Consider the following 125,000-nt stretch of genomic DNA (forward strand, 5'->3'; position numbering starts at 1 on the left):
TGTTATTTTAAATTTTACTTATTTTGAAAGGGGAGAAAGTGAGAGGGGAAGGGAAAATGGGGAAGGAAGGAAGGAAGAGTGGAGGGAGAGAGAGAAAACACCTGCAGCACTGCTTCATCAACTGTGAAGCTTCCTCCCTGCACGTGGGGACCAGGGGCTTGAGCCCAGGTCCTTGTACAGGGTAATCTGTGCGCTCAACTGGGTGTGCACTGCCCATCCCCCCAAATAAATGTGTATTTATTTTTTTTTTAAAAAAAGGGTAAGTGAAGAAAAGAAAAAGAACTGCAGGGAGAACCTGAAAATTGCCTGTACTGTTCATTGCTTCAAAGCCTTCACTAACTTGCCTCCAACCACTGCCAAATTTGTAGTCTTTCAAATGCCACTCAGGGAGTTCTGTGAACCTAAAATCAAGCACCATGTGAATGGTGTACCCAAATGCCTTCTTAAAAACAGGATCCTCGAGAACATTTCTAGCCCTTGGAGCCCAAACAGGAACTGATCTTAGCAATTACTACAGCAAAATCTATTGCTTTCGACGCTGCCTGGAACAAGCTGATATTTAAAACATTTCAATGCAGCAGCTTCCTCTGTTTTTCTGCAAAGACACTCCTCTGATTTTCCACTTGCCAGCACTCCAGCTCAGCACAGCTCAACTCAATACATGATCCACAGACTTCAATGTTAGCTGACAACGCTGTAGGAATGAATGAAGCTTTCTGGGCCCAGGCCCAGTCCCAGCCCTGCTATATCAGATTGGATTGAAAGGAGATCTTCAGGCAAGACTGAAAAAAGCAGGGCCCTAGTTTTCTCTGTTCCTATTTCTAGATAGCAGGACACCTACTGTTCTAGTGAAATCTTTCAAAGTCCTCGTCAGTTTTCTCCTAAAACTAATTTGAATTCCTTTGTAACATGTTCCTATTTTAAAATTTAGAATACCACAGCAAGGTTCTCGGAGAAATGGCATGGAAAGCAGAGGACAGGATTTGCATGTTTGAAGCCCTGGGTTCGAGCCTTGGCATAATCATATGCCAGAGAGGATTTCTGGCCTACCCATCTACCTCAGTAAATAAATTAAATATTATCAGTACACGTATTGCAACGCAAAACTCTACCTTCAGTACAAGCTAGGCTTCAGACTCTGGTCACTCCTCTTCTGCCAGAAACATGGGGAAGCTCAGAAACATATATTTACTTACCAGCAAAGAAATGATGGGGTCTTTGAAACCAGATTCTTGCCTGAGGCTTTTCTGTCTCTACGCCAGCAAGCCCTACAAGACCCTGGGTGCGAGAGGAGGTCCATCAGCTGTGCTGTGCTCTCACGCAGTCGTACCTTCCTTTGTGCTGTGGCAGACACAAAAGGCAGAGCCCCATCAGGCCCTCCTGTGTAGCAAGAGACATAATGTGGCCCCTAGGCCTTCTGCTGCCCCCTCCATATGCTGGATCTTAGCAGCAGCTTGTGCTGACTTGGCCTTATTTCTGTCCTATTGTTTTGTTTCTGGCACCAGAATTATCACTGGGGCTCAGCGCCTACATGACAAAATCCACCACTCCTGGTGGCAAATTTTTCCATTTTTGTTTTCCCATTATGATGGAGACAAAGACAAATACAGTGAGGGGGGGTAGAAGGGGAGACCTGCAGCCTGCTCCACCACTCATGAAACTTCCCCCCTGCAGATGGAGACAGAGGACTCAAAACTGGATCTCTGCACACGCTAATTTGTATGTTTTACCTGTTGTGCTAGTGCCTAACCCCCTTCTGTGAATTTTTTTTCCTTCTGGCAATCACAACCCTCAGACAGATGGAGATCAATACTGAGCAACAGGAACAAGCCTTCCTTCGTGTTGTCCCTCAAGTGAAATTCTCTGAAAAAAATAACTTCAAACTCACAGAAAAGCGGCAATCAGATCTTCAGTAAACTTTTAAGATTGCCTGGCATCTGTATGGGAATTACCATCCATACTGTACAGATTTAATAGTACCTGCTTTATGGTATACTAACATTTTTCTTTATCAGTAATACTTTAAAAAAACAGATTTTTAAAAGACTGTCTCATTTGGAGTCTAATGTAGCCTCACGTCTAAATGTAGCCAAGGCACTCTTAGCCAGATACGACACAGGTGGCACTGAAGAGTCTCAGAGAGCTGGGGACATGGCTTGTCCATATGCTTTGCTGGTGCTTTTGACTATCTGATCAACACGCTCAATGCTCCAAGGCCATGCCACTTTTCTCTTATTCTGTGTAGTCAGTCTATGGCCTCTGAAGGGTACCCACATCCTAATCTGTTACCTTCTAGGCATGTTACCTTGTGTCACAAAAATAATTTGGCAGCTGAGGTTACAGATCTGAAACCGGAGAGATCAGCATGGGTTGTCCAGACAGGTCCAATTCAGTCCCAAGGGACGTCTTCCAAGAGGGACAACAGAAAGAAAAGGCAATGTGACAACAGGAGCAGAGAAGCTGGGGGAGGCTGCACTGCTGGCTTAGAGACCAAAGGAAGGAGTCAAGAGCCAAAAAATGCAGGTGGTCTTTAGAAGTTAGAAAAGGCAGGAAACTAATTCTCTCTGGAGCATCCAAAAACACCCAGTCCTGCCAACAGCTTGACTCTAGCCCTGTCACACTCATTTCAGACGTCTAACCTCCAGAACACTTAAGATAATAAACTCCTGCTTTTAGGGAACTGAACTAAATTAGTCCCGGCGGCAAAAGGAAACTGATACACAATTCATCAGCAATCTGTGTGTGGCAGACCCTATAAAACTGATTAAGTATGCTCCTAGTATGACATCCCCAAAGTTTTTTTTAAATAATGTTTTGGTAGTTATATTTCTAATTTTACTTATTTGAAAGAAACAGGAAAAAATCGAGAGAGAATGGGGACGATAAGAGACACCTGCAGCACTGCTTCACCACTCATAAAGCTGCCTTCCTGCAGGTGGGCACTGGGAGCTTGAACCTGGGTTGCTGAAAATAGTAGCATGTGTGCGCAACTGGCTATGCCACTGTCTGGTCCTCGGCCCCCCAATATGTTTCTATCAGTTGACAATCCTTGCTTGATTCGAGAAGTGAGGATTATAAAGCCGCTTTTTCTAATGTTATCATGCAATGTTACTTCAATAAAATATAGAGGGTTATATTTATAACCTAAATGTCCATTCACACCTGGATAAAGAGGTTATGGACATTTTAATGGAATACTAACCTGAAACTTAAAAACGCTGTTTTGTTTGGGACAAGATGGATGGGATTGAAGATGACTGTGCTAAGTGAAATAAAAGGTGAAAGACAACTGGCTACTTTCACCCTTATGTGGACTAGAGATAGTAAAACAAACTGAAAGCAGAGAACATGGAATTTAGTCCAAGATACCTTTCTGTCCTCTGCAATAAACCGAAGTGAAGTGCAGTCAAAACCAATTAGTAGGGAGTCGGGTGGGAGCGCAAGGGTTAAGCACATGTAGGGTTAAGCGCAAGGACCAGCGTAAGGATCACGGTTCAAGAACCCAGCTCCCCACCTACAGGGGAGTCACTTCACAGGCGGTGAAGTATGTCTGCAGGTGTCCTTCTCCCCCCCCCCCCCCGTCTTCTCCTCTCCATTTCTCTCTGTCCTATCCAACAATGACGACATCAATGACAAGAACAATAATAACTACAATAAAACAAGGGCAACAAAAGGGAATAAATATAAAAAAATTAAGGGGAAAAGAAAGCCACTTAGTGAGAAACTAAGTTACCAACCTACTCACCAAGTCAAATAATATACAACTATTTGAGAACTGAGTCAAGAAGAAAAAAAAAAAAAAGGTGGGGTTCTAGTGTTGGGGGAGTGACTCAGCAGTCAAATACAGGACTCGCATGTGTGGAGCCCCAGGTTAAATCCCTAGAACTGCGAGAGAGCTGAGCAGTGCTCTGGTCACACATAAAAAATAAATGCTGGGGAGCTGGGTGGTAGTGCAACAGGTTAAGCACACATGACGCTAAGTGCAGGGGCAGGTGTAAGGATCCCAGTTGAGTCCCTGGCTCCCCACCTGCAGGGGGTCACTTCACAAGCAGTGAAGCAGGTCTGCAGGTGTCTATCTTTCTCTTCTCTCTGTCTTCCTCTCCTCTCTCTCTTGATTTCTCTGTCCTATCCAACAACAGTAGGACAATAACAACTACAATTGCAACAAGGGCAACAAAATGGGGAAAATGGCCTCCAGGAGCAGTGGATTCATAGTGCAGGCATGGAGCCATAGCGATAACCCTGGAGGCTAAAATGAAATAAAATAAAAGCTGTGGTCCGGGAGGTGGTATAAAGTGGATAAAGCAGTGGATTCTCAACCATGAGGTCCCGAGTTCAATCTCCAGCAGCACATGTACCAGTAATGTTTGGTTCTTTCTCTCCGCCTATCTTTCTCATGAATAAATAAATTCTTTAAAAAATGTATATGCTACAATGCCCATAAGCCTGGGTTCAAGGCCCTGATCCCCACCTTCATGGAGGAAAGCTTTACAACTGGTGAAGCAGTGTTATAGGTCTCTCTCCTCTCAATTTCTCTCTCTCTCTGTCCAATAAATATTAAATGAAATATTTTTAAAAAGAAACAAAAAGGAAAAAAAAAAAGAAAAGATTTCCCAATAGGTGGAACCAGGAATGATCTCTAGTGATTTAGTCCAGGGTTAAACTTCCTGTCGACACAAACCTGCCTCCCTGGTTCTAATCTCTGGGAAAAGATGTGGAGCAACTTCCCAGTCCTCGTGCTCTGGATGGGGGGATGGAGTGTCCGTCAAACAGTCCTGCTTGTTTAGTCCCCTTTGCCCAGGAAAGTCCCATGCTCATTCAACCCATTACATCCCAAGTCAAGCAGCACTGACAGGAGCACGTTCCCTGGTGCGCCATCACAAACAGCTCACACACCGAAATGACCACCACATGCTTGGCTGCTGCCCGGGGACTCCATATGCATTAATGAGCTGGCCAGGGCGTCTCTGGACCCCCCTAATACAGGAGCGCTATGCTCACCTGTCCAATCACATTCATCATCTGATTTCCCGGGGAAATCCCATCCAAGAATATTCAAATAGCTTGCCAAAACCACTGTGCTAAATCTTGCCCATGTTTTACTTCTCATTTCTGAAATGAGTAAAGCAGACATCACTGGAATGACTGCTCTGGGTATAACTGAGATTTTAAATGGTGCTGGCCGAGGGCGGACCTGTCAACATTTATCTGAGGTTCTGACCTAAGGGCACATGGACCCAGATACCTTTCTTTCCTCATGACCCACATAAAGCAAAACAAGGGAAGCAAGAGTGGAAAAGCAGGGGTTCTTAACCCGTGGGTCATGGACAGTTTTGTGTATCCCTGAACTTGGATGGGAAAACTTCACTTCAGTCTCACTGCCCTCTGAGTTAGTATTTCCTTTAGGCATGAACATAGGTGACAAACCACATCCAGGCTCTGGCAGCACCTATGACTTTGCCACCAAGAGAAACCAAGTATGTTCTTGTTGCATTGTAGTTTCTGCAGCTCTTACTTAAATTTGTGCTTAGTGGGGGTAGGGTAGTAGTGCAGAGGGTTAAGCGCACATGGCACGAAACACAAGGATCCTGGTTCGAACTCCCGGCTCCCCACCTGCAGGGGGGTTGCTTCACAGGTGGTGAAGCAAGTCTGCAGGTGTCTATTTTTCTCTCCCCGTCTCCTCTCCTCTCGATTTCTCTCTGTTCAAACAACATCAATGGTAATAATAGTAAGGATGGTGATGATGATGACAACAACAAGGGCAACAAAATGGAAAAAAATGGCCTCCAGGAGCAGTGGATTCATAGTGCAAGCACCAAGCCCCAGCGATAACCCTGGAGGCAGGAAAAAAAAATTGTGCTTAGTATTACATTAAAACCACAGGCATTTCACCCACCACTACTGAATGGATCCGGCTCTGTGACAGCTTCTTAAAGCACACATATTAAATCAGAGAGCATTGTGAAAACAGCAGAACCTGGTGCCTCGCAGTCTTAGTTGAGATATTGAGAAACGTGCTTCTGAGGAAGGGCACATGGGCTTCCCGGGGTACTGAAGGCGTCTGAGACGTAAAATCAGTGAAGGGCCTTGATGCAGGCTTTCACCTAATCAAGTCAGAAGGGCCACCCAGACACACTTCAGAGTTGGACTAGTGGCCCAGCCCGCTGATAGAAACATCAATTTTATACAGCTATTTTAATACTGAACAAGATAATCTAAGTGAAAGTGGCTTATTAACTCAAAGTCCAGCAGTGTAAAACATTTGGTTAAAAACAATGGCCACCAAAAAAAAAAAAAAAATGGCCACCTAGCAGTCTATCAAATAGCAAGTGCCAAATAACTCTGACAACAAGTATTAATAATGTTGCCCAACTAGTTACTAGAACATTCCTCACAAAGCACTGTTAGAAGACTTGGTGTCTAGTTTCTGATACAATGTGAGTCAACACATTACTCCCTTCACTGAGAAAGTCTAGCTGGGGTGGGGAGGGGGGTCAAGTTGAAGTAAAGATACCTGGAAATAGCTCAACTGATAGGGCATCAAACTTGTCTGAGGTTGCTGGTTTTGATCCCAGGCAATACATGTACCTTAATGAGTAGTGTTCTGACATGTGTCTCTGTCTATCTTCATGTGGATCTCTCTCTCTCTAGTATGAAATAAGTAAAATAAGATTTAAGAGGAGCCAGCTGAAGGCCCAGCATTTTCCCAACTAGAGTTAGTAATACTTCTTTAGCGTCTCATATGCAGGTGTCCTCTCCCTCCCCCATCCCAGGAGCTGGAACAGAACAGAATGTATCAATTTATGAAGACAAAATGCAAGCTTTCACATCAGCGACAGTCCAAGCAAACAAGGCTGTGACTCTACATGACTACATAGGCAAGAGTAGCACATTTTAACTTTACATTGGCATCAGCTCTGTTCTCACCCAGGAGAACAACTATCAACCCAAACTTCCACCAGCCGAGGCTATCAGATTGCCATTAATGAAGTCTTTAAAGTAATCAATCACATTTTCAGGAATAAACAGCATTTCCCTTTTTTGTTTTTTTAGATGAGATTTTTTTTCTTTTTTTTTTAGAAGAGATTTTTTTTTTTCAAAAGCTTCCTTCAATACAGTGGAGGCCAGGCTCAAAACTGGGTTGTCTATGTGGCAACACAGCACACTATCCAACTGAGCTACTTCATTGGCCCCGACTGTTTATCAGGACAATAAGGTGTTAGTGCAGAGACACAGGACTAATGCACAGAATACAGAGCCCCAGAAGCAGCAAGGTCGAAAGGACAGACCCTGTGATCAATGGAAATATTCTCTCTTTTAAATAAGGTAATTCTTGATATCTGCTGACGAGTTAAACAGAATGTTAATGACAACCATATCTGTCTTGTCTGTAATTAAAAGATAGCTATACGGTAGCAGTATATTCCATTTTTAATTACGAAGACATTAACACTATGACGCTGTTGCTGCTAGAATAAGAATAAGCTTATAGCTGTTCCTTAAAATGCAGATTTAGAGGCTGTTTTTAATTATCAGAGTACTGTTTTCACTTTTAAAACTATTAAGATATTAAAAGACGTTGGACACCATCCTTTCTTCAACATAAAGAAATGAGTACAGTCAGAACAGGTCATTATCACCCCAAAGGAAAATACTTCCACTCCTCAATTCCTCCTCTTCCACCCACCTTCTTAATCTCCCCTATTGTAAATTGTGTTTACAAGTTGGCCCAACCTGATCCATCTCACTTTGAACTTTCAACTCTTGGCAGGACCTCTGTGTCACCCAAGCTCTCAGTGGATGTAGCTCTGGTCTCGTGATAGTTATTTTCAAGGGTAAAGCTATGATCATATATTAATTACACCATATACACACAGCAATATACTTGATCTCTACTCCAAGATGGAAAACAAAAACAGTTCTATTAAATCAAAGCATTGTTCAAATTGTGGTACTACTATCACTTAAAAATCTCTCTCCCAGTACAGAGAGCCTCTGCAAATTATTACAGGAGACTTTGAGGGGATGGGTAGGAATCTTAATGCCCATTTTTCATTTTTATTTGCCTCTGGGGTTATCACTAGGCCTCAGTGCCAGCACAACCAATCCATTGCACCTGGTGGCCATTTTTTTCCATTTTATTGGACAGGACAGAGGGAAATTGAGAGAGGAGGAGATAGGGAGAAAGACAAGATACCTGAAGACCTGCTTCGCTACCTGTCAAACAGCCCCCTGCAGCTGGGGAGCTGGGGGCTCAAACCCAGATCCTTGCACAGTTCCTTGAACTTAGTACTATGTGTGCTTAACTGGGTATTTCCACCACCCAGCCCCATACCAATGTGATTTTTTTTTTTTTTTTTACCTCCAGGGTTATTGCTGGGACAGGAATCCACTGCTCCTAGAGGCTATTTTGTCCCTTTCGTTGCTCTTGTTGTTTATTGTTGCCATTATTGTTTTGCTGGATAGGACAGAGAGAAATCAAGAGAGGGGAAGACAGAGAGGGTGAGAGATAGACACCTGCAGACCTGCTTCACTGCTTAGGAGGTGACCCCCTGAAGGTGGGGACCCGGGAGCTCCAACAGTGATCTTTACACTGGTCCTTGCACTTCACCTGCTGTGCTACTGCCGGGCCCTGTTTGTTTGTTTGTTTTTTTAAACCAGAGCACTGCTTAGCTCTGGCTTATGGTGGTACAGGGGATTGAACTTGGGACTTCAGAGCCTCAGACATGAAAGTCTTTTTGTATAACCATTATGCTATCTTCCCCTAATGTCATTTTAACCACTGTACATAAAAAAAAAAATACGGGAAGTCAGGAGGTAGTGCAGCGGATTAAGCGCACATGGCGCTAAGCACAAGGACCGGCATAAGGATCCCGGTTCAAGCCCCCGGCTCCCCACCTGCAGGGGAGTCGCTTCACAGGTGGTGAAGCAGGTCTGCAGGTGTCTATCTTTCTCTCCCCCTCTCTGTCTTCCCCTCCTCTCTCCATTTCTCTCTGTCCCATCCAACGATGACGACAATAATAACTACAACAATAAACAACAAGGGCAACAAAAGGGAATAAATGAATATTTTTTTTAAAATATGTTGAGAGTCAACTCTATTCCAACATGACTAGCTCCTTTTATTCTGTCATTGTCTCTTCTATGCCAAGCCAATTAAAAAATATGAAGAATGTCTGTTAGGGTCCATGAACCAAACTTGAAAAGAATGTTTTGCATTGACAGAAATGATCTCAAAATGAACACTGTAATGCTTTCCTTGTTACAAATTCATCATAAATGAACTTATTCCATTGCTAAAGCATAAATCTTTTTTTGTAATCAACAGAATAGCCAGTTGGTGTATTGCACCAAAGTAAAAGCCTCTGGGGTGGGTGGCGGGGAGAGTACAGGTACAAAAAGGATGACAGAAGACCTAGTGGGGGTGGTATTGTTATGTGGAAAACTGAGAAATGTTATGCACGTACAAACTATTATATTTACTGTTGAATGTAAAACATTAATTCCCGAATAAAGAAATGAAAAAAAAAAAAAAAAAGGAATAACCAGTGGTGTCTAACAATCCAAGTCACTCTCTCCTCACCTTTGATGGGAACTGTTACCCACAAATCCACTACACCAAGCTCTTAGCTACATGCACTTCCTTAGATGAGAGTTCAAGGTGCTCTTGTCAAGGACCTCTCCTCCGTGTCTATCATCTATTTCTGCATCCAAAATCTTCTCAAAGACTTTCCCAGCCGCAATCCAAAATGAGCTTTATTTTACATTTAATACATAGGTAAGAGTGGGAACAGAAATAAGCTTTTGACTTTCAACTTTATGGTAAGGCCAAATCTTTTCCTATTCCCCAGGGCAATTTTATAATGAAGAACTTGTGGATGTAATAGGCTGTGTATCACTTACCTTGGCAGTAAATGAAGTCACTACTACTGTTGAAAAGAGGCCCTAAGGTTATCCTATTCCAAAGAGATAAATGGCAACCAGTGACAGAACAAAAAAAAAAAAAAAAAAGACGAGACAATTTTTTTCCTATGCAATCAAGAAAGATGGGACTGGGCTAAAATAAACAGACACACAAAAAGTTCTTTTGCAATTTTAATCGAAGCAATGCTATTTCTTACTTTCTTAGAAGCACCAAATTTTAATGTCTAAGTGAAGTTACGGGGAAAGAAACACCATCAAGAACTTCCACTAGAATAACAACAACGATGTTCAATCCTCCACACAACCGAATTAAAAAGTCTACCGAAACAAAAAAAAAAAAAAAAAAAAAAAAAAAAAGCCCACACAGAAAGGAGGAAAAAAGGTAACAAAAATCACATTCTAGGGGTTCAGTGCATTTAGCAGCCTTTGCTGTGCTGTCTAATCATCCTTCAGCTGAATTTCAAATAATTAACACCCTAGGTCATCAAAATATACATTTTCCATTTGTTTTGTTTTTAAATTAAAATAATAATTAACAAAAAGAGTTGAAGGAATTCACAATCGATTGCCTAACTTGTTTTGATGTCATGTACAACATGAGACGGTCAGAAGACTATCTGCAGCGCACATGATTACAGATTGATCTTCAAGGCTTAGCTTTCTTCCACACAGTGTAAAATACCCACCTGGACAGGCAGTCAAGGAATAAGTGCATAGAATTCAGAAAAACAGGCATCACATACAAATGCATTTGCTGGCTTACAGAACAGAAGATGGATGAAAGCTTCCTGGCCTACAGCATGGTGGTGATAAGACTGAAGGACTCTTAGACATGAAGGCCATTTTGCAACCTGGGGACACTGTCCAACATCTGTGAAGTGCTGACAGTGGACAAACATCCAAAAGAGTGCAGACCTCTCAGGTGACACTGCTTCCAGAGGCTGTAAGGAAGTTACTGGGTTGGCAGAAAAGTCATGACACATCTTTACATAGAAAACTGTTGGGAGTCAGGCGGTAGTGCTGTAGGTTAAGCTCATGTGGCACAAAGCGCAAGAACCAGCGTAAGGATCCTGGTTCAAGCCCCCAGCTCCCCACCTGCAGGGGAGTCGCTTCATAGGCGGTGAAGCAGGTCTGCAGGTGTCTATCTTTCTCTCCCCCTCTCTGTCTTCCCCTCCTCTCTCCATTTCTCTCTGTCCTATCCAGCAACGACAACATCAATAATAACAACAATAACTACAACAATAAAAAACAAGGGCAATAAATTAAAAAAAAGAAAAATGTCATGACTTTTCCAACAAACCAACACTTTGAGAGGGGAGGGAGGAGGGAAGGAGAAAAGAGGGAGGTGAGAGATGGGAGTGGCAAATTAGAGAAGGGGTTGGGGGCTTAAGAAGGACAAACAGGTAGCAGGATGAAAGGGGAGAGGGCAAGTCTTTCGTCTCAGGGGTCGGGAGGTAGTGCAGTGTGTTAAGTACACATGGCATAAAGCACAAGGACCAGAGTAAGGATCCCGGTTCGAGCCCCCAGCACCCCACCTGCAGGGGAGTCGCTTCACAGGCGGTGAAGCAGGTCTGCAGGTGTCTGTCTTTCTCTCCCCCTCTGTCTTTCCCTCTCTCCATTTCTCTCTGTCTCTGTCGTATCCAACAACAGAATCAAGCCCCAGCAATAACCCTGGAGGCAAAAAAAAAAAAAAAAAGTCTTTCCTCTCAATGTGACCAAATGAGTTCTAAAAATCTCTCCAAATAAATGCTTTGGCAGGGAGCCCTGAGGAAGATGGTGGGGGAGAGGTTCCAGCTCTACACAGGCTCTGGAAGAAAGCAACAACAAAAACCAAACCAAAACAACATGGCTACCTGAAGTAACAGATGCCTCATGCTCAGGGGCACAAGGGAGCAGGTCCTGCTGTAGGCTGCAGCAGTGACAGGAGCTGTGACAGCAGCAATGGAAAGTGCTGTCACAGCAAACTGGACTCAGCCACCAAGGGGAAGGAAGCTTTTGCCTCCGCCTTTCAGGAGGAAAGAGCATCATCAATCGCCGATGACAACACTCCAAGCCCGTTTTCCTCTGGCTCTTTACTAAGCGGAACTAATGGGGAACGCCAACGTTAACCTTACAGTCCCCAGTACTATTTCTGGCTCTTGAGCTCTCCTGCAAATCAGGATCAAGTGAAGCGTAGAAAGTTATATAGAGCAGGATTTTAATATGAAAGGACACAACGAGTTTTCAGACAGCCTGCTACAACAGGGGCAGAATTTGATTAGGGCCTCTGCAGCTCTCCTGAGAACAGTAATACCTGGAGGGCCAGGTCAGGTCACTAGACACCACAGACGACTTCCCAGATGAGCAGCAGCTCGCACTGCCTATAAGAACCAGAAGCACTCGATCAATGAATCTACCTTGGGAGCCGCCACAGGGCACACCCCAGAATCTGAGGGCAGGACCCAGGAAATCGTGATTGCTTTAATGCTCAAAGGGAATTCCAATGTGCAGTCATTACAGAGTTTCAGAAGCAGGCAGGGCCTTACAGGTTTTATCAAGCAAATTCTGCTGGTTACTAGGATTTAAAATATTCAACTAAGAGCCAGGAGATAGCTGACTGGTAGAATGCACATCTTCCATGGCCAAGGTTCTGGGTTCAAGCCCTGACACAGGTAAGCACCATGGACAGCATTTGGAGAGCTCTATGGATGATGAAGTTACACTGAGGTATCTATTCCTCTCTCCTCTCTCCCTCCCCGTCTCTAAATAAGAAATCAAAATAAAATGTTCAACTGGTTTGCAATTTACTTGGCTGTTCTGATCTGGCCACACGATGTTCTGATCAAAGGATACAATTCCAAGTACGAAGGGACACAGACAATTTCCTTTGAGAATTCCACAGGACAATACAGGCGCCCGAGTTGTTCTTCATAGAGCGACAGGGCTTCAGTCAAATTGACACAGTTCCCCTACATCAAAGAGAGAAATGCAGACAATGAGCTTACTGAGTCCCATCGAGGGTCCCATTCATTTGAAGGTCTCTAATAAGTGAGAACAATCTCAGCTTTAGATAAAACTTCATCCCTGAAAATGAGATAAGGCTTCTGTACTCGTACAAATTGCACTGAGTTCTATTTATAGACCCACTAGCTCATTTACCAAGCCATTTCAACTTACTAGAGTATGAAGCAATAGGAGACAGTGCGACCAACTTCTCATTAGTGGCACAGTCATTGTATCGACACCGTGCAATTAGCAGATTCACGCACAAACCCATTCACAATAAGTTTCTCCAATAACAGTCACTTTAATGTTGAGGAAAAGGATCAAAGAAGGAAAAAAAAAGTCGTGATTTCCAGAATGGTTAAAACTATGGCCTTCTGAAGAGTCTAAAATGTGAGCACAGAGCTATTTTGCATGTAAGTTTTCCCCTCAAATTTTTGTGTAAGTTAAAGCATAAGAAAACAAAATTCACGAACTGGACAGCGGTGTACCTGACTGAGCACACGTTACAATGTGCAAGGTTCAACCTAGGTTCAACGTCTGTCCCCCACCTGTGTGTGTGTGTGGGGGGCATTCATGAGTGGTGAAGCAGTACTGCAGGTATCTCTCCATCTCTATCTCCCACTTTCCCTCCACTTCTGTCTCTATCCACTAAAATGAAAGTAAACAAAATAAAAAGAAAGAAAACAAAATTCAGGATGTAACTATTAAAGGTATTCCCTGGCTTCACTACTCCTTATATACTTTACTTTTTTATCTTTATTTATTTGATAGAGACAGCCAGAAATGGAGAGGATGGGGAGATAGAGAGGCAGAGAGACAGAGAGACACCTGCAGCCCTGCTTCACCACTCATGAAGCTTTCCCCCCTGCAGGTGGGGACTGGGGGCTTGAACCCAGGTCCTTATGCATTATAACATGTGCACCACCACCCAGCCCTATACTTTTCAATACTTCTCGCCAAGTAAGTTTTGAGCTCATTATTCTAATCCCCCTCTTTCCTGCCACCACCTTTTCAACTTCCCCCAGTACTTCAGGATAGTCAGTAAGATATACTGGCAGTCTTCTGGAGAATGCTCACAAAGCACAAAGAGCAAAATAGTTCTGCAAAAAGACATTCATACCAGGTGACCGAAAGGCCCAGATTCAATCCACTGCACCACCATAAACAAGAGCTGAGCTGAGCACTGGTCTCCTCTCTGTATGGGTGTATCTCTCTTTCTCTCTTTGATTAAAATAAAATGTATGTCAACTATTTTTAATTTCTAAGCAATGAAGGGTAAAGAGAATAGCCCGCTCCTTCAGCTTTCTTCCCACCTATAACCTAGATGTTCTATTTGGAACTGCAGCAGTCACTCTATGAGCAAAATAAAATCAGATACCAGATGCTGGTCGAAACCCAGAAGAGCTGCTGAATGGATGCAGTGTATTTGGACTAGACTATTTCTAGAAGTACTTCCCCACCTTTCATGTAAGGGGTCTGATTACAAGGCTGATTTGCATTCAGGTTGTTTGGGGGTAGAGTTTATCACTCTAGCATAATCTTCCCCGAAGGCTTTTCATAACAGGTTTAGAAAATGAACACAGTACTTAATGCCACCTATAGCCTTTTAACTTCTGGAGTCTTCAGGATCTGAAAGACTACAGAATTGGTGCTGATTGCATTTCCTCTTCAGTTCTTCTCACAATTGCCTCAAAAACAACCGTGTGTGATGAAAATGATACTAATGAAGGTGTCCTGCAAAGCCAGAACTCCTGAGCATGGCATTTCAAGCCAACCAATCAACTGACCTCAGTAGACAATCAGTTAGACAGGACTAGTACAAGAACTGGGCCAGGCAGTTTGAACTTAGCACATTCACTCAGCATGATGTACTGTTCCATGCCAGCCTGGTCAATAACCCATCATCTTGAGTCCTGCCGTGGGAATTGGCCAAAATGACCTCCCCAGCATATAATTTGGTTTCAACATCAAGTTCATTATGAGACTATATAAACACCACATGTGTAATTTAAGATTCACAAATAGAAAACAGTGCCTGGTTGTTTTTAGAACATGTTACCACTGGGGAGGCTACAGAATGGAAATGCCACCAAGGTGCACAGCACAATAGTTTTCCTTGCCATTATAAAGCTGACACTACACTCTCCTTATAGAGGGCATATGGGAGGGCTTCCTTATAAAGAATGAGAAAGGGAAATAGGAATGGATTAATGTGTTCATTCCCAACATGGCCCCAAAAAGCAGTATAAAAACAAAGAAACACCACAATAGAGACCTACCCCCCAAAAAGTAACGTGATACATTTCACTTTCCTGTACATTTAGAATGGAACTTTGCTTTTCATAAGTGGAGCACATGAAAGATACAGAACAAAGACTGAAGCACCTACTGAGGCTGAGAGGAAGGTAATAATGGAGATAGGGTGGGGACAGAAACACGCAACTCCAGTGGTTAATTCCCAGCTACTGGCTTCATTTCTAGAAAGTTCTACCACTCCATGTTGGGTGTGGATTGGTTACACTTGTTTTTTTTTTTTGTTTTTACTGTATAGATGTTTCACCTTTATCTTTAAAAAAAAAAGCATGTAATACGTTGGGCAGTAGCGCAGTGGGTTAAGTGCATGTGGTAAGCATAAGGACTGGCTCCCCACCTGCGGGGGGGGCACTTCACAGGCAGTGAAGAAGGTCTGCAGGTATCTGTCTTTCTCTCCTCCCTGTCTTCCCATCCTCTCTCCATTTCTTTCTGTCCTATCCAACAATGATGACATCAATAACTACAACAATAAAACAAGGGCAACAAAAGAGAATATTTATTTTCCCCCTCCAGGGTTATTGCTGGACTCGGTGCCTGCACCATGAATCCACTGCTCCTGGAGGCCATTTTTCCCCCTTTTTGTTGCCCTAGTTGTTGCAGCCTCGTTGCGGTTATTATTGCCATTGTTGACGTTGCTTTGTTGTTGGATAGGACAGAGAGAAATGGAGAGAGGAGGGGAAGACAGAGGGGGGAGAGAAAGATAGACACCTGCAGACCTGCTTCACCGCCCGTGAAGCGACTCCCCTGCAGGTGGGGAGCCGGGGGCTCGAACCGAGATCCTTACGCCGGTCCCTGCGCTTTGCGCCACGTGCGCTTAACCCACTGCGCCACCGCCCGACTCCCGAGAATAAATTTTTTAAAAAGGTATGATTTAAAAAAAAATTTTAAATAGCATGTATAATTTCTGTAGCAAAAAGACATACCTTTGGTGGTACCTTTATCAAGCTCAAGAGCAGCCAAGACTAAATAGAAAAATATCCCACTAAAGCTGGGTTACTTATAGACAGAAGAAATATAGATGTGCCCAGAGTACTGAAAAATGCATAGTTCGCAAGCTGGGTGGGAAGGGAAATTAAATGTTTTACATCACAACTTCTGTGGCTGACAGATAATGGTTCTATCAAATAACCTGGCTCAGTGACCAACATAGGGCCACTGTCATTTACTGCTGCTTTTGAGCTACTAGCGGCAGCATTAGAGTTATGAAGGTGGGCCAGGTGGTGGTGCACCTGGCTGAGCGCGCATGTTATGATGCCCAAGAACCTGGGCTCAAGCCCTGGCTCCTGCCGATAGGGGGGAAAGCTTTGTGAGCAGTGAAGCAGCACAGCAGGTGTCTGTCTGTCTGCCTCTCTGTCTCCTCCTTCCCTCTCCATGCCTGTCCCTATCCAGTAAATGAATATATGTATATGTATATATATACATATATATGTGTATATGTATGTAGTTCTTTATACATACATCTATGTCCAGTGGAAGCAAATACAGAAGCCAGAACCCTCACCTTCTGCATCCCATAAAGAATTTTGGTCTATACTCCCAAAGGGGTAAATGGCAGGGCTCTGTACCCCCATTCCACCAGGACCCAAAGCATTTGCTACTAGGAATCTTGTTTATATAACACCAATTAAAGGGAAACAAATCAGGAAATCACCAGAGGAAACCAGGAATGGTTTCGATTATCTGAGACAGAGAGAGAGAAGAGGGGAAAAGGAAAGACACTTGGAAGTAGTAATAGGTATAGGGGTGAACTAGAAAGGAAGTGAAGGCAGAACTGTTGAAAAAAAATGGTGTGTGTGTGTGTGTGTGTGTGTGTGTGTGTGTGTGTGTGTGTGTGTGTGTGTGTGTGTGTTAAGGCAGAATAGTTGCAGAATCAGCCTATACCAGTGACCTTAGGAGAACTACTACAGTTTCTAATGAAAGAGATGGGATCAGAGCTCTGGTGATGGGAACTCTATGGAATTATACTCCAATTATCTTACAATTTTGCAATTAATATAAAATCACTAATAAGGGGCCAGGCCTGGTTAAGCGCACACACTACAGTGCGCAAGGACCCTGGTTCAAGCCCCCGGTCCCCACCTGCAGGGGTGAAAGCTTCACGAATGGTAAAGCAGGGCTGCAGGTATCTCTCTGTCTCTCTCCGTCTCTATCTTCCTTTGCCTTCAATTTCTGTCTCTATCCAATAATAAAGTTTAAGAAAAAGAAATAAAAATATTTTTTAAAAAATCACTAATACAAATAAAATAGAAAGAAACATACATACAATTTCAACTTCTAAAGTTAAAGATGCCTCCATCTTGTGGCAGGAGCTCATTTCACTAGAGAAAGCAGTTTATCAAATTTCTGTTGGGGAATAAGCTTTTACAAGGTACTCTATACAGGCAGAACTGCGAAAACAAAAATGTCACAGTCTGTGTCTCCATCTAGTGGTAGCAGCTTGTACTACAGTGAGAGTCCAAGGCTGACAGACTGGATGGTTGTGCACAACAGCAATTATTAATTCCCAGCAGACATTAGCTCAGTCAGCTATTTAGAAACTTACTGTGAAAGAACATAGTCTTGTGATGCTGTTTTGTCCTCAACAGTTGATAAATATTAAGTTCCAATTTTAAGACAGACCCAAAAGTTTTGAGCAGGGACTGTGAGAAACAGCAGTAAAGTGGCTTACCTGTGTGAAGTACTTCCCACCCTGCTTCAGCACTTTCATGGAGAGGTCAAGAATCAGTCTGAGAAACTCCCATGTGGAATCTGGTTTTTGAAGAAAAAAAAATCAAGTCTTAGATAATCCTATGCATTTCTGAAGAAACAACCTTTCAAGTAAAGCATTCAAACTAGTACTCAAGGAAAAAGAAAAGGGAGGGAGGAAAAAAAGAAAAAGATTAGCATACTGGTTATATAAACAGACTCTAACCCAAAGTCCAGGGTTCAATCCCCAACACCACCATAAACCTGAGCTGATCAGTGCTCTGGTAAGGGCGAAAAAAAAGTCTTAAGTTGTGTACACACACACACACACACACACACAAGCAAGATCAAAGCCAAACACATGGCCTGGAAGGTGGTGCAGTGGATAAAGGGCTGGACTGCAGCACATGTGCCAGAGTGATGCTCTGCTTCTCTTTCTCTATCATTCATATAATCTTTTTAAAAACAAAGCATCTAGCACTGATCTCACAGTACCAGTTCAGATCCCACCGAAAGGCAGTGGCTGGAATCTCAAAGACAACAGCAGTTGGTGTGGAGCTGCAGCAACTTGCAGGAGAGAGATCACAGGAGTCGGCCACTGCAGGACGACAGTCACAGAACACAGCAGCCACTTTGAGTATGTAATCTGAGAAGGGGAGCCGCCTCTGCTGTCGTTTAGAAAGCACACCAGTCCTGAAGTGAGTGCAGCCAAGAATGTTCCCAGCTGTGACCATGGACTTTGAGCTCAGACTGACAGGGACTCAGAGGTTAACACAGGCTAAATATGAATAGACATGGGCCCTAGGTCAGATCGATGGGGTTTACAGTTAATGGTATTTACATACTTTCCTTATATGTGGGAGCTACTCTCTGCCCTGATCCAGCTTTCTAGTCCTATTCTCAACTCTGACACCATCTCCCCAGACAATACTTTTAGTCCACCTGCATGTTAGCTATCAAGCTCAGGCAAAAAATTACTAAAGTCATGGGCCCCTTAGAACATACCTAAAACAGACTTCTTAGATTCTTCCCACTCAAAGCCCCCCTAATTTCATCTGTTGTATTCCTACATTTGGGCTCCTGCTTATTAAATAATTTGTCCTGCTTTATACCATACTGCCTTTCAGCCACCAAGTTGCAGACATTATTACGAATGCATCCTGACTTCTCTGGATAGACACCCTCGCCATTGTGTCCCAAAGTCTCAGCTCCACAGAGCCCTACCCCACTAGGGAAAGACAGAAACAGGCTGGGGGTATGGATCCACCTGCCACCAGTCATATCCAGTGAAGAAGCAATTACAGAAGCCAGACCTTCCAGTTTCTGTGCCCCATAAAGAGTTTTGGTCCATACTCCCAGAGGGATAGAGAATAGGGAAGCTTCCAATGGAAGGGATGGGATAAGGACCTCTGGGTGTGGGAACTGTATGGAATTATTCCCTTGTTATCTTTATCTTGTTAATCAGTATTAAACAGCAAAAAAAAAAAAATTGAACTCAAACACAGATGCGCCTGTGCTTGTAGGATTTATTTAGAATTGGCCAAAGTGAGAACACAAAAGAAGTCTCTGACATTTGTTCGCCCTGAGAGAACAAAGGCGACATGTTTTATAGGGCCAGGAAATGAAAAGGACGAGCTCTAGCAAGAAGGAAAACCGACATTATCTTGCATAATCAGACTTCTTGATGTCAGCTGTAGCCAGGACTGGCTTGTAAGCAGTTGGTGTGAATGGGCCAATAAAAGCCTGGTGACTCTAGTTACATCTGCTTGTAAAGAAAGGGAATGTAACATCACAGGGACTCCACTACAGTTGTACCATTTTAAGTTCCTACTAGCAACGTAAGAAAAATCATTGTTTCTTAGTTTTCTTAATACAGTTTTCAACATAGCAAAAGTCTTTCCTTTTTGGCTTCAAGTTATTTATCATTTTATTTTAGATGTCTTGTTTTTGACGTCATGTCAAAGAATTCTGGCTAACTCCAAGCCCTGAAGATACTGGTTTTTGTTTGTTTGTTTTTCCTTTTAGATCTATGATCTAGTTTGATTTATTTTTACTAAGGTCTGAGTTTGGGATTCATTTTTCATTTTTAGGGTATAAAGTTGCTCCGATGCTACTTTTTAAAATTCTTCCTCTGAAAAGAAAAGGCCACCAGGTGGTGGTGCACTTGGTTAAGCACACACACTACAACAGTGCACAAAGACCTGGGTTTGAGACCCTGGTCCCCACCTGTAGGGGGAAAGCTTCAAGGTGGTGAAGTAGGGCTGCAGGTGTCTCTCTCTCTCTCCTTCTCTCCCCACCTTCCCTCTCAATTTTTCTGTCCTATCAAATTAAATAAAGTTAATTATAAGAAAGAAAGAAAGAAAGAAAGAAAGAAAGAAAGAAAGAAAGAAAGAAAAGAAAAGGAGAAAGGGAGAAAGAAAGAAAGAAAGAAAGAAAGAAAGAAAGAAAGAAAGAAAGAAAGAAAGAAAGAAAGAAAGAAAGAAAAGCAGACTAGTGCAGTCTGGAAGGTGATACAGTGGATAACATCATAGACTCTCAAGAATGAGGTCTTGAGTTCAATCCCCAACAGCACATGTACGAAAGTGCTATCTGGTTCTCCTTTTCTCCTTCATCAACAAATAATAAAATCTTTTTAAAAAAATTTTATTATCTTTATTTATTTATTTATTTATTTATTGGCTAGAGACAGCCAGAAATCAAGATGGAAGGGGTGGTTGAGAAGGGAGAGAGACAGAGAGACACCTGCAGTCCTGCTTCACCACTTGCAAAGCCTTCCCCCTGCAGGTGAGGACCAAATAATAAAATCATTTATTTTTATTTTTTTTTTTTTTTACTGATTCCCTTTTGTTGCCCTTGTTGTTTCATTGTTGTTGTTATTGATGTCATCGTTGTTGGATAGGACAGAGAGAAATGGAGAGAGGAGGGGAAGACAGAGAGGGGGAGAGAAAGACAGACACCTGCAGATCTGCTTCACCGCCTGTGAAACGACTCCCCTGCAGGTGGGGAGCTGGGGGCTCGAACCGGGAACCTTACGCCGGTCCTTGCGCTTTGCGCCACCTGCGCTTAACCCGCTGCGCCACAGCCCGACTCCCCAAATAATAAAATCTTATTAAACACATGCACACAGCGGGCTGGATGGTGGCACACCCAGTTGAGTGCACAAGTACCCAGGTTCAAGCCCCCATCCTTAGCTACAGAGGGGAAGCTTCACGAACAGTGAAGCAATGCTACAGGTGTCTTCTCTCTCCCTAGTCCCCCCCTCCCATCTCAGTTTCTCTGTTTCTATCCAATAAATAAATAGTTTTAAAATCTTAAAAACAAAAACCAAAATACTGGTTTGTCCCAGTACCGGAAAAAGCACACTGTACTTAAATGCCCCTGGGGGCCAGCAGGTGGCTCACCCAGTAGAGCACATGCTATGATGCATAAGGATTCAGGTTCAAGTCTTAGGCCAAAACATGGAAGCACCTATAGTGGGCAGCTTCATCAACGCTGGAGTTGTGCTGCTGTGTCTCCCTTTCTCCCCCCTTTTACTCACTCTCTGAAAAAGAAAAAGAAAAAAAAAGACTGCTGAAAGGAATGGAGGCATATAGGCACTGAGTCCTGAAAATAAGCTTGGTGGCAAAAAATAAATGAATGACCAAGCTAGTGTCTCAATATTATGGTTATGAGTGGTTTTATTTAATGTCTCCAATGGCTGAATTAATCTGCTCATTCAGTAGTGAAGATGCCAAATCCAGCCATCCTCCCATCCCAACTTTCAGCTGAATTACCTGTGAATAAAAATGAAGCATTTAACTAGACCACCTCTAAGATCCTTTCACCTCAGATGATGCCAGGAGAAGCATTTCCATGAACAAAATCTTAAGAGAAAATAAGAGGACATAGTCTACCTTCCTCTGGAGACGTAGAGATTGGAACAGCTGTTAGGTCATTAATCACATAATCAAACTCCCTCCCTTCTTTGGCGTATCTCTTCAGTACTGGGATGCAGTCTTCTATCAGAACCTGTCAGAGAGGACAGAGCAGATGCAGGTGAGCCAACATGTGTGCAAGTAGTCAGACACCAGACACGCATAGTGAGGAAAATGCAAGCTGGGGCCGAGCTCCACCACGCCCGCCTGGGAAGCAAGAATGGCTTCCACCAGGCCTGGGACAGAACTAAAACCCAGCACTCACCTGATGCTTTACACCCCTTCTCATTTCACCCCAAAAGCTCTACTTGCACTATTATTATCTCTATCTCTCTCTCACAACCTTTACACTGGCACTATTATCACACACATACACACACACACACACACACACACACACACACACACACACACTCTTTACAAATGGAGAAACACACCTGAGGGGTTCCATGGCTCATTAAAGGGCATCTGAAAATGGACCCACGTAGTTCACGCCTAGAACTATCTGAAAGTCAAGTTCATACTTACTTTTGCACTTTACCTCAAATTACTGACTTTTTCAATTTTCTCCAACAGTTCAAGTGCTGCTGGTAATAAAGTCAGATAAGAGGTACTAACTATTAGCTTGCACAACCAGAGTCACTGGTGAGAGGAGCACAGCAGTCAAGAGCTGCAGCTCTCCTGCAGATGTGGACTAGCAGCTGGAACAAAGCAGAGGGAGGCCCTGAGAGACAGAGCCCTGCACACAGCGGGGAATCTCACACTGTCTTCAGGTAGACCATGTGAGAAATGAGCCAGAGTTCAATTATCAGACTGCAAGAGACACCACAGCACCAGAGCTTCTCCGCGACGCCAAGGCACTCCTGCGTGGTGCCGGGGCTCTAACCGCACCCCGAGTGCATGGTGAAGCAGACACCCTGGCAGGTGAGCTGTCCTCTGACACTCACCAGTCTCCTGATGAGCCCTGACTGAATGCATCGAGTGATTAGCTTCACAGTTCTGTGGAGAAGGTACAGCTTTCCCTACTTGTGCATTGTAACGTGCACTCAACCAAGTGTGGCACCACCCAGCTCTCTCTTTCCCTCTATATCTCCCATCCTTCTCAATCTCTCACTGTCCCATTCAATAAAATGGAGGGGAAAAAACAACCACCAGGACCAGTGGCATCGAGCCCCAGCGATGACCCTGGAGTGGGAGAGGGAGAGAGGGAGAGAGGGAGAGAGGGAGAGGGAGGGGGAGAGAGAGAGAGAGAGAGAAAGTTACTTATTGTGAGAGGGGAAAGTAGATCAAAGCACTGCAATAAAACCAGTGCCTGGGACCGAACCTGCAGCCTCTGGGGCCTCAAGCATACAAGGTGGTGCTATAACAGGCTGAATTCTCTCCCTGGTCCAAAATTCTTTTGTCCTGAACAACACCTGGCTTTATATGTTAACTCTATTTTCAGCTACCAGGTTCCAGATGATACCATGATGCCAACCAGACTTCCCTGGACAGACAACCCCACCAATGTGTCCTGGAGCTCCAATTCCCCAGAACCCTTCCCCACTAGGGAAAGAGAGAGGCAGGCTGGGAGTATAGATTGACCTGTCAGCGCTCAGGTTCAGCGGGGAAGCAATTACAGAAGCCAGACCTTCCACCTTCTGCACCCCACAATGACCCTGGGTCCATACTCTCAGGGAGTTAAAGAACAGGAAAGCTATCAAGGGAGGGGATGGGATACAGAGTTCTAGTGGTGGGAATTGTGTGGAGTTGTGCCCCTGCTAGCCTATGGTTTTGTCAGTGTTTCCTATTTATAAATAAAATAAAAGTAAATAAATAAAAAATAAAAATTTCATTTAAAAAAAAGATTTCCTTTCTACTTGTTAGATAGAATCACTGAATGAAGTCAGTAAGACCTTTAAATGTACACTGTCAAAATTTTTTAAACAGGCCTAACTGAAGAAGAAAAAGCAAAACAAACAAAAAAACCAACCCAGAATTCTAACTGCAATTCTTTATAATCAGGAATAGGCATTGTATGATATTTTCATCGAAGAAATATACTGTGTCTCTCCACATTTAAATGGCAATTAAATGTCAATAAAATTTAACTGTTTTTATACAAAAATTACCTTTATGAGTGTGTATGAGAGAGACCAATCAGAGCAACACCCAGCTCTGTGTGATCCAGGATCGAACCTTCGACCTCTGGAGCCTCGGGCATGTAATTTTTAACACACTGGAGCCCACCCTTAACACAATGCTCAATCATGTCACAGTACTGGTCTAGAAAAATTTACTCCTGAGAATGCTTTGAAGGGAGGGGAGCGGATACGGAGTTCTGGTGGTGGGAATTATATGGAATTGTGCCCCTTTTATCCTATGGTCTTGTCACTACTTCCATTTTATAAATAAAAAAAACTAAAAATAAATTTAAGGGAGTTGGGCGGTAGTGCAGCGGGTTAAGCGCGCGTGGCGCAGAGTGCAGGGACCGGCGTAAGGATCCAGGTTCAAGCCCCCGGCTCCCCACCTGCAGGAGAGTCGCTTCACAGGCAGTGAAGCAGGTCTATAGGTGTCTGTCTTTCTCTCCCCCTCTCTGTCTTCCCCATCTCTCTCCATTTCTTTCTGTCCTATCCAACAACAATGACATCAATAACAACAATAATAACTACAACAATAAAAAGACAAGGGCAACATAAGGGAAAATAAATACATTTTTAAAAACTTAAAAAAATAAATAAATTTTAAAAATTTACTCCTGAATATTTCATAAAAACTGGCCATTATTTTGAGCAGAAATCTAACCCAACCTCCCCAGAGCTTGCAAAGTGTTTTTGCGTTTAGCCTATCAAAAAGAAAAGCTTTTAAAGACTGTCTTTAGACCCTATCAAAACTTCATAAATTCAATTTGTTTTCCAGATTTAATTTTTGAACAAAATCCTTCCTGGGCGTAATACAATTCTTTAAATAAACTGCCAGATTTAATTTACTATCTTGCTTGGAAATTTTATACATAAATAAAAGCATCATTTAGCCTTTCCCTTTGTGTTCTACATTAATGTCAACAGAGGTGATAATCCATTTTTTAAAAGACACACAACTAAAAAATAATCATTTATTATTGGATATAGACAGAGAAAAGTTGAGAGGGGAAGAAGAGGCAGAGAGGAAAAGAGACAGAGAGAATCCTGCAGCCCTATTTCACCCACTTATAAAGCTCTCCACCTGCAGGTGGGGACCAGGGGCTTGACCCTGGGTCCTTGCACACTGTAATATATGTGCTGAACCAGGTGCGCCACCGACTGGCCCCTCCTGAACATCTTTTAGTGGCAGCATTTTAACAACACAGATTTATGCTGCTGTCTCACAGATCAAGAGCCTCCAGTCCCTTCAGAGCTAGAAAAACCCAGTCTCAGATTTCTCCAGGCTCCCCCTGGTGGTTGTTCTGTTTCAGAAAGACAGAAGAAAGAGCATTTTGAGCACCCAACTTCCTCAAGATCATTTCAAAAAAAAAAAAACCTCTCTTTTCTTCGTTCCTTCCTTTTTTAATATTTGCTTGCAGAGCCAGGTCAAAACACATAATATGCAATCTCACCGCTCTCAGTCACTTTTTCATTCAGACTGAAATATCACAGTACTGGAGCTTCCCTACTACTACTACTACTAGCGTTTGCCCTTCTTCCGTAGCCAGTCAACAGCGTCAGGTTGAGCCTGATGTCAAGTTTCGAGACCTCCTTTGAATCTGGAGAGGTGGCAGTCGTTGACTATGTGGGTCATAGTCTGTCTGGAGCCGCAGGGGCAGTTCGGGTCGTCTCTGGCTCCCCAGCGGTGGAACATAGCGGCGCACCTAGTGTCACAGAGCACTTGCCCTGTATTGACAGCCAGGGTTGAGACCTGGGCACAAGTGTGGCACGGCAGGCACTTTACCTGATGAGCAGTCTCTCTGGCCCCTACTGTTTCCCCTTAGCACTAGCTCCCAAGTGCCAGGCTTTGCCTTGCGTGTCCAGGTCGGGAGGCTGTTTTCCGAGATTCGTCAATCTTCCCACTGGGCTCCCATCACAGAAGCCTATAGGCACACAGCACACCACAGGCTCAGGTGCACTGGGCTGCCCATTTCCCCTTCATGCTTCTCATGTCCCCATTCTCTTAAAGTAGGGACGTATTTACTCAGGTGGGAGATAAATATGTGTAACTTTTCATCCCAGATTTCACTAACTGAGGGAACTTGTCAAAGTCCTGGCCTAGAGAGAAACCTTGGTCTGGGTAGCACTTGTTCATTGCTTGACTTGTTGCCCTGCTAAGAAAGTCATTATTCTCCAAATATATGCATACAAACTATACTGATTGGTCAACATACAAGCAGAACAGGATAGAGGATAGATAATAATTTGCTTAGCAAGAAGCAGTCGATGCTGTAATTAACATCTCGGCCATTAAAACATACCAATTAAATACCTAAAAACATATGTTTTAAATATTTTATTTATTTTGGATAGAGACAGAGAGTAATCAAGAGGAGAGGAGGAGATATGAAGAGATAAAGAGAGACACCTGCAGAACTGCTTCACTGTTCATATAAAGCTCACCCCATGCAGTTTGGCACCAAGGGCTGGAACCCAGGTCCTTGCATGGTAATAGCTGCCAGGCCCCGATATATGTTTTCTTTTGATTTTTTAATATTTATTTAGTCCCTTTTGTTGCTCTTGTTGTTTTACTGTTGTAGTTCTTATTGTTGTTATTATTGATGTCGTCATTGTTGGATAGGACAGAGAGAAATGGAGAGAGGAGGGGAAGACAGAGACACAAAGATAAGACACCTGCAGACCTGCTTCACTGCCTGTGAAGCGACTCCCTGGCAGGGGGGGAGCCGGGGGCTCAAACTGGGATCATTATGCTGGTCCTTGCACTTTGCCCCACCTGCGCTTAACCTGCTGCCCTACCGCCCAACTCCCCTATATATGTTCTTTAGATCCATATAAGAGAGTCATTTTTTTATTTTAATTTAATTTAATTTTATTTATTTATTCCCTTTTGTTGCCCTTGTTGTTTTATTGTTGTAGTTATTATTGATGTCGTTGTTGTTGGATAGGACAGAGAGAAATGGAGAGAGGAGGGGAAGACAGAGAGGGGGAGAGAAAGACAGACACCTGCAGACCTGCTTCACCGCCTGTGAAGGGACCTGCCTGCAGGTGGGGGGCCGGGAGCTCGAACCGGGATCCTGACGCCGGTCCTTGAGCTTAGCGCCACCAGCACTTAACCCGCTGCGCTACAGCCCGACTCCCAAGAGAGCCATTTTTAACAGAGCTGGGAAGACATTAGTCTGAATCACTTCTCTGAAGTTACACTATAAACTTGGATAAATGTATTCTAAACTGAATCTTCTTCACTCATAAAACTGAACTAGAACCTAGTTGACACAAATGTGAAGAGTAACATACTGTAGTAAATGACAAGACTAAAAATGCAAACATTTGTAAACAAAGGCAATTTATCTCTCACTGGGAAACAGCTCTATCATGCTCAGAAAAACCTAATCCCTACTCCCAGCTTAAACTTTCAAAGAGCATCCCTTTGCCTGCAAAACAACCTATTGTATTTTAATGTAGACATCATCCCCAGGGAGTTTTTTTTTTTTTTTTACCAGAGCACTGCTCAGCTCTGGCTTATGGTGGTGCAGGGGTTTGAATCTGAGACTTTGGAGCTTCAGGCATGAGAGTCTCTTTGCATAACCATTATGCTATCTACCCTTGCCCTTCTCCAGGGAATTTAAAAGAACATAATATACCATGAAATAAAATTGGATGCACACACATTCAGGAAGGAGGGTTAGGTGTAAGTAATTCACAAGTCAACAAATTAAACCACCCCTAAATCTAGAGTTACACGTGTTTAAGGTGGGGGAAGATAGCGTAATGATTATACAATAAGGCTTTGATGCCTGAGGCTCTGTGAAGACACAGAAGGGTAAATGTTAGGGGAAGATGACCAGAGGGGTTCACAAGGACCCCGAGAGAGGGGTGCAGGAGAGGAAGGATACTCAGAAGTAGTAGGTGTGACTTAAAAAGGAAGAGAAGGAAGGACCATAGTAGAAAAAAATGCAGAGATAGATAGATAGATAGATAGATAAGATAGATAGATAGTTATAGAAGTAATAAGGGCCTGGACAGTAGAGCAGCGGGTTAAGCACACATGGCACAAAGCGCAAGGACCAGCCTAAGAGTCCCTATTTGAACCCCCAGCTCCACATCTGCAGAAGGTCACTTCACAAGTGGTGAAGGAGGTCTGCAGGTGTCTATATTTCCTCTGCTCTATCTTCCCCTCCCCTCTCAATTTCTCTCTGTCCTATCAAATAAAGGGGAGGTGGGGGGGTGGCTACCAAGAGCTATAGCTTCAAAATGCAGACACTGAGCCCCAGTGATAACCCTGGTGGCAAAAAAAAAAAAAGGAGGAGGAGAAGAAGAAAAGATAAAACATGACCTTTTTGTTTGTTTTTACAAAATAATGGTTTAATGTCATAAAGTTTAAAATCTATATAGAGTTTCTTATATGTAGACCCCTCCCCTGATATACATACATATATAACCTATAATTTAAAAGAAGAAGCATAGCAGAATATTCTTCCTCAAAACACACACTTTGATATATTGAAAATTTTAAGCTGTGGGCACTGGGAAACCAGCAACTGCAGGAAGGGGGCTTCACCAGGACTCCCCGTACCTGCCCAGAGACAGGCCTTCCAAAAGGACTTCCACAGCCATAGATGCTCTCCGAGGACACTGAAGCGGGAAAGGCAGCCTCTAATCAGACATCATTACTCTCCACAGAGGCCCATGGCCTTCTGCCTTCCCCTCCGTAAATTGTATTTGAGCCTAATTTCTACATCTACCTTGGAATTGTTACTGGTTTTTCTCTGGATATCGCAAATGCATGCATGAGGTATAGGTACTAATACACTTGTGTATTTTTTCTTGTCCATCTGCCTTTTTTTTTTGTAGGAGTGCCAGCTGAGAACTACAGAGTTATCAGACCTGCTTCAGCATCTGTGAGGTGAGCCCCTCCCCCCGCAGGTGGGGAGCCAGGGGCTCAAACTGGGACCCATGCACAGGTCCTTGCACTTCGTACTATGTGCGCTTAACCCAGTGCACTACCACCAGGCCCCCATGTCCTAGTTTCCTACGTAAAAATGTGTTACAACTTTTCCAACAACGCTATGGAAGGGTAGAGGGAAAACTAACCCTGCTCTTCTACAAAAAGGTCTAACCAGTTCTATGTAAAGCTGTCTTAAGGAGGCCCAATCCACCTCATTAACAATAATTATATTATCGTCAACCTAAGCACCGTTATTTGAAAAAATAATCACCTCATAGCAGTCTCCTTTCAGATTGTCTAAGACGTCGCCACAAGTTTTTCGCATGTACTTCTTACATCCATCAATCACCATCTGGTCAATGTTCCAAGCAGGTTAAGGAGAAATTTACCCTGATCTTTGATATACTAAAAAAATCTGAAACAGTAATACTTTAAAGAAAAGATTAACACAAACACAAGTTTTATAACATTTGAGTATCACAATATTTCTTTAAATGATGAAGGGGCCAGGCAGTGGTGCACTTAGTTAAGTGCACGTATCACCATGTGCAAGGATCTGGGTTAAAGCCCCCACTCCCCACCTGCAGCAGAGACACTTCATGAGTGTTGAAGTAGGCCTACAGGTATCTATCTCTCTATCTCCCTTCTCAGTTTCTCTCAGTCCTGTCAAATAAAAAAAAAAGTAAAATAAAAATGAAAAATATGACCACAAGTAGTGCTGGCACTAAACCCTAGTGATAACCCTGATAGCAATTAAAAAAAAAAAAAGATGAAAGGGGAGAGGCTGGGTGGCAGCACAGCAGGTTAAGTGCACGTGGTGCAAAGCGCAAGGACCAGCGTAAGCATCCCGGTTCGAGCCCCCAGCTCCCCACCTGCAGAGGGGTTGCTTCACAATGAAGCAGGTCTGCAGGTGTCTGTCTTTCTCTCCCACTCTGTCTTCCCCTCCACTCTCCATTTCTCTCTGTCCTATCCAACAATAACGGCTATAACAACAATAACAACCACATGAGCAACAAAACGGGACGGGTAGCCTCCAAGAGCTGTGGATTCGTGGTGCTGGCTCCAAGCCCCGTGGCAAAAAAAAAAAAAAAAAAAGAGACAATGGTTTTAGTTTTGCACCAACAACACAAAAATAAAGTAAGAATCAGGCCAGCAAAGTAGCTCACTTGGATCATGCACTGTTTTGCCATGTGCACAACCCAGGTTCAAGCCTGGGCCCCAGTGCACTGAAGGAAGTTTCAGTGCTGTGGTCTCTTTCATCTTCTCTCAGTCTCTGTCTTTCTATCTCTAAGAAAAGGAACCAACTTGGCTTTTCTTCCAATGAAGAATACATTTCAGCAACTCCTGAGTTGTAGGTAAATAAATTACCAGAGTCACTTACTCTTTAATTCTTAACTAGATCATCTCTGTGTCTGTGTTGGTGGTCACATAAACAGGCTAGTGGCAGCAAATGGGAGTGTTTGTTCAAGGATATTTTTATGACACATAACACTCAACATCTTTGGGGAAAGAAAGGGAGGGAGGAAGAAGGGGAAAGAAAGGGAAGAGCGAAAGAATAGAAAAGAGAGTAAGAAAACAAAAGACCACTCACTGGTCGGGAGTCGGGCGTTAGTGCAGCGGGTTAAGGGCACATGGCACAAAGCTCAAGGACCATCATAAGAATCCCGGTTGAGCCCCTGGCTCCCCACCTGCAGTGGAGTCGCTTCACAAGCGGTGAAGCAGGTCTGCAGGTGTCTATCTTTCTCTCCCCCTCTCTGTTTTCCCTTCCTCTCTCCATTTCTCTCTGTCCTATCCAACAATGACTACAACAATAAAATAATAAGGGCAATAAAAGGGAATAAATAAATTTTTAAAATAGACCACTGGTCATCTCCTTATACAGCCAAGGATATCTCTACCATAGTGACCATCTTTGGTTTCAGTTTGACTATTTCACATAAAATGCCGCCGTCTCCACCTCCCAGGATCAGCACATCCTTGCCAGTGTAGTCCTCTTTGCCATTTCCCATAATGGCCTGGGTATATGCCAGATCACTCTCGGCCAAATCTGGAGAGGAAGAACAGACAGGCAAAATAGTGACCCTACCCAAACCCACCCACATGAGAAAGTGCTGGGATCTAGTCTAAACATCCAGTTTATTTTTTCATTTCCATCTCTAAAGCCTGCCAATGTACAAAAGGATTTTTTTCCATCAGTCCTATCTATCTAATACAAAAGATTACATAGATTTTAGTGAGAAAAAGTTAGTTTAACAAGTATTCTGAGGTGGTCTGGGAGATGGTGCAGTGGATAAAACATTAGACTCTCAAACGTGAGGTCACGCATGTACCAGAATGATGTCTGGTTCTTTCTCTCTCTCCTTCTGTCTTTCTCATTAATAAATAAAATCTTGGGCAGGGGAGACAGCATAATGGTTATGCAAACAGACTCTCATGCCTGAGGCTCCTCAGTCCCAGGTTCAATCCCCCGTACCACCATAAGCCTGAGCTGAGCAGTGCTCTGATGTTTCTCTCTCTGCATCTCTCTCAAAAATAAAATTTAAAAAAAACTTAAAAAAAATAAATAAATAAATAAAATCTTTTTAAAAAAGTATTCTGAGATACATAGTAACTAAGTGCAATTATTTAATCTTCCCAGATTAAATAAAAGTGTCTGAGACTTGCTTCACAATATGTGAGAGAGAAAAGTGGGCTGGGATTTAGGAGAAATAATGGACAATCGTGCCTGCGCCCCCCCCCAACTTCAATGGTGTGCTATCTTTTCCTCACTTCCTGTCTCTCTCTATCTGAAAAAAAAAGTCAGTCTACACATTACCATGTGTAAGGACCCAGATTCTAGTCCCTGGTCTCCACCTGCCAAGAGGAAAGCTTTGTGAGCAGTGAAACTGTGCTCACCTGTCTCCCTCCCCTCTTAATTTCTCTCCATCCTATCAAAATAAAAAATTAAATTAAATGTAAAAAAAAAATCAGTCTGGAACAGCAAAGCCTTAGCAAGAAAACCAAACAAAGCTGGCTAAGAGCTGCTAGCTGTTACTGTTCAATGGTGAGTACACATGGGTTCATCAGACAATATTATGTCTACTTGGGCTGGAAATATTTCCTAGCAAAGAGACTTCTGTAAAAAGCAATGTCAACACACAGCTTTCCTGACTGTGCATGAAAGCCCAGACAATCCAGATTACTGTGGCACAAATGTTATTTTGGGAAGCATCAGTACCAAGGATAAACTTAGAGAAATAGAGGAGCAGCGGTGCTACCCATCAGGAAAACACATCGTCAGTCACTTGGACAGGGATGAGATACTTACTGACGTCCCCGCTAAGGATGAGGATATTTCCAAACTGCTTTGAGTGTAGAATTTTAATGTTCTGGTAAGGTGAATCTTCATCATACACCACCTTATCTATGTCATACTCAACCAGGCGGCCATCAGCAGTGGGCCAATATCTGTCTATGGCCCCTCCTCGAACGATGGGTGGTAATCTGGCCAAAAAAAAAAAATTGTTGAATGTAAAACATTAATTCCCCAATAAAAAAAAAACAGAAAAAGAAAAAAAGAAAAAAATAACCTGCACTGGAAAAAAGTCACACAACATCACTGTTGAACTTGGGAGTACAAAAGCAAGCCCCAAGCTAACCCTGGAAAGTGGGCTTTAAAGTTTACACAAACATGAGAACCACTGCCAAATGTCAACAACTACTGCATATATAGGCTCTCTTGTAAATCAATTTTTGTTCTTATTTGTTTAGGATAGAGACAGAGGGAAATTGAAAGAAAAGGAGGAGTTAGAGAGGAAGAGAGAAAGATATACCTGCAGCACCGTTTCATCCCTCATGAAGTTTTTTTCTATAGGTGGGGACCAAGGGCTTGAACCTAAGCCTTTGCTCACTGTCATGTTTACACTCAATTAGGTGTGCCACTTCCATGTCTTTATATAAGTTTACTTTTCACAGCATTTCTCTGGAATGTGTTAAATTTTCCCTAATTAAAGTTGAAGGATGCAGCCTAGGAGGTGGCTGTAGTGATAGTCCATTGACTTTAAAGCAAGCATTTCCAAGTTCAATTCCTAACTTCACAAGTGCTAGAGTGATAAAGAAACAAGAAGGCTGGGGGCCGGAAGGTAGTGCCAGCAGTGGGACACACCCCTTGCACCCAGAGAGATGCCTTTAATAACATGTCATCATGACTCAGTGGAGGGGGCATCAGACAAACCTGCAAGATGAATCTTTCTCCACAACACCTGTTCTTGGCTTTTCCAACCTATCAATATCATGAATCATGGGGGAGGGGGGGGGGGCTGACACATTCTTGGATAATGAGGGGGGCAGGGGTAGATCGCATAATAGCATAATAGTTATGCAAAAATCTCATGCTTGAGGCTCCAAAGTCCTAGGTTCAATCTCCCGTACCACCATAAGCCAGAACTGAGCAGTGCTCTGATGAAAAAAAAAAAATTGTTTTTAAAGAAATGTGAATAATAGGGGTAAGAAAGAATTTATATACGGTTCAAGTCCCCGGCTCCCCACCTGCAGGGGGTTCGCTTCACAGGCAGTGAAGCATGTCTGCAGGTGTCTATCTTTCTCTCCCCCTCTCTGTCTTCCCCTCCTCTCTCCATTTCTCTCTGTCCTATCCAACAATAATGACATCAACAATAGCTATAACAACAATAAAAACACAAGGGCAACAAAAAGGAAATAAATATTTTTTAAAAAGAATTTAAATTAAAAAAAACAGTATACAGTCCTATATACCTGTAATAGCAATAAAAGAGATTACTGGGTTAATTTGGAGAACTTGAATATGGATTCTGCTCTAGACACTAGCGGTGAGTTTATGTCCCTGCATGAAGGTGGTAATGGCAACATATTATATGGAAATTCCTTCTTATTTATTTATGTATTTATATTGGTGATTTAATAGTTATTGACAAGATTATAGGACAAGTGGGATACAATTCCATACAGTTCCCACCACCAGAGTCCCATATCCCATCTCCTCCATTGGAAGGGTCCCTATTCTTCTTTTTTTTTTTTTCCTCCAGGGTTATTGCTGGGCTCGGTGCCTGCACCATGAATCCACCGCTCCTGGAGGCCATTTTTCCCCTTTTTGTTGTAGCCTCATTGTGGTTATTATTATTGCCTTTGTTGATGTTGTTCATTGTTGGATAGGACAGAGAGAAATGGAGAGAGGAGGGGAAGACAGAGAGGGGGAGAGAAAGATAGACACCTGCAGACCTGCTTCACCGCCTGTGAAGCAACTCCTCTGCAGGTGGGGAGCCAGGGACTCGAACCGGGATCCTTATGCTGGTCCCTGCGCTTTGCGCCACATGAGCTTAACCCACTGCGCCACCGCCCGACCCCCGGGTTCCCTATTCTTTATCTCTCTGGGAGTATGGACCAAAATTCTTGATGGGGTATAGAAGGTGGCCAGTCTGGCTTCTGTAATTGCTTCTCTGCTGAACATAGATGTTGCAGATAATATGGACATTCTTTTTTTTTTTCAGTAAAATTTATTTCAGTAAACTTAACTCTTTCAATATTCAGCCCCTAAAACTATTATATATGCATTTTTCAAGTCCTTTAGATGTGTAAACAATCTGTGAACTGAAGCACCTGGTTGAGCACACGTTACAATGCATAAGGTTCCGGATTTGAACCCCCAGTCCCCTCGTGCAGCGGGCGGAAAGCATTGCGAGTGGTGAAGTAGGGCTGCAGGTGTCTCCTGTCTCTCTCCCTCTCTATCTACCCCTTCCCTCCCAATTTCTAGCTGTCTCTATCCAATAAATAAAAATAATAAAACATTTTTTTAAAAGTTGAAAAAAAAACAATCTATGAACCAAAGAAAGGTTACTTGTTTTCCTTTGAAATTGCTAAGCAGGGTAACAGGTGTGTTTTATAGACTTAATTAATTAATTAATCAATATTTGCCAGAGCACTGCTCACCTCTGGTTTATGGTGGTGCAGGGGACTGAACCTGAACCTACAGCCTGGGAACATCAGACATGAGAGTCTGTTTGCATAACCTTTATGCTATCCTGCCCAACACTGGTTTTTATCAACAAATAAACAGACCTTCACCACTAGCTCTGGCAGCTAGGACATCCTGTCTTGAACTAAAAATCACTAGTGACTGCAAACTCATGTTTCTCTCGTTCCCTCCTTTTGCAAAGGCCAGGTATGTTGAATAGGTGAGTGTACTAGAAACTACCAGCAGAGGACACTAAATCACAGGGGGAAAAAAAGACCTGGAAAAGAAGTTTGGCAATGCTAGCCAGAACACAAACTCCAAGGAGTGCCGGCCATGTGTTCTCACACACAGGAGTGTTCTGACAGTCTGACAGCTGGAGGCATCTAAAATGCCTAGCTACTACTGCTGACTTGCTCTGATGAGCTTTCAACAGTAGTCTGAACCTGGTACAAGTGGAAGAGGCTTTCTATGGGAAAAAAAAAAAAAAAAAAACTAACATCTAGAAAGCAAATGCTCACAAACTCTCATTTAACCCTAAAAAAAAACTCCCAACCATTTCTTCATTGTTCAGGTGAACACCCTCAGTCACTAGAACATAAAATGCAGGCAGAGGTCTGTGTGTGGTGGATGGTTCTTGTAAAATGCAGAGTCCCAGAGAGGACCACTCTCTGGGCCAACAGGACTTAGTGGGTGTGGTGGCTGTGTAGGCCGCCTATATGCTGGATGGAGATGACACACCAAGTCACTCACTATCCATCTATCCCCACTCTGTTGGTCATAAGTAGCTACTGAACTGTGCAGAAATCCACTGAAAGTAAACGCCCATTCTCGCAACACAAAGGGTTTTTTAAACCTTTTAAAGGCTGGCAATGAGACAAGGATGTCTCACAGGATGCGGAAGTCATTCTTGAAGAAGTACTCATGCTAGCAGGAAGTGCAGCTCCCTGGAATGAGCTACAGGAGACATTCTGGAGCCCTACACAACTCCTGTTTCGACCTTCCATGCAGGAAATCGAAAACAGATCCTCTGGATAAGGTCAGGCAGAAGCCACCCTGAGTGGCAGGCTGACTATAAACTGTGCGCCTGTTCATTCTTAGAATGCTTTTCCTTGATGTAAGCTCGTCTTCTTTTTCCTTCTCTTTTATGTAGTAGAATACATGGATATGTGTTCTAATAAACTCCATGGCTTCTTAGCTGAAAGTTGAGACTTCAACAGCCACGGAGGAGTATTATCATAGATGCTGCTGAGTTAGCTGTTAATGATTCAATCTGTAGCAACAAGTGTCGCTACCCTTGTCCTTTAGAGTCACTAACAAAGAGGCTACTAAGGTATCTATCCCCAACTTTGTGTCTTTCCCCTCACCCTGATTTTATAAAGACAATGTCTTTTTTGTTTTGAATTATTAATAATTCCACTCTTGTTTAGGAAACTATTGAATGTTAAACTGGGCTGGGGAGATTGCATAGTGGTTATGCTGAAAGACTTTCATCCCTGAGGCAACAAAAGTCCAAAATTCAATCCCCAGGCACCTCTTATAAACCAGAGCTGCGCAGTGCTCTGGTATTATTTAAATAAAAAATAAAATTAAAATACACCTACTGTATCCAAAAAACAACTGACTTAAGACATTTTATGAATGTTTGAATTGCCATAGATACATTTGATCTACTTAACCCCCAAGAAGTAAGTACCCCCAGTAAAAGTCAGATCAATAAAAAACACAGGCCTTCTGATATTGGACAATTCCTTATTGTGGAGTTAGTAAGACACCTGATGGCACATAAAGAAAACCTGTTCAACTCTGTGTGTGCGTGTGTGTGCTAGACATAGGAAACTTAGCAAGTAGGAAAATACCAAGTACAGTGAAAGGCATGAGGTCATGTTCTGAGGAGGGGGGAGGGGGAGAACATCTAAACAAGCCAAGAAGTCTAGGTGCACTGGTAGATATTGTTTGTTTGTTTTTAGGTGGGAAGGTTCTGCACACTGATTCATGTTTCCTCTCGCAGTTCCCCACCAGAGGTCAAACAACTTTCTGGCTATCTTACAATCTACCCTGGAGCTATGATGGGACTTCACATGCTGAACCACTGAGTACTCAAACATATTAACTAGCTCTTGCCTGGAAGGATTCCCTCTTCCTCAAAAGGGTGGAAACTGGAGAATTCAGAAAGGAATCCATGCATCCAGGCATTGATGTGTCTGTCTGTATATTCAAAGGGAATATCCTACTCATGGGACCTGGGAAGGGGCCACTCACCACTTGGGCAAGGCCAGGGCAAACCACTGAGAAGTACTTGCTGCATATTCATGATAAATTCCCATGACCAATCAGATTCTACTCCTTCCTATAAATGTTAAAACTGGTACTTCTATCAAAGCTCCTTTAAGGTCCTAACACCACTGGCAAATACCGCTCTCCAATTTCTCTGAGGATGTGAATGTTCTAAATCTGAGCTGTCCTGTATGGGCGTAAACAGACACTAGCTATTGACATCAAGCTATTGAGAGCTATGATTTTAACTGTCTTAATTTCAAAATAGTCATATGCTGCTGGTGGCTATATCAGTAGACAGGGAAAACTTAATCATACCCATTACCTGTTGCAGGCTTAATGTGGGTGGTCTGATTCACAGAATCACACGAAGTCCTCTCACACAAAAACTTGGAATCAAATTTTCTCTCACTCCATTTTGCTATTTATCTGTCTAAAGGGTTGAATTCTACTCTGAGCTCAGAACTGGCTGAAGACAGGCAACCTCTGCTTTTTACAGGACCAGCTTAGACAGAGTGGGGCTTCTAGTTCTCCTCAGTGAGGTGGCTGGCCATCTAGGACTTTTACTTCCAGCCCCTTAGGATCATTCCACATCTCCTTTATGACTGTTTTCTTGGATCCGCCCTTCTCAGTCTTTGTGCATGTATCTCCTCATAGATTTCCATCTATCTGATTATGGTAGCTTCTGGGTCTCCACTCCTGGATTGACTGGTTTTGGTCCAGACCATTTTATTGAAGAAAATAATGGTTTAAAGAACAGTTATTGACACAAGTCCTGTTCTGCACACCATTCCCACCACCAACCTAATACAATGGCTGGCTTTTATTTTCCACCTTTTAAGCTCAGATACAGATATAGTGGAAGAGACATCATAGCACTAGAGTTTCCCCTGGTACCACCAAGGCAGCCCCATGTGGTCGCAGGGCTTGAACCCAGGCTGTGCACATGGCATGTGGCACATGCCCTTCCAGGTGAGCAGTCTTATGGCCCCACTTTGTGTGAGGAGCCGACTAGCTCAGCTTACCATGTTGTCAGAAGCAGGAGTTGATGTTGATCTTTTGTACGTCTTAAGTAGATACCACTCAAGTGTCAATACCAGTCAGCATACTGATTAAGCAAATATCAAAGGCCATTCAAGAGTGGACTTACCGTTTCACCCGCCCGGTACTGTCCTGGCTCAACTCCTTCATTCGCTCTTCTATCTTGTTCAAAAGCTACAATTGAAAGAAATCAACGGGCTTATAGAATCAGCTGAGTGGAACAGCTCAGTTACAGGCCAGGAAGTAGAGGCCGTGTTGACAGAGCTGTGAAATCCTGGCAGATACCTAAATATACCTGTCGTCCACCATCTCTGGCAGACTCCAAGCCTGGCCCCATTCCACACTCCCACACCAACAAGCCAACGAGCCTGCATGGTGCTTGCCTCACCTTCCTCTAAACCGCCAAGGAAAAGATTGGGAGGGGGTGGTAAAACCAGGGACCATGCAGATGTTCCATCCTAGTTAAAGGCTGTGACCTTTCCAAGAAAAAGTGAGATTACTCAGTACTCGAGCAGTCCAGGGGACAATGGCAGCCAGGTTCCTAACAAAAACTAAGGAACCTCCCGCCCTTCTTTTATCCTATAATCACCAAGCTGGATGGAGGAACATTTAATATTAATAGACAAGTCAGCAACTAAGTGTTTGGTGCAAACCCAGGGCCTCACATATGTTAAGGTATGTGCTCTATCCCTGGGCCCCTCCCCAGCCTTTGTGTGAAAGTGATTTAACACATTCAACTAAGCAGATTTGATGATCCTCCAACACATGAGAAAATAAAAGGGAGAAACCCACACTGTCAATTTCTTCTTTGCCTTGGGTATCACCGTCATAGCTCTGAAGATCCAGCAACACCAATCCATGTGGATAAATCCTCAAATTGGCAAAGCTACAAAGGAAAAAAAAGATGGCTTTGAGGTTCGGAATGCTATCATGGCACTTGAAAGGCACCAATGCAATTCAAGGCAAGGCCACTGCTCTTCGTTTTTTTACCATAAGTGACAGTCAAGCCTTTCCCTCCAGAAGGTAGGAAAACCCCTCATCAGCAGGGAAGAATTAGAGTCAAATGCTATGGTTTTCAAAACAGATTCTTGGGGAGTCGGGTGGTAGCGCAGCGAGTTAAGCACAGGTGGTGCAAAAGCGCAAAGACCGGCGTAAGGATCCGGGTTCGAGCCCCCGGCTCCCCACCTGCAGGGGAGTCCCTTCACAGGTGGTGAAGCAGGTCTGCAGGTGTCTCTCCTTTATTTTCTCTCTGTCTTCCCCTCCTCTCTCCATTTCTCTCTGTCCTATCCAACAACAGTGACATCAATAATAACTACAACAATAAAACAAGGGCAATAAAAGGGAATAAATAAATATTTTTTAAAAATTTTAAAAACTTTAAAAAAAAAAACAGATTCTTGGGCGCAGAGAGTGTTCCTTAGCAAGGTGTGTGAGTCTGGCTTTTTTTAAAATTTTTTTTAATATTTATTTTATTTATTTATTCCCTTTTTTTTGCCCTTGTTGTTTTATTGTTGTAGTTATTATTGTTGTTGTCGTTGTTGGGATAGGACAGAGAGAAATGGAGAGAGGAGGGGAAGACAGAGAGGAGGACAGAAAGATAGACACCTGCAGACCTGCTTCACCGCCTGTGAAGCGACTCCCCTGCAGGTGGGGAGCCGGGGTTCGAACCGGGATCCTTATGCCGGTCTTTGTGCTTCGCGCCACCTGCGCTTAACCCGCTGTGCTACAGCCTGACTCCATGACTCTGGCTTTTAAGAAGATTACCCAGCAGGTGATTTGACTGAGTCAGAAACCACAGCATAGGGAGTCGGGTGGTAGCGCAGCAGGTTAAGCACATGTGGCACGAAACGCAAGGACTGGCATAAGGATACCGGTTCGAGCCCCCAACTCCCCACCTGTAGGGTAGACAGTGAAGCAGGTGTGGAGGTGTCTTTCTCCCCCCCCCCCCCGTCTTCTCCTCCCCTCCTCTCTCCATTTCTCTCTATCCTATCCAACAATGACAACATCAATAACAACAACAATAAAAGGGGATGGGGGCTACAAAAAAGGGGAAATAAAAAAAAAGAAGAAGAAAAAGAAAACCACAGCCTTCCTTCAGCCTGCAAAAGTCAAATCCAGCCTACGGCCTACAAATGGTTTGTAAATGCTTAAAGAAGTTTTGTTTAACAATGGGAGACTGACAAATCATGGGAGACACCAAATCATCTTTTAATGCTTTTTTATAAATAAATAAATGGGAGCATGTTACATGCATTAAGAGTTAGCTGAGAAAAAGTTTACTTTAGTTACTGTGTTTGGACTATACATACACAGACCAGGATACATAGAGACATGGGGAAGGTCTCAGGACAGGCTCCCAGGGGGTGGGCTCTAGTTGAGTCCTAACTGACCAAGAGAGGAAAGAATGTGATCAATGTGGAAAATGTGAGTTGTTCATTTATTTAATTATGAAAGAGAGAAAGAAGATAGTGAGAAAGAAACAGAAGTGGTCTGGAAGGTGGCACAGTGGATACAGAATTGGATTCTCAAACATGAGGCCCTGCGTTCAATCCCAGGCAGCACATGTATCAGAGTGATGTCTGGTTCTTTTTTTTTTTTTAATTTTTTTATTATTTATTTAATTTATTTATTCCGTTTTGTTGCCCTGTTGTTTTATTGTTGTAGCTATTATTGTTGTTGTCGTTGTTGGATAGGACAGAGAGAAATGGAGAGAGGAGGGGAAGACAGAGAGGAGGAGAGAAAGATAGACACCTGCAGACCTGCTTCACCGCCTGTGAAGCGACTCCCCTGCAGGTGGGGAGCCGGGGTTCGAACCGGGATCCTTATGCCGGTCCTTGTGCTTTGCGCCACCTGCGCTTAACCCGCTGCGCTACAGCCCGACTCCCGTGATGTCTGGTTCTTTCTTTCTCTCTCCTCCTATCTTTCTTATTAATAAATAAATAAAATCTTCTGAAAATAAAAGGAAAAGGGGAGGGAGGGAGGGAGGGAGGGAGGATGGATGGATGGATGGATGGATGGATGGATGGATGGATGGGGAGGTGGTGCAGTGGTAAAGCTTTGGACTCTCAAACATGAGGTCCCGAGTTTGATCCCCAGCAGCACATGTGCCAGAGTGATGTCTGGTACTTTCTCTCTCCTCCTGTCTTTCTCATAGATAAAATCTTTGGAAGGAAGGAAGGAAGGAAGGAAGGAAGGAAGGAAGGAAGGAAGGAAGGAAGGAAGGAAGGAAGGAAGGGAGGGAGGAAGGAAGGATGAGGGATGAGGGAGTCGGGCGATAGCGCAGTGGGTAAAGCGCAGGTGGTGCAAAGTGCAAGGACTGGCATAAGAAGCCCGGTTCGAGCCCCTGGCTCCCCACCTGCAGGGGAGTTGCTTCACAAGTGGTGAAGCAGGTCTGCAGGTGTCTCTCTTTTCTCCCCCTCTCCATTTCTCTCTGTCCTTTCCAACAATGACAACATCAATAATAACTACAACAATAAAAGGGGGGGCAGCAAAAGGGAATAAATAAATATAAAAAAAAGAAAAAAAGAATGAATGAATGACCAGAGCATCACACTGCCACTTGTTATGCTAGGGGCTGAACTCTGGATCTCAAGCTTGAGAGTCCAGTGCTTTACCCACTGAGCCCCCCCACACACACACACACACAAGACGGCATCTTAAATCATGGGCTTATATTATTCAGTTTCCTGGCCTGTTGTGCCCAGAAAACAAGTTTTTAAGCTAAGTGTGTTCATTTGTACTGGTTCTGCTTTCAGAAGCAATTCCTAAGTTGTTATTCAAAAGTTCCCTAGTAGGGAGAATTCTAAGCCCTCTGGAAGCCAGGAATTGGGTGTCTGCAGTAGAAAAAGCGTTAAGGGGCGGGGGAGACAGCATAATGGTCATGCAAACAGACTCTTATGCCTGAGGCTCCTAAGTCCCAGGTTCAATCCCCTGCACCACCATAAGCCAGAGCTGAGCAGTGCTCTGGTGTTTCTCTCTCTGTGTGTGTCTCTCTCTGTATCTCTCTCAAAAATAAAATTAATTTAAAATTTTTTTAAAAAAAAGAAAGAAAAGGCGTTAAGAACTGTGGGAGCAAGGGAGGCCCACTGCTAATGCCTGTGGGAAAAAGGCATACATGGCTCCATTCAGAGTGGAGACATGCAAGTTCCACCTTCCTGTGGTCCCCAGGGAAGGACAAGTGGCAGAGAGGGTGAGGAACAGAGACTGGGCTGCACAGAGACCCAGTGGAGAGACTCACTAATAACTGAGCCAACACAGAAAAGAACAAAATAGGATTGGTGGAGGTTGCTTTTGGGTCACCCTTGGAGAAATAATTTTAGATACCTCTGAGCTATCTGCTAAGCACACAAGGAGATTTGAAACAGAGTTACAGATAGAAGTCTGGGCTTGGGAGTCGGTAGTAGCGCAGCAGGTGCAGCGCAGCGGGTAAAGCACAAGGACCCGAGAAAGGATCCCGGTTTGAGCCCCCGGCTACCCATCTGGGGGGGGGGGGGTCGCTTCACAGGCGGTGAAGCAGGTCTGCAGGTGTCTATCTTTCTCTCCCCCTCTCTGTCTTCCCCCTCCTCTCTCCATTTCTCTCTGTCCTATCCAACAACAACATCAATAACATCAATAACATCAATAACAACTACAAAACAATGAAAAACAACAAGGGCAACAAAAAAAGGGAAAATAAATAAATATAAAAATATATATTTTTTTAAAAAAGAAGCCTGGGCTTGCAGTGTTTCTGAGAGGCATCAGGAAAAGAAAGACTAATTTTTAGCACAGGGTAAGGGCATGTAGACTTGGGAAGAGGAGGAAAAAGAGACTTGAAAGTAAAGATTTCCTCATCTCACAGCATTATGTTCTAGGCCTCTAAGATTTGGGGGATGGCTATTTTTTTCTTTTCTCAAGGGTGAGAAGGGGAGTCTGAAAAGAAAGCCCACCCAGTAGGGTGCTTGCCTTGCAACGTGCACAGCCCAGGCTTGAGCCCCAGAACCACATTAGGTGGCATTGCCGCAGAGGAAGCTCCAGTACTGTGTTGTCTCTCCCTCTCTTTGTGCCTCTATCTAAATGAAAAGCTGGCCTGAAACCATGAGGGATTACCTCAGGGAAAGGGGGGGGGGCAAGAAAGTGAGACACTAATGAAGACATAACAGAGTTTGTTTCCACTGGAGGAATGAGATGAGTCCATGGAAAACATCCAGGAGTTCCCAGCTAAAAACCAATAGTGCACCAATTACAGAGAATCACACTTGTAGTAGTTAAGATGTAATACACAGAGCTCAATACAGTGACTGGGGTAATTCTGTAGTGTAGGTTTCCTTTCTCATTCCTAGAACTCGCTATCACCTGCACAGTGACTGTGAAACAGGGTCTTCAAAACAGCTTCTGCAACAGCCTGAGGAGCTTGCCGGGAAGGTTCTGGGGCACTCCCCCAGCCCGAGAGCACCCAGGAGTCCTGGAGTAGGACTCAGGAAGTCGTGTCCCATTCAGTGTGACCTGCAGGTTCCCACTGATTGTGCTGCCCAGGGGATGGGGTCCTGGCCAGAGTGGAGTTGGGAAGCTGGAGGGAGGAAGGGGTGCTGGTGTTGGGAAATGCCGATGCTCAGTTGCCTCATCATCCCTAGGGAGAAGACCTGGGCATGGAATTCTGGGAGCTTGGGATTCTAATGTGCAGCTAGGGCTGAGCGGCACTAGATTCTAGCCCACTCCTGAAGGATATCAAAGGAGAGAAAAATCTCAACTCAACACCACTGCGCTGGTACTCTTCACACAGACCCCTGTCCCCTTTTCATGCTCTTATCCAATCATCCAAGGTGCACCCCAGGCCACCGCACCTGCCATTCTTGTTGATGTAGGTCGCTAGATAGCCGTGGTCCTGCCAGGTGTGCACCGACTCCGTCATGCCCTGCTCCTGGAAAATGGACTGGAGGCCTTTGAGGATGGTCTCGCCATTGGCTGCAGAACAGGGGAGAAGCAACATGGTTAGGAAGAAACGCAAAAGGGGGGGAGGGAGAGGGAGGAGGGGAGGGGGGAGGGGAGGGGGAGGAGAGCAGGGAAGGGGAGAAGGGGAGGGGAGGGGAGGGGAGGAAAGCATGGTTATAGCACCAAATTTAACTTAAACAAAAAAAGGATTTATGTTTTCATGGGGTGGGGGGAACTGAGACTCCAAAGTCCCAGGTTCAATCCCCCACACCAAGATAAGCCAGAGCAAGCAGTGCTCAGGTAATAAATATATATAAAACTTCAAAACGCTGATTTATGTTCCAGGAGTTTCACAGTAAGGATGGCTTAATTTTTTAATGGGGGGGGGAGGATGGTTCAGACAGGGGAGATAGAATAATGGTCATGCAAACAAGACTCCCATGCCTGCTCTAAAACAAGAACCAGTCCAAAGTCCCAGGACAGACTCTACCCGTGCCTACCTGCAAGTTCACTTGAGGCTAATCTTCAAGGGGGAGGGGAAAAAAAAATATATATATATATATATATATTATCATGACACTTAGAAAAGAGGTAAAGTGTAAGTTATTACGTAAGCATGCCAACAAAGTAGCTATACCCTGAGAGAGGAGAGAGGAAGAAGCTTTCTGTGCCATATACCAGAAGTTCTCTGTGAGCTAATGTTTTTCTCCACATGGAAGGAAATCATAGCAGTGTCTACTACTAAGTGTTAAATAGGACCTGGGAACTGAAATGAGAAAAAACAAAGACAGGGGGGTCGGGCGGTGGCGCAGTGGGTTAAGCGCACGTGGCGCAAAGCGCAGGGACCGGTATAAGGATCCCGGTTCGAGCCCCCCGGCTCCCCACCTGCAGGGGAGTCGCTTCACGGGCGGTGAAGCAGGTCTGCAGGTGTCTATCTTTCTCTCCCCCTCTCTCTGTCTTCCCCTCCTCTCTCCATTTCTCTCTGTCCTATCCAACAACAAAGCAACGTCAACAATGGCAATAATAACTGCAACGAGGCTGCAACAACTAGGGCAACAAAAAGGGGGAAAAATGGCCTCCAGGAGCGGTGGATTCATGGTACAGGCACCGAGCCCAGCAATAACCCTGGAGGAGAAGAAAAAAAAAAAAAGAAAGAAAGAAAAAACAAAGACAGATAACAAAAAAAAAAAAAAAATCACAATAGAGCTCTTTAACTAAATAGTGCCAAAGCTTGGGCTGGGAGTTTTAAGGCTTTTTCTTCACTCCACATAAAGTCTATCTTTGATGACATTGAAGTGCATTCCCAGGACCTTCTGGTACACAGTAAGGATGGAGGGAGGCCACAAATGGTTTCAGAGGCCAAACTGGACAGCAGGTGTGTTTTATTCTGGGTTGCACAGGCTTCTTTGAAATGCCAGTTGCCATTTAAAAACAAAATTTCATCTGCCCCCACTGTAGTGAGTGAGCCGGTGCCTCCCCCAAAAGTATGTCAACATCCTGATCCCAGAACCTGGGAGCATGAGCTTACTCACAGGGTGTTCTTACAGAAGTCATTAAGGGAGAGTCAGGCGGTGGTGCAGCGGGTTAAGCTAAGAAAAACCAAAGTTCCCAGGTAAATCTATTAGCAACACACACTGAACTAGTTATGTATTAAGTGATAGGATCACCGAGATTTTTAAAAAATAATGGGGAGTCAGCCAGTAGCACAGCAGGTTAAGCGCAGGTGGCGCAAAGTGCAAGGACTGGCAGAAGGATCTCGGTTCGAGCCCCCGCTCCCCACCTGCAGGGGAGTCACTTCATAGGTGGTGAAGCAGGTCTGCAGGTATCTATCTTTCTCTTCCCCTCACTGTCTTCCCCTCCTCTCTCCATTTCTCTCTGTCCTATCCAACAACAACGACATCAATCACCACAACAATGTTAAGCAACAAGAGCAACAAAATGGAAAACAAAACAAACAAAAAAAAAAAATATATATATATGTCATTAAGGAAGGAACTGGAGATATGAATTATCAAAGCAGGTCTTAAATCCAATTACAACTGTAACTTACAAGAGAAAAAAGATGCAGGCAGAAACCATGTGAAGACAGACAGACAGACACAAAGCATAGGGTAATGGATGCCGCAAGCCCAGGGATACCTGGAGCTAAGGGAAGCTAGAAGAATTGCGCAAGGACTCTCCCACAGAACCTTTAGACACTTTTAATTTTTTGAATCGCCACACACAGATATAGCAATGAGGACAGCATGTCTTAAGACCTCCAAATTAACCTTTAGAACAATATCCAGGGTGGGGAAAAGAGCATAATGGTTATGCAAAGAAACCTTCGCTTGATGCTCCAAAGTCCAAGGTTCAATCCCCTGTACCGCCATAAACCAGAAATGAGCAGGAACCCACCCCTTCCTTTGAGGGACCTTCTGAGATGAGAACAGATGCACAGGGGACAAGGATCTGGGGAGGGCTGGAGCCTGTGGGGATGATGATGCCCTAGGGAGAACCAAAAGGAACTGGGGGCACTCTCAGGGATAAAGCCTCTCATCTGGGCACAGGGGAGCAGAATCCACACTCACAGCTTCGAGACACTGACTGACCCCATGACAGCGTCCCCACGGCTCCTCTCAGCTCTGCTCCTTCCCAAACAAGCTGGGCCTGCAGACACTCCTTTGGCAGAAAACAGCCCAGCTGGCTGTGTTCTGTTTTGAAATTGCTTTCAGGAAACTAAAGAGGGAGGCCTGAACAATACCCCTGGATGGCTGGGTGGGTGGGTGGATGTATGTATGTGCATGCATGCTTAAAGATCACTCATTGGAGCCTAGAACTGTAGTTTTAAAGACTGAATTCTGCCCCCTAAAGAATTTATAACTTCAGCCCAGAGTGGAGCTCAGCAGAGCATTGGGGGGGGGGGGGTGAGCTTGATTCCTGACACAACCACTCACCCAAATGATTTCTACCTTGGTGAAAATAATGGCTCATATTGGGCTTGTGTCCATCAAGGTAGCCTGGCAAGGCAATAGTATGCCCAGCACACCTGAACTCAGTGGAGCTCCGCAAGCTGCTTCCAAATAAGAAATTTAACTGTTTGGGGGTCAAGTGGTAGTACAACAGGTTAAACACACATGGCACAAAAACACAAGGACCGGCACAAGGATCCCAGTTTGAGCCTCCGACTCCCCCCACCTGCGGGGGGGGGGGGGGTCACTTTACAGGCGGTGAAGCAGGTCTGCAGATGTCTATCTTTCTCTCCCCCTCCCTGTCTTCCCTTTTTCGATTTCTCTGTCCTATCCAACAACAAAGACGGCAATAACAACAGCAATGATAAACAACAAGGGCAACAAAAGGAAAAATGACCTCCAGGAGCAGTGGATTCAAGTGCAGGCACTGAGCCCAGCAATAACCCTGGAGGCAAAAAAAGAAAAAGAAAAGAAACGTAACTGTTCAATCCCTCCTCGCATCTACAAATCACTGCTTGCAGAACAGCCTCGGGACACAGCTGGGCACACGTGCGCACACAGAGAAAGGCAGAGACAGAGAGACAGAGACAAACTGAAGCCTTTGGCCCAGGCCTGAGCTGGGGGGGGGGGCAAATTGTGTCCCTTGGGCCAGACAATGGGTGTGTGTCCTGGCCAGAGACATACAAAACCCTTCGCTGCTGGTCAAGTCCGGCGTGGTGAATGCCTCTTCCTAACTGGCACGGTTAACAGCAAGGCACTGAGTGCGCTGAGGGAGGCCACTCCAAGCAGGATTCCAGCTAGTGCTGTGGGCCTGGGGGGCCAGCCCTGCCAGGGCCGCAGGGGTCATACCATTTTGCCTGCTGACCACCACCTCCCTTCATGCTTGCTTTCCTCCTGACCAGGGAGGTCCTCTTATTGCCACACTGGTCTGGGTCCCTGGGGAACACGGGCCAGCAAATACAGAGTTGCCAATCTACAGAAGCATCTAAAGGTCAGACTGGCATGAACTGCAGTGTCAACTAGGCTTGGCCACAGGTGTATAATCAATCTTCTTCTTCTAGCGTTTGCCCTTCTTCCGTAGCCAGTCAACAGCGTCAGGTTGAGCCTGATGTAAAGTGTCCTGTGGGTCATGAAAATGTATTTTCTTTGGCCAAGCTAGTCATCCTTACTACTGTATCTTTGCAGAGCTGCTAACATATCTGAACAGATAGATGGGTTTCTTTCGGAACTGCGCATCACAACCACCTGGGAGACTTTTCAAAGCTCTGATGCCACATTTTAGACCAATTAAATTAAAAGCTGGGGGTGAGACCCAAAAACATTCATATTTTTAAAGCTTCCATGGAGATTCCAATATGCATTCTTAGTTGAGAACCATAAGGCACACAAAAATCTCTCCACTATCTCCAGAGTAATTACAAAAACGTCACAGAAAATGTTCAAGGCCCAGCCCCTCACCAAAGGTAGCAACAGGCAGCCCATAGCATGCCCCCAGGAAATGCTTTGCAACTATTCCACAACCTGAACCCCCAAGTCTACCACGCATAAGTGCGGTTAACAGGACTAAACAAGATCACTTGTTCTACTGGGGCTCCTCAGCAGGGGAGGACATAGTGCGAAGGAGTATCCTGTGCCCACAGGACTTCGGCAACCCTGGTCACATTCACTAAAAAGGTGAGTGGTTCCCCACCGTTTGTCAAAAAATAAAATGACTCCATGTTCCAAATGCCTAATGGCAGAAGGGGCGAAAGGACAATGCAGTCCCTTGAGGACTACCAAATACTTGGATACATGGGTGACAATGAGCCTGGGGCCAGAGGACACCCTGAAATGTTGAAACACAAGACAGCAAAGTCACCAAAGCTTACAGATCGGGATATTTGAAAGCAGATACAGAAGTTGAGGTATGAGTGGTCCGGGAGGGGGCGCAGTGGATAAAGCATTGGACTCTCAAGCATGAGGTCCTGAGTTCAATCCCCAGCAGCACATGTACCAGAGTGATGTCTGGTTCTTTCTATCTCTCATCCTATCTTTCTCATTAATAAATAAATAAAATCTTTTTTTAAAAAATTTGAGGTATGATAACCACACAATTTCAAAATAGACATGGGATTCAAACTAAGCTAATAAAATGCCAGGCAGAAGTTCTTAGAAAACTAGAAGGCAAGGGAAGATAACATAATGGTTACGCAAAGAGATGCTCATGCTTGAGGCTCCAAAGTCCCAGGTTCAATCCCCCGCACCACCACCAGCCAGAGCTGAGCAGTACTCTGGCAAAGAAAAAAGGGGGGGTCGCGCACCTGGTTGAGTGCATAAATTACAATGCACAAGGACCAAGGTTCGAGTCCCTGGTTCCCACCTGCAAGGGGAAATCTTCACGAGTGATGCAGCCATGCTTCGGGTGTCTCTCTTCCTCTTCATACTCCACTTCCCTTTTGGTTTCTGTCTCTATCCAATAAATAAATAAAGGTGAGGGGGGGGAGAGAGAAAAAAAGGAAGGAAGGAAGGAAGGAAGGAAGGAAGGAAGGAAGGAAGGAAGGAAGGAGGGAGGGAGGGAGGGAGGGAAAAAACTAGCAAGGCAAGTATGATATGGCTTCTAGTTCGTTGTTCTTTCTCGAGTGCTCAGAAACACAGCAGCCTCCCCCAGAGCAAAAGGTGTCCATGGTCCACAGGAGTGGCCAATGTCAGTGTTTCCAGATCACAGCTTGCTTTGTGTGGGTTTATTTAACAGTGGCTTAAAAGATCAATCTGGAGGTCTGGCCAAAACAAATCAAATACACAACTACCAACAGAGAAGAGAAGGACAAGGGTGTGAGGGGAGGGAAAGCTCCCATTTCATCTCCCTGCCTCATTTTCTCCCAGGGATCCATTTATAGACCTCTCTGGGAGAGTCACATTCCTGTGACTCTGTAGATCCCAAATCTGGATATCCGGCTGGGACCTGCTTCTTGCCCAACTGCTCACTGCACCATCCCAATCACATCTGAAATCAAAACTGGGCCGGGGTTTCCCCACTGCCTCTCAATCATTCTATCTCTAGCATCACTACAGCCCCCTCTCTCAAATCCCCTAAAGCTTCTCTCACTGATTTACACACTAGTTTCTCGGTTCCACTCAAACTGACTGGCCTTCACTCACAGAATTACCCTCCTCACCTAAAAAAAGGGGGAGGGACACTACAAGGGTCCTTCCACAGAGTTGGCACTAATGTTAGTTTCCTGCCTCTCTCGAGGTCTACAACTGTCATTTAACAGTGATGCACAAGGTGGACAGCCTGTGAACTTAAGTAGATTAGCTGTACCTACCCAACCTTACTGGCCCAAACTGAGAGATTCATGCTGAAAAAAAAAAAAAAACTGAAAACACCAGTCTACTGCACTCCCCCAATCCTGATTGGGGAGGTCATACCCTGCTCCAGCTTTCAGAGGCTAAAGTAACTATAACCTTCTTGAAAAATTCTCTCAAAGGCTACTCTAAGGGGATAAGCAATTTTCACACTCAGGAAAAGAAAAACTCTCTCCCCACTTGTGACTTTGATGTATATGACCTTTAAGCTGTGTGTTGTTGTTTTACTGCAAAGTCTGCACATCTTAGAGAACTAGGGAAAACACAGGGCAGAGTGTGGGGGCGTTCTTTAGAGCACACAATCCCAAGGCCTTGTCCAGGCTGCCATGACCCCTTCCAGAAGCAGGGCTTCCATGAGATGGATGGGCTGCCTTGGACCTGAACAGGTTCTCCTCCTCAGGATGAAGGGTTTGAAGGGTAGCCAGCTTTCTTTCTGTTCTTGCACTAGATCAGCACCAGGCTTAGGAAACGAGGAGGTGGATTTCTATTCTTGCCAACAACATCTTTAATCCTGCAGGCCGAAAACACCTCCTCACTGAGCCCTTGCTCCCCATTTCTCTGCCCACTGAGTCTCTCTCCCACAGCAGGCCTGAGCTGTTTAAGCTCCAGGAGGTGGTTAACTATTCCTGGCATTGCACCAGGTCAAAAGGTCAGCCCCTTCCAGCCTACCTCCTCTCCCCAGATCTTATCTTACCTCCAGCCCACCCCCACCACTCTTTATGGTCAGGTCAAAGGGTCAGGGTCCACCCCTACAGGAGACTGTCCAGCTACAGAGAGGGGGAGAAGCATAAACAGCGGCCTCCCTGCCCCAGTCAGACACCTAAGAGGCAGCCGGACTTGGGCAGTTCCCCTTCACACATAAACTAGCTTTCTCCAGGGACATCTAGAAGAGGACAGAAAGGAAACTAGACTCCAGCACAGCTGAGCAAGTGTCATCCAGGTGTTTGCTTTCAAAATGCCATTGAGATGGCCTCGTCCTGACAGTGATGGCGGTAGCTTGTAGCAGGGATCTCTCAGCACCCAAGGAGCTGCACACTAACTAGAATTTCCTCTATGTGAACAAAAGCTCAGGGTCAAAGAGAATCTGTCCCCAGGTTACCACTGACAAGCCTTCTTCACCAGGAGGAATTCCGCACCCAACTCACCTATGGGATTAGGGACGTGTTCCCTAAGGGCTCAGGGACATCTTTCCAATTCGACTGAGTGGCGCTCACACTCAGGAAAAGAAAAACTCTCTCCACTTGTGCCTTTGACGTATATGGCCTTTAAACTGTGTGTTGTTATTTTACTGCAAAATCTTGAGATCATGGGGAACTAGGGAAAAACAGAAGGCAGACTGTGGGGGCTTTCTTTAGAGCCCACAATCCCTGGAATCATAAGCTTGAATGCCGGCTGGTAGCGAGGACATCCAGACTGCTGAAACCAAGCTGTTCAGGGAAAGTCGTCTTCATCTTTCGCCACCAACACCTTAAAGCTGGTGTTCGCTCACATTCCACTTTTCAAATTAATTCTAACAAACAAGTCTGTGCACCAGGAGACTTTCCCAGACATTCAGAGACCTGAATTAATTCCCGGGGATTAAAGCGAAGGTCAAGCAGGTGGCCCCTCTCTGGCGGTCTGACTTTGCTAGCTTGCTCCCGCATTCCCACGTCTACTGGGCTCTTTTTACAACAGCTGCAAGATGATTAATCTCAGGACACAAAACCCACGCCAACATGGAATGTCTCGAGCAGTGTGATATACAATTGCCCCAAAGCAGTAACAACCCAAAAGTCCAACGGATAACAGGAGAAGCAGAACGTGATCTAACCATCTCAGGGACTACTATTCAGCTGCAGAAGAATAAAACACTGACACATGGAGCACTCCTGAAGACACAACGTTGACTCAGTCAATGAAGCCCCCACAAAGGAACACCTACTGTACCACTCTGTTCACGTGAAATGGTTGCAAAGGGCAAATGCCTACAGACAGAAATGGTGCTAGGGGCTGGGAGGGATGGGAGTGGTAGCTAACAGGTCTGGAGTTTCTTTGTGGGGTGATGCAAATATTCCAAAACAGATTTGTGAATATGGATTGTCACACTCCAAAAAGACCGAAAATTTCAAGGGAAAGGAAGGGATACGGAGTTCTGGTGGTGGGAATTGTATCCCTCTTATCCTATGGTCTTGCCAGTATTTCCATTTTATAAATGAAAATTTTTATTATTTACTTATTTATTCCCTTTTGTTGCTCTTGTTGCTTTATTGTTGTAATTATTATTACTGTTGTCATTGTTGGATAAGACAGAGAGAAATGGGAAGAGGAAGGGAAGGCAGAGAGGGGGAGAGAAAGATAGACACCTGCAGACCTGCTTCACCACTTGTGAAGCGACTCCCCTGCAGGTGGGGAGCCGGGGGCTCGAACCGGGATCCTTACACCAGTCCTTTTATTTTGTGCCACCTGCACTTAACCCGTTGCGCTACCACCCGACTCCCATAAATAAAAATTAAAAAAAAATACACTATCTTGTGTGTGTGTGTGTGTGTGTGTGTGTGTGTGTGTGTGTGTGTGTGTGTGTTTTTCCAGATACAGAGAGGTAAAGAGGAAGGAAAGAAACCACAGCACGAAAGCTTCCTTCAATGCAGTGGGGGCCAAGCTTGAACCTGGGTCACATACGAGGCGAAGCAAAGCTTGTGCATTTTTAAAGGGGGGACTGCTGAACTTTTAGATTCTCAGTTTATATAACAAAAAGCAAGATAAGGTACCAGAAGGCACTTTCCCCCTTCACCCACCCACAGCTGCCAAATCAAAGGGGGTGATCTTCTCCACCCATCCCACTAGTCACCCCAAAGTGGGGCTCTGCTGTGTGCAAACACCAGCCCAGGGCTGCTCCTGACACTAACACCATGCATGACAGTGTCAGTCACAGGGCAGCTGAGGCTGCAAAGTGCAGAAAGGGGTGATGGTGTTAAAGGGATGAAGAGAAAGCTTATCCACAATTTGTAATAGCCAAAACCTGGAAGCAACCCAGGTGTCCAACAACAGATGAGTGGCTGAGCAAGTTGTGGTATATATAAAAAATGGTGACTTCACCATTTTCAGCCGATCTTGGATGGACCTTGAAAAAATCATGTTGAGTGAAATAAGTCAGATACAGAAGGATGAATATGGGATGATCTTACTCTCAGCCCGAAGTTGAAAAACAAGATTAGAAAAGAAAACACAAGTCGAACCTGAAATGAAATTGGAGTATTACACCAAAGTAAAAGACTCTGGGGTGGGTGGGTGGATGGGTGGGAAGAATACAGGTCCATGAAAGATGATGAATGACATAGTGGGGGTTGTATTGTTAAAAAAAAAAAAAAAGAAGAAGAAGAAGAAGAAGAAGAAGAAAAAAAAAAGAAAACTATGAAGTCTATTGTAGGAATGTTCCTAGGAGCCTAGGTCTTAATAATCTTTTCTTGAGCTTGATAACTAACATGGGGGTGGACTAGAAATATTGTCTGAGATGATGGTGTTAAAAGAGTAGTAGAACTAGGCAGCAAGATTAGGGCAGAGAGTTGCTTGCAAACTTGAAGAAGATATATAAATGCAATTAACTGTTTACCATAATGATCTAACCCAGGGTCCATATCAATTCACAGTTAGCACAGGAGCCTGTACAGGAGCCTCTGAGTTCCTGTCAGATTCAGCTTACAATCCATAGTTACAGCTGGGAACATCCTAGGCTGCACTCTTTTTAGAGCCAGCCTTCCTTGAGTGGCAGAGAAGGATGACCCAGCCTCCCTTTGGAGAGTGGAGCAACCCCTATCATTGGTAGTTCATAGTGAGGCTATGGTCCAGAGGATGCCTACAAAAGGGCTTATAATGATATTCATAATGGGTGTGACCAGTGATGGCGAGTGGGATTTATCAGAGGTCTAGGCCCATATTTATGGATATGAGAATCAAAGTTCTCCCTATCTAGGACCCTATCTAGTGATGGGCCTAGCAGGCCATTTAAAACAAATTAAGCGGGGAAGCAATTACAGAAGCCAGACCTTCCACCTTCTACAACCCACAATGGCCCTGGGTCCATGCTCCCAGAGGGATAGAGAGTGGGAAAGCTATCAGGGGAGGGGGTGGGATATGGAGATTGGGTGGTGGGAATTGTGTGGAGTTGTACCCCTCCTACCCTATAAAAAAATAATAAAAAAAGAGAGAAAGCTTATCTTCAGCAGTTACTTTTTTAAAAAACTGATTATTTTGGATTTTTTATTTCAGTTTATCTATAGGGCTTTTGCAAACAAATGGCTGATTGATATTTTATTTTTTAAATTGCTTTATTGGGGGACTAATGGTTTACAGTTGATAGTTAAATACAATAAATTGTACATGCATAACATTTCCCAGTTTTCCACATGACAATTCAACCCCCACTAGGTCCTCCTCTGCCATCATGTTCCAGGACCTAAACCCTCCCCCCTCAACTCCAGTCCAAGTTCTGCTTAGTGTTTTCCCCTCTGATCTTGTTTTTCAACTTCTGTCTACGAGTTACTTTGTTTTTCTTGCCTTTCTTGCCGCCAGGATTAGCACTGGGGCTCAGTGCCTGCACCATGAAATCTATCACTCCCAGGGCCATTTTTATCTTTCCTTCCTCTTTTCTTTCCTTGTTCTTTGATAGAAAAGTGAGAAAATGAGAGGGGAGGAGAGATAGTGAAGAAGAGACACCTGCAGTACTTGCTTCACCATTGGTGAAGCACCCCACCCCCACCCCCGCAGTTGGGGAGCAGGGGCTCAAATCCAAGTCCTTTGTGCATGGTAACGGGTGCTCTTAACCAGGTGTACCACCACCCAGTCCCCTACACTCTTTAAAAAGATTTACTGATGTCTATGAGGGAGGGGGAGGGGGAGAGGTAGGGGAGGGAAAGGGGAGGGGGGAAGGGACTCTACAGAACTTCTCAGATCCCACAAAGGCCCTCTAGGGCCTCAGGCATTCAGGTCTTGTAGTCTTGTCACTGAGTGATCTCCCCAGTGCCCACAGCAGTTTCAGATTTTTTAAAAAAATATATTTATGGGAGTCGGGCGCTGGCACAGCGGGTTAAGCGCACGTGGCGCAAAGTGCAAGGACCGCATTAAGGATCCCGGTTCGAGCCCCCGGCTCCCCACCTGCCAGGGAATCACTTGTGAAGCAGGTATGCAGATGTCTGTCTTTCTCTCCCTCTGTCTTCCCCATCTCTCTTCATTTCTCTCTGTCCTACCCAACAACATCAATAACCACAACAACGTTAAACAAGGGCAACAAAAGGGAAAATAAATATAAAAATAATTTTTTTAAAAAAGAAAAAGTATGTATTTATTCATTCCCTTTTGTTGTCCTTGTTGTTTTATTGTCGTTGTTGGATAGGACAGAGAGAAATGGAGAGAGATGGGGAAGACAGGGGGAGAGAAAAATAGACACCTGGCAGACCTGCTTCACCGCCTGACTCCCCTGCAGGTGGGGAACCAGGGGCTCAAACCGGGATCCTCCTGCCAGTCCTTGCACTTTGCGCCACATGCGCTTAACCTGCTGTGCTACCAGCCCGACTCCCCAGTTTCTGGTTTTATACAGAATGGCAACCCAAGCAGGAAAAATTAACTACAGAGAGAAAGAAAGTACTGTGGCGATTGGATCGGCCATACAACAATATAGAATTAACACCCAAGCTCTATTCATGCAAACACGCATTAAGGGAAACCATATGGGGCTGTTTACAGTCCCAGACGCAAGGATTATTGCTCAGGGCACACTCAACATCCTGCAAATGTGTTGTGAATGATCCCCTTTCCTTTCCCCACCGCAGGAGAGCAGTTTAACGGGCATTTCACAGATGCAGGGGCCCAGGTCATCATCCTTACCCCACCCCCAACCCCTACTGAAAAGGGGCAGGAGGTTCACTCTGCTCTAACACCAACCCAGGTCCTCCCCAGGCTGATCTCCCTGTGAAGATAATGGAGGGTTACAGAAATCTCACTGGGAAGCAACGGGTCCCTCTCTAATCTAGAACCAGAACACTAAGGCAGCAGCGGAGCCTGCTCACTCAAATGGTCCCCCACCAGGAACATCTGAAAGGCAGCCCCCCTCCCACAAGCCTCAGGCAGCACAGGGAGGGAGGCACCAGGGCAGTGGCAGTTGTTAAGTGGCTCAAACATCCCTGGCTTTGCCCACAAAGGAGGTTAACCAAGAGATAAAACCAGGCACTGAAAGGGGAGATTAGGTGAGGTCTGACTTTCCCTTGGGGGTGAGGACACATAAGGTGACACTGACCATTTGTGGTTAGGACATGAACATTGTCCTCTTGGGAAGGGAATACTCGAGCAGCCAAAGGCATGTTCAGAGTAGAGGAAGGAGTCAACTCAGGTGGGAGCTGTGGTTGAGCAAGGCAACTACAAGGTTTGGGCAGAGAGACAAGTCAGCACCCCCAAATAACCCACTCTGAGGCTGCAAGGAGACTGTAATGTGTGAGAAGATACCAGGACCAATAGACATATGGACAAGGAAGGTGATGAGTGGGGACGTACAGGGTTTGAAGTAACAGGGCAGAAGACTTCACAAAGCACCTGGACCAGGACAAATGGCCATCACCCAAAGGCCACCAAGAAATGGGAAGAGGGTCCCAACCTCTACGTTGCCCTTATCTCATAGGGGGTGGGGTGAGATCAGCTAACAGATGGGCAACACTGCTAAGTTCTGTGCTACCCAGATCTCTTTCCCAAAGAAGAAACTGTGGGGCCAGGTGGTAGCGCACCTGGTAAAGCACACATAGTATGAGGTGCAAGGACCCATACAAAGATCCGGGTTCTAGCCTCCCGCTCTCCGCCTGCAGGTGTCTACGTTTCTCTCTCCCTCTCTCACTCCCCTGCCCCTTTCAATTTCTCTCTGTCCTATCAAATAAAATGAAAAAAAAAAAAAGGCTACCAGGAGCAGTGAATTCATAGAGCTGACACCTAGCCCCAGTGATAACCCTGAAGGCAAATAAAATAAAACAAAACAGATGGGAGGGGAGGAGGAGAAACTGTAAGATTGCCTCTTTTTCACCTAGAAGCTGAAAAACACTTTCCAAACCATTAACCTCATGTCACCACTGTCTGGCTTGCTGCCAGTGGTTTTTGGTGGGCAGAATTGCTCACAAGGGAGTCCTGCTATCATTTGTGTTTCTACACACAGTTGGAGGGTTTCAGCACAAGCCCCCATGCTGGACTGTGAACAAACAGTATAACAGCACTTCCACAAAGCAGCTGGACTTTGTGATGTCACAATTCAGGTTTGGGCCAGAGCTGCTGCCTTCCCTTCCTGTGGCTCTGGCCAGGGCAGCCCCCACAACACCACCATTCAGGTCTAGCCCCTGCAGAAGGGTCCTCCCAGGTTTCCCAGCACCTAGAAGGTGCTGGCAAAGTAGTGCAGTTGGAAAGTAACGGGGAGATGAAGGACAAAGGACTCAAGTCAAAAATGCCCTGACTTGGGAGATGGGGGTGAGCCATGATGGATTCCAGATGAGGGAAAAGGCCATGGAAGGGGTCTGGGAATCTGTACTAGTAAATTTTGCCAGATGACTTTGGCCAAATCACTCACTACACTGCAGAGCTCTATGGGCAGGGGTTAGCAAACTTGCTCTTAAGGGTCTCACAGTCAAGACTTCAGGCTCTGTAAACCAAAGGATGACTACCACAAATGTGTGCTCTACCACACTTTTCAAATGCCCTAGAGAGACAGACCAGCAGAGCAGGATTAGGCCTGAGAGCCTTGGTTTCTGGCTCTCTAAGATCCTTTCCAGCATGAAACTCTGAACCTACGGGAACATTCAGCTGTGATTCTACAGATGAATTCCCACAAGTCAGTCTTAGACTAGAATAATTTGAAACTGGAATAATATAAAGAATATCTGTCTCATTCCCTCTCTATCTCCTCCTCCCCTCTCAATTTCTCAGTCTCTAATTAATTAATTATTTTTAAAAAGAAACCTACTGCTAAGTATTGTCTCTAACAGTAAAAGACTGAGTATTATTTTTTAAAGATTTGGTTCACATTTATTAATGAAAAAGAGAGGTAAAGCATCGCTTGATGCCAGGAAAACTGACTACTGCCAGGAATGGTGGAGTCATGCAGGTAACAAGCCCCAGTGGTAAAACTATGGTGGCCAAAAACAAACAGAAAGACAGGTCAAAGACTTGCCCAAGTAAGTAGTAGTCAGAATTCAAACTTTGGGGCAGTGAAGCTCGAAATTCCAGAGTTTTTAATCACAACACTATTTCCTTCCTTAGTTATGATGTATGTGATGACAAAAATAAGCTTTTTGTCCCATACACTAAAACATCAATGGCAGTTACCTACTTGTGCTAGGATTACACATCTGGGTTCCTGGACTAGATCCCAATTTTTATAGACCCCTACACCTCATATACACTTAAAAGGGGCAGATAACTTTAAAAAAAATAATAAGAGTGGCCCGAGAGGTGGCTCAGTGAATAAAACTTCAGACTCTCAAGCATGAGGTCCTTGGTATGATTGCCAGCATCACATGTGCCAGAGTGATGCTCCTCTCTCTCATAAAGAAACAAAGCTTGGGGGTCAGGCTGTAGCGCAGCGGGTTAAGCGAACACGGTGTGAAGCACAAGGACCAGCGTAAGGATCCTGGTTCGAGCCACCACCTCTCCACCTGCAAGGGGGTTGCTTCACAGGCAGTGAAGCAGGTCTACAGGTGTCTGTCTTTCTCTCCCCTTGTCTTCCCCTCTTCTCTCCATTTCTCTCTGTCCTACCCAACAGCAACATCAATGACAAGAATAATAACCACAACGATAAAAAACAAGGGCAACAACAACAAAGCCTCCAGGAGCAGTGCATTCGTGGTGCACCACCGAGCCCCAGCAATACCCCTGGAGGCAAAAAAAGAAAGAAAGAAAGAAAGAAAGAAAGAAAGAAAGAAAGAAAGAAAGAAAGAAAGAAGGAAGGAAGGAAGGAAGGAAGGAAGGAAGAAAGCTTTAGGGGCCAGGTGGTGGTGCACCTGGTTGAACGCACATGTTACAGTGTGCAAGGACCCAGGTTCAAGCCTCTAGTCCCCACCTTCAAGGGGAAAGCTTTGCAAGTGGTGTAGTAGTATTTCAAGTGTCTCCCATTCTATTTCCCCCTACCTTCTGGGTTTCTGGCTGTCTCTATTCAATAAGTAAATATTAAAAAAAGAAATAAAAACTTTAAAAAAGAAACAAAGCTTTAAAAAATAAAAGGACAAATGCATTACAGATTGTATAACAGCTTCTGCAGTTTCAAGTAAAGTCAGATACTTTATTCAATGAAAAAAATGCACTAGGAACTCCAGTAACAATTTAAAATTGGGGCCATGCACTGGGTTAAGATCACATAGTAAAAAGCACAAGGACCCGCGCAAGGACCCTGGTTCAAGCCCGTGGCTCTCCACCTGCAGGGGGTTCACTTCACAAGCGCTGAAGCAGGTCTGCAGGTGTCTGTCTCTCCCTCTGTCTCCCACCTCTCAATTTCTCTTTGTCCTATTCAACAAAATGGGGAAAATGGCCACCAGGAGCAGTGGATGTTTAGTGCAGGCACTGAGCCCCAGTAATAACCCTGGAGGCAAAATAAAAAATGGTTTAAAATCCACTTTTTTTTTTAAAGAAAGGAGACATTAACAAAACCATAGAATAAAAGGGGTACAATTCCGCACAATTCCCATAACCTGATCTCCACATCCCACCCCCTCCCCTGGTAGCCTTCCCATTCTCTGTCTCTCTGGGAATATGGATCCAGGGTCATTGAGGGTTGCAGAAGGTGGAAGGTCTGGCTTCTGTAATTGCTTCCCCGCTGAACATGGGCGTTGACTGGTTGATCCGTACTCCCAGTCTGCCTCTCTCTTTCCCTAGTAGGGTGGGGCTCTGAGGAAGTGGAGCTCCAGTACACATTGATGGGGTCCTCTGTCCACTTTTTAAAATGTCCCATCAGTTGAAAAACAAGATCAGAAAACACTAAACAGAACCTGGACTGGAGCTGGTGTATTGCACCAAAGTAAAAGACGGGGGGGGGGGGGGGGGTAATACAGGTCCTGGAAAAGGATGACAAAGAACCTAGTGGGGGTTGTCTTGTTATATGGAAAACTGAGAAATGTTATGCATGTACAAACTATTGTATTTACTGTTGACTGTAAAACATTAATCCCCCAATAAAGGGGAAAAAAAGTCTATCAGCTTCTTACATCTTATACCAAAGAGAACAAGCTAACAGTAAGCTCTTTCTTCTCTCTCCAACCTAGACAAACCCCAGTCAGAACATCAAACACCTGTATGATTTAGCCCAGGACCAACAAGGTCACCAAGAGGTAATAGTAAGTTGTTCAAATATTCAGCATTGTAAACCATATGTGTGAAGCCTACACCATTAGGAAGTCCTGAGGTTATGACCCAGGGCATGGGTTCTGGAAGAGTCCCACATTGAATCCAGTTTGAGATCTATTCTATACTCACCACCTCAAGATCTCCAGAACGCATATACTAGCAACCACATCACATCACACACAGTCTTGCTTCACAGTATAGCTGCACTTATTTGGGAGAGAATTTCCCATTAAAAATCAACAATGTGGGGCCAGGTGGTGGTGCCCCTAGTTAAGCGCACGTTACAATGCGCAAGTACCCGGGTTCGAGCCCCTGGTTCCTTACCTGCAGGAGGAAAGCTTCACAAGCAGTGAAGCAGAGTTGCAGGTGTCTCTGTGTCTCTCTCCCTCTGTTTCTCCCTTCCCTCTCAATTTCTGGCTGTCTCTATCCAATAAATAAATAAAGATAAAAAATTTTTAAAATCAACAATGTGGGAGTCTGGTGTTAGCGCAGCGTTATGGTTAAGCACAGGTGGCGCAAAGGACAAGGACTGGCATTAGGATACCGGTTCAAGCCCCCAGCTCCCCACCTGCAGGGGGTTCACTTCACAGGCAGTGAAGCAGGTCTGCAGGTGTCTGTCTTTCTCTCCCCCTCTGTCTCTCCCTCCTTTCTCCATTTCTCTCTGTCCTATGCAACAACAACAATGTCAATAACAACAACAACAATAACTACAACAGTTACAATAATAACAACAATAAAACAACAAGGGCAACAAAAGGGAATAAATATTTTTTAAAAATCAACAATGCAGGGCCGGGTGGTGACGCACCTGGTTGAGCGCATAGGTTACCATGCGCAAGGACTGGGGTTCAAGCCCCGTTCCCACCTGCAGGGAAGAAAGCTTAGCAAGTGGTGAAGAAGGGCTGCAGGTGTCTCTCTGTCTCCCTATCACCCAATTTCTGCCTGTCTCTAGCTAATATATATATATATATATATATTTTTTTATTTATTTATTTATTTATTTATATTAAAATATCAACAACAAAAAAACTAGTATAGCCACAGGCCCTTTGGAATTTAACTAAAATATGCCTACTAGCTATCTACAAAATGGAGGGCCCCCCAACTCTTCATCTGCACTATTCCAGCCCATAGGTCCATGATTGGGCAACAATTTGTTTGGCTTTGTATGTTAACTCTCTTTTCAGCCACCAGGTTCCAGATGCTAGCAGGATGCGACCAGACTTCCCTGGACAGACAACCCCACCAATGTGTCCTGGAGTTCCGCTTCCCCAGTGCCCTTCCCCACTAGGGAAAGAGAGAGGCAGGCTGGGAGTATGGATCGACCTGTCAACACCCATGTTCAGCAGGGAAGCAATTATAGAAGCCAGACCTTCCACCTTCTGCATCCCACAATGACCTTGGGTACGTACTCTCAGAGGGTTAAAAGAATAGGAAAGCTATCAGGGGAGGAGATGGGATACAGAGTTCTGGTGGTGGGAACTGTGTGAAGCTGTACCCCCCTTTATCCTATGGTTTTGTCAATATTTCCTTTTCATAAATTAAAAATTAAAAATAAAATTGACAGTGGTGCGGGAGGTGGTGCAGTGGATAAAACATTGGATTCCCAACCATGAAGTCCCGAGTTCAATGCCTGACAGCAGAGTTCTGTTTGGTGATTAGTTTGTCTTAGTTTATGAATCGTTGTTCCTGAATAAAGAAATACAGCTGCCCTGCCCAGCCGTTGTCTCCACGTCTCTGTTCACCACCGTGAAGCCAACCCGCCCGGCTAGAGCCTCCGAAATTTTAACAACATGACAGCACATGTACCAGAGTGATGTCTGGTTCTTTCTTCTCTCTTCCTATCTTTCTCATTAATAAATAAATAAAATATTTTTAAAAAATCAACAGTGCCCCTAGGGAGACAGCATAATGGTCATGGAAAGCTTGAGGCTCCCAGGTTCAACCCCCAGCACCACCATGAGCCAGAGCTGAGCAGTGCTCTGGTGTCTCTCTCCTTTTCTCCAAATCTCTCCTTAAAAGAAATGCAATGTTTAATGCATATCTTCATTTATTTTGCATAGACAGAGAGAAACTGAAGAGGAAGAGGGAGACAGACAAGAGAAGCAGAGCTAAAGAGACACCTGCACCATTGCTTCACTGCTAGTGATGCCTCCCCCTGCAGGGGGAAAGCAGGGGCTTGAATCAGGATGCGCCACTGCCAGGCCCCTTAAAATATAATTCTTTAATGTAACAGTGTCCTAAAATTTGCTCAGGATTCCCAGTGGAGAAATCTCCATTCAAGGGAAAATACAGCCATGCAACCTGAACACACAGAAGTGTTATCTTAAAAAAAAAAAAAACCAAAGTATTTCTTTCAAATATCCTGCTGTAATAACACAGAGAGGTCCTTTAAATAAAAGAGAGCAACCTTCAAATCACATGCCAAGCCATTCTTTCCTGTCTCTTTTTTGCATGCTAGGACAACTTTCCTTATCTCCTAACCTCTTTATAACTGAGTATCTTGGTCCACTGGCACAACTTCAAAGTACTCAGCTCTAAGTCATGTAACTAGTGGTAAGTATTGACACTCTTCCAAATATTTCACTGGACATCCCACCCAACAACACAGTGTGTTGGGATTTTGGTATCATTATCATCTTCAAGCAAAAAGAGAAACTAAGGCACGGATGAAAATAGCTGGAGGGTTAAGTAGGTTCAAGAATCTTGAACACGCTACCTACCAGCTTTTCCCAGCGGCTTTTGAGTTTGGGGCTGAGCACAGAAATGCTCTTGATGGCAGGCAGGTATGACCACTACCTCAGTGGCTCCTTCCAGAACACAGATGACATAGTATTGGTTTAATGAAATCCAGGCCCACCACAACTTAGGGGCCCAGAGTTGTTTTTCTGGGGTCTGGAAGAGTGCCTAGTTATAAGGAGCATTTGTACAATGGTTTACATACTTGGCTTGCTGATTCAATTGTGGAGGTTTCTCAACTTTTCTAAAGAACTGAGCCTGTGATTAAACTACCATGAAATGGTGCTTGGAGCCACAGAGCACACCCCAGCAGAGCTGGGTTATAACTGCTGTGAAATGGTAGGTTAAAATGCCCAGCAGACGCATGGCTCCAAAGACTCAACTCAATAATGACTTTATTGGACATGTTTTTTTAAAAGAGAGACAAAGCCCAGAGCACTGTTTTGCACACACATACCCTAGACCTCACACACACTAGTTCTACACTCCACCCACCAAGTACCTCCCTGGCCACTTGGACACATTTTTAAATAGATGCCAGACCACAATGAAGTAGGTTTCTAACTAATCACTACCTTCCAAGGGTTAGTGTGACTTGTGGTCTTAATTCACACTATAAAGCCCACACTACCAATTTTCCCCAGGTACCAAGTCTGACACCAAAAACTTTGAAAGCTAAGGCTGGGGAGGCAGCATAATGGTTCTGCAAAACACTCTCATGCCTGAGGCACCACCATCAACCAGAACTGAGCAGTGCTCTGGTCTTTCTCTCTGTATCTCTGTCATTAAAATAAAAATCAGGGGCCAGGTGGTGGTGCACCTGGTTGAATGCACATGTTACAGTGTGCAAGGACCCAGGTTTGAGTCCCTGATCCCCATCTGCAGGGGGAAGGCTTCATGAGTGGTGAAGCAGTGCTGCAGGTGTCTCTCTCCCTCTCTATTACCCCCCTCTCAATTTCTGGCTGTGTCTAGCAAATAAGTAAAGATAAAAAAATAAAAATAAAATAAAAATCAATAAAATATTTTTAAAGAAATAAAAGAAATGCCTTAAAAATTAAGTGTCTCTCAAGTTCTGTGGGTGCCAATTTTAAGTGCAACCACCTTCATTATGTCCTTAAGAGGATGCCAAGAAAGATTCCAAATCAGCAAACCCTTCACTGCAAACCCCAACTGCTCTTCCGCATGACAAATCACCTGTCAGCGATTAAACTAGAAAACGCTTTCCATTGAGAAACAGATCATGCAGGACCTGGGGTTACTTGAAAAATTGTCTCCCTCTGGCTAGCTGGAGTGAGGCTGGTTCCTGCCTGACTTGGGGAGTTTATTTCTTAAGCACTTGTTACCCCACAGAAGGTTTACAGTATTAAGAGAACTGCAGTAGCTGCCAGACAAGCACATGCAAATCTATTCTCACCTCTGTAGGCTGGAAGAAATGGGGCAGGAGAGATAGCAAAATTGTCATGCAAAAAGCCTCTCGGGGCCAGGAGGTGGTGTGCCTGATCAAACACACATATTACCATGTGTAAGGATCCGGGTTTGAGCCCGCCCCCCCCCCAACCTGCAGGGAGGAAGCTTCATGAGCTGTGAGGCAAGTATTATGAGTGTCTATCTCTCTTTATCTCTACCTCCCTGCCTACTCTCAATTTCTTTCTATCCTATCCAATACGGAAAGGGAAGGGAAGGGAAAAGACTTTCATACCTGAGGTTTCAAAGTCCCAGCACCACCCTAGCACCACCATAAACCCAGATGAGCGGTGCTTGTACATGATGTGGGAAAGGGCCTAGGTTGGGAGTGTTTTGCAGACCCCTATCATGGGGAGAGGAGGACCTGTAGTCATGTGCACTGTAAACCATTAACCTCCCAATAAAAAAGAAAAGGAGAAGAGAAAGGAAAAAGAAAAGGGAAGAAAAGAAAAGAAGAGAGGGTGCTATTTTGAAACCATGCTCGAAGAAGAATCATGGTTTATACAGTTTTATAATGGCAACTGCAAAAGCTATTCCCGACAGTACACAATTATTCAGCCTGAAGTCATATGGAGCGTATGATCAGTGCGATTAAGAATCTTGTGTGGAGTTGAAGGAAACAAGGAAAGGGAGTCATTATTTTTGTTAACTCACAACAAAGTGCAAGAGCTTGCCAAATGAAGGCAGATTCCAACAAGGGACCTCCCCAGGCAGTAAGTCTGTAAAACATATTCAAACACAGTCCAGGTATGAGAGAAAGAAAGCCTGTGTAAAGGACAATGACTGCCTCCCCCAAAGCCCTTTAGTGTCTGAGTGCATGAGGGATGTGAGACACCAGGGCTGGGGGCGGAGGGAGGGCATGACTGAGGTGGCCCTTGCAAATGCTAATGAAGAACTATCCACTGGGTGGGGGGGAGGGCGGCCGGAATGGGTACAAGGGAATAGAGGGGTGTGATGTTCAGTACTTCTCCCCACCCAAAAAAAGGAAATAAAGGGGGAGGTTATTACAAAGCGTAATTGGGGGGGGGGGATGAAGAATGAGCGGAGCAAGCAGGTAATAGGTAGACTCCACATGATGCAATGACTTGCTGGCTGGTGGGTGAGCCACACAAGCTTCTATGGTCAAATACTTGATCTGCATCAGAATTACTAGAAGACTGTTACAAACTCTAACCCCTCGCCCACCACACATACTGGTTCCATCTAGAATGAGGTCCAAGAGCGTATTTCCCTTCTCATCTTCATAGTCAAAATGTTGAAGTGGGTGGGTGAGGTGTCGGCTTTATTGTCAAGCGTGCGGTGAGACTACAGATAGTGAGGATGCTGAGGTGGGAGGGGGAGAGTCTTTTCTACACTTGAACAAGAAAACCGGGTGCCATCAGAAGTGGACTGTTAGGTCTTTTTTTTTTAATTTTTATTCATAAAAGGATACACTGACCAAAACCATAGGATAAGAGGGGTACAACTCCACACAATTCCCACCACCAGAACTCCATATCCCATCCCATCCCCTCCCCTGATAGCTTTCCTATTCTTCATCCCTCTGGGAGCATGGACCCAGGGTCATTAGGTCTTAATCTAAGAGGTGCACAGATGAAATGCTTCTACCACTGAGCAGCTCAAGACCAGGACAGCTGAGTGGAAGAAGCAGGTAACAGGAAGTAGAGATCCGGCCAGCCCTCCGCCCCCACCCAGGCCGGCGACCATCATGGAGCAAGGGGAGTCCCAGCCTCTTCTTGTGACTAAGGACTGTCCCATGAAGATGTTCAGAAAGAACTGGGGAATTTCACAGGTGACTTGTCAACCAGATCACCGCAGAGACTGAGGTGGAACTTGCACTGGGGACTCCCCACTTCAGCTTGGTTGACCTTTGGGTTGTGGCATGCAGAGGGGACTGTGCTATGTGCACTGAAGGAGGGCTAGCAGCAGCCCTAGTAGGCACCTCTCCAGTTGTGAAGAACAACGATGTCTCCTGGCAATGCCAACTGTCCATCCCTGGTGTTTAGGGGCGGAGGGCAGTGACCACTGAGAACACTACCTTAAGCTAAAGCCCCACAGTTGTGGAATTAAAAAATGCCCTGGATGGGATCAAAGAGATTTGGCTACTTGACTTTGAATCCAACCTACCCTACTCACAGAGTGAGAAACCTTGCTGTTTATTTTATCTTCTTTGAAATGGGAATGACAGAATCTACCAAAAGGGTGGTTGAGAGGGTTATGTAATGTACTTAGGGAAATGCCAAGCCCTGGAGACAGGTGAAGTGTGTTTAGAAGCCAGGGACTTTGGCTTACAGCTCTGGCCTTAAGCTGAGACCACCTAACTAGCTGTCCCACCGGTTTGTAATTCCATTCCTGGGGGTATGACTCTAGCGTCTATGGACCCTCAAGGGGCCAGGGGACATAATAGGGGGTGTCTGTAAACTCAAGGAGGGGGGATACGCATCCTCATTTTCATCTTGAAGAAATGTAGCATTTTTGTATTCCAGGAGGTGGCACAGTGGATAAGACACTAGACTCTCAAGCATGAGGTCATGAATTTAATCCCCAGCAGCACATGTGCCAGAGTGATGTCTGGTTCTTTCTCTCCTATCTTTCTCATTAATAAATAAATATTTTAAAATAATAAATGTATCATTTTCTCCAACTATTCTTATTAAACCATAGATTAGCAACTATACATAGACACTGGCCACCAATGAAACCAAAGCTTTTCTGTCAGACAAAATACCTGGCTCTACTTTGAAAATATGCAACTTATTAGGCTTGCTGCTCTCTAACATCATCAGTTAATGTGTTGCTAAAGGAACCCATTATTATTTTTGTAATATTATATTTATTTATGAGAGGGATAGGAGGAAAGAACCAGACATCACTCTGGCACATGTGCTGCCGGGAGACTGAACTCGGTACCTCATGCTTGAGAGTCCAACACTTTATCCACTGTGCCACCCCCCGGGCCACCCCACTATTGTTATTATTGCTGTTGTTGTGTCACATATTTGTGGGTTTATTTTTATTTTTTAATATTTATTTATTTTCCCTTTTGTTGCCCTTGTTGTTTTTCATTGTTGTTTGTAGCTATTATTGTCGCTGTTATTGACGTTGTCATTGTTGTTGGATAGGACAGAGAGAAATGGAGAGAGGAGGGGAAGACAGAGAGAGGGAGAGAAAGACAGACACCTGCAGACCTGCTTCACCGCCTGTGAAGCGACTCCCCTCCAGGTGGGGAGCCAGGGGCTCGAACCGGGATCCAACCGCCGGTCCTTGCGCTTTGCGCCACCTGCGCTTAACCCGCTTAAGCGCTTTTGTGCCACTTGCGCTTAAGCCTGTGGGTTTACTTTGCAAAATTATTTTAAGTGGATTTTATAAATTTACAACTCTTACTCTTTTTTTATTTTATTTTTTTTTCCTCCAGGGTTATTGCTGGGCTCGGTGCCTGCACCATGAATCCACCGCTCCTGGAGGCCATTTTCCCCCCTTTTGTTGCCCTTGTTGCTGTAGCCTCTTTATGGTTACTATTATTGCCATTGTTGATGTTGTTCGTTGTAGGATAGGACAGAGAGAAATGGAGAGAGGAGGGGAAGACAGAGGGGGAGAGAAAGATAGACACCTGCAGACCTGCTTCACCGCCTGTGAAGCCACTCCCCTGCAGGTGGGGAGCCGGGGGCTCCAACCGGGATCCTTAAACCAGTCCTTGCGCTTTGCGCCACATGCGCTTAACCCACTGCGCCGCCGCCCGACCCCCAAAACTCTTAGTCTTAGAAGAGCTCCACAGGCTTCCCTGATGAAGATCGAAAGCACAAAATAAGCAACACTAAATCTTTTCAGCTAAAACAATGATTTCCAAGCAGCCTTCTGTTAATTTTTAATCTAAAACCTGTTGCTTTGTTAAAGATTTTTTTAAATTTTATTTTCCCTTTTTGTTGCCCTTGTTGTTTATCGTCGTTGTTGTAGTTATTATTGTTGTTGTTACTGCTGTCCTTGTTGTTAGGTAGCACAGAGAGAAATGGAGAGGGGAGGGGAAGACAGAGAGGGGGAGAGATAGACACCTGCAGACCTGCTTTCACAGCCTGTAAAGCGAACCCCCTGCAGGTGGGGGGGGGGGCTCCAACCAGGATCCTGATGCGGGTCTGTGCACTTTCTGCCATGTGCAATTAACCTGCTGAGCCACCACCTGGCTCCCAAATGAGATTTTTTTATAAAAATGATTTGTGATTGTGAATGATACCAATCACCTAATTTGCCAACATACAGACCAATGATTCAAAAGATGAACTAAAAGCATCAATTAGCCAGGCTTCCCCACACAGAATCCTTCCTCTTAATTCAAAATGGGACTGTGTGTCTTGTTTTCCCCCTAATGGACTTGAACTAGCTTGCCACCCTTATTATAATAGCATCAGGATCCATTTAACCAGCATACGGGAACACCCATGAATGGCCAGAACTGTGACCACAATGCAGGCCCTTGAGGTCTGCTTTCAAAGGTGCTCCAAGCCCAGAGGATAGTGGACAAAGAAAGCTGGATGTAAGGCCTGCCTTTTCAGGACTGCTGGTCAACTAGGGACTAGTGGCTCAAACAGGCACAAGCAATGCTCAACTGCATACCCAGCATGCTTGCTGCCTTTGTTTGTTTTTTCCCAGAGCACTGCTCAGCTCCTGCTTGGGGGGGGGGGGGGGGGCGCTGAACCTGGGACTTAAGAGCCTCAGATTTGACTCTTTATATAAACTGCCTTGTGCCCTCCACCAGCCCAGAGGTGCTTTAACTACACAAAACATGGAACAGGTTTGTTTTTGTTGCCCTCGGGCTGAGAATCACATATATTTTCTGGCTCCTCTGAGTCAGAGGAGTCCTCAGAGTCCAACAAACTTACCTGATGGCCCAAAATCAGATTTTTTTTTAAATTAAATTTTCCTGGGCTACCTCATCAGCCACAACACTATACCAGCACTACCAGAAGGCCAACCTAGCTGCCCAGGACTACCTGGCTTGGAATTGCAAGTTAATAGCATAACTAAGTGGCCCAAGTTTAATTCCATTAGAATCACATCATGGAGCCAGAGCTCTAAGATTACTGACAAACAGGAGAAAAGAACATGAATGCAGACTTCACAGGCATTTGACTCACTCCTGAGTCATACCCAGTACATAGATGCCAAGAGTAATGTCTTTTGACTCATTATTAACAATTAGAATAAATGTTTTTGAAGACCTCACAGGTGGCATATTTCTCACCTAGTACCCCCTAACTGAAAAGCAAAGGAAGCTAGAATGTTCTAGTCAGACCCTTTATTTTACAAGTGTGGGTATTCAAAGTACAGCAAGAGTGACAGGTCTCCCCCAAAAGCATAAGGGATAAGGGGATACAAGAACAGTTCTTTTTTGAAAAAAGAAGAACTCTTAGGGCCTGGGGAGACAGCAAAGTTTTCATACAAAAGGCTTTCATGCCTGAGGCTCTAAGGTCCTAGGTTTAATTCCTTGCACCACAAGCCAGAGCTGAGCAGTGCTCTAGTCTAATTTTTCAACTATTGATATTCATATTTATTTACTTATTTTTTTGCCTCCAGGGTAATTGCTGGGGCTCAGTGCCAGCACTATTAATCCACCACTCCTGGTGGCCATTTTTTTCTTTTTCTTCAATAGGACATAAATTGAGGGAGGAAAGGGAGAATACAGAAGGAGAGAGAAAAATAGACACCTACAGGCCTGCTTCACCACTCCTGAAATGTCCCTACTGCAGGTGGGAAGCAGGGGCTCAAACCTGGGTCCTTCCACATGTGCTCTTAACCAGGTGCATCCCTGATATTTATATCTTTTTTTTTTGTCTCCAGGGTTATTGCTGGGACTCGGTGCCTGGACTCGGTGCCTGGACTCCGAATCCACTATTCCTGGCGACTATTTTTCCTTTTTGTTGCCCTTGTTGTTTATAGTTGTTATTATTAATGTTGTTATTGCTGTCGTTGTTGCTGGATAGGTCAGAGAGAAATAGAGAGAGATGGGGGAGAGAAAAATAGACACCAGCAGACCTGCTTCACCACCTGTGAAGCCATCTCCCTGCAGGTAGGGAGCCCAGGGGGCTCAAAACAGGTTCCTTATCGCTGGTCCCTGCGCTATGCGCCATGTGTGCTCAAGTCGCTGCGCTACCGCCCAGCCCCGATATTTATATCTATTAATGAGAAAAGAATACAGATTCAGGGTTTTAATCTGGAGCCTCAGGCATGCAAATCCTGTGCTATCAAGAGTTCTTACTCCCTGGGAATCGGCGGTAGCGCAGTGTATGGCGCGCAACACATGGACCAGCGTTAAGGGTCCCGGTTCTAGCCACCAGCTCCCTACCTGCAGGGGGTGAAACAGGTCTGCAGGTGTCTTTTTCTCTCCCCCTCCTCTCGATTTCTCTCTGACCTATCCAACAATGACAACAATAATAATGACAATAATAAGGGTAACACAAAACGGAAAAATGGCCTCCAGGAGCAGTGGATTCATACTGAAGGCACTGAGCCTCAGCAATAACCCTAAAGGCAAAAAAAAAAAAAAAAAAAAAAAAGAGTTCTTACTCCCAAAACACATTCATAGGGACTCAAGATCTAATATAGATTTTAATACACACATGGGGAGGGGGGGATGAGAGGGGAGCACAGACAGAGAAAGAATATGCTCTCCTTGATATTCCTTTTTCTCTCTCTCTCTCTCTCTCTCTCTCTCTCCAGGGTTATAGCTGGGGCTCAGCGCCTGCACTACGAATCCACTGCTCCTGGCGGCCATTTTTCCATTGTTGCTGTTGTTGGATAGGACAGAGAGAAACTAAGAGAGGAGGGAAAGACAGAGGGGGAGAGAAAGATAGACACCTGAAGACCTGCTTCACCACTTGGGAAGCATCGCCTCTGAATGTGGGGAGTCGGTGGCTTGAACCAGGATCCTCATGCTTTTGCAGTATGTGCACTTAACCCAGCCCCTTCCCTCCCTCCCTTTCTTTTTTTCCTGCTCAACTCTGGTTTATGGTAGTGCAAGGATTGAACCTAGGATTTTGGAGCTGCAGGCCAGAGGGTCTATTTGCATAACCATTATGCTACCTACCCCTGCCCTCTCCATGTTATTTCCTTACCATCAAAACTTCATTATGAATAACAGGCTAAGGCTGCCCGGGTGATTGCAGTGAATAAAGCAGTGGACTTGCGAGTATGAAATTCTGAGTTTGATTCCCTGCTGGCATCACATGTACCAGAGTGAGGCAATGATTCTTTCTCCGTCATTAAAGAAAGGAAGAAGGAAGAGGAGGAGGAGGAGGAGGGAATTAAGAATAACTGGCTAGGAATCCTCCTCAATCTTTACTTTCTCATTGCACAATTAATGTTAGATGCCACAGCCACACCCTGCCAATCTAGGACTTGCCAGTTTCTCCTGCTTCTTTCTAAACTGCATGACCACAGTTCACTCTCCCTCTGGCCAGTGTCAGTTCATTGTTTCCTGGCTTCCTCTTCACTCAGTTAAAGGTTTTCCTCATTTTTATAAAGGAACAGAGAAAGCCAATGGTGAAACAGCATTTCAAGAAGCAACACCCAAATTATGCCGTAAACTGTTTAAAACTTCAGAGGATGTCAGAATCTCCAAGCCTCGTCCAGAGGTTACCCTCTTTAGAGCCTAGGGAAAAAAAATCCTCAAAATGTGCAGATGAGCATTCACAGGTGCTTACCAATGCCACTCCTTGGAAGTGGCTGAGTAACCTTGAACCACTATTTCTTCTTGAAGCTTCACTCTCCTCACCTTTATCATGAGAATGGAGGAACCATCTTCACTAGCTACTAAGCCCTAAAGCTGCTGTGGTAATTATAATTACTCCACTGAACCTCAGCTACCTCTCCCTGTACCATGTGCAGCAGCAATCACCATTTTATCTCCTGACTCTCCCCACAGCCTCCCCTCCTGTCCATCCTCATCTAAGAAACGTGGGAAATGCTTTGTTTTCTCCAAGTCACTTCTCTCCACACAAACACTCTGGAGTTTTTGTAGTTTTTTTTAACTCTCAGAACATGAAAAACCCTACGAGGTGCGCATACCCCCCCCCCCCCATCGTCAACCACGCGGACAAGGAGGTTCGGAAAGGAGGAGACAGGAGGCCTAAGTCACGTGCAGCAACAGGGTGCAGAAGCCTGGTCCTGTTCCAAACCGTCTTTTTATTCAACAGTGTGCTCTCCAAGAGCCTTTACATTAGGGTGATAAAACGTCATGTGAGATGTGAGCACTCACAAGATAATTAAAAAAAAAAAAAAGGAAGAGAAATTCTATCTTTCAAATGCTAGCAAGAAAAAAAAAAAAGCTGCTTCATCCAATTCGAAGGCAGAAAAAAAGGAATTAGACGCTCCAAGTGGGACCCGCGGGAAGCGCAGATCGAGTCTACAGCAACGCTCCCGAGTTTAAAAGGCTCGAGCACAAGGCCGGCAGTCCCACCCCGACCCCCACGATACAGGAACCCCAGAAAAGCCTGAGGAATGCTGCTCCCCTTTCTAATTCCCACACTAGGTTGAGACGGCCCCAGCCCCCTCTTCAGGATAGCCTGGGTGCTCCGACCCTCCCCATTCGGGGGCTTACAATTCCCGCGCCCAGACCTCATTCCCCCTCCCACTCGTAGTCGCTTCCTTTCCCGTCCCCAGTCCCTTTCCGGGGACTCCTTCTCCCACACTGAGAATCCATTAAGAAGAGCGGCGCGCTGGCGCCTTCCCGGACCGCAGCTCCCACGAGGGGCGCCCAGGCCCTCCCCGGGGGGCTACTCAGTCGCCCTCGAGGCAGGGGCAAGTCACGCGGGCAGGCGGGAGCGCAGCACGCCCCCCGCCCGCGCCTCAGCGCCATGCGCCGCGAGCCACGCTGCGCCGCCAGCCGGGCCCCCAGGGGCCCTGCCACCGCTGGGGGGCCCCGCCCTCACCGAGTGGCGCGCAGAGCACCGAGCGGGGACCCCGGCGGGGGCAACCGAGCTGCACGCGGTGCGGGTGGCCCGATTAGAGCCCCCCCTCCAGGCAGCTCGGCCAACGGGGGCGGGGGCAGTCCCCCAGGGCCCCGCGCAGAGCCCGAGACGGCCGAGGCGGGAGCGCGGCCTCCGCCCGCCACCGATACACGCGGCCCCGCGGTGCGCCCGTCTGGCGCCGCGGCCCCGGGAGGCAGCCGGCAGCCACCGACCAAGCAGCGAGGGCCGCCCTCATTGTTCGACACGCCGTGCGCCCCGCCCGGCCGGCCCCCACTGGCCCCAAACCGCCCGCCGAGCGCGGGGCCGCGTCGCAGGTGGCGACCGCGCACCTCACCTTTGGCGCCGAGCATGAAGTCAAGCGTGCTGTGCCGTGCTGCTGCCATAATGCGGCGAGGCCCTGGGCCATGCCTGGGGGAACGGACGCGGGAGACTGGGGGGCCGCGCGGCGTGTCAGGCTGCGGGCGGCGGGGAGTGCGCCGCGCCAGGGAGGCCCAGGCTGGGAGGTGGGAGGGACCGCCCCGCCGGGAGCGACCCAGGGCGCGGGGGCGGGGCCGGGCCCGCCTCCGGGAGGGAGGAAGCAAGGACGCCCGCAGCCCCGAACTCTGAGCGAGGGGTGTGAGGCCTCGCTAATGCAATGGTGGAAACGTGGGCGCTGTGCTCCTGGCGTGCGTCACCAATGGCCGCGCCCGCGCTGGCGACCAGGCAGCTCCCGCCATCCGTTAGGTCACCTTAGGTTTAAACACCGCTGCTCGACTTCCGGGAGGCCCACCCCTCCCTGCACCTCTATGGAGACCATCCCCCAAGCTGAGCCCCTCTTTCCAGACCTAGTCAAGACAAATAAAATGTCAGGAGCCACCCTTGTCGTCTGAAAGTACCGTCACTGCCCTTTTCTTAACTCTTCAAAGGCTACTACTCTTAAGCCCATTTCATGTACGACTGCCATGATTATTAGCCAGGATTGACCTCTGAGTTTAAGGATTAAATAGGAAGAGCTTAGACCTTTTAAATGGCCTAGGTTTTCACGCAAAATGGCAAAGGGGGAAGAGGCAAGTAAAAGGATCACGTTGCTACAATTGCTCCTCCATTACTGATGCCTCTGTACCTGGCAATGAGCCTTTCCGCAGCGGACTTGTTTTTGACTTTGGGATTATGGCTGATACTCAACAAGCAGTCACAAAAGATAAAACTTGTGTCTGCACTAAAGCCCGCCTGTAATATCACTGGGCAAAAGTCTCCACGATGCCATCAGTTTTCTGTGCTTCTTTCACCGTCTTGAAGCCTTGCAGGAATTGCTGTAATGACTGGGCAAAATTTAGATCAGTGAGAGAATCGCCACAAAAACAGAGATCCTAGATATGAAACTCCTCTAGCTAGCAGCCAATGCCTAGTGAGTACCTTCACTTTTTCCATAAGAATTGGCCACAGAGCACTGCTCAGCTGACTTATGGAGGTGCTGGGGACTGAACCTGGGACCTTCAATGCCTCCTGCATGAAAGACTTTTTGCATAACTATTATGTTATCTCCTTAGTCCCAAGAATTGGCTAGTTTGTTCTTCAAAAGATTGCTCTGTTAAGAATTAGATAACCTTTTCAGAAACTGCTTTTTCATTTTTTCCTACCAGGACACCTGTGTATTGTTCTGCAGGTTCTCCCATCTTCTACAGACCCCCCAGGTTCTTAGTTTCACTAGCCAGTCGGCTATGCTAGCCTTCAGTTTCTCCACGTCGACCTGTAGTGTAGTTCCTTCTTTCTGTGGAGTTCAGTCATTGGGAAGACAAGTGTTCAGGGCTATGTGACATACCCAGCAGCATAGGGCCTTATTCTGAGGGGCACTAAATTTGGATTCTCTGCTGTCACTGTCCTGACATTTCCATTTGCACTGGACCGGAATATTAAATAACCAATCCAGTCCTGCAGACTGTGTCCTGCAGTGCAGCCTGCCTGCCATGGCCACCACTCACCTCCTGCTTGGGCTCATGCTTCAAAGATGTTTTCAGCATAATGGTTATGCAAACAGACTCTCATACCTGAGGCTTCTAAACCCCAGGTTCAATCCCCCACACCACCATAAACCAGAGCTGAGCAGTGCTCTGGTAAAAAAATCTTAAGGGCCAGATGATGGTACATCAGGTTGAGCACACATGCTACCATGCAGGAGGATCCAGGTTCAAGCCCCAGGTCCACTCGCAGGGGAAAAGTTTCATGAACGGTGAAACAGTGCCTCTCTCCCTCCCCATTCCCTATCAATTTCTGCCTGTCTCTAATATATTTTTTAATTGTGTGTATGTATTCAGAGAAAGAGAGAGAGAGAACAACTTTGGCATGTGAGGCATTAAGGAACTGAACCTGGGGCCTTATATATTCAAATCCTGTGCTCTGCCCGGTGAGTCGCCCCCCCCCCCACCATCTTGGATTTTTTTTTTTAAATCATCAGAGCACTTGTCAGCTCTTGTTTATGGTGGTGCAGGGGACAGAACCTGGGACCTCGGAGTCTCAAGCATGAAAGTTTCTTTGCATAACCATTATGCTGTCTATCCCCCCATCTTGGATTCTTTTTTTTAAATATTTATTTATTTAATTTATTCCCTTTCTGTTGCCCTTGTTGTTTTATTGTTGTAGCTGTTGTTGATGTTGTCGTTGTTGGATAGGACAGAGAAAAATAGAGAGAGGAGGTTGAAGACAGAGGGGAAAAGAAAGATAGACACCTGCAGACCTGCTTCACCGCCTGTGAAGCGACTCCCTTGCAGGTGGGGAACCGGGGGCTCGAACCGGGATCCTTATGCCGGTCCTTGCGCTTTGTGCCATGTGAGCTTAACCCGCTGTGCTACCGCTGGACTCCCCCATCTTGGATTCTTAAATCAACTTGCTAGTCAACAAAATCTGGGCAATTATGAACATATGAATAGCATGGATTAATGTCCTCTGGCCACTTGTCTGTCACGGGCCAAAAGAGAAAAGCAGCCTTTGTTATCTGAGCATTGGCTGAGTGTTCTCCTAGTGAACAGCAGACAAGAACACTCTGACCAGAATTGGAGAGGATTAGAGCAAGTCATGTCTCAAACCCACAAAGCATGAAAGTTTTTGGTGACTTATCAGCAAATATCACCAAATCCCAATACTGGCTGATTTGAGTGACTACTTCCTCTTTTAAAAAAAGTTTGCCTTTTTCTTTTATTATCTTTATTTAACGGATAGAGACAGCCAGAAATCTAGAGGGTAGGAAGAAAGAGAGGGAGAGAGACACCTGCAGCACTGCTTCAGTGATCAAAAGCTTTCCTCCTGTAGGTGGGGACCAGGTCTTGAACCCCGGTCCTTGTGCATTATAACATGTGCACTCAACCAGGTGCACCACGACGATCTAGCCCCTACTAATGCTTCTTTACTATCACAGATGTAGACTGGCACTCATTTTCCCTGCTTCTAGACTAGAGTTATACGCTATCCAATCATGAAATTACCCCTGATAACATCAGCCCAGAGCAACACCAGTTTCTTTCTTTTGTTTTGTTTTCTCTTTTTTTTTTTAATTTTACCAGATCACTGCTTAACAGGGTGAGGATTGAACCTGAGAACTTGGAGCCTCAAGCATGAGAGCCTCTTCACATAACCATTATGCTATCTCCCTTACCTGCAACACCAATTTCCTTAAAAAATTCACCAAAGCGGAAGTCGGCGGTAGCACAGCGGGTTAAGCGCATGTGGCGCAAAGCGCAAGGACTGGCATAAGGATCCCGGTTTGAGCCCCCGGCTCCCTACCTGCAGGGAAGTCGCTTCACAAGCGGTGAAGCAGGTGTGCAGGTGTCTGTCTTTCTCTTCCCCTCCTCTCTCCATTTCTCTCTGTCCTATCCAACAACGACGACATCTATAACTACAACAATAAAAAAAAAAGGACAACAAAAGGGAATAAATATTAAAAAAAAAAAAAAGTTCACCAAAGCACCTGACACGGGCCCAGTCCTCTGTGTGGTCCTCTCTCCTTTCATGCAATGGGAAAAACAACCTTGTGGGGCTGGGTGGTGGTACACCAGGTAAAGTGCACAGATTACTGTTTGTGGACCCAGATTCAAGCCCTTGGTCCCCACCTGCAGGAGCTATGTTTCACAAGTGGCAGAGCAGTGCTGTAATTTCCTTTTTTCTGTCTCTTTCTCCCTCTCTGTCTCAATCTCTATTAAAAAAAAAAAAAGCTGGCCACTGGGAACAATGGAGCTGTGTAGGCATTGAACTCCAGTGATAACCCTGGTAGCAAAAGAAAAAAGCAAGTCTGATTTTGTTCCTCTCGAGATACTTACCTGGAGGTGACCGGAGGACAGTGACAATAGTGGCAACGAGATAAAATCTTTGGTTATAGTCAAAGACCATAGGAGACCCTCTGAGCAAAATGCTACTTAGTGCTAGGTATTACTCTTACCTAAAACTCACTTCCTTATAGGTCTGTCTGCTTACTGGAGGTCAGGGCAAATAAAACATCTGTGACAGTCTTTATGAATTTAGTGGAAGAATCTCACACTGTCTTGTACATAGCAACAGTAACTACCTTCAGGAAGAAGGAAGTTGAAAAGGAAAAGAGCCCACTGTTTTTTTTGTTTGTTTGTTTGTTTTTAAAAGTAGTTGCAGGGAACCTAGCTGGAAACATCCCCAAGCTGTAAGAACCCCGAAGTGCTATTATCCCCATTCTTCCTTGTGTGTGTATGTGGGTGGGGGGAGAGGAAGATGGTGCTTTCAGCATCTATACCTACCATCAAAGCCTTTGTTTCACTGTTATGTTCTCTGCTATTTGAAGAGTTCACCTAGGACCCTTGGAGACATGCTGCCTCCGTATGTGCAGCTGTGGTGAAATCACTTCCTCTCTTGAAAACCCTGGCCTCAGCTAGTAGAGTTAGAATGGCTGACAGAAATCTGGACCACTGCCCTGCCATTTTTTTCAGATGAACATGGGCCTCACCCAGCTAGTTATAGGGGAAAAAAGTGCCTGTCCAAGACAGACATGGAATCTTTGACACAGTGATTCCCAACTTTGGCTGCACATTGGAATTACCTGGGGAGCTTTCAAACCGCCAGCTGCTGCCTGGGCCCAAACCCAGGTACAGCCTGAGCTTTGGAATGGCTTAACAAAAATCCATAAAAACAAACCCAGAAGATTCCAATGTCAAGTCAGGGGTGTCACTACCAAAAAAACAAAACAAACAACAACAACAACAAAAGCAACACAGTATGAACCACTCCACATCCATGAGGATGACTCTAATATAAGTAAATACATATATTTTTTTAAAACTCCAAAATAACAAATGTTGGCGAGGATGTGGAGGACATTGGAACTCAAATACATCACTAGTAGGGATATAAAACAGTGCAGCTGCTGTGGAAAACAGTTTGGCAGTTCCTGAGAAAGTTAACCATAGAGTTGCTGCAGGACCCAGCAATCCTACTCTTGCATACACTCAAGAGAATGGAAAACCAGTGTTTAAACAAAAACCTGAATGTTGATAACATAGCTACTCAGAATAGTCCACAAATGAAAACAACCAGCTGCCCGACAACAGATGAGCAGATAAGCACAGTTATCATTCAGCCATGAAAAGGAACAGTATGTGAAAATAAATAGCAGGAGGGCAAGAGAGATAACATGATTACTATACAAAAAGACATTCATGCCTGAGGCTCCAAAGTCCCAGGTTCAATCCCCTCAACCATTAGCCTGAATCAGTGCTTTGGTAAAAGAAAGAAAATAAATAGCATGAATACATGCTACAACCTAGATTAACTTCAAAGACAGTGTATTAAGTGAAGGTAGCCTATTACAAAAGGGCAAATACTGTAGATATGGTTCCATTTGAAATTTCCAGAACATGCAAATCCATAAATATATAAATCCAGTTAGTGGTTGCTAATGTTTGGAAAGAACAGAGAAGTAGTTTCTTAATGAGAATGGGGTTCCTTTTTGAGGTGATACAAATATTTTGGAATTTGATCCAGGTGTGGGGGAGAGTAAAACCATCACCCCAAAGGGACAGGATTGTCTGATATGGCCCTGGTGGGACACGTAACCTGGGCTTGATAAATTAGGCTTGAACTCTTCTAGTGGGGACTGTTTTAAGGGACTAGTTGATATGCTAAAACTGAATTTGAAAATCAAAGGACATCAGTCAGAGATTCGCACTTCCCACTTCAATCCTGCTTGTCTTGGGCCTTCCAAAGAATGAGAAGATGTGCAGGCACTGTTTTAGGAGGAAATTCGTGGAAAAATCTTCAGGGTCTAGAAAGAAATGGTGGCCTGAAGCTATTGTTCATTTCACCCCAAAACGCAACTCATGATTTTCCAGCCTCACTCCCCACCTGTACAGAAAGGTGGAGGGTAGAGTTGAGCAGAGAATCCTGCCTCCATGGCACATGAGCCTTTGTGGCAACTGCCAAAGGGCCACATTGATTTGGTGTCAGGGGTTGCCCACCTTTGTACATGTGCTTAATGCCAGGGAGGTTTTCACTGTAAAAATGATCAATTTTATGTCATGTGAATTTTACCTTGATTTTTAAAAAAAAGTTTAGAAAGCTATAAATACATAGAAGGGGTAGTGACAGTGATGTAGCTCACTTGGATAGTGTCCTGCTTTTTCATGTGTGTAGCCAAGGTTTGAGCCTGGCCCCCACTATACTGAAGGAAGCTTGGGTGCTCTGGTCTCAGTCTCTCTCTCTCTCTCTCTCTCTCCCTCTCTCTGTCTCTCTCTGCCTTCTTTGTCTTTATTTAAAAGTAAATAAATGTTAAAAACTAAAATGTTGACACTATCATTCAGGACAAAATGGATGGAACTAGAGGTGACTTTGCTAAGTGAAATAGGTAAAGAAATGAAAGACAGCCATTAGCTAGCTTTCCTCATATGTGAAATAGTGACGACTGCTATAGCATAAAATTGTGAGGCTTTGGCCAGGCTGATAGTTCAGAGCTAGGCCAGTGAAAACTACTAGGCTTAAGACATTTACTAGTGCAAAAAACAAGCAGTCAGATTCTAGTTATTCTGAATATTAAAAGACTTCCACACCTGGCAATTGTATAGGACAGATATCTTCCAGGGTGTCTAGGGACACATACCTTTTTTTTTCCCCCCAGGAAACCCAGTTTCATTTTGAAAGGTATACAACCCATGCACTCCTGCCCAGAAGCAAGCAACTGGCTCTCTCCTTGCTGATAGGTCTCCCTCTGTCTCATTTGTGAGGCCAATGGCTCTTCTTTACCTTCTTTTGGTGACTACTTCTTAACTTGTTTATTCCAATATGCCTTCATCTGCTGGCCCACAAATATGTCTTCAATAACTAAAATAAATGAACTTGTTAAAATTAATAAGAACCAAGCTGACTCTAAGACTGTGAAAATTATAGTGGCTACTAGAGGAAAGGGGGCAGGAGGAGGGTTGGTTCTCTTGGATGTGATGGCACAGGAACTTCGGTGGTGGGTGCAGCGAGCTGTATATATACATAGATATAAATACGCACGTATATGTGAAACTATGCACCTAACATCTTGTCATAATGTAAACCCATGTTAAATCAGTTTAAAAAATCAAGCTTGTAGTCCAACCAAGTTTATAAGGTAAAGTTGTATAGAAATTTTTTGTCTCAAAAAAAAAAAAAAGAGAATAAATTTTTGGGCTCAGGAGACAGCACGATGCGTATGAAAAAAGCGTTTCATTTCTGAGGCACCAAAGGTCCCAGGCTCAATCCCCAGCACCCCCATAAGCCAGAGCTAAGCTATGTTCTGGTAAAAAAAATATAGTAAACATCCTTCACCTCCTGAAGCAAACTGGAAGCTCATGCTCATGGGTCCCAGGGTACGGGTCAGTTCCTAGCCCCTTCCAAAGCCCTTAAGAGTTAATTGGTAGAACTCTCTGAATAATTATTTACAAAAAGGGGTGGGGGTAGATAGCGCAATGGTTATGCAAACAGACTCTCATGCCTGGGGCTCCACAGTCCCAGGTTCAACCCCCACACCACCACAAACCAGAGTTAAGCAGTGCTTTGGTTTAAAAGAAAAGGAAAGAAAGAAAGAAAGAAAGAAAGAAAGAAAGAAAGAAAGAAAGAAAGAAAGAAAGAAAGAAAGAAAGAAGGAAGGAAGGAAGGAAGGAAGGAAGGAAGATGCTGTCTCCTTGCTCCTTCACTTCGATTTTTTTTCAGAGTATTCATGTGCAAGGACTTAGGTTCGATCCCCTGCTCCCTGTCTACAGAGGGAATGCTTCATGAGCAGTGAAGCAGGTCTTCAGGTGTGTCTCTTTCTCTCCTTCTCTCTATCTCCCCCTCACCTTTAAATTTCTTTCTTTCTTTCTTTCTTTCTTTCTTTCTTTCTTTCTTTCTTTCTTTCTTTCTCCCTTTCTTTTTCTTTTCTTTTTGCCTTCAGGTTTTTCCGCTAGAGCTCGGTCCCTGCACTACAAATCCACTGCTCTTGGTGGCCATCTTTTTTTCCATTGTTATTGTTACTGTTGTTGGTGCTGTTGTTGTTGGATAGGACAGTGAGAAATTTAGAGAGGAAGTCGGGGGAGAGAAGATAGACATCTGCAGACCTGCTTTACCGCTTGTGAAGTGATCCCTCTGCAGGTAGGGAGCCAGGGCTCGAACCTGGATCCTTGAGCAGTCCTTGTGCTTCACACTATGAGTGCTTAACCAAGTGCACCACCGCCCAACCCCCTCGCCTTTCAATTTCTTTTCTTTTTTTTTCTTTTGTTGTTTTATTTTTGTAGTTATTATTGTTGTTATTGATGTCGTTGTTGGATAGGACAGAGAGAAATGGAGAGAGGAGGGGAAGACAGAGAGGGGGAGAGAAAGATAGACACCTGCAGACCTGCTTCACCGCTTATGAAGTGACTCCCCTGCAGATGGGGAGCTGGGCTCAAAATGGAATCCTTACGTGGGTCCTTGCACTTTATGCCACCTGTACTTAACCCACTGCCTGACCCCCGCCTTTCAATTTTTATCTGTCCTATCTAATAAAATAGAAAGAAGAAGAAGAAGAAGAAGAAGAAGAAGAAGAGGAAAATGGCTGCTAGGAGCAGTGATTTGTATTGCTGGCACTGAGCCCCAACAATAAACTTGATGACGATTAAAAACATATAAATATGTGTGTGTGTGTGTGTGTGTGTGTGTGTACTTTTTTTTTAATTTCTTTGAGAACAGGTCGATTTTTTTTAAAGGTTTTATTTATTATTGATGAGAAATGATAGGAGAGAGAGAAAGAACCAGGCATCACTCTGGTACATGTGCTGCTGGGGATTGAACTCGGACCTCATGCTTAAGAGTTCAAAGCCTTACCCACTGTGCCACCTCCCAGACCACGTATGTGTACTTTTTAAAATAAATGACAAAGTGTTTTTGTTTGTTTGTTTTTCTACCAGAGCACTGCTCAGCTTTGGTTTATGGTGGTGTGGGGGATTGAATTTGGGACTATGGAACCTCAAGCATGAGAATCTGTTTACATAACCATTATACTATCTACCCCCCAGCCGGTTTTCCTTGGAACATTTCAAGCTAGCACCCCAAGTGCCCATCATAATCCTCATATATCTACCTGCTGACCCTTTCATTCCTGTGGCTACTTGGTAGCCATTTTCCTCACCCCTCCAGATTCATGGTGTCTTGAGGCGTGTCCACCACTCCTGCCCTATAGAAAGTTCCTCCAGTTTGAGAAAGCCTAGAGGGGAGGGAGATTGGTAGCCTGAACCTCCTTGTCTCAGCCCTGATAAGATACACCCGTCAGCCTTTCTGAAGAGAAGTCCTCAAGACTCTCTTCAGCATTCAAGTCTCCACCCCACTTCCTCTCCCCTCATTTTCCATCACAAAGACTGGAGCTTTGGGGGAGGGAAGACTCAATTGTTGCCATGTATTATCTAATGGGGACACAATAAAAATTGCTCCCAAAGCAAATAATATAATGGGCAAAAAAAGCAATGCTATGGCTTTTCATCCGAATGTTCCATCGCTGGGGAGCCAGAGACAACCCGAACTGCCCCTGCGGCTCCAGACAGACTATGACCCACATAGTCAACGACTGCCACCTCTCCAGATTCAAAGGAGGTCTCGAAACTTGACATCAGGCTCAACCTGACGCTGTTGACTGGCTACGAAGAAGGGCAAACGCTAGAAGAAGAAGAATCCAAATACAGAGTTTGCTACAGTTTTTACTTAAAGAGGAGACTACATTCTCAACAGTAAACACTAAATATATATGTTTTTGTAAAATGTATTCCTTATTTCTGTAGTCTCTGGAGCAGAACATCTGTGAGTCCTAATTGTGACTCTTCATTTGTTGTTGGTGATAGCTTCTGGCAAAGGATCTGATCTTTCTGAACCTAAGTTTCTTCATCTATGAAGGAGGTGTGATCATGACAATTCTTTGGCACAATTGTTCTGATGATTTTTAAAAAATGTTAAAAATAATAAATAGCATTAGAACAATACCTACCACATAGAAAGCCCCATAGAAGGATTGGTTGTAATTATTAGTGAGCTAAATTTCAAGGTTTAATCCCTGGCACCATCATAAGCCAGAGCTGAGCAGTACCCTGGTCTCTCTCCCTCTTCCTCTCTTCCCCCCTCCATTTTTTTTCTAATCCCCTCTCATATTAATTAAATAGTGATTTATACGACTACAAATTAATAGGAGTGTACATAAACACCATTCCCACCACCGAAAGACTGTCCCATCCCACCCACCCCCCCCCCACCCCACCCCACCCCGGGAAGTCGAACATCCACCCTCACGCTCACCTCAGAGTTTTTACTTTGGTGCCCTACTCCAGATTCAGTCAAATCCTGCTTTTAGTTTCCCTTTCTGTTGTTCTTTCTCTCCCCCCATTCTCTCTCCCTGTATCTCTCCTCATTAAAATAAAACATAAAAAATAGTAAAAATAAAAAGAACACACAGTTCCATAGACTCCAGAATCTCACTAGAAGATAACATGGGGTCTGCGGCCATACCACCCTGAACACTTGTCTGATCTTGGAAGCTAAGCAAGGTCTGGCCTGGTTAGTACTTGGATGGGAGAAAGTAACATTGGGGGCCAGGCAGCAGCACAGCGGGTTAAGTGCACATGGTGCAAAGTGCAAGGACCGGCGCAAGGATCCCGGTTCGAGCCCCTGGCTCCCCACCTGCAGGGGGGTGACCTCACAAGTGGTGAAGCAGGCCTGTAGGTATCTAGCCTTGTCTCCCCCTCTCTGTCTTCCCCTCCTCTTTCCATTTCTCTCTGTCCTATCCAACAACAATGACAGCAATAATAACAATGATAGCGCAAAGCACAAGAACCAGAATAAGGATCCCGGTTCAAGCTCCCGGCTCCCCACCTGCAAGGGAGTCGCTTCACAGGCGGTGAAGCAGGTCTGCAGGTGTCTATCTTTCTCTCCCCCTCTGTCTTCCCCTCCTCTCTCCATTTCTGTCCTATCGAACAACAACATCAATAAGAGCAATAATAACTACAATAATAAAACAACAAGGGCAACAAATGGAATAAATAACTAAATAATAATAACAATAACAATGATAAACAACTAGGGCAACAAAAGGGAAAAAACAGCTTCCAGAAGCAGTGGATTCGAATAACCCTGGAGGAAAAAAAAAAAGAGAAAGAAAGTAAGTAACATCAACAGTCAGTGAAGTTAGAGGTATTATTAACATACCACTTGCTATCTGAAAAAACAGATTTTGTGCAAATATAAAAATGAACTCCCAAGACTTTTGTTAAATAAGTTTTCATCATAAGCAATATAATATATGAGATGCCTCAACTTCAAATCTTTCTTCATGAAAGCCTCTAACATGAGTTGCATTTACATTATGAAGTGGAAAAGTTTAAGAACCTCATAGTGGAAACACAGATAAACTCTAGTGATCAAAGACATTCTCTTTCAATTAATGTAAGATGAGGACATTTCGTAATTACAGAAAATGCCCTGACTGTGGATATTGTGATACAAGCTAACTTTCCAGTTGAATAGACACTCATGGCTAGGGGTGAAATGGACTCTGGATCAACCCACCAGGTTGAACGGGTTCCTTTGAAATGGCAACATTCATTCCTTAATGGGACTCAAGTCCATTAAATTTGAGGGACCAGCCCAAGATTAAGTGCTTGTTAGTGAAATGAAAGCTCAGGGACCAGGACGATGGTGACCCAGCTCCTAAGCCAGGGTTCTTTTCTTTTCTTTTTCTTTATATTTTTAAATATTTTATTTATTTATTAATGAGAAAGATAGGAGGAAGAGAGAAAGAACCAGATATCACTCTGGTACATGTGCTGCCGGGGATTGAACTCAGGGCCTCATGCTTTAGAGTCTAGTGCCTTATCCACTGTGCCACCTCCCGGACCATGCCAGGGTTCTTTTCTTTAAGTAGTATTTATTCACATTTTTATTTATTTATTATTTTATTCACATTTTTATTTTATTGGATAGAGACAGAGAAAAATCAAAAGGGAAAAGGGAGATAGGGAGAGAAAAACAGAGATTCCTGCAACACTGCTTCACCACTCGTGACGTTTCCCTCTTGCAAGTAGGGACCAGAGGCTTGAACCCAGATTCTTGTGAATGGTAACATGTATGCTTAACCAGCTGTGCCACAAACTGGCCCCCAAGTTTATATATATTTATTTATTTATTCATTTTCCCTTTGTTTTTGCCCTTGTTGTTTTATTGTTGTAGTTATTATTGTTATTGTTATTGATGTCTTCGTTGTTGGATAGGACAGAGAGAAATGGAGAGAGGAGGGGAAGACAGAGAGGGGGAGAGAAAGATAGACACCTGCAGACCCGTCGCTTCACCGCCTGTGAAGCGACTGCCCTGCAGGTTGGGAGCCGGGGGCTTGAACCGGGATCCTCTTGCTGGTCCTTGTGCTTTGCGCCATGTGCGCTTAACTGCTGCGCTACCACCCGACTCCCGGTTTCTTTCTTTTTAAAATATGTTATCCTTGGGTCTAGGAGATGGTGCACCTGATTAAGCATGGTAATATATATTGCTTGGTCACCAACTGCAGGGTGAAAAATTTATGAACGGTGAAGCAGGGCTGCAGGTATCTCTCTTTCTCCCTCTCTCCTTCCCCTTTCCCTCTTGATTTCTCTCTGTCTCTATCTAATATATAAATAAATGAAGAAATATGAAAATAAAATACATTGGGAGTCGGGCGGTAGTGCAGTGGGTTAAGCACACGTGGTGCAGAGCCCAAGGACCAGCATAAGGATCCCCATTCAAGCCTCGAGCTCCCCACCCGCAAGGGAGTCGCTTCACAGGCGATGAAGCAGGTCTGCAGGTGTCTATCTTTCTCTCCCCCTATCTTCCCCTCCCCTCTCCATTTCTCTCTGTCCTATCCAACAACAATGACATCAATAACTACAACAAGGACAACAAAAGGGAATCAGTGAATAAATATTAAAAAAATAAAATAAAATACATTATCATTAGGCCCAAGTTCCATTACTGAATGTCCATTATGGGATATAACATTTGCATTGTATTGTGAGTTCTTCATGTACATCATTTCTAATTCTTGCAGCCAAGCAAGGTTTATTCTCTGTTTAAAGGCACAGATACTGGCACCAAGTGATTTAATCAAAAACCACAGGTCTGTAACAGAGTGAGGTTCTGAGCCTGAGTGAATTCCTGACTCCAGAGTCAGCTTTTTTAGTCTATCAGATAGTCGCTCAGCACTGGAAACAAGAGCAGAAAGGAGCACTGAATGGTTCACTCATCCTACATGCAGACTACTGTTGTTTTAAGGAAAGGGGAGAAGAAGAGAATTACATTTTGGCATGCAAAGGCCAAACAATAAATATTCTTCTTTCCTGTTCCTGGATCCCATTGCAGCTTCTTCAAAGCAAGTGAATGTATGCATGTTGACACAGCTCTTATTTTAAGATCTTCTTTGGCTCACTTTTCAGCTTCTACCTTTGGCACAGCCAGTCCCATGACTCCTCTCCATCAGACTCTAAGTATCTGCCTAGAATCTTTCTACAGCAGTTACAGCTAGGATCCACATTGCAAACAGGAATTTACTCCTCCACACCAAGCCACTGCTTTCTTCTGGTTTGATAGCATATTGCCAGGCATGCCATGTTAATCAGAAAACTCTCTCACTTTAAGGGCATATTAATATTAGTATTTTAAAGACACATTCAGTATTTCAGGAGCTTTGACCTTTAGTACTTTTAACTTACATTTTTTAAATATTTATTTTATTGATTGATTTGGATAGAGACAGAGAAATGAATAGGGAAGGGAGAGACACAGAGAGAGAGAGAGAGAGAGACTGAGACCGACCTGCAGCACTGCTCCACTGCTCTTGAAGCTTCCTTGCTGTGGGTAGGGAGTGGGGGCTCGAACCCAGGTCCTTGTATATTGTAATGTGTGCACTCAACTAGGTGCACCACTATCTGCCCCCATAAACCACATTTTTCAAAAATAATTTACAAAGCTATTGTTTTTTCCTTTATGTCTGAGATTCTACTTCAGTTAAAATATACTTATGTCTGAGAGATTCTACTTCAATTAAAATATACTTGTTGACCTGAAAACTTCACAGATAACAATGAATATGTGTTATTTTAAACATGTTCCCTTTTTTAAAAGCCAGGTTTATATACTTTGGTTATTCATACTTAAAAAATTAGGAACTTTGGGAGTCGGGTGGTAGCTCAGTGGATTAAGCACATGTGGCGCAAAGTGCAAGGACTGGCATAAGGATCCCGGTTCGAGCCTCCGGCTCTCCACCTGCAGGGGAGTCACTTTACAGGTGATGAAGCAGGTCTGTAGGTGTCTATCCTTCTCTTCCCCCTCTGTCTTCCCCTCTTCTCTCCATTTCTCTCTGTCCTACCCAACAACAACAATAACAACAACAACAATAAAATAACAAGGGCAACAAAAGGGAATAAATAAATATTTTTTTAAAAAATTAGGAACTTTAAATGAAGATAAAAATCAAAAAAAAAAGAAAAGAAAAAAATTAGGAACTTCATATTACTGTGCTTGTACAAAAAAGAATAAATAAGAATATATTTGACTCTAAGGCAAGATACCTGCTAAATGGGGGGAAAGTGAAAAGAATGTTCTATTACTGCTAAAAAGCAATAGTGTTATCTCTAGTAGGGTCAAATCCTCACCAGGTGCCTCCTTGCCATGAGGTACTAAGACAAACTGACACTAAGGGATGTTTCACAAAACCAATGACCCAGAGGCTGGGTGGTAGCATAGCAGGTTAAGCCCACATGGCACAAAGTGCAAGGACCAGCATGAGGATCCTGATTTGAGCCCCAGCTCCCTACCTGCAGGGGGGTCATTTCACAAGCGGTGAAGCAGGCTTGCAGGTGTCTTTCTCTCCTCCTCTCTGTCTTCCCATCCTCTCTTGATTTCTCTCTGTCTTGTCCAACAACAATAACAGCTATAACAACAGTAACAACCACAACAAGGGCAACAAAATGGGAAAAATAGCCTACAGGAGCAGTGGATTCGTAGTGCTAGCACCGAGCCCCAGCAATAACCCTGAAGGCAAAAAACAAACAAACAACAAAAAAATCAAAAACAATGACCCATAATCTTCAAAAAATGTCAAGATTATAAACTACAAAGAAAAGCTAAGGATGAAAAACAACAACAACAAAAACTAAGGACACATGACATGTGATTCTGGACTGAATCCTAGACCACGAAGGAAAAATAACCAAAGAAGGTATTACTCTGGTGGTAGGAACTGTGTGGAGTTGTACCCTTCTTACCTATGGTTTTTGTCAGTGTTTCCTCTTTATAAATAAAAATTAAAGAAAAGAAGACGTTAGTGAAATAAAGTAGGACAAGGACAGTGAATTGTACTGTAGCTTTGTAGCATGCTAAGTTTCCTGATTTTAATCAGCATACCGTGGTTGTAGAGGAGAATATCGTTGATCTGAGGAACTATACCCTGAAGCATATTGGATACAGGGACATAAGGTCTCTGACTGACTCATAGTCTAGATAAAGATTACACGTATGTCCCATCCTATGGTTCTGTTAATTTATCCTTTCTTAAATAAAAAATAAATTAAAAATAAATAAATAAATATTACACATATGCCTATATAGAAAGAGAGAGAAAGTAAATGGGGCAAATGGCTGAATCGAGGCAAAAGATATACAAGAATCCCTTGGATACTTTCTACAACTTTGCAGTGATTTATTTAAAATGTAATCAAAATGAAAAGATAGCAAAACAGTGAACGTGTAGAAAGCATCAAGATGTTAAAAAAAAAAAAAAAAGAAAGTCAAGGGGGGTGGGCGGTAGCGCAGCGGGTTAAGCGCATATGGCAGGAAGCACTAGAATCCTAGTTTGAGTCCCTGGCTCCCCACCTGCAGGGGGGTCGCTTCATGGGCGGTGAAGCAGGTCTGCAGGTGTCCTTTCCCCCCTCTCTGTCGGTCTTCCCCTCCTCTCAACTTCTCTCTGTCCTATCCAACAACAACGACAGCAATGGCAACAATAACAACTACAAGGGCAACAAAGTGGGAAAAAAATGACCTCTAGGAGCAGTGGATTCATACTGTAAGCACCGAGCCCCAGCAATAACTCTGGAAGAAGAAGAAGAAGAAGAAAAAAACCCCACTGTTCACAGACTTAATAAAAATAGCCAGGAGTCTCAAGCCTCCTACAGACCTGTCAATCTGCACCCACCTCCGGGGCACAGCTCACCTTCACTGAGACCGTGGTGGTTGCCTCGTGGAGCTTCTGCATCTCTGTGGAAGACCTGCGATGCCCGTCTCAGTTCTGGCACTTTGGCATACGTGCGATTGGTATGAGGAAGAGGCAGCTTCATGCAAAGGCAACTCAGAATACATGTTCTGTGCCCATCCTGTGGTCTGCTCAAATCCTCAGTCCTCTGCCACCCAGTTTCCTCCTCACTCTACCACTCCCCTGCTTTCCATTCTCTCCCCATGGCTGGCATCAGGTCTTCAGTCCCTCAAGCCCTCACCTTTGTTCCCCCCAACTCCAACCTGGAGTGATTCGGCCTTTGTTTCTCCCATTCTCCCCACTTGTTGATGATAATGGAAAAGGAACATCTCACATTGGTGTTGACTGGTACATACACATAAATGTCTATGTATGTAAGACATACATATATGTGTGCTTTATTTATTTATTTATTTATATTTCATTTTTTTTACAGACCATTTTTCAGTTCTGGCTTATAATGGTGCAGAGATTAAACCTGGGATTTCAGAACCTCAAGCATGATAAGTGTTATGCTATATTGCCGAGCATATTATGTCTATGTCTAATTGGTTAGAGAATTTATGATGATTTCTTTAGGCCCTTCTACTAGGATTTCAGGCTTATTAGGTCTAAGTCTAATCACAGAGGGTTGTTAGGCACTTTTGTTTTGAGTTAAATAATTGCCTCTTGCTTATGAGTACATGTTCACCTGTTTCCAGTATCCTAGGCCCTGGACTGTAAGTAGCATCTGTAACTTTGTTAGATGATGTGTCATCTGAAACGGAACTAAGTAGTTCCATGTGTTGGGAAAGATCTCACTAGACTAGAGTTGGGAGGCTGACATATCAGGTTTGGTGTTTCTGGCGACAATCCACAGTAACGAGTCAGTAGCAGCATAATGTGGCATGGCAGCACTGGTAGCAATGAATTAGTTGAGGTTGACAGAGGCTGTATGATGGTAAGGGGCCAAAGATAAGAAACATCAAAAAATATGGGCATAGTCCTAGAGGTTGCAGGACTAGGAGAAATAAGGACCTTAAAGAGAACGGGAAGGGTTCCTTGTAGTCTTAGAGTTTTAAGGGAGTTTGGTGGTAGCGCAGCAGGTTAAGTGCAGGTGGCGCAAAGCGCAAGGACCCGCATAAGGATCCTCGTTCAAGCCCCTGGCTCCCCACCTGTAAGGGAGTCGCTTCACAAGCAATGAAGCAGGTCTGCAGGTGTCTGTCTTTCTCTTCCACTCTCTGTCTTCTCCTCCTCTCTCCATTTCTTTTTTTTTTTAAAGATTTTATTTATTTGTTAATGAGGAAGATAGGAAGAGAGAGAGAAAGAACCAGACATCACTCTGGTACATATGCTGCCAGGGATTGAACTCAGGACCTCACGCTTCAGAGTCCAATGCTTTATCCACTGTGCCACCTCCCAGACCACTCCTCTCTCCATTTCTCTCTGTCCTATCCAACGACGACATCAATAACAACAATAATAACTACAACAATAAAACAACAAGGGCAACAAAAGGGACTAAATAAATGAAAAAAGAAACTAAAAAAAAGAGTTTTAAATAGCAGTAGTTAATTATTAGTATAACCAAGTTAGTTGGGGGTTTGTTTTTTTCTTTAATCTTTTTATTGTCTTTATTTATTGGGTAGAGACCACCAGAAGTCAAGAGGGAAGGGGGTGACAGAGAGGGAGAGAGAAAGAGAGACACTTGCAGCATTGCTTCATCACTCACAAAGCTCTCTCCCTGCAGGTGGGGACCAGTGGCTTGAACCCTGGTCCTTGCACAATGTAATACGTGCGTTCAACCAGGTGCACCACCACCCGGCCCCAGGGGTTTGTTTTTTCTATGAAAATCCTATGGTTAGCATCTATCGTGATATATTTGATGTCACTCTGTTTTGTGCCCTTTAGGGGTCTCTACTAATCACTGTATCTTAGATACTGACAGTGCCAAATGGTTTTTATCTATCTGGCCTAAAGTTGTAGGCAACTTAGATATATAAAAAACTATATACACAAATATGTTCTTAGAGTTCCTTGAACAATTTAAGCCCAAAACTGGGATTTTTATATCCCTCTATGTAATTCTAAGGTAGAAAATTTCTCTCTCTAGTTGATCTCCTCTATTCTTGTCATTTTAGCCATCTTTATGCAGAAGCTTCCTAAATCTGAAGTCCTCACACCCACATCTTTCCCTGAGAAGTGGATCTGTCCATTGGTTAGATTCACCCCATACAGAGGCAAAGTCAAATGGTTCAACTGAATTCTTTACCTACCACCTCAACTTTGTCATTCTCATATGACTTCAAAATTGAGACATTTGCACACGAGTCAATTGTGGACAAAAATAGACTCTGGGGGGGGCAGATAGTAGCGCAGCGGGTTAAGTGCACATGGAGCAAAGCAGAAGGGCTGGCGTAAGGATCTGGGTTCGAGCCCCCAGTTCCCCACCTGCAGGGGGGGGGGTCACTTCGCAAGTGGTGAAGCAGGTCTGCAGGTGTCTGTCTTACTCTCCCCCCTCTGTCTTTCCCTCTTCTCTCCATTTTTCTCTGTCCTATCTAACAGCGACAACATCAATAACAACAACTACAACAACAAGGGCAACAAAAGGGAATAAATAAATACATAAAAAACGTGTATCTCCATATGTCATCCAGGGTTTTATGCCTATTTGCCTAATCAGAAAAGTAGAGTGGAAATAAAGAACACTGAATAATGAGGAGTTTAGCTCATTTTAAATAAATATTTGGTAGTGGGCCTGGCTGTAGTGCACTGGGTTAAGTGCACATGGCGTGAGGCGCAAAGACTGGCACAAGGATCCGGTTCGAGCCCCCGGCTCCCACCTGCAGGGGAGTCGCTTCACAAGTGGTAAAGCAGTTCTGCAGGTATCTATCTTTCTCTCCCCCTCTTTGTCTTCCCCTCCTTTTTCCATTTCTTTCTGTCTTATCCAACAACAACAACAGCAACAACAACAACAATGATAAACAACAAGGACAATAAAAGGGGAAAAATAGCCTCCAGGAGCAGTGGATTCATAGTGCAGGCAACGAGCCCCAGTAATAACCCTGGAGATTAAAAAAAAATGCAAATAAATAAATAAAATAAAAATAAACTCTGACGGGCTGCTGGTGGTGCACCTGCTTGAGTACACACATTACAGTCAAAAGGACATAGGTTCAAGCCCACTTGTGTGGGGGGGGCATTTCATTAGTGGTGAAACAGTACTGCAGATATGTCTCTGTTTTTCTCTGTCTGTCTCTCTCTTGCCTCCAGGGTTATTGCTGGGGATAGGTGCTTGCACTACAGATCCAATGCTCCGGGTCACCAATTTTTCTATTTTATTGGATAGGACAGAGAGAAATTGAGAGAGGGGGAGAGAGAGATAGACACCTGCAGACCTGCTTCACCGCTTGCGAACTGAATCCGTTGCAGGTGCGGAGCTGGGGGCTTGAACTGGAATCCTTGTGCTAGTCCTTTGTCTCTCTCTCTGTCTCTGCACCTCTAGCTCCCTCTTCCCCCTCAACTTGTGTCTCTATCATAAATAAATAAATAAACAAACAAACAAACAAACATTAAGGGGGAAAAATGGACTCTACCACCAGCTACTGAGTAGACCATATAACAACCTCTGGACCCATTCCTTACTCTTTCCCTTTATTTGCCACCCTCCACCAGTCACTAACCCTTTGATCAAATTCATCTCATTGTATCCCTTGCCCCTATCTCCCCATTGCCTAGATCCAAGCTTTTATTTTTTCTAGCTTGCACAATAACAACTGACTACAAGTCACCTCCCACCAGCTTCAATAGTTATTTTTGCAGGGGCAGGAGGAGATACTATAGTGGTTATACAAAAGACTTTCAAGCCTGAGACTTCAAAGTTCCAAATTCAGTCCTCAGCCAAAAGCCACACCTGAGCAGAGAGAGAGAGATTATTTTTCAAAACACAAATCTAATAATGCTAAAATTCTCTAGTAGCTGCCAGTTTTCGATAGGAAGAGTCACAGATGCACATTTATTTATTTATTTATTTGTTGGATTTTAACATCATTATATTAGTATTTGGTTTACATGAACTTTGATTTCTCCACTTCAGATGTACTTTTACATTAGAAAACTATAGATGTCAACAGTGCATATTATGTTATCCAGCACATCCAAAATATTAGTCTTTAAACATATAAAAATATCAATGAATTATTTTAGATATTTATTGGATCTTGAAAATCCAGTATGTATCATACCTTTATAGCCCACCTTTGGATGCTACATTTTCATGGGAACTACTTTATCTGTACTGACATTTCATAAAATTTACAGTTGGAAAAAATGTAAGTTCATATACTCAAGCTTTTTTAACATATATTTTCCCAGTAACTGAATTTTCCTTTAGTATTTACATTCACGTGGTGCAGTGGATAAAGCATTGGGCACTGAAGCATGAGGTCCCGAGTTCAATCCTTAGCAGCACATGTACCAGAGTGATGTCTGATTCTTTCTCTCTCCTCCTTTCTTATTCATAAATAAATAAATAAATTTACATTCACATTGACAAAGCTATGTAATTTCTGTAGAACGTATTTGACTTTGAAGCACAAGCATGTTCGTTTCAGAACCTTATTTGTCTAAGTTAGGCAAAGTCACTAAGTTGGGTCAGTTCAATTTTTCTTTTTTCTTTTTGTCTCCAGGGTTATTGCTGGGGCTCAGTGCCTGCACTAGGAATCCACTGCTCCTGGAGGCCATTTTTTCCCCCTTTTGTTGCGGTTATTATTGTTGTTACTGGTGTTGTCATTGTTGGATAGGACAGAGAGAAATTGAGAGAGGAGGGGAAGACAGAGAAGGGGAGAGACAGACAGACACTGGCAGACTTGCTTCACAGCTTGTGAAGTGACACCCCTACAGGCGGGGAGCCGGGGGCTCAAACCGGTATCCTTCACCAGTCCTTGCACTTTGCGCCATGTGCACTTAACCTACTATGCTACCACCTGACCCCCAAAAGTTTTTGTTTTTCCCCCAAGCAGTGGTGAACCACCGGCTTCTGGGGAAGACAGGCTTTGAAGCTGAGGCCCTGGCAGAGCCACTATACCAGCTCCGCAGTCTCATTCTTAATGCTAAATCAAATGGTTATTGTGCTACATGAAAAGCAGTACTAAAGATATTAATATAAATGAAGCATTCTCTACATTTTTCTTCAGTTTTACAGCCATTTGACTAATTCTGTCTACTGCAATGAACGTCTCTGCATGTAGCTGCGCAGTGGAACCCAGTTGGACTAACATGTTATGAGCAAGGACCTGGTTTCAAGACCCCAGTCCCCAGCTGCAGGGGAAGGGGGGGAGCTTCAGCAGTGGTAAAGCAGTGCTGCAGGTGTCTCTCTTTCTTTCTCCCTATCTCCATTCCCCTCTCAATTTCTCTCTATCCTATCAAATAAAAAAATTTAAAAAAAAGGAAAAAATATCTGCTGAGAGTCATAGGCTTGTCATGCAGACACCAGGTTATCCCTGGAGGAAAAAAAACAAAACAAAAAACATAAAAACACCTCTGAATATTGATTTATGTTAGAAAAATATGTGAAATCATGAAGCATATCAATTTCAACATAAGTTCTCATGCCTGCCTAGCTAAATCACAAAGAGGTTTTGTCTTTCCTCAGAGCTTCAAATTTCTCTACTCACAGGCAGTATGGCATCTGTGACAAAATGTGAATCAGGCTGATTCATATTTATTCACAAAATGATGATTTGGCAAGCATTCCCTTTGTTTTAAGAAAATCTTGATTTAGGAGTTAATTGCACAAACTTTGCAAAGCTCTTTGTAGCTTGACCAACAAGCTTGGCAACAAAACACAAGGTCATTACACTTACCATCTACTTCTTTCAGTGGCTCCTTAAACTGCTGGTGAGTCATAGCATTGGCATGTATAGGCTGACCAGTTTAACAACTGTATCCATGGTGCCTTTCAGAAAGTATGCTTCAGAGAACTGAGTACAAGAATTTTCACTGTGGGCCATGCTGTGATTGGAAGTCGCCAGAAAAACATAAATACATTTATTATTATTATTATTATTATTATTACCAGAGCAGTGCTCAGATCTGGTTTATGGTGGTGCAGGGGATTGAACCCAAAACCTCGGTGCCTCAGGCAAGAGAGTCTCTTTTTGTAACCATTTTGCTATCTATCCTCAAACCTAGTCATTTCTTTAAATTGTAACATCCAGAATTTTGACCTGACATCTGAAGCATCATATATATATTTTTTCATAGCTTATTGAAATTCTCACTTGACATAAGTAAAAGACAAAAAAAATCTATGCCATAGTTATTCAGGCTATGAATTGGCATTTCTTGTGTTTATAATAATTCTTTGAGACAGAAATACCAGAAAAATTTGTGTCTATGTGATATGATTCATCTTAAAGCTAAAGAAAAGTATTTGTGTTTTTTAAAAATCTGAACCAATTAATCTTGAGTACTATGAGAAAGGTCTTAAAGATTGTGTGGATGTGTGTGTAGTCATGGCCTCGAACATGCAGCTTCACTGCTCTGGGCCACTTTTCATTCAGATAAAAGAAACACAGACAGACACCAAAGCTTCTTCTGTCGCCATGGCACTATGTATGGGGTGCCAGGCTCCAACCTGGGAAGTGCACATGGCAATGCAGGCAGCCTACCTGGTGAGAAATCGCTCAAGCACTAGGAAATTATGTTGTAGCTTAACTGAAGAATTTTCACTTTGGGGAAGTATCACTTTTTTTTGCCTCCAGAGTTATTGCTAGGACTCGGTGCCTGCACCACAAATCTACTGTTCCTGGAGGCTACCCTTTCCCCTCCCGTTGTCCTTGTTGTTTTATCATTGTTGTGGTTATTATTATCGTTGTTGTTATTGTTACTGACGTCACTGTTGCTTGACAGGACAGAGAGAAAGAGGAGGGGAAGACAGAGAGGGGAAGAGAGAGAGAGAGACACCTGCAGAACTGCTTCATTGTCTGCAAAGCAACCCCCCTGCAGGCGGAGAGCTGGGGGCTTGAACCGGGATCTCTATTCTGGTCCCTGCACTTCGCGCCATGTGCACTCAACCCACTACGCTACCGCATGACCCCCTAGGAAAAAACAAAATCTCCTTCTGCTACAACTGTCTAGAACCTTCCGTTTATTGTTGTTTGCTTAGTTGGATTTTGTGATGCCAGGGATGGAACCCAAAACCTCACAAAAAGAAAACATATCCTATTCTGTTGAGTCACCTCCCTGAGCCTAAAGCTGTGGTCGCTCATGCTCAGTTCTGGTTTATGGTGGTATGGGGGACAGAACCTGAGACTTGAGAGCCTGAGGCATGAAAGTTCTTTTGCATAACAATTATGTCACCGTCTCAGCCCTAAATATGGAGAATGCAGAGGTGAAGAACCTTAGCTAGTTGCCAGGGCCCTGAGTGGAGAGAAAGTATCCACCACCCGTCTCCATGCAGCTGATCAGAAGAGGGGGTACACATACGGCATCCTGAGCTAGGGCAGTGTCAAGTATGGGACTCCCATCCCAAACTGCAAGTATTTATTTATAAAACTTACACATTTCATAACTCAGACAAAACAATAGGTGGTAGACAAAGAACAGAATGCATTTCTCAGGGAGAAAACATCAGGGTACGGGTGCTTGAGACTGTCATTATCCAAATGTCATAATGTCAGGTACATTCTTTTGATACCATATGGAATTGAGTTGTTCCAGTTATCCCATGCACAATCTCCACACCCTTAGGGCTGCAGCCAGATATTCAGATTTATGGGTGATTGTTGTGGCAATCTGAAGTTTCTTCTTTTTTTTTAATATTTACTTACTTATTTATTCCCTTTTGTTGCCCTTGTTTTTTTATTGTTGTAGTTATTATTGTTGTTGTTATTGATGCCATTGTTGTTGGACAGGACAGAGAGAAATGGAGAGAGGAGGGGAGACAGAGAGGGGGAGAGAAAGACAGACACCTGTAGACCTTCTTCACCGCCTGTGAAGCGACTCCCTTACTGGTGGGGAGCCAAGGGCTCAAACCAGGATTCTTATGCTGGTCCATGCACTTCGCGCCATATGCGCTTAACCCTCTGCGCTACCGCCCAACTCCCCAAGATACATTATTTTGGCTAATAAGCCATGAGGCCTTCATTTCAGGCTCTGTTTCATTATCACAAAATTCTGCCCTAAGGCACGTCTAGAAATTTCAGAGACTCGGGCGTTGGGTGGTAGCGCAGTGGGTTAAGCACAGGTGGCACCTGGCGTAAGAATCCTGGTTCGAGCCCCTGGCTCCCCACTTGCAGGGTAGTCGCTTCACAGGCAGTGAAGCAGGTCTGCAGGTGTCTATCTTTCTCTCCCCCTCTCTCTTCCCCATCTCTTTTCATTTCTCTCACTGTGCCAGTAACCTCTCAGGCCACTGCTTAGGATATATCTATAAGTAATTTTTAAATGTTTTATTAGGCCAGTACAGGAATTGAACCTGGCACTTTGGAGCCTCAGGCATGAAAGACTTTTGCATAACAATTATGGTGTTCCTCTCTTTTTAAATTTTCTTTATATTTATTTATTTATTTTCCCTTTTGTTGCTTGTTTTATTGTTGTTGTTATTGATGTCATCATTGTTAGATAGGACAGAGAGAAATGGAGAGAGAAGGGGAAGACAGAGAGGGAGAGAGAGAAAGATAGACACCTGCAGACCTGCTTCACCACCTGTGAAGTGATTCCCCTGCAGGTGTGGAGCCAGGGCTTGAACCGGGATCCTTACACCAGTGCTTGAGCTTCGCATGTGCCATGTGTGCTTAACCCACTGTGCTACCGCCCAACTCCCTCTCTGCTCTCTTTCATTAAAAATAAACTCAATGTTGGGGCTGGGCAGTAGCGCACCAAGTTAATCGCACACAGTATGAAGCACAAGGACCCACAGAAGGATCCTGATTCCAGCCTCCGGCTCCCCACCTGCAGAAGAGTCACTTCACAAGCGGTGAAACAGGTCTGCAGGTGTTTTTCTCCCTCTTTATCTTCCCCTCCTCTCTCAATTTCTCTCTGTCCTATCCAACAATAACAACAAAAAAAAAAGGAAAAAAAATGGCTGCCAGGAGCAGTGGATTCATAGTGCTGGCACTGAGCCCCAGCGATAACCCTGGAGGGAAAAATTAAATTAATAAATAAAATAAAAAATAAACTCAATGTTTAAAGAATTTAAGTGAAATTGAAATATGTAATAATCATCTTTATACATTCTAAGTATACAGGTTCCAGAAACAGAAAAAGGATATGCCTAAACATGTTTGCCATTACTGATGGGTCAACTTTTTTTTTCCAACTCCAGTATCACTTTAACAAAGAAATGTTGAGTTACCTGTGCAGCTATTAACAATGAATCCACCTTCTCTGACCCATCTTGGATGGAGCTAGAAGGAATTATATTAAGTTAGCTAAGTCAGAAAGACAAAGACGAGTATGGGATGATCCCACTCATAAACGGAAGTTGAGAAAGAACACCAGAAAGGAAAACTCAAAGCAGGATCTGACTTGAGTTTGGAGCAGGGCACCAATCTCTGGGTGGAGGGTGAGGGTGGATTCTCAGCTTTACTGGGGGTTGGGGGTGAATGGGACACAGTCTTTTGGTGGTGAGAACGGTGTTTATGCACACTCCTATTAATTTGTAGTCATAAATCACTAATTAATATGAAAGGGGAAAAATTGATTACTTCCTCTATAAAGCCCAAATTTCCCCCAGTCCCGGAACCTCTAGGGTTGGGCTCACTTTCCTGCATTTTTTTTTTTTTTAACCAAAGCACTGTCAGCTCTGGCTTACTGTGGAATGGGGGGTTGAACCTGGGACTTGACGGAGCTTCAGGCATAACAGTCTGTTTGCATAATCATTATGCTATATACTCCCGCCCCCTGCATATTTCTCTCATTTCATACCAACTGATACTGCATCTGCTGATCCCAACCTATTCAATGCAATGAGTACCACCTTGGCATGCTTAACTTCGGACCGTGGAATGTCAACCCTTCAGCATCATTACTTGGGTGAGACCTTTCCTTTTTCATAGGACTCCTTAATTCCATTTTGGGTGGTCTACTTCCTAACAAAGCCACAAAACCAGGCCCCAGGAGATTGGGCAGATGAACACATTTCCCATAAATTAGGGCAAAATATATACCTGAAAGCAAAAGTGCACAATAGTCTACAGTGAGTCAATAATTGAAGCAAGCAAGTAGAAAGACCTAAAAAGACACCTTTAAAGTACCGAATGAAATAATTTCTATTTAGACCTAGATACCCTCCTCACCTACTTCCTATTACACTTACCTTAGTCACTCCAAAGCTAACCTTAACAAAGTAAGGACTACAAAAGTTGAATAAAGGCAAGAGACTGGCATACTTTAATCATGACTCTTTAGTCACTATCAGGCTACCCCATCATTTGGGGCACTAGTCGGAGAGTCCTGAGATTCCCACACAGACACGATGAGCCTAGACCTTCAATAGATCCCTCTCTCCATTATCACTGGTTATCTCCATCAGGAACAACATAATGGACCCCTTTGGGGGGCCCCCATAGGACGTTGCCCTCAATGTGGATCAACAATGGTAGAGACTGTTGCATCCTTTAAAGGAGGGTTGGATCACATACTCAAGCCCCCAGTCCCCACCTGCAGGGGCAAAGCTTCAAGAGTGGTGAAGCAATGTTGCAAGTGTCTCTCTGTCTCTCTCCCTCTCTATCACCCCCTTCCCTCTCAAATTCTGACTGTCTCTATCCAGTAAATAAATAAAGATAATAAAAAAAGAGAAAATTATGGCATGACTTTTCCAACAACCCAATAGCATGGTGGAGAGAACTAGTGGTTTTGAACACGTATTTACAGTATTCCTGGCCAACTTTTTTATTTTATAGATTTAGAGTGGGAGAGACATGAGAAAGTGGGGAGAGAGACAGAGACAGAGAGGACAGAGAGATACTGACAGACTCACACAGAGAGACACACATAGTGAGACCAAAACACCACTCTACCATTTGTGGAGTCCTTTTTGGTGCTCTCCATAGTGATTCCTTGTGGTTCTGGGAGGGCCTTATTCACGGGTAAGTATGTACTGAGCTTTATTTCCTGGCCCTGGGAATCCCCATTTTTTTTTTAAAAAAAAGATTATTTATTTATTAGAGAAGTAGGAGGAGAGAGAAATAACCAGATATCACCCTGGTACATGTGCTGCCGGGGATTGAACTCAGGACCTCATGCTTCAGTCCAGTGCTTTATCCACTGTGCCACCTCCCAGACCACAGAATCCCTATTTTTTTTAATATTTATTTATTCCCTTTTGTTGCCCTTGTTGTTTTATTGTTGTAGTTATTATTGATGTCATTGTTGTTGGATAGCACAGAGAGAAATGGAGAGAAGAGGGGAAGATAGAGAGGAGGAGAGAAAGATAGACACCTGCAGACCTGCTTTACCACCTGGGAAACGACTCCCCTGCAGGTGGGGAGCCGGGGACTCGAACTGGGATCCTTATGCCGGTCTTTGCTGCTTTGCACCATGTGCGCTTAACCCGCTGCACTACCGCCCAGCTCCCGGAATCCCTATTCTTTACTGTACACACTCAGTGCCTCCTATGGGTCATACTAGGCATTGGAGACATACCCATAAATATCTATATTTTTGGGCTACCAGAAGACCATGATTTAAAATTGTTTGGATGAGGTCTTTTCCTTTGCAATATCTTGGTCAGAATTTGAAGGTATTATTTTGAGTGAGATAAGCCAGAAAGATAAGCCAAATACCAAAAGATCTCACTCACAGGAAGAGAAAGCCCAAGGTGAAGCCTGGACTGGGTGTGGTGCACTGACTGCAGCAAAGGACACTGGGGAGGGAGGGAAAGGGACAAGATGAAGGGACATTGGGGTCCTGCGGTATGATGGAGTGTCTCCCAGACACTCAGACACCTATCATGGGGAGAGGAGAGGTTGTGCCAAAGACTGTACTGTGTCAAGGACTGTACTGCAAACTATTAACTCCCCCATCAATAAAATATTGTTAGTTGCTTGGATATGATCAAATTATATTGTTATGTCTTTATTTATTTTTGCCTCCAGGGCTATTGCTAGGGCTCGGTGCCAGCACTATGAATCCTTTCTTTTCCCCCATTTTATTCGATATATCAGAGAGAAACTGAGAGGGGAGGGTGAGATAGCGAGGGAGAGAGAAAGACAGACACCAGCAGATCTGCTTTACCACTAGTGAAGTGGCCCCTCTACAGGTGGGGAGCAGGGGTTCGAAGCCTGGTCCTTATGCATAGTACTATGTGCACTTAACTGGGTGTGCCACTGCTCAACCCCCTAAAATCATATTTTTAAAGCAGAAATTGAAAGAAGGGAATATCAACCAGGCTAGCTATATATGGTAAGACATTAATCCTAACTAGGAAATTATCACAATGTCCTCAATAGACTTCCTTCTCAGCTGGCACCCTATCCTAATCCTTTATGAAAAGCTGAACATGCAAAGACTGCTCTTTGCTGTTTCATTTCTCCAAATCTCAGGATTTGGGATCAGAATTACAAGTTGGCAAACCTACACAGAGTTTGTAGCTTTCTGTGTCAAGCACAGGCTCTGGTGAACTACAAACAGAATAAAGTATTTTCATCACAGCTGGATTCCATCTTCTCTGCCAGCTGTGCAGAGAAGAATCCACCCGCTGGGTGATCAGTCAGTAGGTTCTAACCTTCTGTCTGCATCCATTTGGCACTAAGAGAGGCATTTCCATAGAGGAAAATGTCAGTCTGAAATAGGGTCCCTTGTAGAGTTACTAAAGAAAGAAGATGGCGGGAGTCGGGCGGTAGTGCAGTGGGTTAAGCGCAGGTGGCGCAAAGCTCAAGCACCGGCGTAAGGATCCGGGTTCGAGCCCCCGGCTCCCCACCTGCAGGGGAGTCGCTTCACAGGCGGTGAAGCAGGTCTGCAGGTGTCTATCTTTCTCTGCCCCTCTGTCTTCCCCTCCTCTCTCCATTTCTCTCTGTCGTATCCAATAACAACCACATCAATAACAACAACAATAATAACTACAACAACAATAAAAAAGACAACAAGGGCAACAAAAGGGAAAATAAATAAAAAAGAAAAGAATAAAAAATAAAAAAGAAAGAAGATGGTACCCGGTGTGCAGTGGCTGCAAACAGCAGCCTCCTGGGTAGTGTGTGCAGCCTGTTGCTTGTACAGGCTGCCCTAAGGGACCCTGGAGACAGCCCTTCCTGCGCTGTGTTCATTTTATGCCTGACCTCCTGTTGTCCCTAACCTTAGGCTCCAGACAGGGACTCAAGGTGCTTTTGGGAAGCCCCAGGGCACCATGGCCAGAGCCCACATTGGCCAGGTCATCATGTCCATCCGTACCAAGCTGCAGAACAAAGAGCATGTGATCGAGGCCCTGCGCAGGGCCAAGTTCAAGGTCCCTGGACGCCAGAAGATCCACATCTCCAAGAAGTGGGGCTTCACCAAGTTTAATGCAGATGAGTTTGAAGACATGGTGGCTGAAAAGCGCCTCATCCCAGACAGCTGTGGAGCCAAATACATCCCCAACTGTGGTCCCCTGGACAAGTGGCTGGCCCTGCACTCCTAAGAGCCTCAGAGGTGTCCCTTAGTTAATTATAATAAATCAAGATCCTGCTTATAAAAAAAAAAGAAAGAAGTGGTCCGGGAGGTGGCTCAGTGCCTAAAGCATCGGACTCTCAAGCATGAGGTCCTGAGTTCAACTCCCAGCAGCACATATACCAGGGTGATGCCTGTTTCTTTCTCTCTCCTTCAATGTTTCTCATTAATAAATAAATAAAATATTTAAAAAAGAAAAAAAAAAAGAAAGAAGATGAAGGTGTGTTGGTGGTATACAGGTGAGCATAGTTGCTCTCAAAGGAAAAAAAAAACATAAAAATGAAACATCCCACAGTTTACTCTTTAATAACAATGGGGAGATCTGGTTGACAATACCTTAATCAAATTATGTAAATGTTCATCACTGATAACAGACAAACTGACTGATGTGTCTCGTAGTGTGATGTCCTGGTGCCGGGGTTATCCATTTCTATGAGATATAAAAGGCGAAAGATTTGTGCCATCTGAAGAGAAACCAGAGTATCTGTGAGATATAAACAATCCCAGCAATTAGTTACTTAAAACAACTGAGAGCACCTTAAATTGAACACAAGTGGGGGCTGGGTTGTAGTGGAGCAGGTTGAGTGCATATGGCGCGAAGCGTGAAGACTGGTGTAAGGATCTCAGTTAGAACCTCTGGCTCCCCTTTTGCAGGGGGTAGCTTCACAGGTAGTGAAGCAGGTCTGCAGGTGTCTATCTTTCTCTCCCACTCACTGTCTCCCCTCCTCTCTTGATTTCTCTCTGTCCTATCCAACAACAACAAAAGCAGCAATGGCAACAACAACAAAGGCAACAAAATGGAAAAATGGCCCCCAGCAGCAGTGGATTTGTAGTGCAGGCACCGAGCCCTAGTGGTAACCCTGGAGGCAAAAAAAAACTGAACACAAGTGGATGCAGATGAGCTGAAGCTTTTCTGGGGAACAATCACAACAGGGAAGGGGCTTTAATCCAAGTAATTTTGATGCACACAATTTAGACTATGTGCCCTCAAGATAAAGAAAAAACAAAAACAAAGCAAAGGTTGAATTTTAGTAAATAGACTTTTGGGGGCCCAACAAAATAGCTCACCTGGTGGGCTGGGGGGGAGGCTCCTGGTTTGCCACAAGCCAGACTCAGGTGAGCCCCGCTCCACTGTAGTGGGGAAGAAGTGTAGGTGCTGTGGTATCTTTTCCTCCACCCCTCTGTCCCTGTTTCTCCTTCCATCTGAAATCAGCTTGAAATATCTGTGGCAAACACACACACACACACACACACACACACACACACACACACACAATCACTCTTTTTTTTTTTTTAACCAAAGGCAGTAGTTTGCAATTATAAGACTACGTTCTATGCTTTCTCAGATTAAGTAAAGAGAGAAAAATATTGTGAACAGTTGTGTTCACTGCTAGAAAAAAAAAGTAGTTATAATTATGGGAAAGAATGAAATAAACTGAACACTGCTGTGTTGAACTAGAACTGGGGGAATGGGTTTGAAATAGATGGATGGATAGACACGTAGATATAGAACTGGATAGAGATGCATTCTATGTATTCAAAATATACAAACATGTACTGAATGCACATGTAGATGTCTATACATGTGCACATATCTACACACATGTACACATGTCATCTGTTTCCCCACTCTGTCTGCTGAGAGGCTGTAAGAGTAGTAACACCCAGAAGCCTCAGAGATGGTGTAGTGGATAAAGTGTCAGCCCTTAATTAAGCATGAGGTACTGAGCTCGATCCTGGGCATCACATATGCTAGAGTAATGCTCTGGTTCTCTCTCATTTGATAAATGAATAAGAAAGTAATGAACATACCCAGGACCTGGATCTTGGTTTCTAAATAACATTATCCATGAAAAAGAAACAGATGATCTGAGAAATGACTACTTTTAGAACTAGGACAAGGAAAACACAAGATAAGCTTGGATCATCTTGTGCTAAGAACCAAGGGAACACCAATCTGATTTCCCTGGGCAGACACTCACCAATGTGTCCTGAAACTCCACCTCCCCAGAGCCCTATCCCACTGGGGAAATATAGAAACAGGCTGGGAGTATGGATTGACCTATCAACGCCCATGACCAATGGAGAAGCAATTACAGAAGCCAGACCTCCCACCTTCTGCACCCCATAGAGATCTTTGGTCCATACTCCCAGAGGAATAAAGAATAGGGTACCTAGGGGCCAAGTGGTGGCTCACTTGTTTGAGCACACATTACAATGCATAAGGACCCAGGTTCGAGGCCCTGGTCCCCACCTGCAGGAGGAAAGCTTTGCCAGTGGTAAAGGGGTATTGGAGGTGTCTCTCTGTCTCTCTACCTCTCTATCAACTCTTCCCTCTTGATTTCTGGCTGTCTCTATCCAGTGAATAAATAAAAGTAATAAAATAATAATAATAATAAACCTTCCAATGGAGAGGATGGGGTGTGGAACTCTGGTGGTGGTAACTGTATGGAATAGGCCCCCTCTTATCCCACAATCTTGTCAATCATTATTAAGTCATTAATAATAATAATAATAATAATGGAACATTTAAGAAATGATGGGATATATTGAAAGATCTTAGGAGACAGTTTAATGAACCCTCACTGTCAACTTTGCACAATATGAACACAAAGCCAAAAAAAAAAAAAGAAAATAGGCTAGGGAGACAGCATAATGGTTATGCAAAAGACTTTCATGCCTAAGTCTATGAGGTCCCAGGTTCAGTCCCCAGCATTACTACAAACCAGATCTGAGCAGTGTTCTGGTCTCAGTCTCTCCCTCTCTCTCTCTTTCTCTCTCTCTCTCTCACACACACACACAAACACACATACACTTTCTTTGTATCTCTTTCATAAATAAATAAATAAAACTTAACATAGCACTGAGTTATAATTTATTGATTATAGTAAGAATCCATGAATTTACTACTAGAAAGTCAAATGATAAATGTTGAAAGAAAGATGGGGATATGGGGGCCAGGAGGTAGCACAGTGGGTTAAGCACACATGACACAAAGCACAAGGACTGACTTAAGGATCCCAGTTCAAGCCCCTAGCTCCCCACCTTCCTACCTGCAGGGGGGGTCACTTCATAAGTGGTGAAGCAGGTCTGCAGGTGTCTATCTTTCTCTCCCCCTCTCTGTCTTCCCTCTCCTCTCTCGATTTCTCTCTGTTCTATCCAACAATAAGGACAGCAATAACAACAATGGTAATAACAACAACAACGATAAACAACAAGGGCAACAAAAGAAAAAAGTGGCCTCCAGGAGCAGTGGATTCCTAGTGCAGGCACTGAGCCCCAGCAATAACCCTGGAGGCAAAGAAAAGAAAGATGGGAATATACAAATCACCATTTGGCAACTCTGGAGGTGACATAGTGAATTAAGCATCGGACTTTCAAGCCTGAGGTCCTGTGTTTGGTCCCCAGCATCAAATGTGCCAGAGTGATGCTCTGGTTCTCTTTCTCTATCTCTATTTCCATCCCTCTCATAAGCAAATAAATTTTAGAAGACATCACCATTAGACCACTATCATACTAAGTTATTTAGGCCATAATCGTCACTAGTAGCTGAATCTTTGGGCAGTATCAAAATATGTACACAGTCTCAAGACTATCACACCAGAAGACATCTATGGGTTATAAAAGGGGAAAGCAGTAACTTTCCACTTCCTATAAGACCCCAGTTTAACAAGGGGTCCAAAGGTAACATTGCCATTAATGAGTGGAAGGGGATGTGTCTCCTGGTAGCTGCAAGAACTTGGTATCACTTTTTGCAGGATTGCTGCCCCAAATCAGTCATCTGAATCTAACATTCCAGACAAATGGAGAAAAAGGACAGTTTATAAAATAACTGACTTGCACTCTTCAAAAACCGTCAGCATCATGAAATAGCCCAGGAGGTAGTCTTTCCCATTAGAGGAGATCAAAATGCCAGTGTGACCTTGCCACAGATATCATTATATTTCACGATGCTGGGCAAATGTGTGCTGTACTCACGCTTATGTGTGTATGTGGAGACAATGTGACTAAAACAGAAAGGAAGAATGGTCACAGGGAACACGTGTGCCAGGAGCCAGCAGTCCTTATAGTAAAAGAACAAAGGGGCTGGGGAGATGGCTGGCTGGTAGGTACACTGCACAAGTGAGGCACTGGGCTCCATCTCTGGACCTTCAATAACAAGGAAGACAAAACCAGCACAGAGCGTCAGGAACAGCAGAGTGATACTCTGGTCTCTATAACACACACACACACACACACACACACACACACACACACACACACACACACACACACACACACAGAGTCACCTTTATCCAAGTTCAAGATTTGAGATTTTTTGGGAATATAATCACATTTCTATTTATTTATTTATTTATTTATTTATTTATTTTCCCTTTTGTTACCCTTGTTTTTCATTGTTGTTGTAGTTATAATTGTTGTTATTGATGTCATCGTTGCTAGATAGGACAGAGAGAAATGGAGAGAGGAGGGGCAGACCGAGAGGAGGAGAGAAAGATAGACACCTGCAGACCTGCTTCACCACCTGTGAGGTGACACCCCTGCAGGTGGGGAGCCAGGGGCTCGAACTGGGATCTTTATGCTGGTCCTTGCTGCTTCGTGCCATGTGCACTTAACCCGCTGCACTACTGATCTGAGATTTTCTAAAGAAGCTGTTTTCCAGTTCACTCTTGTTACTTGAGGGGGAGGAGAGGCATGATTTACTAGGTTTCCATCTTTGGCAGGTCTTGATCTAACTTTTGTTCCTCTAGTGCCCTGAGGTTGCTAGAAAGACAATTCATCCCCCTATCTCTTCATTAGGATCAACTAATGAGTAGAAGGTAAAAATGTCCAGAATATCAGGCTCACCCCTTTTGGATTTCCATTCTCTTCTTGGATATCATGTCTGTAATTTGTCAGTATTTTGTTAACTTTCTGATGCCTTAAAAAAGTTTAATGGGGAGTCAGGTGGTAGCGCAGCGGGTTAAGCACACGTGGCGCAAAGCGCAAAGACCGGCGTAAGGATCCTGGTTCGAGCCCCCGGCTCCCCACCTGCAGGGGAGTCGCTTCACAGGCGGTGAAGCAGGTCTGCAGGTGTCTATCTTTCTCTCCCCTCCTTTATCCATTTCTCTCTGTTCTATCTAACAATGAACAACGTCAATAACAACAACAATAATAACTACATCAATAAAAAAAGTAATGTGGGCAACAAAAGGGAATAAATAAATAAATATTTTTAAAAAAAGTTTAATGATGACACACCAAAGTAAGGGCCTCTGGGGGGAGGGGGGAGCTTAAACTGTATTTACTGTAAACCATTAATTCCCTTCAATACATTTTTTTAAAAAGTTAATGAATTACACTCAGTAGGGAGGTAGTCTGAATGTTAAGTGTACTGTTACTGAAATGCTAAGTGTTGTATTTATTGGTCCTAGATCAACATTTCTCAGTTTGGATCATGTCCACTAAAATTAAAGGATGCATGTTAAAACTGAGATTCCAGGGCTGCCATCTCAGACTCGATTCACAACCTCTGGCATTAAAATCCAGAAACATGCTCTTTTGATAGGTTCTCAGGCGTTAATAATGAAGACTTAACTTTGAGAAATCAGGCCCTGAAGCTTACCCAGTACTCTCAATAACAATCATGCAGGGAATTAGATCGCCTAAAGATCATGTAGGACAGAAGAAATCTGAATATACATCCCAGCCAGAATCTGGACAATGGTTAAATCTACTGGCTTCCCACCAACTAAAAAAAAAAAAAAATCCTAATTATGGGAAGATAATCCAAAGCAAAATTCTTAAGAACCAAGCCTTTACCTAGAGTAGTCAATGCATAACCCTGCCACCATCTCCTGAAACATTCATTTTGATCAGTCAAGGATGGCAGGTTTTTCAATGTGTCTGCTAGTCTCTAAAGAAAGGACTAAGATGTGAGTTTCCTGGGCCATCTTAACACACAGTGCACTGGTAAATTCCATTAGCCTCCAAACTATGGAGTCTGCGAAGCCATCGTTTCTGAAATAAGAAGCTATTATACTTTGATGTCTTTTAGAATTTACTGGCTCAATAAATCTGTAGCTCTTGGAATTGGTGATTTACAGCTGCTTCAGCCACTCCAGATTCCAGTGTTCATGAAAGCTCTCTATCAGCCTGCTACAGTCTCTGCAAAAAGCAGGCGAGTCTGCATTCCACGCTGTCAGGAACACTATTAATTATCTGGATCAGCCAACAAAATCTATGTTCCCATGTTTCTGTGACACGGTTACTTAAATTTCTTAGCTTTGGTCATGCTTTTGAGTTACAACACAATGTTTTTCTTTGCTTTCTTGCAGGGGAAAAAAGAACCAGTTAAACAATCAGTGAGTAACACCTTTAAGATTTCTCATTTCAGCACCAATAGGCAGTGTCTTTGATTTCCTCGACTTTTCAAGGAGAAGCTTTGTGTGAGTTCTTGAGTTTTCTTCAGCTGAATAACCTGAATATCAAAGTTGCTCAAGTTACAAACATCATAGACTTCAATAGAAAGGTTCAGAAAACTTGAGCTCCTTAATCAGATGATCTTGCTCTCTACTCAACAAATGAAATTCCACAGGGTAACTGCTGCTCAGAGCAGGCTTTGTTCTCTTATACTTTAAAAATAATATTTGCTTTCTTTCATCTCTCTCTAACCAAGAGAACACTTCAAAAAATGATCTGGATAGGGAAGATGGTATTACAAATGAGCTGCTATGAAACTGGGGGAAAAAACCAGATATGAGGGGAACTTACTATCAGAGTGGTGGTGCTAACTTCAAATTCCTAAAAGTTAAGTGGACTCCAAATTTGCCTAAGCAATGAAATAATGCTTGTCACTTGAGTAAGCTAAGTTGCTACATACATTTCATGGACTGTGGTAATCCATGGAACCTATAATGAAATATAACTAATGTGATATATATCCAGAGCACTGGCTTATGATAATGTGGGGATTTGAACCGGGGACTTTGGAGGCTCAAGCATGAGAGTCTGTTTGCATAACCATTATGCTATCTACCCACCCCAAAATATAACTATTGTTATTTATTTTATTGCCTCCAGGTTTATTGCTAGGGCCTGCACCACGAATCCACTGCTCCAGGAGACCATTTTTCCCCCCTTTTGCTGCCCTTGTTTTTTTATCATTGTTGTGGTTATTATTATTACTGTTGTTGTTGCTGCCATTGGATAGGACAGAGAGAAATGGAGAGAGGAGGGGAAGACAGAGAGGGGGAGAGAAAGATAGACACCTGCAGACCTGCTTCACCGCCTGTGAAGCGACTCCCCTCCAGGTGGGGAGCTGGGGGCTCGAACCGGGATAAAAACATAACTATTACATGTGTTTTTTTTTTCCTCCAGGGTTATTGCTGGGCTCGGTGCCTGCACCATGAATCCACCGCTCCTGCAGTCCATGTTTTCCCCTTTTTGTTGCCCTTGTTGTTGTAGCCTCGTTGTGGTTATTATTATTACCATTGTTGATGCTGTTCGTTGTTGGATACGACAGAGAGAAATGGAGAGAGGAGGGGAAGACAGAGAGGGGGAGAGAAAGATAGACACCTGCAGACCTGCTTCACCGCCTGTGAAGCGACTCCCCTGCAGGTGGGGAGCCCTGGGCTCTTGCTGGTCCTTGTGCTTTGTGCCACGTGCACTTAACTCACTGCACCACCGCCCGACCCCCTATTATATGTTTTTATGATCTCCTTTAAATAGATTAATCTGCCTTAATAAGAAAATCTTTCAAGTTATTTTTATCTAGCTAGGAAAAGAGTGGTTTGTGAATAATAAAACATTTCTAAAATCTGTTGGCCTGGAACAATATCCTAATTTTAAGTTTTTGAAGATACCTATTCACTTGTGTCTCTAAGGCAGAAATCTGGACTTGTTTTAAAAGCCCCTCTTTTATTTCTGCAGGCTCTTTATAAATGCATTCAAGGTTCTTTTATTTTTGCAGCAGCTCTCACGAGACCCAGTTTGTGTCTATTAGGCTGAATGGGATGAATGCAACTTTTGACTTAGAAGTATTCAGAGAAATTGCCTAACACGTGGATGTAATGCAAAAGGATGTCTACTTATCCTTTCAATGTGGAACTAAAGCTTTATTTAATGGTTTTTATCTAACAGGCCACCCAGGGATTATTCAATTAAGGGAACACAACTGTTACTTCATTAAGGCTTAGACATGTTAGCTTGTAGATTTTTGTCTGGTAAAGATGCAAAAGATTTCTGTGCAGGGGAAGTGATAACCCCAAGGTTATGATTTTACTGCCCTGTTTTGCTTCTAACTTGGCAAACTTGTTTCAGCCTGTTTCCTTTTTGAACATATAAATCTATCTTGAATTCTTTGCATCAGATTTACCATCCTGCTGGTTCTCTCATAAACACATAAAACTGCTGGCATGTATTCACTCCATAGTTTCATTAAGATCATTAAAAAAAACAAACTACACTTTGACTCATGAAGTACAGAGATGTATCTCACAAGACACTTAAGAAAATGAATCTCATTGCTTTAGTTACCTCTCTGGGGAACACATTTTGAAAGTTAAACCAATAAAGTGTGATCTCCTTCTTTAAATCCTATTTCCTGGTAGCCTTCTGACAGAGTCATCAAGCTTATTGTAGCAAGAAAGAGAAAGGATGGACAGGTGCTGTTCAGAACAGAGGGGCCATTCATCAGCTTTAAATTTCAAAGCTGATTTTCTTGACCTCTTTTAAGTAAGACAATGTACATAAAAACCAGGCTTTTAGGAGAAGGGGATTTCTAAACAACAAAGCTTCCTTTTTAAATATACAGGCCCTGTGTACAGAATAGAAGGGACCCCCCTCCCACCCCTCTGTAAAGAAAAGAGTCACTTCCCTTCAGGACTGAGTGGTAGGGAGATAAGAGGGGGGAGTGGAGGCTGCCAGGGAGGAGACATGACCCAATTGTCCTGAAGGCCTTCTAGGTTGAAGTACCAGGGCGAGGTTGCTGGGTAAGCAGAGAGCAGAAGGGGGGTGGGGGGTGGAGCCTGCTTTTCTCTGGGAGGATTAACATTTGCCCTTTGCCACTGTGAGGTCACCAGAGCCACATCTCTTCCTCACCTACGGGATGCCTGTTTAGGAGAGAAGCAGAGAGCAGGCGTAGAGGTAAGCCCATGGGTAGGACACTTAGCTGAGTCACCCAAGGAAATGGAGACCATTTACCTACAGAGGCATTTGACATGGGACCTAAATTCGATCTCCAGCATCCCCCAGGTCAGAGCTGAGCAGTACTCTGGTAAAAAAAAAAAAAAAAAAAAAAAAGTGTGTTGCACCAAAGTAAAAGACTCTGGGGTTGGAGGGATGGTTCAGGTCCTGGAACATGATGTCAGAGGACCTAGTGGAGGTTGAATTGTTATGTGGAAAGCTGAGAAATGTTAGGTATGTACAAACTATTGTATTTTACTGTCAATTGTAAACCATTAATCCTCCAATAAAGAAATAAAAAAAGAAAAGAAAACCAAACACACTTTAAAGTAGATCAGTTGTAGACAGAGAAACATAAGGAAATCACTTTTTTTTTTTTTTTCAGATGGAGAGGTAGCTCGGCAGGAAGAGCAAAGGATTTGTGTGCATGAAACTGGAGTCGGGTTCCTAGTACAGCACATTCTGGACCAGTGTTTTGTTTCTGTCCCTCTCTCACAAAAAATATTACAAAAAACGGGGCCAGGAGGTAGTGCAGCGGGTTAAGCGCACATGGTGCCAAACTCAAGGACTGGGGTAAGGATCCTGGTTCGAGCCCCTGGCTCCCCACCTGCAAGGGGTTAACTTCACAGGTGGTGAAGCAGTTCTGCAGGTGTCTGTCTATCTTTCTCTCCCCCCTTTGTCTTCTCCTCCTCTCTCTCGATTTCTCTCTGTACTATCCAACAACAACGATAGCAACAACAACAACAACAATAATAGCAATGATAAACAACCAGGGCAACAAAAGGGAAAATATGGCCTCCAGGGGCAGTGGATTCATAGTGCAGGCACCGAGCCCCAGCAATAACCCTGGAGGAGAAAAAATATATATACAAAAAGGAAGAAAACTTCATTTCTTGGGGCTAGTTGGTGGTGTACCTGGCTAAGCACACATATTACAGTGCATAATGACGCAGGTTCAAGGCCCTGGTCCCCACCTGCAAAGGGAAAGCTTCATGAGTGGAGAAGCAGGGATGCAGGTGTCTCTCTGTCTCTTTCCCTCTCTATCTCCCCTCCCCTCTCAATTTCTCGCTGTCTTTATCCAATAGTAAATAAATGTATTTTCAAAAAGAAAAACTTCATTTCTTTACCCTGAGTACACTGGAAATGTGAAAGCTAGCCACCTGTGTAAATATGGCATGCTTTTTTGCCACGTACAATCAACAGCACACTGTTACTTTTTACTACTCAAAAAAATAAGTCCTATGATTTCTGCTCTCCACCTGATAAACATCGATGCAGTTTCCAGAAAGAACTACTGTAATTATGGATCTGTTAGTCTTACTGTTCTTTCTTACAAGAGCCTTTTTTTTTGAATCATGACTAGTGATTTAATGAGTTTGGTCTTATATAACATGAAAAATATATATATATAATTTGCTCAGGGTTATTGCTGGGGCTTGGTGCCTGTACCTCGAATTCACTTTTCCTGGAGGCCATTTTTTCTCCTTGTGTTGCCCTTGTTTTTTATCGTTGTTGTGGTTATTATTGTTATTGTTATTGCTGGTGTTGTTGTTGGATAGGACAGAGAGAAATGGAGAGAGGAGGGGAAGACAGAGAGTGGGAGAGGAAGACAGACACCTGCAGACCTACTTCACTGCTCGTGAAGTGACCCCCCTGCAGGTGGGGAGCCGGGGGCTCGCACTGGGATCCTTATGCTGGTCCTTGCTTCGCGCCACGTGCACTTATCCCGCTGGGCTACTGCCTGACTCCCTGTACTTACTATATTTTGAAGCTTTGTGATTAGGTGCCATTTATCAACTGTAAGCTCTCCTAAGAACTTCCTGGTCCCCTTCAGGTTAGACGGGGCCATATGACAAATTGCGCCCATTGTGTAATGAGCATCGCTCCCAGGCTGAGGTGTTTTGTTGTTGATGTGTGACTTTCCTGAGGCTCCTTTTCTCTCTTGTGTGACATCTTCCAAAGTTTGAGTTGGTGGCTGACCCATCAGCCTGGGTGTCTGAGTCACTAGTGAGCAGACGGCCTGAATGACCCGTGACAGACATATAGTTTGAGTGCAAAATACATTTTCACTGTCTGGGCCTGTCCCAATCAGGACCCACTTTATCTTATTTGGAACAGGATTTTTTTTTAAAGCTTCATGAGTGGTGAAGCAGTGTTACATCTCTCTCTTTTTTCTTTTTTTTTTCATTTTTATTATTGATAGAGACAGAGAAATTGAGAGGGGAGGGGTAGAGAGGAAAGAGACAGTAAGATACCTGCAGCCTTGCTTCACCACTTGGGAAGCTTTCCTTCTGCAGGTGGGGACCAGGGGCTTGAACCTAGGTCCTTTTGCACAGTAATGTTTGTGCTTGACCAGGTGCGCCACCACCTTCCCCCCGCCTTTTTTAAAAATATTTATTTTATTTATTTATTCCCTTTTGTTGCCCTTGTTGTTTTATTGTTGTAGTTATTATTGTTGTTGTCATTGTTGGATAGGACAGAGAGAAATGGAGAGAGGAGGGGAAGACAGAGAGGAGGAGAGAAAGATAGACACCTGCAGACCTGATTCACCACCTGTGAAGCGACTCCCCTGCAGGTGGGGAGCTGGGGTTCGAACCGGGATCCTTATGCCGGTCCTTGTGCTTTGCGCCACCTGCGCTTAACCCGCTGCGCTACAGCCCGACTCTCCCCCCCCCCTCGCCTTTTAATCCCCCATCAAGGCTATTACTGAAACCCAGTGCCTGCATGACTCTGTTAGGCACTGGCAGAGCTAGGGACCCTGGGTTGTCATGAAGGCTTGCTACAAAGTAAATGACCAAACCAGTTGACCCACCAACTGAAATGCAGATATGCCTCTAAGAAACTCTGTGGCCCAGAACAAATGGCAAAGGGTCAGCAAAATTAATTACTAAATGCTACCCAAACTGTCATTGATCATGATAAAGACCCAAAGTCTTTTTGCTCTATTGAAGGGTTCTCCTTGAGAGCTGGCATACTTCTAACCTGCAGGAACTTTTTAAAAAAATTTATCTTTATTTATTTATTGGATAGAGACAGCCAGAAATTGAGTCTCTGTGTCCAGAGACTTCACGTGAGGAATGACAACCCTTCAGAAGCTCCATTACTCGGGTGAGACCTTTCTTTTCATAGCATTCTCTAATTCCATCCCAGGTGGTTCACTTTCTAACAAAGTCCCAAAACCTAGATATACACCAGTTTCTGTGAGAGAGAGCCTATGTTCACACGTATCCATAAACTAGTGCAAAATATATACCTGAAAGCAGAAGTACACTAGAGTTTGCAGTGAGTACCTCCCTAACACTTCCTCTCCAGTATTCCAACCTTTGGGTCCATGACTGCTCAACAATTTGTTTGGCTTTGTATGTTAACTCTCTTTTCAGCCACCAGGTTCTAGATGCCATCCGGATGCCGGCCAGGCTTCCCTGGACTGAAGACCCCACCAATGTGTCCTGGAGCTCTGCTTCCCCAGAGACCCACCCTACTAGGGAAAGAGAGAGGCAGACTGGGAGTATGGACTGACCAGTCAATGTCCATGTTCAGCGGGGAAACAATTACAGAAGCCAGACCTTCCACCTTCTGCAACCCACAATGACCCTGGGTCCATGTTCCCAGAGGGATGGAGAATGGGAAAGCTATCAGGGGAGGGGATGGGATATGGAGATTGGGTGGTGGGAATTGTGTGGAGTTGTATCCCTCCTACCCTATGGTTTTGTTAACTTATCCTTTCTTAAATAAAAAAATTTTTAGCTTTATTTATTTATTGGATAGAGACAGCCAGAAATTGAGAGGGAAGGGGGTGATAGGAAGAGAGACAGAGAGAGACACACCTGCAGCCCTGCTTCACCACTTGCAAAGCTTTCCCCTTGCAGGTGGGGACTGGGGGCTTGAACCTGGGTCCTTGAGCACTGTAACATGTATGCTCAAACAGGTGTGCCACCACCCGGCCACACCTGCAGGAACTTCTTAAGTTCCAACTTTTATTACAATGTATAAATGTAATAAAATGTAATTACCAATAAAAAAGGTGATCATCTTTTGTTTGGGGGCACCCTGTATCCATCCACTGGAGAGAGTTCATTGAGTACTGGAAAGAACATACAGGTAGAGTCCTCAACAGATTTATAAATCAAAAAACAGGACACATAACGCCACAGGCATGCGTCACAAGCATAGCTACATACACAACTTCAGGACACATGCTACTGCATGGATGAACCTTGAAGACATGATGCTAACTTAAAGAAGATAAGCACAAAATGGCAAATACTGTGTGGTTACCCGGTTCATTGATCAATTTCACTGCCTCCAGACTTGCTTTTGAAACTATGGCTCCAAAGGGACAGGGATATCCCACAAGGCCCTGGAGGAATAAGGTGACCTGACCAAACATTGATGACCTTGGCTAGGCACAAAATAATAGCTCTTTTGCACTCTGCTTACAGATTTTTTTCCCTAGAAACTAAATGTCGTGTCATAAAATTATAAATAAGGGGAGTCGGGTGGTAGCGCAGCAGGGTAAGCACATGTGGCGCCAAGTGCAAGGAACGGCGTAAGGATCCCGGTTCGAGCCCCCAGCTCCCCACCTGCAGAGGAGTCCCTTCACAGGTGGTGAAGCAGGTCTGCAGGTGTCTATCTTTCTCTCCCCCTCTCTGTCTTCCCCTCCTCTCTCCATTTCTCTCTGTCCTATAAAACAACGACGACATCAATAACAACAATAATAATTACAACAATAAAACAAGGGCAACAAAAGGGAATAAATAAAATTTTTTAAAAGGTTGTAGATAAACAAATCTGTAAAAAAAAGACACATTAAACAAACTAAGAACCTAGAAGTAAGCCCCCATACCTATGAACATCTAATTTTTGACAAGGATGTCCAAATTATTAAACGGAAAAAGTCTCTGTGGTCCTGAAGGTGGCACTGTGGATAAAACATTGGATTCTTAACTATGAGGTCCTGAGTTCAATCCTCAGCAGCACACGTACCAGAGTGATGTCTGGTTCCCTCTCTCTCTCTCTCTCTCATGCTATCTTTCCTGTGAATAAATAAATTCTTTAAAAAAAAAGAAGAAGAAGGAGCCGGGCGGTAGGTAGAACAGAGGGTCAAGTGCACGTGGTGTGAAGTGCAAGGACCAGCATAAGGATCCCGGTTCGAGCCCCGGGCTCCCCACCTGCAGGGGTGTCGCCTCACAGGTGGCGAAGCAGGTCTGCAGGTGTCTATCTTTCTCTCCCCCTCTCTGTCTTCCCTTCCTCTCTCCATTTCTCTCTCTCCTACCTAACAATGACATCAATAACAACAACAATAATAACTACATCAATAAAACAACAAGGGCAACAAAAGGTAATAAATAAATAAATATTAAAAAAAGAAAAAGTCTCAATAAATGGTGTTGGGGGTATTGGGTGGGAACAGAAGGATAAAACTAAATCACTACATTTCACCAAACACAAACGTAAACTCCAAATGGATCAATAAATGATCAAATACTTAGATGAAAATATTGGCAGAACCTTTTTATTTCTTTTTTAAAGGACAGTAGGCAGGTTTTTTTTTTTTAGAATTTACTTTTATTGTTTTTTAACTTTATTTTTATTTGATAGGACAGAGAGAAATTTAGAGAACAGAGGGAGATAGGGAGAGAGAAAGACAGAGAGACACCTGCAGATCTGCTTCACCGTTTGTGAAGCTTTCCTTCTGCACATAGGAACCAGGGTCTTGAGCCCAAGTCCTTGCACACTGTAATGTGTGCACTTCACCAGGTGCACACACCCAGCCCCCAGAAGCCTTTTCCATCTAAATTTTATAGACATCTGCAACGATACAACTCCAATTGCAAGGAAGACTAAAACAAAAATAAACCAATGGGACTACATCAAATTAAAGTTTGAGTACATCAAAAGAAACCACCATCCAAATAAAGAGATCCCTTATAGATTGGGAGAAGATCTTTACATGCCCTATATCAGATAAAAGGCTAATAACCAAAATATATAAAAAGATTACCAGACTCAGCAAACAAACAAAAAAACAAAACAAGTGACCCCATCCAAAAGTGGGGAGAGGGTTTGAACAGAATATTCACCAAGGAAGAGATCCAAAAGGCCAACAGACATGTGGACCTACCCTATGGCCTGGCAATTCCTCTCCTGTGGCTATATCCTAAGGAATCAAACGCAGCCATCCAAAAAGATATGTGTATACCTATGTTCATAGCAGCATGATTCGTAATAGCCAAAACCTAGAAGCAACTCATGTGTCCAACAACAGATGAGTGGCTGAGAAATTTGTGGTTTACATACACAATAGAACACTACTCAGCTGTTAAGAATAACACATTCACCTTCTTCACCTTATCTTGGATGGAGCTTGAAGGAATCATGTTAAGTGAGATAAGTCAGGAAGAGAAGGATGAATATGGGATGATCCAACTGATAGACATAAGTTGAGAAATAAGAACAGAAGGGGAAACACAAAGCAGAACTTGAACTGTGTTTGGTGTATTGCGCCAAAGTAAAAGACGGTGGTGGTTGGGGGTGGTTGTGAGGGGACTTTCAGGTCCTGGTACATAATGGTGGAGTAGGACCTGGCTTGGGGTGATTGTGTTTTGCATAAAACTGAGAAATTTTACACATGTACCAATAATTTTATTTACTATAAACAATTAATCCACCCAATTAAAAAAAAACAAAACGAGGGAGTCAGGCAGCAGTGCCGCGGGTTAAGTGCACGTAGCGCAAAGCGCAAGGACTGGCGAAAGGATCCCAGTTCAAGCCCCTGGCTCCCCACCTGCAAGGGAGTCACTTCACGGGCAGTGAAGCAGGTCTACAGGTGTCTATCTTTTTTTTGTTATTTATATTTATTTATTTATGTTCCCTTTTGTTGCCCTTGTTTTTTTTTCTTTTTCTTTTTTTTTTATTGTCTTCTTTTTTTATTAGGTGTCTTTCTCTCCCTCTCTCTGTCCTCCCCTCCTCTCTTTATTTTTCTCTGTCCTATCTAACAACAACACCACCACCAATAACAACAATAAAAACTACAACAACATTAAAAAAACAAGGGCAACAAAAAGGGAAAATAAATAAATATTTTAAAAAATGTGTAGAGGGGCCCAGAAGACAGCATAATGGTTATGCAAATTACTTTCTTGCCTGAGGCACCCAAATCCCAGGTTCAATACTGGATTTCTGCTCCTCTCTCAATTTCTCTCTGTCCTATCAAATAAAATAGAAGGGGGGGGGGATGTCCACCAGGAGTGGTGGATTCAAAGTGCAGGAACCGAGCCCCAGCAATAATCCTGGTGCCAATAAAAAGAAAGACAAAGAAGAAGAGAGAGAGAGAAAAAAAGAAAGAAAGAAAGGGAGAAAGAAAGAAGGATAGATCTGAGTTTCCTATGTTTTTCCCCCCTTTATTGGGGGATTAATGTTTTACAGTCGACAGTAAATACAATAGTTTGTACATACATAACATTTCTCAGTTTTCCCCCATTAGATCCTCTGTCAGGAGTTTCCTACTTTGAATGGATGATATATTCCAGAAATTAAAACTCTCATTGTGAAAATACAACTCTAAAGCAAACAGAAGAAAATGTAGGCTATTATATTGCAACACTGGGATAGGACAGAAGTTTTGCAATAAGATGTACAAAACACAAACAATAAACCAAGAAATTAATGGACTTGACTACATCAAACTAAAGACTGTTGCTCAACAAGCAACCACATAAATAGAATTTATAGATGAGTGAGAGACTGGGGAAATTATTTGAAACATCTAAAACAGCCAAGAGATTTATAGCTAGAACATGAGCTGTTCTGTAAATAGTGAATATTTTAGGCTTTATGGTCCATATGGTCTTTTAATTTTATTTATTTGCCTCCAGGGTTACTGCTGGGCCTCTGTGACTGCACTATGAATCCACCGCTTCCAGCAACCATTTTTTTCCTTTCTATTTTATTTGGCAGGACAGAGAGAAATTGAGAGGGGAGGAGAGATAGAGAGGGAGAGAGAAAGAGACACCTGCAGACCTCTTCATGACTTGTGAAGTGCCACCACCCACGTGAGGAGTGGGGGCTCAAAGCTGGGTCCTTGTGCATAGTACTATGTGCACTTTACAGGGTGCACCACCGCCTGGCCCCCTGGCTCATATGGTCTTTATCACAATTGCCCAACGCACCTGCTATTGCATGGAAGCAGCCATAGACAATACATGAATGAGTGGATGTGACTGTATTTCAGTAAAACTGTATTTACAAAAATGGATGCTGAGCGTAAATCCGTATTTTGACGCTACACACCAAAATCTGCAGGCTACAGGATGTTGACCCCTGTCTAGCAAATACAAGCAGTCTCCATGAATCAGTAAGAACATTTAGGGTACTCAATGGAAAACTAGACAGAGGATCTCAATACTAGTACAATCGACACAATGAAAAAAATGAAATGATTAAGTATAAGGATGGGCAACTTTGCCAGTAAATTGGGAAGTGCAAGTGAAAAGGACGTGCCGTTATGAACACAACAGATTTGTCAGAACATGGAAGTCAGCTAATACAGGTGGAGGGGACAGGTGGGGAATGTGGAGACCTCATGCCTTATGCTTGAGATTGTCACTTACATAGACCATTCTGGAGAGCAGTCTAAGTGTCCTAGGTGAAACAGCACGTGCTTCTATACTCCAAATAAAGGAGAGCTCTTTGGAAAGGACAGCGGAAAAGTACATAACAGTTCACATACATAATCTTTTATTATTGTTTTTTTATTTTAATGAGAGAAATACTAGATCACTGCTCAGCTCTGGCTTATGGTGGTGCCGGGAGTTGAACTTGGGAGCTCAGAGCATCAGGCATGAGAGTCTTTTTGAATAACCATTTATGTTATTTCCCCAGCCCTCATGTATAAAAATCTTTAATTTATAGTTAGGGACAATATACATTATCTCTATTTTCTTCATTTCGCTACTGACAAGACAAAAGCACCATTGAGGGCTGTCACTAGTCTACAGACCAACTATTACAAACCTCTTTCTACCAGTGTGTTCTAGACATGAAAATATCTTAATAGGGCCAGGTGGTGGCGCACCTGGCTAAGTGCACACATCACAGTGCGCAAGGACTGGGTTCAAGCCCCTGGTCCCCTCCTGCATGGGGAAAGCTTCACAAGTGGTGAAGCAGGGCTGCATGTGTCTCTGCCTCCTTCTCTCTCAATCTCCCCCTCCCCTCTCAATTTCTGTCTCTATCCAATAATAGATAAATAAAATATATATTAAAGGGGAGTTGGGTGATAACACAGTGGGTTAATCGCACATGACGCAAAGCGCAAGGACTGGCTAAGGATCCTGGTTTGAGCCCCTGGCTTCCCACCTACAGGGGAGTCGCTTCACAGGCAGTGAAGCAGGTCTGCAGGTGTCTATCTTCCTCTCCCCCTCTCTGTCTTCCCCTCCTCTCTCCATTTCTCTCTGTCCTCTCCAACAACGATGACAACAATATAATTACAACAATAAAACAACTAGCGAAACAAAAGGAAATAAATATTTAATATATATATTAAAAAAGAAAATATCTTAATATTCTGAGCATCTATTTTAATAAATAAATACTATTTATTTAAGGGAGAAGAGAACTAGGGCATCACTCTGGCATATGCAATGCCAGGGATCCAAGCTTGCGGGGCCCACCTGTGCCACTTTCCTGGCCAACACATCTAATTCTTTTACAGATTATAGTGCCACATCTCCAAGAGACCTGGCTTCAAGATGTCTGATTAATGAAATACAAAAATGCCCATGAACTTAAGATAAAGTGAAACCGGGAGTCCGGCAGTAGCACAGCAGGCTAAGCGCAGGTGGCGCAAAGCGCATGGACCGCCGTAAGGATCCCGGTTCGAGCCCCCGGCTCCCCACCTGCAGGGGAGTCGCTTCACAGGCGGTGAAGCAGATCTGCAGGTGTCTATCTTTCTCTCCTCCTCTGTCTTCCCCTCCTCTCTCCATTTCTCTCTGTCCTATCTAACAACGATGACATCAATAACAACAACAATAACTACAACAATAAAACAACAAGGGCAACAAAAGGGAAAAATAAATAAATATAAAAAATAAAATAAAATAAAATGCTTTAAAAAAAGATAAAGTGAAACCTTTTCATGATGCAGGGTTTCACTCTTAGATCTTTTTGGATTTTCCCTATGCTACTATGTCAGGAGCACTTCAGTAGAAAAATCTGAGAAGCATTGAGTTAATAAGAGATAGATGGAGTGACCTTGAGATTGCTCAGTGGGGAGAGATCTCTTGCCATGAGTGAGGCCCTGTGCTCCATTCTTAGCATCACGTGGGAGCAACATGGGTAGCACAAAAGGGACCTCCATGAATGGCTTAACAGTGCTGTGGTGACTTTCTCCATGGGGACTGGAGTGGTGCTGCAGTCTGTTTTTCTCTCTTTCAGCACTGCTCAGCTCTGGCTTATGGTAGTAGTGGGGATTGAACCCGAGAACTCAGAGCCTTAAGGCATGACAGTCTTTTTGTATAACAATTATGCTGTCTCCCTAGCTGTATCACGTAACTGAAAGGCCCTTGATTCATTCTGTTAGTACATAAAAATGGATGGTTTATGGTTTTTAATCATATTACAACAAAGCTACTAAAAAAGGTGATTTAAACTTCCTTTCCTTCCCCCTTTCCTTTTTCCTTTGCTTTCCTTTCCTTTCCTTCCCCCTCTCCTCTCCTCTCCTCTCCTCTCCTCTCCTCTCCTCTCCTCTCCTCTCCTCTCCTCTCCTCTCCTCCTCCCCTCCCCTCCCCTCCCCTCCCCTCTCCTCTCCTCTCCTCTCCTCTCCTCTCCTCTCTTCTCTTCTCCCTTACCCTCCCCTCCCCTTTCCTTTCTTCCATGCCTCCAGGGCTATTGCTGGAGCTCAGTGCCATTACTACGAATCCACTGCTCCTGGTGGCCATTTTTTCCCCATTTTATTGGCTAAGACAGAGAGAAATTGATAGAGGAGGTGGAGATAGGGAGGGAGAGAGACAGAGAGACACCTGCAGACTTGCTTCACCATTTGTGAAGCGACCCCTCTAGATGGGGAACTGGGGCTCAAACAGGGATCTTTGTGCGGGTCCTTCCACATAGTGTTATGTGCACTTAAGCCAGTGTACTTGTGAGGCGCCCAGCCCCTCACAAAAGGTGATTTAGATATTCCGTCTTCTAGTCTTCTTCATTGTTGGATAATGGGATTAAAGGTGAGGAGTGGAATCATTCCCTATCTTATTTGGTCCTCGGTAACCTGGGGCGGAGGGAGAGGAAGGCAGAGGTGGAGGTTATGTGGATAAGGGAGGAAGCAGTTGACCGAAAGATGAAGAACTGAATGTCAGTTCTGAAATGGATTCTGTCACGACTTTCCTATAACTAGATCGAATTATGAAAGTCTTTTGCCAGACACTGATGAAAGGAAACATATTCATCTTCACCCACAAACATGCCATTCCCAAAACAGTAGTAAGAGATCAGGAACCTCAGTTAAGAGATTTCCCCCCCTATAGCCTACAAAGAACAAACAAACAAAAAACTTCAGACACAGATTGAGTGAAAACTGTAGACTGCTTTTAGAATCAAGACTTTGAAAAGCACCAGAGG

At 44.1% G+C, this 125,000-nt stretch overlaps 2 protein-coding genes and 1 pseudogene across 2 annotated transcripts; 2 read left to right on the forward strand and 1 right to left on the reverse strand.

The window, feature by feature from the left end:
* Positions 1-10,085: 10,085 nt before the first annotated feature.
* Positions 10,086-74,451, reverse strand: SMS (spermine synthase). Its single transcript, XM_060182881.1, has 11 exons — positions 74,214-74,451; positions 43,995-44,115; positions 38,965-39,058; positions 38,282-38,346; positions 32,197-32,372; positions 30,780-30,936; positions 29,161-29,248; positions 21,801-21,915; positions 17,891-17,970; positions 12,757-12,872; positions 10,086-10,610 (listed from the first exon to the last, which is right to left on the reverse strand). Exons 1-11 carry the CDS (start codon positions 74,260-74,262, stop codon positions 10,571-10,573), a joined length of 1,101 nt encoding a protein of 366 aa, XP_060038864.1. The 5' UTR covers positions 74,263-74,451; the 3' UTR covers positions 10,086-10,570.
* A 28,566-nt stretch (positions 74,452-103,017) lies between these two features.
* Positions 103,018-104,217, forward strand: LOC103128398 (large ribosomal subunit protein uL16-like). The gene is made up of 2 exons (XM_007539236.3): positions 103,018-103,196; positions 103,878-104,217. The coding sequence occupies exons 1-2, from the start codon at positions 103,018-103,020 to the stop codon at positions 104,191-104,193; spliced, it is 495 nt and encodes a 164-aa protein (XP_007539298.1). The 3' UTR covers positions 104,194-104,217.
* Positions 103,708-103,824, forward strand: LOC132536049 (small nucleolar RNA SNORA70; annotated as a pseudogene).
* Positions 104,218-125,000: the final 20,783 nt, after the last annotated feature.

The sequence above is a fragment of the Erinaceus europaeus genome, chromosome X (genome assembly GCF_950295315.1).
Source record: "Erinaceus europaeus chromosome X, mEriEur2.1, whole genome shotgun sequence".
NCBI classification, from domain to species: domain Eukaryota; kingdom Metazoa; phylum Chordata; class Mammalia; order Eulipotyphla; family Erinaceidae; genus Erinaceus; species Erinaceus europaeus.

Coding starts and splice junctions, on each gene's coding strand:
- SMS (XM_060182881.1), bottom strand. CDS start 74,262: ATGGCAGCAGCACGGCACAGCACGCTTGACTTCATGCTCGGCGCCAAA. Junction 29,249..30,779: donor ATGGTCACTATGGTAGAGAT/ATCCTTGGCTGT, acceptor TGCTTGGAACAT/TGACCAGATGGTGATTGATG. Junction 12,873..17,890: donor GTGGGAAGTACTTCACACAG/GTAAGCCACTTT, acceptor TCTTTGATGTAG/GGGAACTGTGTCAATTTGAC.
- LOC103128398 (XM_007539236.3), top strand. CDS start 103,018: ATGTCCTCAATAGACTTCCTTCTCAGCTGGCACCCTATCCTAATCCTT. Junction 103,197..103,877: donor TGTGTCAAGCACAGGCTCTG/GTGAACTACAAA, acceptor CCCTAACCTTAG/GCTCCAGACAGGGACTCAAG.